We start from the raw sequence: 144,179 nt of genomic DNA, 5'->3' as shown, positions 1-144,179 counted from the left end.
GTGCTCTTTGTAGTAAATGGGAAAAGGCTAGTGGAAATAAGTGCTAAGAGATTCTAGCTGGGAAGGTGGCTCAGTGGTAGAGTGCTTGCCTTGCATGCCTGAAAACCTGGGTTCCATTCCTCAGCACCACATACACAGAAAAAGCCGGAAGTGGTGCTGTGGCTCAAGGGCTACAGTGCTAGCCTTGAGCGAAAAGAAACTCAGGGAACTCAGGCCCTGAGTTCAAACCCCAGGACTGGCAGAAAAGGAGGAAAAAGAAATTCTATAATATATAATAGAGGAGGATACACATAATACCTTGTACCCAATCACCATTCTTTCTAATCACTCCTTATCTAGTGTATGCATCTGGAACAAGTTAAATAGATACACCCCATGGGGACACAGACTAAATGATAACTCTGACTCAGTGCCGCTGTTCCACTAAAGAATATTTTCATCTGTGTTTGACATCAGGTCATGTGGACTTTTAAAAATATTTTGTTGGTTATAGGGCTTGAACTCAGGGCCTGGGCACTGTCCCTGAGTTTTTTGACCCAAGACTAGTGCTTACCATGTTGAGCCACATCTCCACTTCCAATTTTCTGGTAGTTAATTGGAGATGTGTCTCATGGACTTTCATGCCAGGATTGGCTTTGAACCCTAAGTAGCTAGGATAACAAGCGAGAGCCACCAGCACCCAGCATCCCCACGTACAAATGGATCCTAAATATTCTAGATTGATTTAAACTTTTTAATATTCTCAAGGAATACTATGATGGTCAATGAGTTGAATAGTACTAGGAAAGATTGTTATTTTAAGATTATGTCCTTGGGTTAGTTACTTAAATATTCTGGCCTTCTATTTCATTACCTAAAAAATTAGACTTATTTAAGAAAAACAAGCAAGCAAGGCATGGTGGCTGTGTATCTTCAATCCCAGCACTGAGAAAACTGAGGCAGGAAGAGTTCAAGTCCAGCCTAGGCTATATAGTGGGTTTGAGGTCAGGCTGGGCTAAATAACAAGACCTTGATTTGAAAAAGTAAAACAAACAAACAAAACATTATGTTGCAAGGTTGCAAAATAGCTTTCTACTTTGCCTCACAGTAGGTAAGTTGAGTTTTCTTACGTGCAACTGAATGCATTCCTAACGTATATACTCAATATATGCAAAAGCTCAGCATCTTCTATAATACTTCATTGCAATACTGATGAACTAAACTGGTAAAATATACTTGTCAAAAAAGAAATGTACTGTGAAGCTTTATCATTAATAGCTGACATCGTTGTCATTATTGTTTTAAGGTACTTCAACGCATTCTGATTAGACAGTTCATCCCTTTTTGCTTTGTAGACAGCTTCCAACATGACAAGGCTGTCAGTAGGATATCAAGAATCTGCATCCAGCCTTGCTTTCTTCTGGCTGCTAAACCTACATCACTGTTAAATTGCAGCCTTCTAGAATGGTCTGATGGAAAGGAGGAGAATGGGGATGACCTTTCTAAATATGAAGGGGAAATACAGAGGAATATATAAACATCTTACCTAAAACAATCCCCAGTCCAGGCAGAAATTTTCTTCTTCCTTTTTTCAGTGTCATCATCACACAAGCTTCCCTACACAGGCGTAGATGAAGCATTGGAAAAAAGAAAAACAGTTTCCTTCTACACATAAAAGCATTTGTGGGGTTTTCCCCCTTCTTTTTCTTCATTGCTGGCTGCAACACTTATAATTTGTTCTTGGCTACTTATTGTTCTAATTGTGTTGAGTTAATGAAAAAGTTAACCAGATTAAGAATCAATTAGACTAGTTAGTCATTAATTGTATTAGACATTAATCCGGATGGATTGACACATGGCCTGCCTGAAACTTATTGATAAATTGAGTGTTGATACTAAATTTCTCTTAATTTTATACGTGAGAAGTAATTGTAACTTCTCTCCCTTTATTGACCAAAGATTAATCCTAGTAATTTTGGGGGGAAGAGTATGAAAAGAAAGCAACCATAAAAATTATAAAAGGAAGGGTTTTTTTCCTGTTGTTAATACTTAGTGATTATTTTTGAATATGAGAAGGTTTAATGTGAATAGCATTTCTTAAGTCGTAGGTGTTGTTTAAATATTTTCATTCCTCATATACTTAAACCCCATCATTTGAGAATCAGCACTATATACTAAATAGGATTGATAATGTCCATCCAAATGTGAATGAGTTTCCATTGAGCCAAGGCCATGGCAAATGCACAGAAAGGCATCTAGTGCATCTTCAGTGCCTAGGAGCAGGCTAGCATGGGACCCCTTTATATATATATATATATCTTGGATCAATAAATTATCCTTACAATACTAGAAGTGGCACATAGTTTCCAAGCTTCTTTGGAGACTGAGGCTAGAAGATCCCTGAAGGGCAGAAGTTTGAGGCCAGCCTGGGTAGTAAAGTGAATCCTTTCTTGAAAAACAATACACTGTTCTGGTTCAAGAACAGTTAAGTCCTTTTGCAATGACCCTATCTTGTTTGAGAGAATTAGAGCAAAAGAAGCATTCAAAGTGGTATGTGAGAGAATCACCAATTCCAACTTTGAGGCAGCATTGTCCTTTCTTGGGCAGACAAAAACATGATCAAGCTTGGCACTGGTGGCTCACATATGGAATCCTATGTACTCAGGGGGCTGAGATCTGAGGATGGAGGTTTGAAGTTAACCTGGACAGAAAAATCTGTAAGATCTTTTGTTAAAAATCTCCAATCAACCATCAAAAAGCCAGAGGATGAGGAGCTGTGGCTCAGATAGTAGAACACCAGCTTTGAAAGAAAAAGCAAAGGGACAGCACTCAGGCCTTGAGTGCAAGCCTGAGTACTGGCCCCAAAACCAAAGTATAATTGCCTTAAAGACAGGTTCCATTTTTTACAGAAATAATTTTAATGTTCTCTTTCTGTGTTACACTTGGGCAGAAGATATAATAATAATCCATATGATTATATGCCATGAAGTTTGGATCAACCATTTAGATTCAATACCTTTTGTGTAGGAGAAATGTCCTATTTGTAGAACATATTAATTTATATAGAAAATAATGATTCTGCCTGACAGGTTTTTTTATTTTGTTTTATTGCTGTTGTTGTTTTTGCCAGTCCTGGGGCTTGAACTCAAGGCCTGGGCACTGTCCCTGAGCCTCTTTGTGCTCAAGGTTAGTGCTCTACCACTTGAACCACAGTGCCACTTCTGGCTTTTTTTTTAGTAGTTTGTTGGAGATAAGACTAACATATTTATAAGATGATTTCTTTGTTGCTTTGTATGTCTCTCCTCCACGGTATAACCCCTGTTTTCACTGCATTTGATGTTGGTATAATTTGTGGAGGGGAAGGGAAAAAACAGATTGTTTAAATAGGGATACAGGTGGATCCATTGCAACAATGAGATGTACAAGACGTTATGTCGAAAAACGAACTTTACAACTTTGGCGGGGGCGGGGGGGGGGGGGAGTCGGGGAGGGAGATGGGAAGGGATGGTAAGGAGAAACAAAGGAGGAGGCAACAATGCTTGATAAGAAATGTACTCATTACCTTGCTCATGTAATTGTAACCCCTCTGTATGGTATTTTCACAATAAAAAATAATAATTTTAAAAAAAAACAATCTCACAGACTTTCCTGCCTGGGCTGGCTTTGAACCATTATCCTCAGACTTCAGCCTCCTGAGTAGCTAGGATTATAGGTGTGAACCACCAGCATCCAACTGACAGTTGCTTTTAATATAAATATTTCCTATTAAAGCATTTACTTTAAAATGTTTTATTTAACTGATCATATTAAGAGTTTAAAAAGCTGAAAAGCCAAATAGAAATATTCTTGGTTGCTTAAATTTTAGTTTTGGCAGCCTGGCTAGTAGACCATTATCAAGGTGTTCATACTGGGCAGACATTCTCAACCAGAGCTGTGCTTCTTAGGGGACATTTGGCAATGTCTAAAGGCAGTTAGAGCTGTCACAACTTGGAGGAATCTGCTACTGCCATCCTAGCGAACAAAGGCTGGCATACGCTGCTAAATATCCCGCATATACATGAGCTACCCCATTCAATGATTTATTTAGCATCAAATTTTGATAGCACCCCAGTGTAGACATACTAGTAAACATAAACCCCACTTCTTATGTTAAAGGGAACATATATCTTATGATTTTTTTGTGTGTGTAATGTATTGGGGTCTTGAGCTTTGCTTAGCCTTTTTACTCAAGGCTGGCTCTCTACTACTTGAGCCATACTTCCACTTCTGGCTTTTTGCTAGTTAATTGGAAATGAGTCTCATGGACTTTGCATTACGATCATCATATTTCAGCCTTCTGAGTGGCTAGGATTATAGGCATGAGCCATGAGTGGCTGGCTAAAACACTTTGGAGAGTAAATGGAGATGCTAGGACAATTGGCAGAAACAGGAGACATCCTAAGCAAAGCTCCAGTCTCCTCACCTAAGGACTGTCTGAATCTTAGAAAATATCTTCATTCATGAATTAAAAGGATGATCAGTTTAGCTCCTAGGTCCTTTCATTCTCCGGAATTCAAGTTCCAAGGAACTAACTAAGCACCTAGTGATTTAGGCATATTTTCTTCTTTATGTGACATCTCTGTCAGTTCAGCTTTTCCAGAGTAGGTATGTGTCCTATTCTCTCTCTCTTTCTCTCTCTCTCTCTCTCTCTCTCTCGCTCACTCTCTCACTCTCGCTCTCTCATTGTGTGTATGTGTGTGTGTGTGTGTGTGTGTGTGTGTGTGTGTGTGTGTTTTACTCTCTCAGCATACACCTGGAAAAAACAATGTTTGTTGAACCAGATTTCGTTCAGTAGATTTACAACTTCCCATACCTACAAATGTTAACACGAAAGATTTTAATAACAAATATATTTTGGTCATAACTCTCCACAGGCAATGCAGGTAGTGCTTGGCTTGTCCCTTGACTTATTACTACTATGGCCATATAATTTATCTTCTAACCTAAGACACATTTAACATCAAGAGGGGATGCTATTAGACCAGGGTAATAGGCATGACCTGGGTGGTTTGAGCATCAGTATAATCCCAACTTTCCACTAAAGCCACATGTGTAGTTGGTAGACATTTTAAGCCCTCCCTTTTGGTATTGTGATCCCAGTTATATGGCTGCTTTGAAGACAAAGAAAATCATTGGACCGTATTTGAATCTTTCCAGTATTTTTGCAAAACTGAAAGCTCACTTTCCCCCATACTTATTCCATATTAAACTAGCTGACCTTTCAAACCAAATGGAAAAAGTCCAGGAGCCCAGTCTGCATTAATCTTACAGAGCTTTATCCCATTCCAACAGTTACATTTTTTGGAAACCAAATATATTCTTTAGGGACTTCAGGAGTCTTTTGTGAATCATTTGGGCAAGCGAGGCAAGAGAAGCTCTGTCTTCTCTCTCCTAATGAAAAAGATGAAGTATTTCTCCCGGGCTGAGGAGGTTGTAAGGTTAAAAACAAGCTCCTCTCACTTGTATGTATTTAGTTATTGATCTGTCTGTCCCTCTTCCAAAGTGTTCTGGGGAGAATTCTTTTCCTCTATATCTTAAGACCTTGAATAATGAGTGATATATATGTATGTATGTATGTATGTATGTATGTATGTATGTATACAAGGCAGGTGCAGGTGGCTCATGCTTTTAACCATAACTATTCAGGCGACTGAGATCTGAAGGTCCTTATTCAAAGCCAGCCTGAGAAGACAACTCCAAAAGACTCTTATTTCCAATTAACCAGCAAAAGCCTGATAGTAAAGGGCATAGCTCAATATATGTATATATATATATATATATATATATAATCAATAGATAAAAATAGATATAGATATGGATATATAGAATAGTTAGATGGATGCACCACAGGAGCCTTCCATTTGTTCCCAGAATTTTAGGACCCTTCTTGCAGTTTAAGAGACACAGTATCCAGTGGGAGCCAGTGACTTATGCCTGTAATCATAGCTAATCCTTAGGAAGCTGAGGATAATGGTTTGAAGCCAGACTGTGCTGGGCAGTCCAAGAGATTCTTATCTCCAATAAAGTAAAAAAAAGTCAGAAGTGGAGCTGTGGCTCAAGTGATAGAGCACTGGCCTTGAGTAAAAAAGCTCAGTGACAGCTCCCAGGCCCTGAGTTCAAGCCCTAGCACAGCACACACAAAAAAGAGAGAGATACAATATCCAAATATGATTTGGGGGAGCACAATATGCCATCGCTAGACTTGTTTTGTTGTTTGTTTGTTTGTTTGCCCATTAAAGATAAAGGAAAACAATTCTCCAAAACACTTTGGAAGAGGGAGATACAGATCAATAACTAAAGACATATAATCCAGAGGAGCTTGTTTTTTTTTTTAATTTTATTTGTGAACATACTGTACAGAGGGGTTACAATTACATGGGCAGGATAATGCATACATTTCTTACCAAGCATTGCAGCAGAGGAGCTTGTTTTTAACCTCAGCCTCCTACGTAGCTAGAATGGCAGGCATGAGCCACTGGTGCCTGGCTGAAAGTTCTCTTTTTGTAAAGGAAATTTATATCTATCTAAAATCAGTATTAGTAAAATATGTTCATCAATAAGTGGGCTGCTCCAGACAATTTTCATTACCTAAGAGACTTTATCTACATAATATACCAACCTTCATTCATCAAATGTTTCCCCCTTTATCCTTCCATAATGTATATACCTACCAATCCTACAAATTCCAAGCCCCCACTGTGTTGTGTAACTCAAGATGGTATATAATTATCAATCACCAGGCCCTTCAATCTCAAATTCTATGGTTTTCTCTTGTTTTCTGTCATGTATCAAGTTAATTCAGAATCCAAAAAAAACCTAGAAAGGTAGAAGGAAGTCAGTTTTCCTGCCCTTATAAACCCTTGCTGCATACATCCCATAATATACTCTGATCTAAGGAAAGAACCCACAATATCCAGGCTTGCAGTTAGAAGGGATGTCAAAGTTCATTTCAACTTAGTGGCCTCCAGTTTGATGTCAGAAAATTTCATACAAAAAGCTTAAGCGGATGATCACTAAATCATAGCTTGAACCTTGTGATAGGGAAGACACAAAGTTATAGTCTAGTCTATTTCATCTCAGCCATCACTGGCTGAATCATGCTGCTGGCTCATGTTGGGCTTGCAATGAGCTAATCTTGCCTCCACTTGCTTGGACTTTCGCAAACTCTTGTCCACCTCGGTGCCTCTATCCAGCTGTGCACCAGTTGTTCACCAGTTTTGCTAATATTTTCAATAACCATCACCACTACCTCTGGTGTCTTTAGAATTCCTGCTTCATATGCCATTCATGGTCCTCAGAGTTGTCATATAAGTCAATTATTATACACAACTTTAAGACATTGGGGATTGAAATTTCCCAGAATCCTTTGAAAGATTGGTTTCATTAACCTATTCTATGAATACATCAGGGAAAGATCTTGGTTGCCTAAAAAACTTGTGTAGGAAGCCTTCGAATTAGGCTGTCATACTTGATAAAAACCAAGGTTAGGAACACAGCTCACATTGTGACTGAAATTAATGTTTTTCCCCCATCTCTCAAGCAAAGTTACAATGTTAAGTTTAAGCAGTGGTCTCTTCTTTATACCTGGCTTTATGGTTCATGAAAAGTCAAACAACCTTACTGGGGTGGGAATGGGGAAGACATTGTTGTCTACAAAGAAAAAACTTACGAATACATTCTTGGGGGAAAATTCAATTTAATAAATTCTTTCCTTTAGAAATATGAGATGTTTAACTTTTCTGATTTTTATGGTTTATTTTCCTTCCAAAAATGATATGGCAATGACTTCATTGTGTAAACTCAAGTGAACACTGAAATCTCATTAATTTCTCACGATAGCCTCAAGTAGAGAAAGAGAAGAGACACATAGGGGAGTCACATACAGCAGGGGAAAGTTTGTCATGCTCACATGTGACTTGCCAAAACAATAAAAATAGCACCACATGGACTGAATGCTATAATTGCCAGTCACTGTGTCAAATACTTTAGAAGATTTAACTTGATAATTGAATAGAAGGATTTGACTTGAATATTTCCATTTGACAAGTGGAAAAAAATGAAGCTAAGGCAGAATACATAATTTGAATATATCTAGGAATTGGTAAAACTGAGATTTGAACTGGAGTTTACTTGGCAATCTGAAAGGTTTCACCACAGCATACACTGAGTCTAATCTCCAAGTCCCAACTGATTTCCAACATGACAGTGAGCACAAGTGGGTCTCCTAGAAGTTTGTGAAGAAAAACCCAAACCCACCTATCAGAGCTTTTAGAAAAAAACAAAGTAGTATCTTAAAGCAAGATTTTAGTCTTCACACATGTCTGTGGACACATGGAAAGCAAAGGAAAGACTCAAAAGGATTGCTGAAAATTACAAGTTTTACTGAAGGCAGAATAAAAGACCTATAATATTTCCCCCTCACCTTTTTTTCATGGGTTTCTGTTGGGTTACAAGAACTGTCAAATAGAGTATATCTTAAATTCAAAACTGACACCGAATTTAAAGTTAAATGAACTTGAATTAAGAAAAAAAAAACACTTATTTGGTGAATAACTCAGTTCAGCTCTTTGTTCTGCTTCATCTCATTGCTAATACATATTTTTTCTAATAATCACATTCACAGCACTCAGAATGGGGTACTGTCTGGATTCATTGTCTATCTTTAGCAACAAAGTATTCTGACTGTTCACCTCCAATTTCAATGCTCCAAATTTGCTAGAAAAGGAAGGAAACATTTAACAGTTTGATTTTTTTAAATCCTTTGTCAAACTCCTTAATATGTCTCCATAAGGATTCTGATTTTAACACTAGGGTTTATCAACGTATAATATTTTGAACTTTAAAAACATAACTCTAATACAAAGATAAGCATGTAGCATGTATCACAAGCCTATTTAAATTATTAATAAATGCCATGGCTTATATGAGTGTTCTTCAAAGACCTATGATATTTTTATTTTGGGTTTTGGGTGTGTGTGTGTGTGTGTGTGTGTGTGTGTGTGTGTGTGCACACGCGCGTGCATACGTGCTGTGGGGCTTGAACTCAGGGCCTGGGCACTGTCCCTGACCTTTTGTACTCAAGATTAGTGCTCTACTAATTGTGCCACAGCTTTTGGATGTTTAATTGGAGATAAGAGTCTCACGGGGGGGGGGGGGGGGGGGGGGGGGGAGGATTGGGACTGGGTGGGGGGAGGGGGGAGGCTGGGAAGGGATGTGAAGGGTAAACAAAGGAGGAGGCTGCAATGCTTGGTAAGAAATGTACGCATTATCCTGCCCATGTAATTGTAACCCCTCTGTACAGTATGTTCACAAATAAAAAAAAAAAAAAGAGTCTCACAGGAAAAAAACAAAGGAGGGGGTAACAATGCTTGATAAGAAATAGACTCATTACCTTGCTCATGTAACTGTAACCCCTCTGTAAAGTATCTTTTTTATATGTTTTTATTGTAAAAATACTATTATGCACAGTATATTTAGAATAAAAATATATATTTAAAATTAAAACAAAATAAAATGACAAAACAACAACAACAACAAAAGAGTCTCACAGATTTTCCTGCCTGGGCTGGCTTTGAACCACAATCCTCAGATGTCATTCTCTTGAGTAGCTAGGATTACAGGCATGAGCCACTGGCCCTGTTGTACAGGAACTCAGTCATGAGAATACAGAAAAGCCACATTTTTAGAGGTCAAATTAGGAGTCTTTATTGGAATGCCAGAGGCTGCAGCCCCTCAGATACACTGAACACTGTTAGAAAACTGAGCCATGACAGTAGTAAAGCAAAGAGAGAGCCAAAAAAACAGTGCCAACGAACCAGATCAACTCCAGTGGAGGAGCTGAAGACACAAGACAAGAAGCATGGTATAATGATGCCTGAGCTGGTCTGGGTCTAAATAGTGTCAGGGGCAAGGGGCAGGGCCACAGGAAACTCAAGAGTCTCATGAGTTCATGGCACAGGACTGACAGCTCCAGTAACTTATCAGCCAATTCCCCGCCCCTACCTCTAGGCATTCAGGCATGTCCATCACCTGGGGCACCATGAAGACAAAATAGCACCAGTTAAACCCAATTTCCTATCATCCATCACGTGGCCAAGATGGCACTGGTTAGACCCAGTATCCTTATTTCAGCACCTGGCTAAGACCCAGGTTTGATAAACTTGGTTTCTAGGCCAAGGGTAGTAGAACCTTTAGTAGATGGGAACTGGAGCATTTATTCACCTGGTACATGCCCTCTAGAAGAATTTTAGAACATTAACCACTCCACTTTCTCTCTTGACTTCCCAGCTGCCGTAACGTGAGCGCCTTCCTCTGCCACATGCTTACTTCACAATGTACCATCTCATCACAGGCCCCAGAGCAACAGGTGAGCCAAGCGGGAATGGAGGCCTCGGAGATTGTGGGTCAAAATAAACTTGTCTTCCTTACAAATTGAGTATCTCAGGTATTTTGCCACAGTAAAGGAAAAAAATAACACAAATGGCAGAGTAGTGATACAGATTTAAAGGAGAATTTGACAGACTGAATAGTACAGGAGTGAAAGAAAATGTTTACTAAATTGTATATAAAGTAGCTAATGTTTTACAAAGCAACAAAATTGTTGGGATTAAACAAACTCTGAGGTAGACTCTAGGTCCTCATTAATAGTAAATAAATAGTAAGTTAAATGAAGGTATGTGTGTCTCTAGGGAAAATAATCCTTACATGAGTCTGTTTGGCAAAGCATCTCTATGTCAGTGAAAGAACACACAGCTATCCTTTTGCTTTAATTCCCCAAAAGTTAGAGAATTTCTTCTAATAGAATTTTCAGCCTGAAAAGTATTCTATTAGCAGTGGCATGGACTTGGACCATTTCACAATCTTAAAAATTCTCACATGTAAATCCTTCTTTCTAGAATGAACTTTTATGACTCTAGGTTTTCAGCCTGACCTCCCAGCAGTTGTTTTATCCTAGATAGTGTCAAACAAATGCTCTTTAATCCAGTATTTCCATCACCAGATTTGGACTTACCAACCCAACTCCGGTCACGCTCCTCCCCCTATCTTCCCTTTCATTCCAAAGCCTGAAATACAAAACCGCTAGGTGTCTTCCTAGAAAGGATGTGTTCTATTTTTGAGTCACTTTGCCTTAATCTCATCTAGTTCTCACTGATACTTTTTCATCTGTTCTTTCTGGAAGGAGAGTAGACCTGAGGGTGCCCTCAAGAAGGTTGTATATACAGTTGCTGTGTAGACAGTATGTGCTCTGTTTCTCTTTGCCAGCAATCAAACTCATGAGTCTCAGAAATGCTTCATGCAGGATGCTGTACCTGACTTGGCCTTTGGAAGAGTGGAAGGAGAAGTTGAAGGTATTCAACACTAGAGAACAATAACACAGTGACTAGCTTGACTAGAACTCAGGTTTTAGGATAAGGGAAATAAGATGACTAGTAGGAGGTAAGATAAAGGTAACATTTCAGTATCTTTTATATGTTAGGCAATTTTTAAACCCATTTTGGCAATCTAGTTTCAAGTATTAGGCTAATATTATTCAATATCCAGATCTACATGTTGGAAGGTGAGATATTTCACAATTAAAATATAGAAGCAGATCAATTCCTTTCCTAAGAATATGTGCCTTCCACATCTCTGATCAATAAACTACTATCAAATATCAAATTTTTGTAAAAAAAACTGAACTGAGCGTGGCCTTAGGTTAAAAAAAAATTCTCTGATGCTTGGATCTCACATGACAAATCATGCCTAAGTTGACATAGCAATCCTAACAATCAAAATCCAAGCTGTTTACTGTGCAATTATTATGTGCCAGGCATCTTGTAATAACATTTCATGGGTTGATTTCTTTCATCTCCATGACAACCTTAAGACACAATAATTAATTTCTATTCTGCTGAGAAGGATTTTGTGAAAGAGGTTAATTAATAAGCACAAGGTCACAGAATGAGGACATAATGCCAACACAATTTGAATCTAGGCCTTTGCACACTCTATAATCTATGGGAGAAAATATGTTGCAATGTGTACAGTCAAGGAAACCCCTTTGTTCACAAATCTAGAGCAAAGTTACTTCAGTAATAGCAATTAGTACTTGTTGGGGAATGGTACAATCCATTGTGCTTTGCTTCTAGACAATAGTAGTGATGTGTATCATACTGTGTGTCTTTCAAATTCCATCACAGAGAACCTTTTGAATACATGAGTAATAAAAGGAGCCAAGTATCCCCTTAAGGTTACTCAGTGTTCTTAGTAGATGATCCACTCATTGTGCTAATCGAACATGGGCTGCCATATAAGATCATATTTCTTAAGAATAGGAATTATCTTCATCTGCATATCACTTCATCAAAACTTTGGTGGGATTCATAAAATCACAGAAATATATATATATATATAAAATTAAGTAATGTTAGAGACTTGCTAGGCATGGTGGCACAAACTTATAATCCCATTGCTTGGGAACCTAAGGCAAGAACTTCTTAAGTTTGACATCAACCTGGATTAGATAGTAAGACCTTGTCTCAAAAAGAAAAAGAAAGGGGGAAAGAAGGAAAGAAGGAAGGGAGGGAGGGAGGGAGGGAGGAAGGAAAGAAGGAAGGAAAGAAGGAAGGAAGGAAGGAAAGAAGGAAGGAAGGAGGGAAGGAAGGAAGGAAGGAAGGAAGGAAGGAAGGGAAGGAAAAAGAAAAGGAATGGATAGGGAGTAAAAGAAAAGAAAAGAAAAGAGAAAGGAAAAAAAACCACTAGCAGGCTGAGGTTTGTTATCTAGCCAGATTTTCTTTTTAGTTCTTCTCAATATTTCTTCCCTATAATCCAACTAAATTCTTTTCCTTCCCTTTCAGGGGTCCTGCTTCATAAACCTCACAGTAGCATCATTTTATTCAGGAAATTAGACTATCAAACATTATGATTTTCAAAGCTAGATGTTTATGTGAGTCCCTTAACTATATATTATAAAAGTGTTTTTCTTCAGGCACCCTGAGTAGTTGTTCTGTTGCTCTTGTCGTTATTTATCATTCATGCTTTACTTATTATATTTCTTCTACTGTCCGGAATTCCTTTCTTTCCAAGCCATTGGTAAAAGTCAACACTTCCACTTCAAGCAACAGAATAAGATTTGATAGGTCTAGCTGTTATAAACTATTTGGGAATGTAGACTGAGAGACTCCATTGGGACTCAGGAAACAATCAGTACCCTGTAGTAGAGTGCTTTGACATGCTAAACTAAAAAGAAGCCTCCCACTATTCAACTCTGACCCTTTCTCTTGGGCTTCTTTCTCTCAAGCAGCTGAAGGAGCTTTCCCTAAAGTTTTCACATCTACCTAAAGACCACACCCACCAAAGAAGTGGATCCATACACCTCTCTTCAGTCTTCTTACTAAGATTAATAAGGGAATCTTAAACTAAATAATTGATCACAGAGAAAAAGACTGAAGATCAACCATGATTTTGTCTGTCTCAGGGCATTGTTTATTCTTCTTGGCCCAACTATCAACCCTAGAACTTCCCTTACTGCTCTGCTCACCTATGAAGAGGCATTTAAATCTTAACCACTGTATCTTTCTTTGAGTTTTATATGTTGTGTAGCTCCTTTGTTTATGCACATTAATAAATGTGTGTGCTGTTTCTTGTATTAATGTATCATTAATCTACCTACTGTCAGTGTGTTTCAGCAAACTCAATTACCAAATCGTCACAGAAAGTTCAAACTTCCCTGCAAAACCAAATTAATTTTAGTTCTGTAAAGTTTTTCGAGATTTCAATTTGAACTTTAATTATTGTGCCAAAGCAACAAAATTTAATGTTGATAGAAATATGAACGATATTTTATCAAGTTCTTACTTTATCCTAAAACTCAGATTTCGCTGTTAAAAATGTTTTCGACATTATTCAATAAAATTGCAATATCTTAGGGACTAAACCTTCTTTGGATACCTTCATTATAAAATGTTCTATGAGCTGATCAATAAAAGCAGATGTATTTTTCAACCTGATAACCTACTAAAATGCTTCCTACCTCTTCACTAGGATCTGTCATTCCCAAGCTTGCTTTTCCTTTTCTCTTCATAGTTGGGTTATTGCTATGAAGACCTTCCCACTTGTCAGGGACCTTTGTTTCCTTTCAATATGTGTAAAACCCAAAGATCCTAACAAGAGACAATTCAACCTGAATATAAGAATTCCAAAAGAAAATTCTATATAATATCATGTTATTAGTGTTAATACCATGTGTTGCTGGTCTTTTGTGAAGGGATTACTGCATTGTATATTTTCCCGACATTACCTTACTTGATGTTGCTTTGTTGCTACCACCCTTATTATTTTGTCACAAAAATAATGAACTTGCAATGAAACTGAACTTACAATCAGAGTGTAGTTATTAAAAATTAACTAAGAATAGAAACTATTTGCAAATATTAAATAATATTCCAAATATCTGTGTAATGGGCAGGCATGATGAATCTCCCTTAGTATCTTGAAGTAATTGCATTTAGCCAGAAGTATGAAAGGCCAAAATTAAACAGTATCTTTTATCTTGACCCTATGCAAATTCCTTCCTTCTTTCTTTCTTTCCCTTCCTTCCTTCCTTCCTTCCTTCCTTCCTTCCTTCCTTCCTTCCTTCCTTCTTTCCTTCCTTCTTTCTATCTTCCTGTCTTTCTGTCTTTTTTTGTCTTTCTTTCTTGTTCTTAGGTATGAGACTGAACTCAAACTTGGTACCTGATGCTCATTGGCTAGTGCTCAAAAACTGAACCATGCCTCCAACCTCATTGTCAAACACCTTGAAGTGTACCCTGTAGACCTAAGGTATACATTGAAAAAGCTTACAGATTAAACAGACTTACCATAGCAACCCAGAGTATTCTGGAGAGAGAGAGAGGAGAGAGAGAGAGAGAGAGAGAGAGAGAATATATAAAACATGTGGTCCAAGAACCTGACTTCCACTGAATTTTTATTTTTGTAATAGTTTGTTGCACTAACTCTTAATTGGTATTTCTACCAACATGGCTATTTTCCAATCTTTTCTCATTGAATATTTTGTTGTACCAGAGAGGAAAAAAGAAAGCTTTTGCAAGATAAAAATACTCGCATTTTCAACCATCAAAAGGTGATGTCATTTTCATTATTGTTCTTAAAATGTATAAACATTTGTGTGTACCAGTGACCATCTAAAGCCAGAGTAAGATAATTACACAGCCAAGAGGTCCAAGCTAATCAGGGTTCATCACAGACTCATGAATAGCTACAGAAATGTGATTTCAGACTTCGCGTGTTGAAAAAGTAACTAAAAGACAATGTATAAAGTTTATAAAAAGACACACATTTTGCCCACCACTCCCACGTAGAAGTAGAATCTATTTCTCAACTCTTCAAGATCTGGGCAACAGAAAATACCAAAATGATGCTGTGCTGGGTGCCGGTGGCTTGTGCCTATAATCGATTCTACCTATTCAGGATGCTGAGATATGAGGATAACCATTCGAAGCCATCCAAGGCAGGAAAAAATAAATGAGACTCTTATTTCCAACAAACTACTCCAGAAATCTGGAAGTAGCACTGTGGCTCAAGTGGTAGAGCAAAAGGAGCTCAAGTCCAGAGCTCAGGCAAGAAGGAAGAGAGGAGGAGGAGGAGGAGGAGGAGGAGGAGGAGGAGGAGGAGGAGGAGGAGGAGGAGGAAGAGGAGGAGGAGGAGGAGAGATAAAAGAAAAGATGAAGAAGAGAGAAAAGATGCAGTATCTTTTCTAGACTTAAACTTTCAAGAGCTTTAGTGGCTTTTATTTCTCTCTTAGAAGCCACTTGTTATGTAAGAAGCATAACCACCCAGAACCCAACATGCTCTGATAATCCCTAGGCACAAGGAAAGGTTCCAAATAATAAGATACCATGTGGAGACAGAACGTAGCAAGTCCCTAGATACCACATGTATGAGTGAAGAAGTTATGTTGGCAGCAGACTCTATGCCTTCCAACTCCCATCTTCATGCCTTTTGTGTCTTAGCCAAGAATATATGTAACAGAAAGGAGGGGCCCAGCTAAGCCATTTCTAAATTCCTCAGCCATAAAATCACGATCAAAATAAAATGGTTGCTCTAAATCTCTCAGTTGTAGAGTAGTTTTCAGACACAAATGGATAAACCAGGAGATGACTCATTTTACATGATTGAAAGCCCAGATTTGAAATGACTTTTAAAGTGAAGGAAAATGAAACACAAATTGGATTCCCCCCTATAAACTAGTAAATGAAAACCAGGAATTATTGTATTGTTAGCTAAACTTGACTTTTCCTTACCTACTCTAATCTAGTAAATGAATACAGGCTTTCTGAGCCTCTAGCACAGAATATAGTGTTGATGCTCTTGGAAAAGGGCTGGATGGCAGCAGCACAAGAGAGAAAAACAATAATCCCAAGGTCCTTTATCAGGAGGATAAAAATTAAAAGTAATATAATATGTCATACCCTTGTGCACCTTTAATGATGATGGAGTTTCTGAAATATGTAACTTCATAGACTGCCTATGGCAGAAGGAAACTATTGAAGACTAAAATCTATAAAGCCATTGATATTAAAAAACACAATATTTAATGAGCATAGGTCTGTGACAGAAATCTGGGGACAGTCAAAATAAAATATTTATCCTTGCCTTTAAGGAGTTTATCTACAAGGCAAAAATATGGGCAGGGAAATAATTATATTATTATGTAGTAAATCCCAAAACCAAAGTGTAAGACCAGTGAACCAAGGCAAGGATATGAGCTCTGTGATCAGCTTCAAAATAAGACAGAAGATGGGGGAAGTTGGTAGGGGAAGATGAAAGAAGAGTCCTAATAAGTTGATAATTGATAAAGTCAAGGCAATGGATATAAGAAGCTTTACTACATAGTCTTCCTTCTTCAGTTAACATTTTATGTTAGTATAATAAACATGGAAACTAAAAGCTCATACAAAACAGAAAGGCATAAAAGGAAGAGAAAAAGAAAGGAAGGGGAAAAACAAAACCAAATAGAGAAATAAAGAAAGAAGGGAAAACATTTGCTGCTTTATGGATCAATTTTCTGTGTGAAGTAAGCTAGATATTCACAGGGGAGAAAAGAGACTAACTTCGTGATTATGTGAGGCTGATGATGTCAAGATGTATTGCAACAGGCAATCACCTGACCATTCAAAGATACAAAAGAGACCATTTAAATTTGTCTAAGACCAATATGACTAAGCAGTAACTGTCATAGTTTCATTATAATGACATATCCACAGCATTAGTCTTGCAGAATTGGGTGTTCCTATCCTACACTGAACTCCATAATATACCCCCGATTCCATATAAAGACAGAAAAGGGAAGTAAACCTTGGAAAATGGTTGGAAAAATCACAACCCAAATGCCACGTATTTCCCACTTGTTCCTCTTTTAAACTTTGCCTATAAGACAAGCTAGGAGGGGACCCATTTTTTACAGGGCGAAGTCCTTGTCAAGTGTATAATGTCATTGTTTCTTTTTCTACTAAAAGCTTTCTCTTTCTCTCACAATTCATTATTTTTTTCTCATCCCTGAAATCTGTCTCTGACAGTGACAAGACCCTGGAAAAACTGGGTGTAGGTCTCAATTTCTCCATCTCTGGGACCTCCCCAATCCCCTATCACTGGCAATATATTCATAAGCATGTTTTAATTACAAAGTACCCACAAACAAAAATCTATGTTCAGCTTGAATGCAAAAGTCTAACATAGGGACTAAGGAGGCAATCTGACCAGATCAGATTCCCACACTTAAGTTATGATACCATTTTCATAACAGCAATTAGCAAATGTTTTCTGAATGAGAGCGAAACATTTTAGGCTTGTCCACATGCTGGTGGCTCATGCCACCAGCTACTTAGCAGAGATATGAGGATCATGGTTCCATGCCAGCCCATGCAGGAAAGCCCATGAGACTTTTAGCTCCACTTAATCACCAAAATGCTGCAAGTGGAGCTGTGGTTCAAATGGTAGAGTGCTAGCCTTGAGCAAAAAGCTTCAGGACAGCACCCACGCCCTGAGTTCAAGCCCTATGAGTGGCACAAAATTGTTTTTAGGATTTGCAGGCAATGTAGTCTCCCTCACCGCTGCTCAATTCTGCTGTGTGAAAGCAGCCATAGACAATAATGACCAAATGAGCATGGCTGTGTTCTATTAAAACTTTATTTATAAAAACAGCTATATTTTGTCAGCCTCCATTCTATAGAATACAGAAATATTTAGGAAATCTTGGCTGTGCAATCAGCCATGTTCTTTTGGGGCCAACTTGTTTTTTCTATTTTATTCATCTCATCGCTATGAGAATCAACCTACATGAATACAAATCAATAGCAAAATAGGATAAAAATAAAGCTACTTGTGTCATTTCTAAACATTTCTATTGTTGTTCCCATTTAATTTTACTCTAGTCTTACCTCCTCCTGCTGAAGGTGGGTATTTGATACACTTTCATCTGTCTGAGAAGCCTGTTAAACATTCAGGAATCATTCTATCCAGTGCTGGTCTTTGTTCACTCTTGTAACTATAGGGACAAAGGGAATTCTACATCTCTCCCCAAAGGCTCAAGTCTGCTGAAATAAACTGACAATAGATTAACAGGAGAAAAGGGCATACACATTTATTTGTGCATGGAGAAATTACAATTTTAGAAAATACTAAAGCTTTTAAGTTTTCAGATGAATTTTATCCCATCATTTCTTTTAGAATTTCAAGTTTCTTTGTAATTCATGTCTGACTATTCCCAGTGTAATACTTTTTTTTTTCCAGAAAGAAAAGCCGATAAAAATGAGCTTTTTGAAAAAAAAAATCCTGAGTTAATGGAGGATCTTTCTGTGTCACAATTGGCCAATCATAAGGGTCATTTTGCTCTATTCAGATGGATATTGTGAATAGGCAAGAAACAGCTTCCTTAGTATTGGCAGTCTTGAGCTCTTGAGTGTCAGAGGCTCAAGAGCTGGGTTTGTAAACCCAGAGGCTTAGAGTTTAGGCCTTGAGAACCAGAAGCTAGTGGCACCAAACCTGTAGAGTCAGAGGCTTATAGTTTTAAGTGCTTAGGTCAAAGCAAACTCTGGGCTTTCAAAGCCAGAGGCTATGACTCTAGGACCTGAGAACTACAGGCTTATTGCTCTAAGCTTTCAGGACCAGAGACTTATAGCTATGGGCCCTCAAGTCAGAGGCTTACTGCTCCTGGTGTTAAATGCTAGTAGCCCAGCTCCTGGCAGCTGACATTAAGAGTTCCTGAGTTTCAAGCATCAGGACCCTCAGTTCCTAAGCCTTGGAAGCTCTCAGGAACTCTTCCACCAATATTTGCCGCTCCTGGCCACTTTCTGGAACTCTTGAGCTCTGTCTCCCTGCCATCTGAGCCCAGGGCTTGTAGCCCTGGGTATTCCAGAGACTTATATCCCCAGGAGTCACTTTTCAGAGCCTGCTAGCTGCCATTCCTGGGATAGGAGTCCATGACTTATAGCTCTGAATGTTACCACCTCGGTCCACTCCACGCATGATGAAGACCACAAATAGATAATAAAACACCAAAGAGTAGAAGCTTTTATTGGGTCCCAGTGTTGCAACAAAATAGAGAAGGAGAGGATACAGAAGGGAAGCTTCACAGATTGACTTGAAAATGAGTGAAAAACAGCCTACATAGGCAGCCAGGAGCACAGTATGTGGTGCACAGCCTCTATTTCCACCCAATCATAGGCTTCATGTAAGTAGCAATCACAAGTGTTTGGCGGGTGGTGGTTCTTCTCTGATTTGGGCTGGTCAAAGAAAGATGCCAGGCAGGGAAAGAATGGCAGTCATGTTTTATTTGTAGGTTTTCCTGTTCACAGACTCAGTAGCAGCAGCAGCAGCAGTGGCATTCAGTATAATAGCATTGTGTAGATCAGCCCATCACAATACAGACTCATGGACTCTGCACATTGTTAATAGGCTCACATTCTGTCCACCAGCAGCACCACCACACTGTTCAGCAGTGGTGCCTGGTCTATATTCAGGGAAGTGCTCCAATCTCCCCCAATGAGAGATAATAGTTGCAGGCTGGTCAGTCATCAAGAGTTCAGAGGCATGTTGAGATTGAAATGAAGTGTGCTTATCTGCCTTCCCCAAGCCCATGCAAGTTAGTTGGAGTAGTCACGACTGAGGCAAGTCCTCCTCAAGCAGAAGTTGGATGTTTCAGTAGCAGTCATGTCTACAGTGTTCCTTACAGCTGGAATAGTTTCCTAAGAGTGACTATGGCTTTTTTTGGTTTAGTTTAGTTGAGTTTTGTTTTAAGCACAGGCTGCCATTATGTCAATCCAGATAACTGTCAAAGAAGAGTGCTTGCTTGACAGCTCCCAAATGAAGTCAACTGAGCACAAGAAAAGTGTCTTTCAGCTTTTAATCAGGGACAAACTGGCCTGACTCCAATAACTACACTCATTTAAACCATCAAAGAGTGTGTTTACATAAAGACATACAATGAAGTTTATATTTCCAATAGTACTTAACAGTACATCATTCCTAATCAAATGTCCTTAGGAAGAATAAGGTCCCCTTGATCTGTTTTACTGATTGTCTGAAAAGTCAGTTGTCCATTATTATCTTCAGTTTATCATGAACATTGTATTGCTGTCAACATGTATCTTATGACTCTAAAAAATAAATTATATTTAAATAAAATTAATTCCTCTTAATGTTTATTATTTAGTTACAAGTTTTGAGAAATTCCTACTCCATGTCTGATATACCAGAATTCTTGATAATATAGCACATATTTTGTAGTCATACCAGATAATAAGCATTCTAGCTGGGTCTCAGTGACTCATGTCTGTAATCCTAGTTACTTAGAAGGCTGAGGATGAAAGGTTGCTATTTTGGATGTACATGCAAGGCACCCTTGTGCAATTATTAGCTTGGCACAGTGGTATGTTCCTGTCATCTTAACTATGTGTGAGGCTGAGATTGGGAGGATCTTGATTTAAGGCAAGCTCAGGCAGACAAACCAATGAGATCCCATCTCAAAAGAAGAAGCTGGGCATGATGGTATATTTCAGTTATCCTAGCTATGGTAGGAAGCAAAAAATAGGGGGATAATGGTCTAGGTACATGCCTGGGCTGGAAGTAAGAACTCTCTCAATAATCACCAGTGCAAAAAAAGTCTGCAGCTGTGGCTTAGTAGTAGAATGCCTACCCAGCAACTGCAACACCCTAAGTTCAAGTCTTAGTTCTCTAATAAAACAAATAAGCATTTTATTTCCATATGAAATTACATAAAACAAATGTTTACTTTTATCATTTGTATTCAAGGTAAGATACATAGGCTAATTTTGTTTTGTATCTGGCTCAAAATTAATTTTAAAGGAAAGGAGCTGTTCCACATGGGAAGAAAATATATTTCCTTTCACCTATATTAGGTTCATTGCCAGAGTCTAATAAAAGACATTAATAAGAAAAAGCATACCATTAAATGGCAAAAAAAACTCAATACATAACCTAAAAATGAAGAAAAGTGAGGGAAGGGATGGATTTGGAGGTGCAGGGGAGAAAGTTGAAAGGGAGACGTTGATCAAGAGGTATTGTATTCAAGAGGTACTGTATTCATAAACGCTTTTGCTGAATAATAACTCCTTTGTACAACTACTTAAAGATCATGAAAATATTTTAATAGCATACAAATGCATTTATGTATTTATTTGTTTACTTTTGGTGCTGGTGATTGAACCCTCATGCACACAAATTTATTTAATATACAATTGTGTGTGTGTGTGTGTGTGTGTGTGTGTGTGTGTGTGTGTGTGTGTGTGTGATTGCACACGTGTATGCCAGTACTGGGGCTCAAACTTGAGATCTTGTGTTTTCCCTCCGCTTTTCTTTCAAGGCTGGTGTTCTTGAGCTATGCCTCCATTTCCTATTTAATGTAAGTTTTCTGTGATATGAGAACATTAACCTTTATCTTAAAAATGAAGACTTGAAGAAACAAATCTGAGTGGATTTTAAAAGCAGAATTTTGCTATTTTTCCCAGGCTTGCTTAAAAGTCCCTATGTAGGAGGAGGTAACAATGCCCAATAGGAAATGTACTCATTACCTTACACATATAACTGTAAACCCCCTGTACAGTGTTTTTACAATAAAAATATATATGTAAAGGGAAAGAAGTCACTTGTAGCCCTGGCATAGATCTTGTGATCCTCCTTCCTCAGCTTTCCAGAATGCTGGGACTATAGGTAGGTACCACCACAGCTGGCAATTAGAAAAATTTGTATAGTAGATTTGATAAAGTATGCAAAGTTATACAGAAATATGATACATCAAAGAGGGAAGGAGCTGAATGTAATAAACTGGCAAGGTCTATTTGTAAGGATTCCTCTTGATTACATCTTCAGAGAGAAGGATATCACTTTACATTAAGGTAGAGGGAGGGAATCTCTCCTCTCTAGGTTTTGTGACCTGCTTCATGAGAAGGTTAGGAAGTCCCTCATAGTTTAATGATCTGTTTCTGGGGCAAAACATTTAGGAAGGTCGGGGACTTTCTCTACCAAATTCATTTGGTTTAAAATATTCAATATTCCAATATAGGGTAGCATGCCCTGCAACCTATCATTCATTTCTTTAAAAACATTTTCTTTGTGACAGACTGTGACTTGAACTCCGTATCTGTCACTTTTACTCATTGTCTGTTGCTCTATCACTTGAGTCACACCTCCAACTCCATTTAAAACATTTTAAAACCTGTTTTTAGTAAAGAACCTATATGAAGAAAACTTTAAAACACTTTAAAGTGTGCATGTGTGTGTACATGCATGCACATGTATACACACACACATACACACACATACACACATAACTTGGGGACTACTTAAAGCTATATCTGTTTTATTTATCCCAGTGAAAAAAGTCAATATCCTAAAAATACAGTCTCTTTACCCTCAGAACTTAAAACATTATAAAGTGACTGTAATGAAAACAGTTTAATTTTTGTACTTAATAGAAAGAGATCAATGCAACCAAATAGAACACAGAGACAGAGTCCAACGACTCAGGGACTTATTAAACCATAGGGAGAGCATTTTGTATCAGTGGAGCAAATATGGATTATTCAATAAATGATATTAGGGCAATAAACCACTTACCTTGGGAAGAATAAATTAATTTACTTCTCACTCCTTACAATAAAAAATATAGAGGATGTACTAAAGATTCAAATGTAGTGAAGAGGAAAGCAAATATATAGAAAAGCTGGGAGTTGCCTTTATAAAAAGTATGATTTCAAATAAGAATGGATTTTAGTTGAGACCCAAAAGCCCAATTCAGTAAAAACAGCTACTTTCCACCTGAGAATCCACTTGAGGAACTTGTGAAAAGTTTCTATCCTTGGACTCCACCATGGACCAGGATCAATGAGATCATATGAGAATGCAGCCTAGGTTTTTGGGTTTGAACTCGGGCCTTGGTGTTCTCTAGGTTTGAACGTTACTGCGGAGCCAGACCTCACCCTCGGTGTGGACTGGTTATTTTGGGGATAGAGTCCCACGTCCCACCTGCATATGCTTGAGCCATGATCCAATCATGTTAGGCTTCCTTCTGTTGCTGGGATTGCAGATGTGCACCTCTATGTACAGCTTCCCTTCCACTGAGATGGAGTCTTTATAGACATTTTTTTTTTTTGCCCTGGCAGCCTCCCTCCTGACTTGGGTCGAAACTCATAAACTCATGTACACTACACCCAGCTATGGATTGAGAAGGGATACAATGAGCTTTTCTGCCCAGGCTGGCCTTGAATTATACTCCTCCTTATTAGCCTTCCAAGTTGCTAGGATTACAAGTATGAGCTACGGGTGCTCAGATCCAGGTCTTTGTTTTTGTTTTGTTCATTCATTTGATTGATTTTTAAAATACTCTCTAGGTGCTTTGGATGCATGGTTAGGCTTGAGAATAATAAAATAAAACTCTCATATTATCTCCCATATTAGTCTGGAAACTGTCTCAGGTATTCTTTGCCAAGTATGGTCTGCCATTTTTACTTTGCAGCTGGCACACTACACCTTTCTCTCTTAGAGGCTTGCTGCATTCTTGGACTAAACCCAGAAACGAAAGGACAGATCCTCTCCACTCACAGAATATCAAAAATCTTTCAAGTAAGCATTCTGGCAAGAAACAGAAGACATGCTGAAACGGGATGATTTGACAAGAGCTAAATAAAGTGATTGCATACATAGGGAACCTTTGGTATCTTGTTTGTGCTGGTGGTTGCATGACTCTACACATAAAATAAAATTTTAGAGGACAATGTTTTGTTTTAAATGAGTGCATACAAAAACAAATGAACTTTGAATAAATCTGTAGTGTAGTCAATAGTATTATGCCAGTATCTATTTCCTTATTTTAATAACATACTCTTAGGTACAAAAGGTGATATCATCAATGAAAGCTGTACAAATAGAACAATAAATCTCCACTGTTTTATTTTCAACCTCTTCTAATGACATTACTATTTCAAAATAAAATGTTTTTTTTAAAAAAAGATAGAAAAAGTGTATATAAGAATATGAGTGGAGAAACAAATTACACAAACAACCCATGACAGCAATTTGTCTCAGCCTCCAATCCTATCGTGAAAGGAAGGAAAGAGGGAATAGATCTTAGAACTGGGGTAAAGATCAGGGAAAGAACACAAGTCATTTAGAAAGGGCCATCTTTAGCCAGGTGCTGGTGGCTCACACCTGTTATCCTAGCTATTCAGGAGGCTGAGATCTGAGGATCAAGGTTCAAAGCCAGCCCGGGCAGGAAACTCTGTAAGAGTCTTATCTCCAGTAAACCATTCAGAAAACCGAAGTGGCACTGTGGCTCAAGTGGTAGAGCACTTGCCTTGAGCTGCAGAGCTGAGGGACAGTGCCCAGGCCCAGAGTTCAAGCCCTGCGACCAACAAAAAAGAAACACAAAGAAAAGAAACGAAAAGAAATGAAACGAAACGAAATGAAAAGAAAAGAAAAGAAAAGAAAAGGACTATCTTCCAAGTGCTAGGACCTTCAGACAAGGGATGTCAAAGACTCAGGGTGGGCCAGGACACGAGCTTCACCGAAGTCAGGTTTTAATTCCTTATTTGAAATTGAACAAGACTAGTTTGAGAACCTGAAAGAAGTTGTAAAGCTTAGAAGAGAAACTGAAAGAGAATTTAGGAACAGGGAAATTGGTTCGTTTAATAATAGAAGTTGAGGGTGAATGAATGTAGAGGTGGTATTCAGTATAGACTGTTGTAAGGTAAATCAGATATAAATCCAGTGAGGAGAAGACAGAGAAGCCTCACTTTGAGAGGTCAAATTGAGAGTCTTTATTGGAGGCCAGCTACTGCATGGCAGACTCCTGTCTTAAAGACCAGCAGCCCTGAACAAAGCCTGCACCAAACTTTTAAAGACAAAAACCATATGCTTGGAGTGGGGGCACTCAAAGCTTTAACAAAAGCAGACCATATTTGGACATACTCAGCTACAAGCTCAGGCACCAGCAGAACTTTTCCTTCTAGGGAAGATAGGCCTCAACCTTCCATATAGAGGAAATCTTAGAGGCTACTCAGAAGCAGGTGACTCAAGCTATTTAGGGAGGTAATCAAGGCAGTCAAAGCATTCTATTTGCTAAGCTTTCCTAGGGCTATGACATCTGCATTTTTCTGAAGCAGTTATCCTGGCTCAACTTGAGCTAGGCATCTGCATTCAGGGAACGGCCTCCACCCAGCAAGAGGCAACAAGATGGCTGTAAGAAGTGACTTAGACTCAACCTCGTCCCTTCAATGCGATGTGGAAAATGAACTCTGCAACTTGTGGGCAGGGATGGGAGTGGGGAACTTGAGTGAAGTGAAAGAAGGGGGTGACATTGTCCAAGAATTGCACTCATTGACCTGACTGAATAATAACAATAAAATTATACCCATAAAAATTAAAAATAAGTAGAAATTGAGAAGTTCCAAGTTCTAAAGTTAGCAAGCTGGAGATCTAGGAGAGTCATGTGTAGCTCTAGCTTGAATCCAAAGGTCTGAAAAATCAGGAGAGTTAATGGCATTGTTCCAATTTAAATGCTGCCAGACTTGCGTCCCAAGAAGAGGTAAGGTTTCATTTGAGCTCAAAGTCTAGAATAGATTGAGGTCTCAGCTCAAAGCAGCAGGGGCCAAGAGTTTTTTCTTAAAGAACAAAAAATTAGCCTGTTTTCTTTTCTTATTCTGGCCTTCACCTTGTTTCTGACTTAATAAGGGCCTTTTTTAACCATAGAATAACTCAGGATAAATAGTTTAATGTCTCCTTATCTTGTCTCACTCATATCAAAATACTGTGAATAATAAAATTCTTCAGTACTGTCATTGGAAAAGTCAGATGATACTCAAGATAATTTTTTTCATTCACTCATGCTGGTCAGCTTTGCACAAGAGCTGAAAGTTAATTGACTTCAGATGTATTTTGCCTTGAGTGTTAACTTGGAAATGTGTTCACTGGCTTAAGCAGCTCATCTATGCTTTGAGTTGGCCCCAGTAGGACTGAAGTCATACGTGCACATAATGTTCTATCAACAATCAGCCTGATAGAAACCACATAGAGCTTTTAATCCAAGAAGTGGTGACTCAGAAAGGTAATATTCTGTGCACATGCTTTTGTAAACCAAATGTTACTTATTGTTGTTATTTTAAGAAGACTGGTAAGCTGACTTTGAGTTACATTGTATATGCCACAAAGTATATGTACATTAAGTTCTTGGTGCTACTATCATTTTTGCACTTAAGGTATTATTGGTTTCCTCCTGGATCTTCCATTGACAGGAAAAACAGACTGAGGCCATATTCGTAGGAAATTCTCTCTGGTATAACAAAGGGTAGGTTTTTACGGTATGCATGCATTGAATACATACCTCTCCGTGTATTTGTTCATTTAGTCACCTTACATTTATTGAATATCTACAATGTCTTTGGAACGATTGTGTGCTGATATCCAAAGCAGGAGTTCTTCAGGCAGTGGGAGCAGCAAGTAACCAGAAAGCCACATGATGTAGGACCCCAAACTAGCCCATGAGTGTCCAGTATGAGAAGAATAATCATATGTATTTGTCTTTTTATTTTTACAAAAATGTTCCTTAAAAACGAAAGAACAGTATAAGGTTATCTCTAAAGAAAATGGATATTTTAAACAAAATTTCAAAGAAATTGAAGAAACAGGAGATTTGAAGAAACTGTGATTGGTGCTAATCAGCTAAATATGGCAATAGACTGAGATGTCACTGTCACGACTTGTGAATATAAAATCCTTTATATCAGATTCCCTTATTTTCTGTACTAGCTCATCTCACCAGTCTGGTGAGAAACACTTTCCTGCTGGCCTTGAAAAAGTAAACAATAGTTCATGAACTGGCTGTGGAGAGGGTCATGGCAGGACTCTGGAAACTGAATAGCCTTGAGATGAAACCAGTAAGAAGCTGAGGACCTCTGTTCTACAAGAAAACATACCTAAATTTTGCCAATAGTACATGACCTTGGAATAGGTCCCTGCCACTCCAGCTTATACCTTGATTATAACCCAATGACAACCCTGAACAGAGGACCCAGCTGGTTAATATCTGGATTAAATGGGGGTTGTTTCAAGACATTGTGTTTGTGGTATTTTGTTGCACAGTGATCAAAAACTAAAATGCAATCTAACCTTGGTACTCTCCTTAAGCTTAAATAAAATCCTTTTATTATTTTTTTTTTCAATTTTCTTTGAGCCAGTTCTCTCTTAACATGTGTTCATAAGCTCAAAAATACTGACTGCTTTAGCTTCACAAAGTCCTTTGGCTTTTCATAACCCCTAGTTTCTTGGCAAGCATTTCTACCATGGAAATGTTTTCCTCAGGACACTGATGAAAAGAAGTGGAAGTTCCAGCATGCTTCTATTAGAGTGGAATGTTTTTCATTTCCTATTTTCATGCTCTCTGTTTTAATGGCTCTCTTGGGTTTCTTAGAGACAAAGCTGATGGTAGAGACTATGCTGATGCTCAGAAAACAGACCTGTGCTATTCATTGTCATCAAGGACTGGGAGTTCATTGAAGACTCCATAGTTTGTCACTGAAGGGAATACTCCTAATATGAAGCACAGAGTTTTCTAAGATGGAAAACACTGAGATAAATCCGGTGGCCTGTAAGTCATATGTTAAAGTGACAATCCAGTCAAAGGGAGGAATTATGGAGGATCAAAATTGTAATAATGAGATTGAATATGAGAGGATGTAGGAAACACTGTTGGAGCCCTTCACACCCCTCATGCAGCAGTTGCAAATCATTTCTCCAGTTGTCATTACTGTCAGTTGCTAGCAGGCCACAATCACTCTCTTCTACAATTAATTTGGTCCAAAGGGAGCTGGAGCTGACTTATCCAAGAGAGTTTGCATAACACACAGACACACCGACACACCGACACACACACACACACACACACACACACACACACACACACGGAAGCAGTAGCTCCTAGTCATTGCTTATCTGTTTAATATGTCATTTAAAAAAATTAAACCCTTCCCTCCATATGAGAGCATACCATATTGTGTTATTCATAGTCCACAGTCCTCCATTGGGTCAGGCAGAAGTTGGTCCTTGTTTGCAGCTGCTCTTATCTATTCTTTGCCTGCTTTTATCACCCTTTCCTAAGAGCACTCTTTCAGGAAATTATTGTACTTAATCTTACTTCAGAACATCTTGCTCTTCCCTTTAAGGTATCTGGTACTCAGCTGTTACTCCAGTGCCTTCACTAGTAACTGTTACTGTCCACTTTAAAAATTATATCCTTCCTGGCCAGGTGGCTCATATAAACCGGCAGCTCACACCTGTCATCCTAGCTATTCACTAGGCTGAGATCTGAGGACCATGGCTCAATGCCAGCCTGGACAGACAAACCTGAGGGATACTTATCTCCAATTATCAAGCAAAAAAACTAAAAGTGGAGTTGTGGCTCAAGCAATATAGCATCAGCCATGCGAAAAATAAAAGCTAAGCAAGGGCTGGGAAGGTGGCTCAGTGGTAGAGCGCTTGCCTTGCATGCTCGAGGCCCTGGGTTCGATTCCTCAGCACCACATAAGCAAAAAGAAAAAAGCCGGAAGTGGCGCTGTGGCTCAAGTGGTAGAGCGCTAGCCTTGAGCTGAAGAGCTGAGGGACAGCGCCCAGGCCCAGAGTTCAGGCCCCACGACCGGACCCAAAAAAAAAAGCTAAGCAAGAGAAGAGGTCTTGAATTCAAGCCTCAGTACTGGCACCTGTGTGTATACATGCACACGTATGCATGCACACACACACACACACACACACACACAAATATATATATATATATATACACATATGTATGCCATCCTAATAGAGTGAAGTGGTATTTCATTATAGTTGATTAAACTTCCCTAATGCCAAATGATGTTGAGCATCTTTGATGCATCTACTGGTCATTTGTGTATGTTCTTGGAGAAATGTTAATATCTTTGTTCATATCTAATTATGATTTTTCATTATTTACTAGTAATGATGTTTTATGTATTCTGTGTATAATTTCCTTAGATATGACTTGCAAATTTTTGCCATTCTATGGATTATCAGCTGTCTTAATGATATTGCTTATTCTTCTATTTCTTTACATAGATTAAGTTACATGAATGTCTTCACTTTGTAAAAATTTATAAAACTTTTGGGAGATGGGAAAGGATGGTAATGGGAAACAAAGGAGGAGGCAACAATGCTTGATAAGAAATGTACTCATTATCTTGCTCATGTAATTGTAACCCCTCTGTATGGTATTTTCACAATAAAAAAATGGAAAAAAAAAACCAAAACCTGTACTTTTCTGGACTGGTTATAATTGGATCATGACAGCACTTTTTACTGATAAGTGAAGTTATAAAGGGAAATAAAAATTGTATTATTTTTGTAAATTTATGATTATAATTCATTTCTACTGTAGGTCCTTTAACTCAGGTCAAAGAGATCAGGTAAAGATCATGGAGGATACTTCTAGAACAACTAATCCCTTGCATTCATTTTAAAAACAAGAAATAGTAGAGTAATTATTTTGTGGTTGTATTACTTTCACCATAGCCTACATTTCAGTCTTGTTTGAGTTATTCCAAATCATTCCAATTCCACCACCATTCTTCACAGTGAACATGCGTTAGTAAACAAATCTTATAAATCAGATGATTTGCAGTCGCTGTTTACAGAGCAAGAGACCACTTTCTCCCTTGCCTTTTATTACCCAGCCTTGTCTCTTCCCCTAATTCATTTGTGGGAAAGGTAGCTACTATCTGTGATGAGTACTATATAAAGCATAAGATGTTAAGTAGTAAGCAAAACAGATAAAACCCTTGTCTACATGAAAGTCCCAATGTAATGATATTAAGTAACAAATTGCACACTGAAAGTATTTCTTGACATAAGGGCTGGTAAGAAAATGTATTAGATGCTCTAAGACAGTAGATTTGGGAGTCATGTGCTTATTTCAGTTTCCTGCCTTAGGTCGGATCACTTAATAAGGACAATAGATTTCTTTAGTTCACAGATCTAGAGGTCCAAGGCATGGTAGCAATGTCAGCTTGACTCTAGTGAAGGCGTCATGGTGGTGAGAGCAGGTGAAGAGAGGCCAGAGAAGATGCAGGTTTCAAGCTCAAGTTCTGATTATAATTCTCCCTCATTAGAACGTGAGGATTCCATACAAATTGCCTTAATTGGCCCCAATGGCAATTCTCCAAGTGAGCTAAGAACTTCCCACTAAACTAAGACCACATCTTAATGTCCATACCATACTCCTAGCGACCAATTTAACACATGAACTCTTTGAGACAAATTGTTAGCCATGAAGCAAGGCAAACACCTTCAGGGGGAAACTCCTGTAACAGCACACATTCGAAGTATCCTTTTTTCTTTTTAGCTAAAAATTTTTTGGAGAAATATGATGACACAGAGAGGTATTCTTGTCTTCCATCATTATGGCACAAACTGAGCATGCTCCAAAATGCTCCTGTCCACTATTTTAACCTTCAGACCATGTGCTCTATGGCCTTGAACTAAGCTACCCAAAATTGCATCTGCCAGCTTTCCTTCTTGAACTATGACCTTTAACAGACTGCTTAGGAATGTGCCTCCCCCTAAAATGCTGTCCTCCATTAAAATGTATATGCTGCTCAAGTAAAATCCCCATGCATTCTTTGTTTAAGAAGAGCATTATGCCGGGCGCTCACGCCTGTAATCCTAACTACTCAGGAGGCTGAGATCTGAGTGTCACGGTTCAAAGCCAGCCTGGGCAGGAAAGTTGTGAAACTCTTATCTCCAATAAACCACCAGAAAACCAGAAGTGGCTTTGTGGCTCAGGTGGTAGGGCACTTTCCTTGAGCTGAAGAGCAGAAGGACAGAGCTCAGGCCCAGAGTTCAAGCCCCACGATTGACCAAAAAAAAAAAAGAGCATTACATTGGAAATTACTCCCTTGATCTTCCTGCCTTCAACAAGCAATAAACTTTCTCTACTAGTGTTTAGCCACACTGTTTCTTTACATCCCACTAACATGTGAACCCATTGTATTTGGTTACACAGTGTGAAGTGTATAGGATACACACACACACACACAGAAACAAACTTCACAAAAGGCAAACCAGATGGTTTTGTTATAATGGTGATCTGTGGCGAGCTATTTTTTATTTTTTTATTTATTTTATTTTTGGTCAGTCGTGGGGCTTGAACTCTGGGCTTGGGCACTGTCTCTGTACTCTTCAGCTCAAAGGCGAGCGCTCTACCACTTGAACCACAGCGCCACTTCCCTATTTTTTATTTTTAATAACATTTCCCTGAATATGTTTTAAAAGTCCAAAGGGCCTCAAAATTTCTTTTTTGAAAGATAAATTATCAAAGGACAATTTCAAAAATAAGGTGTAGAAAAGCACAAATATTTTCTGGAATATCAAGGAGAGAAAAAGTCTCTTTCCTTCTTTGTAGCTTCAGCATCATTAAAGATGGAAACTCAAAAGTTATTTCTAGGAACAACTGCTAAAGCCACAGGAGTCCCAGTTGGAAATTTCACAACTGCTTTCTCAAGCCATTGCACATAGAAATTATGAGTATAAAAGACAAATTTGCAAGTGATGTGTTCTGTGTGCTTCAGAATACTCATTAAAATCATTTCCTTCAATTACTGAAATTTGGATGAGAATTCTCCCTACAAAAATTCATATTACTTTCTACCAAAGATTTATTTTAAATTTCATTTTGAAATACTTTAAATTGACTTAGTGATTCTCCTGAGTGTCTTCATTTAGAACCCTATATATTACTTTCTTACTTGCTGAAACTCTAGCCAATGTTAAAGAATGTTTTCAATGTTTTGTCTAATGAGCAGTGTTTTTGAGGTGGGCATTATTCTGTTTATTTTAGTAAGTTATAGGAGAGAGCCATAATGGGTATTTGAAGATTTCTTTTTGTGCTTGTCCTGGGGCTTGAACTCAAAGCCTGGGAATGGTCCCTGAGTGTCTTTTGCTCAAGGCTGGCTCTCTACCACTTGAGCCACAGCACCACTTCTGGTTTTTTGGTGGTTAACTGGAGATAAAAGTCTCTTGGATTTTCCTGCCCAGGCTGGCTCTGAACCATCATCTTGAGATCTTAGCCTCCAGAGATGTAAGGGCCTGAGTCACTGGCACCCAGCCAAAAAATATCAAATTTTGAAAGTGAAAAAAATGATCTTTCTCACCAGTGAGAGAAGGGAACTTTTATACCTATCTCTTCCACATAGTTCTGTGGTTCTGTTTTGTTTACCTACGGGAAAAATTGAAAATCTAATTTAGAAATCAGGTAGAGAGTTGCTTCTTCAAGTTTCATACACAAAATTGTTTAAAAAACACCGATCAAAGACATGAGCATGGTTGGAGTGATAAAGGGTTTTCCTGACAAACATGAGATCCTGAGTTCAACTTCTAAGCACAGAGGAGGAAGGGAGGAAAGGGGAGGAGGAGAAGAAGGAGGCAGGGGGGAGAGAGAAACAAAAGACCATGGAAGCCCTGTACCCTTTATTTCCTAAACACAATGACGGGGTAATTTCATAAATCTCTGAGCATCTATATAGTAGTGACTAAAGAGACCAGGATGTTGATGTGGTTAGCCTTGTATATATTGAAGTTGTTTTTCTCAAGCGTATTTATGAATTCATATTGGGTATCAGCCAACGCAAAAAACCTAAAATTCAAAGCAAGCTATCAAAGATATTCATTAATACAGCTAAAAAATTTTTGGAATGATTCACAGAACTTATGAGATACAAAAGCCTACATCAAGTTGGTTCTTACAGCTAGGGCCATGTGAACTGTAATAATGAAAAATAATTTTCTTTCTACCTTTTGTAGTTCTCAGACAGGACTAACTATGTAACAAAAGACAGACTAACAAGAGAAAAACAGAATTTATTAACATGCATACCTCATGTTTAAACAGGAGCTATGAAATGAGTAACTCTAAGAAATAAATTCAGGTTGAAATAGCAACCTCCAAGAACATGGGAAAAGCTAGCTCTGAGGAGCTGATCTAGACAAGAATGCTACGTAAGAGCAAAAGCAAGATCTCTTGGGACATTTAAGCCAGTGCCTTATTCACTGATGAGAATCTCTAGTGATTACAAGTTGTCCTACTCTTCAAGATAAAGAGAGGGAAGTACTCTGATAAATGGCAAACTCCTTGGTCTCTTGTATAGTTGTAAATTCCCCTCACAAAAGAGTAACTTCTGCTGTTTGCAGAGTTTCTCATTTGCCTGCAGTTTCTCAAAAGATAATCCTTAGGCAAACAAAAGGGCATATATTGGGATGGCATACTCTGGCTTCCTATATTTTGAGATAGTGTATTTTTGGTCTTCTGTAAAACAAATGCTGGGAGTTATGCAGCCAAAGTACTCAGGATGATGGCACCATGAGAAACATATCCTAATAGGGAAATAAAAAGAATCTGGAAGCACCGAATCACGGGCCAGAACTGGAAACTCTGACTTTCCAGCTGCTTCCAAACTCTGTTTCTTGTGTATTGGCCTCATTGTCTCCTGCTAGAGATAATCTTGCTATACGTAGTACATTACATATTTTCCAATAGTTGCTGATATACATCCTAACAAAAAATCCAAGACAAAGGGTCATTTTCCATATATGTTGACTCTCAAAAATTCTATAGAAAACTAATTGGCCTCGCTTATGTCATAGGTCTTCCCCAGGAACCAATCACTGCCGGTGCTTTGTCAAATGGTTATTTCTGTGACAGGGGAAGATGGGATACTGAAATAGAGAATTCTACCAAAATATATTGAATGGTGAAGAAATTCCCACAAAGGAAAGAGAGGGTTGAACCAAAAGGAAGATAATAACTACTTGAGTTTTCAGTGCATCTTCCATCCTCCTTCTTATATTAAAAATGCATTATTCCTGAGAGTAAGCCACACTGAACTGTTATCAACAATGTATTGTACCATTTATCTGGTGATATCATTATTTACAAATCCAATCAGACTCTCTATTTTCTTTTTGTCAGTCATGGGGCCTGAACTCTGGGCCTGGGCGCTGTCCCTCAGCTCTTTAGCTCAAGGCGAGTGCTCTACCACTTGAGCCACAGCGCCACTTCCGGCTTTTTCTGCTTATGTGGTGCTCAGGAGCCGAACTCAGAGCCTCATGCATGTGAGGCAAGCACTCTACCACTGAGCCACCTTCCCAGCCCCTAGACTCTTTAATTTTTTAAGAGAAAAGCTTGAGGGTAATTATGCCAACATAATAAAGCTTAATGTCTTCACATAGTCAGCAGAACTACAGGGACAGTACAGAGATATAGAACTGCAAAGTTCAAAGGTGGTTGAGACTGCTTTTCTAAATCTTTATGTATAGAGGAATTCTGGGAAGTTCTGAGTTCAGACAATTCTCAAGGCTTACAAGAAAAAAGGATAAGACCAGCTCATAGGTCATCTGTCATTAAGTCTGAGAATCTTTCCAGTGGAGAGAAAAACAACTAAATACAAATTGCAAGACAGCTTTTCTAATTTTAAAATGGAGAACTACAGAATGTTACCTTTCTTTATGAAGAATATCTGCTTACCGACTGAAAATTTCATTTTCTTCACACTATAACTCCTTTATGGTGACACTAATTGCATATTCCTGCAAAGTTAAATACACTAGTAAATTTCATTTCAGTCATCAAAATATGCTGTATTAAAAATAAAGGAATGAAAAAATATTCCTGTTATAAGACTGCAAAAAATGTTGTTTTGAAAGAAGGGAGATTGCATGATAGAGGTTTACAGGATTTTAAATTAGTGTGAATTATAGATTTTGTTAAACAGTGCTTTATTTATATTTAAACTTTTTAATGACTTTTTTTTTTACAAAAGAAATACATAACAGACTTAATCCTAGGGCCAACTCTACACATTCAAAAAGGAAAGTCTAATAAAATATCACTTTTCTGTGACAAGGAAGAATTGATGAGAACAGAATATGAAAGGCAAAATATTTGTTTTCCTGAAAACATGAGTAAAGTTCACTTTAGGTCTCTTTCATTTAATGCAAGTTTTTAGATAAGGCTTTTCTGTTTTATGAAGAGACATTTTAATATTTCAAACAGCATTTCTGGCAGAGTGGAATTAGTTTGAAGTTCATAACGGTCCACTTCATACTCATGCCAATCACAAAGATCTTTTTTTTTTTAATTCGACAAATGTATATTTAAAACATCTCATCTGTATGTAAGGCTTTTCAAAGATAAAAAGATAAGATGCCCACTCATGCATCCAATCATTGTATATTAAACTTTCAGCTTGGTGTTGCGCATTGAGATAGGAACAAGGACGTAAAAAGTCTGTCTTCAAGGAAGTGACAGTCAAGTCCAAGGGATAGAACCAGTGAAATATACTTTAAAAAGCACAGGCTGTCGGCAAAGAGAGATCAAAATACTTTCTTTGTGTATTAAGGGAAGATTCCTAAGGTTTAAGACTCAAACTGAATGTTAAACAGGACTAACTTATTCAAATGTCATGATGCTCTGCTCTTCAGCATTTTCCTGTGCGAATGGACTCTGTGCAAGAACCTAGAATTTCAGTTTCAAGGCCTTCTCTATCCATAGAAATAAGGCTAGTCCTCACATTGGAACATTGGGGAATAGAGAGTAGTTTTAGCTGTGAGAAGTAAAGAGTTACACTTGGTGCTGGTGGCTTATGCCTCTAATTGTAACTGCTTTGGAGGAGGATCCTTGAGTGGAGGATTGCAGTTCAAGGCCAGATTGGGTAAAATTTTTGCAAGACTCCAACTGTACCTGGGGCTGAGTACGAGTACTGTGGCATTTAGCTATCATCTTTGCTAGTGGGAGGCTGAGATTAGGAGGATCACAGTTCTGGTCAGCCAAAGCAAAAAATAAACAAATAAATAAAATTCTGTCCTGTATTGTTTTCAGGGTGTCTGCCTTGACTCCCAGGTCTTTGATCCATTTGGAGTTGATTCTGGTGCAGGGTGATATAAAAGGATCTAGCTTTAGTTTTCTACAAGTAGTTAACCAATTTTGCCAGCACCATTTACTGAAGAGGCTGTCTTTTTTCCATTCTATTTTCTTAGCTCTGTTATCGAAGATTAGATGGCTATAGATCTGTGCGTTCATTTCTGGATTTTCAATTCTATTCCATTGGTCCTGAGGTCTGTTCTTGTGGCAGTACTAAGCTGTTTTGATTAGTATGGCTTTGTAGTAGAGTTTGAAATTTGGTATTGATATTCCTCCAGCACTGTTCTTTCTGTTAAGCATTGTTTTTGCTATTCAGGGTCTTTTATTGTTCCATATGAATTTTTGGATTGCCTCTTCTATTTCCTTGAAGAATGAGGTTGGAATATTGATAGGTATCGCATTGAATTTGTAGATAGCCTTGGGAAGTATTGCCATTTACATGATGTTGATCCTTCCAATCCAGGAGCATGGGAGGTTTTTCCACTTTCTAAGTTCTGTTTTGATTTCCTTTTTCAGGTTTTTAAGGTTTTCATCATAGAGGTCCTTCACTTCTCTGAGACAAGCAGAACGTTCAGATAAATTGATGTTAGGCAAAATGAACCCAAGATAAGGATTCAAATGTTTTTTTTTTTGTTGTTGTTGTTTGTTTGTTTGTCGGTCGTGGGGCTTGAACTCTGGGCTTGGGTGCTGTCCCTCAGCTCTTCAGCTCAAGGTGAGCGCTCTACCACTTGAGCTACAGCACCACTTCCTCAAATGTTTTTTCTTTCTTGCAATTGTTTCTAACGCATTTATAAGATTATTTGTTGCTTTGTATGTCCCTCCCCCATGATATAACCCCTGTTTTCACTGTATTTGATGTTGGTGTAATATGGGGAGTGGAAGGGAAAAAACAAATTGTTTAAATAGGGATACAGGTGGACCCATTGCAACAATGAGACGTACAAGTCATTATGTCGAAAACAAACTTTACAACTTTAGTGGGAGCGGGAGAGGGGAGGCGGGGCGGGGGTGGGGGGAGATGGGAAGGGATGGGAAGGAGAAACAAAGGAAGAGGCAACAATGCTTGATAAGAAATGTACTCATTACCTTGCCCATGTAATTGTAACCCTTCTGTACGCTATTTTCACAATAAAAAAATGAAAAAAAAAGTTCACAAGACTCCATATAAACAGCAAAAGGATCTTGATGGCCTTCTTGAGTGATGTTTCTTCCTTCTTGTGACACTTGTCACATGAGAGTTTGTGAGGGAAAGGAGAGGGAAGTGAGGGAGTTCACAGCTTGGCTCAGGGAAGAAGGACATGGAGAACATGAGAGTAACCTTCATGATTGTACTATTTGTTCCCCTTCAATTGCCATGTTTCCATATTTAAAGGTATCAAGTCCCCAACCTCATCAGTGACAGGAGGTTATTTCTCATATATCATCTGAAGGTGACGTTGAAGTCTCCAGTGTCAAGTGGACTTTATTGGCACCCAGATTGATTGCAATTGCACCACAAATTCATATTCTAGAAAGAATAGGCATTCAGTTTGGGCTTTGACAGAATTTTAAGACCTAACTCTTAGTGATTCATGACACACAACAATTATAAAGATGGTCTTATAAAATTGTCCATCCAACATTGTTTGTGGGAGGATTACATAAATGTAATGTCTGGTCTATTGCTACCAGTTGATTTTTATATTTGCTCTGGTTTTATTTTATTACTCAGAAAGCATTGTGTTTTCTGGTTTTCCCTGGTTGACTATTTTAGTTTCCTTAAGATTTTGAGAGTGCTAAGTTTGATATTATACAATGTTTAAAAGCCACTGATAAGATTAAAGTCAAGTTGGAAATTAAGGAATGTACATTCAAAGTCACGAATAAGTTCCTCTTGTCACACTAGTCTAATCTAATGATGAGTAGAACATAAGGTAAAGCCTTTTATATTGGAGAGCTCCTGTGAAGCCAATGACTATTTTCTATGCTCTATCCTGTGGATTAGGGCCTTTACATCTTTCCTTCCAAAAGCAATCTAGGGCTTCTTTGAAGTGAAGTACCAGCGAGAGAGGGTAAGTTTGTTTTGAGACAAACTGGATGAGACAAAGGAACTCTCATTAGAATAACCAGTTTCTTAGTAGGTTTTCCAAGAAGAGAGAATGCTACAGAACTGGCCATGTGAGAATGAAAATGAGGAATGCATTCACCTCTTTTCCTTTGCAGTATTCAGCACAACTATACTCTATGAAGTGATTACTTAATTTATTATTTGCTTAATTTCCATTGTGTCCCTCTAGACCAAAAGTTCTGTGATGGCAGGGTGATGTCTGCCTTGTCCATTGTATCCACAGCCCCTGGGATAGTGAAGTTATTCTAATATAAACATGAGAGAAATGATTAAACAGATCACCAAATGAAAGACAATGATGCTAAGAAGAGGTATAGAAATGTACAAATTACCTGGAGCTATTCAAAACTCAAATATCCAGAGCAAGATTCTTACAATTCCCCAAATGATATTTTCTCTATCTTTGCTGTCATTCTCTATTCATTTATGAGAATGTCTTTTGTTGTGCAGAGTAATTTGTCCTTTGAGTACCTAGAAGCTCTTCTTTGGAAGAAGGTCTGTTTCCTTCCATTTCAGAATGCCTGCTAGGGAATGAAAACTCACCAAAAGATTTTAAATAGGAGAATGGCCTAGTCAGATCTTAACTGTTCAGAGCATACTTACAATACACAAAATATGAGAAAGAAGTATAATTCTCACTCAACTTTTTAACCCTGTATTATCTCCCTACATATATTTTTTGCCTATTTCCTATGCCTATATTAGTTACCAATAGGTTTAGTTGCATGCAGTAATTTCCACGCTAAGAATTTCTTTCTTTCCTTCTTCCAAAGACTCAAAATAGGAGGTTCAGGGATGGTATGATATTTATTCCATAAGGGCACCCAACAAGCTCACTCCTTCCATTTATCTGTCTTGATAGTCTATATTGTACTTTTCTTCATGGTCTAAGGTACGTTGATGCCACAGTGATATTCCAGTCCATAAGATGGATGAAAATGGAGGAAGTGGATAAATAAGGGCACACTTCATTTGCATTTATGGATAGATGGTGTAAATTTTGGTATGTCTGGCCATTTCATTGTCCAGAAATTAATCATATGATCACATTAAAGGAGGCTGAGAGAAATGCAGTCTTCCTTTGGGAGGTTGTGTAACTGGCTAAAAAGCAAAGGTAGATTCTATTCATTTGAAAGGGGGAGATTGAACTTTAAGTAACAAGTAGCCAACTCTTCCATGCTACGTTCTTTTCTCTCCCAAGCTATCAAAATCCTTTCTGTTCTTCCAAGTCTCATCTAGCTCAAATTTTACATTCCCTACAAAGTCAAAAGAAGGGACAAAAGACAGCGAGTCATAAGCTGCTTTTACTGAAGCTGAGTTTCAGATCTTGGCCAGTATGATTCAGATATCTAAAATCAAGATTCTGAAGACAGTAAAATGAAAGTCAAATGATAAATTCCAGATTCCTTTAAATATGATGCTTAACTTATGTTTTTCTAGATGCCCCTTTCTACTTCTACTGACAGACAACATTACAAAGCGATGACTTTGTCTAACATATACTTTAAAAGCGCCCTTCAGCTCTCCAAATTCCATGAACTTTATCCATGAGCTGTATGAATAAAGTTCTTAAAGAACTTTGATCTAACACATATCAAATCATATTAGTCACGACAGTACATCAAGGGCCCAGGTATTAAACAAAGAAGGATGTATTTTTACAGAGAAACCCAACTATACCAACCCTAGATGATTCTTGTTCCAATGTACTGTGAGCATATGGTCTAGAGTTCAGAATAAATCATTCAACTGTCTCTCAATTGCATTTTTCCTTTGCTCCTAATATTAGAAACCAGCAATTACTTCCCCTCTGGCCTCTAGATTCCAATGTTTCCTTTATCAGTCTTCCAGAAATGATTTGAAAAAGCCAATAGTCTCTTGGCTATTCTAGACAGGTAAACAGACACACTTGATTTGTGATTCTCAGGTCCACTCTCTTAAGTATATTTATTTAGAACTGATTTGAGATGACATTAAAATATTCCGTAGTTAATCAATACCACAAGAAATTTGTATTAGTCATTAGGATAAAATAACACTCAGCAAATTCATTTAAAGAGGTTTTTTTTTTTTAAAGAAAAAAAAAACTGAAATGTATCTTCCAAATTAGACAGAAATTGATAATGCAACATTCTCATAAAATTCAGTCCATTGTGTGAGCTTCAGACAGATGGGCAATTGAGACCATGAGGGAAATAGCAGAGAGAAGGGACATTAAAAACATGCCAGTTTGCACACAAGCAATTAGAGGCAGATTTTAACAAAGATATAACCATAGTAAATTGCTTCCTTCAACCTATTCCCAAAGGTGGCTCAAATGTTAAACCTTTATTTTTATGGTAGTAGTCTTATCTATAGAGGCTATCAGACAGTCTTGCATAAGTAAGGGGTAATAGTATCAGAGACTTCATGGGATGTAAGTTGAGGAAAGGGACTATTCTGGTTGGGTGTGTAGGCCAAAGAATTCACAATTAAGACCAAAGAAAATGAATTAATTAAATTAGAGACAAGTGGAGCATAAATGGTTATGATATCTGTAGTTTGAAAAAAAATCCAATACAACGGCAGGCAGAGGCTTCTTATTTCTAAGTGAGTTTAAGATATATACTCGCTGAGCACATGAGTAATAAAAATAGTTGATTCATTTTTGGACAGTGACTACAGGTTAATTTATAAAAGAACACATCTAAGAAGAAAAGATGGTTAACCTGGTAGAGTTATCTTTCTCTTTTACGAATGAACATATATAACTTTTCTTATGTTGGTGGAGTTTCTGGAGATGATTGAGATGTTTATTAGAATGAGTAGTTTGGAATGTGATATGGGTAGCATATACTGCAAAGCCAAAGATCAAAAGAATAGAAATTAAGCTGGAAATAATGGCTCATGCCTGTAATCCTAGCTACTTGGGAGGTTGAGAGCAAGAGGATCATGTTTTGAGGCCAGCCTGGCCAGTGACATTCAGAAGACCCTTAGCTGGGAACAGTGGTATATGCCTACTATCCTAAGCTATGTAGGAAGCTAAGAAATGGAGGATTGTGGTTCCAGGCAAGCCAGGGTAGAAAAGTTCATGAGTCTCCATCTCAACAGAGGGATCATTGCTCAGGAGCACACTTGGGCAGAAAACAAGAAAATAAGCAGAGTACAACCAGGGCTAGAGGTATGGCTGAAAGAGTAGAACATTAACCTAGCAAGTACAAGACCCTGAGTTTCAACCATCATATCATCATTCTCCACCTAAATAAAGGATATCATTATCATACTCGCTTAACTTGAAAAATGTGTCTTATAAAAAAGGTAAATAACTGGAGTCTTTTCTAAGCCCTTCTGCCCTAGGGGATATCTCATTTCTTTGTCTTAGTGTTTCTGACCTTCTAGGTTCATGGGATTTATTCCCCCACTGTATGGGATTTATTTCCCCACTGTATAGGATTTATTCCCACTGTATGGGAATCTCCCACGTTCTTAGTTCCTATGATCAGTTCATTCCTACACTTTCCCATTTGTAAACTCTAGGTCCTGGTCAATGTACTGTGGTATGAAAATAAAAAGCACATTTCCATTTGCATTTTTAGAACCAAAGTTCATTCAGAAAATATATTATTTTGGTGTTGTGCAAAAGTAAGCATTAAGAGGTAGTGAACTACACGCTGCGGGTATAGCTCAGTGGTAGAGCATTTTCCTAGCATGCACAAGGCCCTGGGTTCAAGCCCCAGAACTACAAGAAAACCGAGAAATGAACTTCTTTTTGAAATTTTTTCATTCCAATAGCTCTCTCCACTAACTCCTCTTCATCTCAAAAAAAGAGAGAATTGAATGCTATATTTTAATTCCACGTATTGCACATTTATTAATTGAGTAGGGGAAAGTTTCACCCTAAAAACCACAATTAAAGAATTAAAAGACCTACGGCCTAGTTAAAGACAGGCCATTTAAGTTTTAGTGCCTTGTAACTCTCTTTTCGAAAAGGATAACCTGTGTGTCACAGAGATGAGATACATAGTTTCTTCAAATGCGGAGGAATCTCCAAGACTTTTCATATTAACCTTTGTCATTGTAGAACATATTACTTATGTGAACCACTAAGCTCTCATTCATGTTAGGAACCGCAGAGTTAGACTTTTATGGATATATTTACATTAAAAAATTATACAGAAGAGGTGATATACAGAGATGTTACAGTTACATAAATCAGGGAGTGAGGACAAGTTTTTCTGAACCATGCCTCCTCTTCCTTCTTGCTCTCCCAGATTTTCCCTCCCATCCCCACCCACAAGATGTACAGTTCCTTTTCCACATCGTGTCTAGTGAGTAGCACTGTTGTATTTGTTCACCCTTTGTCCCACCTTTTCTGTGCTCCCCCTTACTCTCCCAAAGACAAACTAACAGCCAAAAGGAAATGAAAACAAAAATAGCCACAACAGCACCTAAAAATATCTCTTTACTCATTGCCTTACTCACGACACTAACCCCTCTACACAGCATGTTTACAATAAAATCAAGTTTTAAAAATCTCTTGTCTCTTTTTCTTGGAGTTCATTTCATAAAATATTATTTTATATGATCATCTGCACATAGTTATTAAGCCTTTGTCAACCACTCCTATGCAAAAACACCTTTGGCCTCAGCGTATGAATGCCTAGAGGTGCTGTTCTGGGGCTTGAACTCAGGACCTGAGTTCTGTCCCTGAACTTTTTTGTTCAAGGCTAGCTCTCTACCACTTGAGCCACAGCTCCACTTGCAGCTTACTTTTTCTGGTGCTTAAGTGGAGATAAGAGTCTCATGTATTTTCCTGCCCACACTGGCATCAAACTGTGATCCTCAGATCTCAGTCTCCTGAGTATCTAGGATTACAGGAGTCAGCCATCAGTGGCCAGCAGAGGTAGACTTTCTTTTTTTTTGGGGGGGGGGGTCTGGTCATGGGGCCTGAAATCTGGGCCTGGGCGCTGTCCCTCAGCTCTTCAGCTCAAGGCTAGCGCTCCACCACTTGAGCCACAGTGCCACTTCCGGCTTTTTTCTTTTTGCTTAAGTGGTGCTGAGGAATCGAACCCAGGGCCTCAGGCATGCAAGGCAAGCGCTCTACCACTGAGCCACATTCCCAGCCCCAACTTTCTTAAAGGTTCAAAATGAATAAACTTTCCCTTATAGAATATAGTTTTATTAGAAAGTCATGCAAGGAAATATAGCATGAAAGGTTGTTTAGCATCATAAGTTGTGCTGAATGACGAGGAAGACATTTATTTAAGAGACTGCATCATTCTTCAGCAAAAAGAAAATCCTCAATTCCTTCTTTCTTTCTTCAGGGGAAGAAAAATCTAATCTATTCAAGTAGATTTTTGTCTCCTCTGTGCTCCATAAACTTAAGGCTAAATGTATTGTGGAGGAAAAGTTTATATGTGCAATTTAAAAGTAATTTGGTAGATTGTTTTCATGCAGGATAACTAAAAGTAGAAGGAGAATTGGAATTTAACAAAGGACTGATTAGAGTTTATGTATTTTTAGAGAAAGTGAAATTGAATTGTGGACATCTTAAAAGTATTCATGTATACACATTTGGGAACTTCTTTACTAACTTATTTTTGTGAGTTTACTTTTGTTTTTAATTTGTAATGTACTGATGATGACGACGACAATGATGATATAGTTATACAACTGGGTTATGATTTCATATGTCAGGTTATGAATACAATGTTTCTTGGTCAGTGTCTCCCCCTTACTTCATTCTCTCCCATTTCCCCTGTGCTGTCCCTACTCTTAACTTATGTAGTTCATTTTCATAGTGTGCATTGGCTATAATACATTTGCTCACCCTTCCTCTCTCCATTTCTATTCCTCCTTTTACCCGCCCTCCAAAATATGTGTCCACATCCTGGTATTCATTTTGATAAACGATGCATTCTTTTGCTATTTTAGCATATACTAGCTGTTATGTAGTGTCTGCCTCTGAGCCTCTCTTTGGGTGTCTATTCCTTCAACTATGATAGGGGAACAGGAATAACAAAATGCTGAAACAAGGACACCGGATGTCCCATTGCAACAATGATACTCACATGACACTAGGTTGGAAATGAACTTTACAACTTCGGGGCGGGGGGGGGGGGGGGTGTGGATGGAGTTGGGGAGGTGGAGCAGGGAAGGGATAGAGGGAGAAAAACAAAGGAGGAGGTAACAATGCTCAATAGGAAATGTACTCATTACCTTACTCATGTAACTGTAACCCCTCTGTACTGCGTGTTTACAATAAAATAAAATTTAAAAACAGCCTAAGTTCCAACTCTTTTAGACATTTCTATTGCATAAAACAAAGGCCAGATAGCTTGAGAAATTTTATTTTTATTGAAAAAGTTGCATAAAATATTTAAATTCTTTCATAATTTTCAATTAAGTCAGTTGTTTTAATGTGCATATGAGCATATGTGAGTATAAATAACCACTTCATATATACATTTATTCCGACAAAGTTTTTTTGGTGCCGGTACTTGGGCTTGAATTTCGGACCTGCGTATTATCCCATAGTTGTTTGTTGTTGTTGTTATTCTTGTTGTTTTTTTTCTGAAGGCTATTGCTCTACCACTTAAGGGATAGCTCCATTTCTGGCTTTTTTCCTGATGGTTAATTGGTGATAAGAGTCTTATGGACTTTCCTGTTCAGGGTGGCTTGGAATTGCGGTCATCAGATCTCAGCCTCCTGAGTAGACAGGACTATAGGCATGAGCCTCCTGTACCTGGCTCAGACCAAACTTCTGAATGCTTAGAGTTCATCATGTCTGGTCTCTCTCTTTTGTTTGTTTATTTTTAATCCCCACAATCAATTCTTTGGTGGGTCATGGAAGCTGTACCTTCAAAGCAAATCACACCATTAATTTCTTGCCCCCACTAAAATGCAAGTTCTTTGAGATTATGGACTTTGTTTTGTTCATCATCTTATTCCCAACACGTATAATAGTAATATTGAGCACAAAAAGAATGCTTATTAAGGGCTGGGAATATGGCTTAGTGGTAGAGTGTTTGCCTAGCATGCATGAAGCCCTGGGTTTGATTCTTCAGTACCACATAAACAGAAAAGCCAGAAGTGACACCTGTGACTCTAATGGTAGAGTATTAGCCTTGAGCAAAAGAAGCTCAGGGACAGTACCCAGGCCCTGAGTTCAAGCCCCAGGACTGGCAATAACAACAACAACAATAATAATAACTCATAGACATGCATACACTCACAAAAACATTAACATTGGGGCAGCTTTAAAAAAAAAACTTGTTCACTACCTCTGGCTATATCCATTTCCTCATTTTCCATAAAAATATTACAACTTCTTAGATTCACTTGATGTGAAAATTGCCTCTTCCCAAAGTCAGAAACTATTCAACACAATGCCAAGGCACCTGCTTGAAAAGTCTGCAGCAGGATCTAGGGGCATTCACAGCAGATGCAGAATTCAGATTGGTTGTATATGAAATGGCAAAGGATGTTCTGAGACCTTCTGAAGTGCATGTGAGTGAGACAGGTAGGGCAAAAGGGGAAGAAAATCCCAGTATCCTGAGAAAGAAAGCAAATAGAAAACAAGGTTGGCCAGCTGGCTGGTTATATCTCTTCCAAAATTGTAAGTATGTGATGAAAATCAAGTTTGAAGAGAAATATGAAGTATTCAATTTGGATCATTTTTCTACTTTTGTGTAATGCATAGTTCAACGGTGAGCTACAGCTCATGAGAATGAAACCTCCAAAGTATTTCTTAGCTCTTTAGGTGGTAGGCCCATGAGTCACACATCTTGTAATGTCTCTGGTGTGGCCCAGTGCCTTGGTATGTAAGATTTGTTTTGATTTCATTCATTGGATTATATTGAAGCCTTAATAAATACATTTTGCTAGTGATTTTTGTAAAGTTTTCATTGATTCCAAGTTGTCAGCAATACCACTTTTCTCTCCATCTCTTTAGGGGGTCTCTAATATCATTTCAAGTTCCTCACTTCTGCACACTCATACCTCCACATCAACAAGGCCCTTCTTTACACAGCATACAATGTAGATAAGTAGATGTTTTTAATAGGAATACTAAATCTCCTCTGATTGAAAAATGTGCTAAATACAGGGGCTGGGAAGGTGGCTCAGTGGTAGAGTGCTTGCCTTGCATGCATGAGGCCCTGGGTTTGATTCCTCAGCACCACATAAGCAGAAAAAGCCAGAAGTGGCCCTGTGGCTCAAGTGGTAGAGCACTAGTCTTAAACTAAAGGGTTCAGGGACAGCACCCAGGCTCAGAGTTCAGGCCCCACAACTGACAAAAAAATGTGCTAAATACAAAGACCTGACTCTAGAACAGGAACTTGTAAATATTTTTCTCTAAAGGGCTATGTGATCTCTGTCAAAAGTATTCAAAGGTGCTGAATGCCAGTGGATTATATCTATAATACTAACTACTTGAGATCTGAGAATCACAAGTTGAAGCCAGCCTAGGCAGAAAAGTCTTTGAGACACTTAATGCCAATTAATTAGCAAAAAGATAGAAGTGGAGCTATGGCTCAAGTGGTAGAGTGCTAGCTTTGAGTGGAAAAGCTAAGAGACAGTGGTCTAGGCTCTGAGTTTAACCCCACTACTGACACAAAATAAATAAATAAAAACTACTCAATTCTGTCATTAGAGCACAAAAGCAGTCATAGACAATGCGTAACCAAATGGACCTCACTATGTTCCAATAAAACTTTATTTAAAAATCAGGTGGAAGACTTTGTTTCACCCTCACACCATAATGTACCAACCTCCATGATGGAGTAATATATATACACACACATATAGTGCATGTATGTTTTTATATAATATATACACATTGTAAATTTATAAAACTGCTCTTCAGTAATTTTAAAGAAATAAAACCTGTAGATTAGATCCTTATAAGATTGAAAGTACTTTTCTAAACTATACTACATTGGTTTTCTCTTTTAACAGCATCAAATTCTAAGCACGCCCCGTGAGAAAAGATCAGAGGATCATTTCTGACCTTCCTCCCTGCCAACATTCTCTGATGTTATTGACAAGTGCTCTTTCAAAAGGCTGCAGCCCACATAATTACTTTCATCTTTATTTTCTGGGAGAAAGTTAATACCTAATTAAAATGGCAACTCAATTAAAGATAACAAAAATTTCAAGTCAGTATTGTACCATTGGAAAAAAATAGGGAAGTTCTTTAGATTGGAATGTTTTTTATTGCTTGCACAGAGACCAAAATCTAATATTTTTTTGTGAATCTGCCCACCAACAAGGGAGACAGGACTGAGTCACTCTGTGCTATAAAAAGGAGCTTAATGTTCTGGTCAGGAACTACTGAAACCTAGTATTGATTTTCCGTGCTCAATTTCTCTCCCAAGTCTTGGTCTTTCACTTGAAGATAATTTCATTACTAACAGGAATCTTGGGCTGCATGGAAAGAACAGCAGGAAACTAAGTTCTGTAAATGGATTCAACCTCTTATCTCCAGTCTCTTGACTGAGCCAGGCTACTTTCCTCGGTTAGCACCTGGTGCTTCTTCTTTCCTCCAGAGCAAGATCTTTTTGAATGGGGTGGTTGGAAGAATGTAAAATTATTTTTCATAGTGAAGCCATTAACTAAACATCCCTGGGTGAATTGATGACATTTTAGGCCTTACTTTCCGGTGTTCAAACATCCCTCTCTCTGTTGAATTATTTGATTTTTCTCATGTCTAAGGTTCATCCAGATTGTAGGCAGAAACTAATTGGCTCAATAACAATTCAGTTTTGTATTTTTTATATATGATAAGAACTCTTGAGCAAATATGCTCTTGATCACATCTCTTCTATATAAAGATTGGAAGTAGCTTGGAAGTTGGGGAGAAAGTTCCAGAGGAGAGTGGGTTTAGCAAAAGAAATAAATAAGAGAAGGAAACTATAGTTGCCCACTTCCTTGTGGATTTTCAATGTGACTTCATTTAAAAAATTTATAGACTTGGATGTGAATTCCTGGGTCATTAGACAGACTCATATTCAAATAAGAAAGGAAGACTGATGGAAATGATCATAATGAGTGATAAGTTATAGAGTCTGTCTGACTTTTTAAAAACACACAGTAAGGAGCCCATAGCTCACATCTGCTAGCCTACCTACTCAGGAAGCTGAGATCTGAGGATTGCAGCACAAAGCTATCCTGGGCAGGTAAGTCTTTGAGACTCTTCTCTCCAATAAACCAGCAAAAAGTAAGAAGTGGATGTGTTGTTCAAGTGGTAGAGTGCTAGACTTGATTGAAAAAGCCAAAGAACAATTCTCAGGCCCTGAGTTCAAGCCCTGGTACTGGCACACAAAAAAGCAAGGTCAGTGAATGCTTTCTAAGTGAATGCTAAGCAGAGAATTCACTCTCACACACTTTTGGGAGTGATATTTATATTTATATAACTTTCTGAAGGATATTTGAGCAATATCAATCAGTAGCCTTAAAATCATTCAGCTCTTTTGATCTAATTAATTTAAACCCACTCTAGGAATTTGTACTAAGCAAACTAATCAGAAATTTTAAAAAATGTTTATGCGTAAAGACAGTCTTTAAAGGGAAAAACTAAAGATAGCAAAATATATAACAGTAGGAAAGTTGTTAAATGACTATGGTAACCAGATATGGAATATTCATCCACTCCATATTCAACAAATATTTATCAAACGCTTGTCATGCACCATGGACTTTTCCAATGCTTGTGGGGAAAGTGAAAACTGAAGAAGACAAGCAAGGTACCCATTCATATAAAACTTACATATCGAAAGTAAAGAAAAATAACAAAAGCCAATTAAATAAGTGAATAAAAATAATTTCATAACATGGAAGTACTAAAAAGAAAAAAAATGGGACATACTGGAGGTAGAAGAAAGTAAAGAAGCATCTTCCATAGCATAGTTAGTGGTAAAAGTTAGAATGCAAAACAAGAAAATCCAAACTATATAAAAGTCACAGATTTTAAAAGTCCTTGAAGAAAGTTTTAAATTTGAACAGTGATAATTTCTGGGTTGTAGGAAAAGGATATCTCAGAAAAATAAAAAAGGTAAATCATGCTATGGTAACAATGCCTTTACTATTTCAGAAGCTTTAAATAGCAAAGGTTTGATGTTACAAGGCTGTAGCAGCAGGGGTTTACACAATCTGAGGCAGGAATAGAGATTCAGGCACTGCCCACAAGCAGGGGAATCTTTTTTAAAAAATTTATTGTAAAGATACTGTACATAGGGGTTATAGTTACAGGAGTAAGGTAATGAGTACATTTCCTATAGAGCATGGTTACTCCCTCCTTTGTTTTTCCCCTACCATCCCTTCTCTCCTCACCTCCCCAACTCCTCCCCCTGCAAGGTTGTAAAGTTCATTTTCAACATAGTGTCTTGTATGTCTCATTGTTACAATGGGTCAATCTGTATCCTTGTTTTAGCATTTTGTTATTTCCCTTCCCCTCCCCAAATTAGAAACATGTATATACAAGATGCAGGACACCAGAATCAAATACAGTGACAACAGGACTTATACCATGGGTTATACCATACAAAAGAAACAAAAAAAATCACATAGTACATTACAAACAACAGCAGCGGAATCTTGAGCCTTTGTGGCTACTTTCATCAAATCTTTGGAGGAGATGGGCATTAACTATGACCTTTTCTATTAGAGATTCCCTTTTTTAAAAAAATCTTGTCATTATTAAATATTGTGTGGTTTTAATGATGGGACTAGAAAAGATCACAACAGGATCACTAAATTTGGGCCCTGTCCATTGTGGGTCAGCATTTGTACGTCAGTCTTGCCTATACAATGAATCATTCTGGCAGAAGAGAGAAAGAAAAATATCTCTGGCCTATCGATAATCCATTCTAGATGAGGGGGAAGTGAGGCCAGAATCTCTTCTGAGCATGTAGGCACTTGCTCATGATCTAAAATAACTTTGCTTACACATTAGCTTTTTTTTTTTTGCCGGTTATGGGGCCTGAACTCTGGGCCTGGACACTGTCCCTCAGCTCTTCAGCTCAAGGCTAGCGCTCTACCACTTGAGCCACAGCACCACTTCTGGCTTTTTCTGCTTATGTGGTGCTGAAGAATCGAACCCAGGGCCTCATGCATGCAAGGCAGGCACTCTACCATTGAGCCACCTTCCCAGCCAAACATTAAGCATTTTTGGTATAAGTGCTTAATCCATTCTGGTTAAACTGAGTTAAGAAAAGCCAAACACCACAGGAAACATTGGAGGGGGCGGGGACCCTAAAGGTCTGTTGACTTATTTTAGATGAAAGGTTCTCAATTGGTTTTCTGTGCAGGGACATTTGACATTGACTTGGAAGTATGTTATTGGCATGCAATGGGTAGAGGGCGAAGATGCTGTTGAATATAGTGCAGTACAAAAGATTGTCATTCCCCCTAGTAAAAAATTCTGTAGCCTGAAAATCAGTATTGATGAGATTGTAAAAGCCTACTATGCCTGAAGTTTTCTTCCCATTTATCCATACAACCTACTGGGATTCTCTCTGGATTTCTACTAACTTTCTGGAATGCAGGAGGATGATTTGTTTTCCTCTCCTTCAGTGCTGTGGAGTCTACACACGGATGTCATAAAGTCCATCCATAAGAAAGCCTGGTGCTGACATACAGCATTAGTCATAGAACCTCACAGACAACAGTGCCTCCAGCCAAATGCCTTTGTTCTGATTTAAAAGGCAATCCAATGAGATGCTACAAAGTATGCCAAATGCAAATCCTTTCTGCTTTCTAGGCTATCACCTGAGGAAAAAAATCCTTCCTAAACCACTAAAGTCATTCAAGAAACATGCCAAGGTGACCACATTAAAGGAAGTGGAATCTTAATGAAAGTCTTGACACCCACGAAGTACTAATGAGAGGGCAGAGTTGGCTTCTTAGTCAAGAGTTTCAATCATACCCAGAATATTAATATTCTCAATCCTGAGGCAAATAGCTCTCTTGCAGTGACAGAGATGGTCCACTAATGCCTGATTCAGATTCTTTGTCACAGAATGAATCAGCAGGACCATTAATAAATACCACAGTAGGGTACTGCATGGACAGTACTGGTTTTCAGTGTCTTGTTTTTAGAGAGGGAGTTTTCTTCTAGCCCAGAAGTAGCTCTTATGTGGTGCATTGTAATGATGTTTTCTGTCTCTCAAAAACCAAATTCATTACCCTAGGTAGACAAGGAGCATCAGGGATTCAATAGAAGCCACAGATGAGGACAAGAGAAAGAATCTCAAACAGTGATCTCTCCCAATGCATTCCAACTAGCTCATCCTAAACATGACTGGTGATGAGGAGGACAATATTTTCATTTCTATATGCAAAACACATTACCATAGTATCTCAGAATAATATATTTATTACCTCATACTTTTTGTGATTCCTTCGCTGGGTCCTCTGAAATAGGAACAGTGGTTTCATTGAGTCTCGAAGACTTCTTCTAAATTCTTTTTCATGGTATTAGAAGAATTCAGTTACTTGAAGTGGGAAGAGGTTCCAACTAGAGAGCCTAGAAGCTCTCAGCTTAGAGGTCGCCCCTTCTGTTGGTTACAGTTTAGTTGTTTGATTCTTAAAGGCCATGGGGGAATGGGGCAGAAATATTCTACTTCAAATCCCTTCTTTCAGGAAAGATCTAGATCTTCTTTTAGAAATCTAACTCACCCCCCTCTTATGTCAGCCCCACCATAATAAGCTCTCTTTTCTTTTCTGTTTTCCTTGCCAGTCCTGGGACTTGAACTCAGGCGCTGGATGCTGTCTCTGAGCTTTTCTGTTCAAGGCTAATGCTCTACCACTGGACTCACAGCTCCATTTCTGTTTGGTTTTTTTTTTTTTTTGGTGGTTAATTGGCAAGAAGAATCTTATGGAATTTGCTTCCCAGGACAGCTTCAAACCGAGATTCTCAGACCTGTGCCTCCTGAGTAGCTAGGATTACAAAGCATGAGCCATCTGTGCCAAGCATAGACCCATGTCTTAAAGTTGTCATTGAGTTAAGCCTGTTGAAAAACTGAGTTTTCAACATAGGAGATCTATCTTAAAAGTAGTTCCTAGAAAAAGACTTGGGGTTTTAATTGTTTATAAGCATAGTAAGTCATATTTGTATAATGTGATTCCTTTAAATGCTCATAATAGCAATGTCTAGAATAGCAATAATTATTTAGTGTCCAGATCAAGATAAAATAAACAGTGGACTTGGTGCTGCATATGCCAGGCCACATCTGGAAAAATTGGGGGGTTTGGCATTTGAAAGTGAAACTTGTGTAGAAAAACCTTTGAGATCAAATTATATGAAAAAATGAGGGAGGGAGTGACACTGTTAAAAAGGAACTGTACTCATGGTCTGGCTTATGCAACTATAACCTCTCTTTACAATTTAAAAAAATGCTGAAAAATCATATGAAAAATGTTTGAAGGACCTGTAGCTGGTTAGCAAATAAACTGTGGAAGAAACAGGATTGCAACCTTATAAAAGTTGAGGAACAGCCGGGTGCCAGCCGCTCTTGTCTCTAATCTTAGCTACTCAAGAGGCTGAGATATGCAGGTTGCGGTTCAAAGCCAGCCTGGGCAGAAAAGTCCCCATGAGACTCTAATCTCCACTTAACCATTCAAAAACCAGAAGTGGAGCTGTGGCTCAAGTGGTAGAGCATTAGACTTGAGCACAAAGAGGTTCAGAGATAGCTCCCATGCCCTGAGTTCAAGCCCCACAACTGACAAAAATAAAAGGTGAGGAAATAGAAGTCAGATGAAATATGTGCATGAAATATAGTTGGAATATTTACAGGTTCCACAAAGAAAATAACCAAAGGGAAAAGGAATTTATTTTCAAAGCTAATCTCATCCAAGAAAGTTCTTGATTCCTTTCTCACCTCTGAGAATTGTTCCCTTTCTCATTCTTATCTTTATCCAACCTCATTTTCTCATAGGTAATAGGCAGGTTTCTTCTAGGACTTAATAAAATAAATAAATTACTAAAGTAACTCCTTAGCCTCCCATTTACCAAGCTACTGGGTGCTGTCCCTTAGCTTTTTCTCTCAAAGCTAGTGATCTTCTACTTGAGCCACACCTCTTTTTCTAGCCTTCTTCTGGTTATTTGGAGATAAGATTCATGGACTTTCCTGCCCAGACTGACTTGGAACCATGATCCTCAGGTCTCAGCCTCCTGAGTACTTAGGATTACAGTTGTGAGCTGTAAGCTCCCGGCTCTTTCTTCCATGTGTTAAAGACTACCTTTCTGAATGTAGTATACACTTGTGGTCTGTCCTCCACTAACCTTCATTCTCCTGTTGCTATGACCTATTATGTCCCATAATGACAGTCAAACTGATCTTGAGTAAATTGCTGTGGATAAGTCCGGGTGGTTGTCTTTGAAGTTTCTCTTGCATGACACTCTTGATCCTGGATTTTTGTTTGTTTGTTTGTTTTTTAGAATCATCCCTTTCCTTGATTTCCTTGATGTTATAGTCTTTTAACACCACTCTGACAGCTTTAGCTACTCTTCTAGGCCTCCTTTATGATTTTTGTTAGCCATAATGTACACTGATAGTCTACCAGATTCTCTCCTGACAATTACTTTGTCATTAATGCACTGTGATATCTTACTTCTGGTGTGGAATTTTTATATTCACATCCCTTTCTCCTAACACAAATTAGAGCAATTCATTAGAAAACTTCAGAGTAACCTTAAACTTAGTAAAGCCAAATTTGAGTTCATAATCCCCCCACATTGTCCCACCCCCAAATTTTCTTTCTTTAGGTTCCTCATGTCAGAGAATGGTTGGCAGGATGTTAATCATGTCCTCATCTTCATCCTTCCTTACTTCTTCCTACTCCATCAGTTTGCAAGTCCTGAAAACAGTTCCCCTAGGTCCATCTAATTTTCTTCATTCCTATTAATATTAACTTGATTTGAGTCACAACTTTTCCCTGGCTAAATTCAATAGATTTTCTTTTTTGCGGGGGAGGGTCAAGTCATGGGGCCTGAACTCTGGGCCTGGGCGCTGTCCCTCAGCTCTTCAGCTCAAAGCTAGTGCTCTACCACTTGAGCCACAATGCCACTTCCGGCTTTTTTCTTTTTGCTTATGTGGTGCTGAGGAATCGAGCCCAGGGCCTCATGCATGCAAAGCAAGTGCTCTACCACTGAGCCACCTTCCCAGACCCTCAATAGATTTTCTTTGAAGGTACTCTTATGTCTCTCGCCAGAATTCTCTCTATAATTTTTCTTTATAAAAGTTTGTCTTAAAACCAAATTGTGTCACAAAATTTCCTCAGGCAACCCAAATAAGAAATGATAATAAATTATGTTCCTTATAGTACTCTTGGTAATCAGGAAAGATTACTGGTTCCTTGTTTGAAAGGATTGTCAAAGAATTTTGAAATGAAAAGTTTTCCTGTATAAGACTTGCCTAACAAGACAAATGAATTAGAACAGTTGGTGGCTCAAAGATTGTACTTAACCAGTATTTTTAACAAGTCTAACTGCTGGTGACATTCATTAATATATAGCATCAATTTTGTTGCTTTTGTTTTTTAAAGATGAATATTGAAGGAGTTAAGGAAAATGTTGATTACATGACTACACATGTAAATGAACTGAATTTCAACTATGGGAGTAGCTTTTGTAAAATGTCTGCATTTTCTTGCCAGGCACTGGTGGCTTATGCCTGTAATCCTAGCCACTCAGTCAACCCAGGCAGGAAAGTCCATAAAACCCTTATCTCCAATTAACCACTAGAAAACTGGAAGTGGTGCTGTGGTTCAAAGTGGTAAAGCACTAGCCTTGAGTGAAAAAGCTCAAAGACAGCACCCTGGCCCTGAATTTAAGCCCCCCAAAAGCCTTCATTTTCCATATTTTTGTTAATGTAAACATACTACTTCTTAAATATAGAAAAAAACACAATGCTTAAATAGGGATACAGGTTGACCCTTTGTAACAATGAGATGTATAAGACAGTATGTTGAAAACAAACTTTACAACTTCGGCGTGGTGGGGGTAGTGGAAGCCGGAGGGAAGGGATGTTGGGGGAAAAACAAAGGAGGAGGCTACAATGCTCAATAGGAAATATACTCATTACCTTGTTCATGTAACTGTAACTCCTCTGTACAGTATTTTTACAATACAAAAATGTACAAAAAAAAAGAAAATGGGAGAAAAATAAAGGAAATAAGCAACCAACTTAAAAAAACAAATTTTGTTCCTACCCCATTCCTCTACCATATTTGCGATATGCCTATCCTTACTGAGTACAGAAGTTTACTGTCTTCAGTCTCTCACACTTAGAAATTCTTATAGGAGTCAGCCTACAGTACCAAGATAACTACATACTTCAAAACTAATAGGTGAATGAAACATAAACTTCTATAGTCTTTAAGCCATTCTACTTGAGGTCTCTTAAAACAGCTTAGCTTTACACTGAGTATGATCAGATTATGACTTATAAGAATATGCAAATGGAAGACTTCATGCTGGTATTATATGATCTTCCTAATATGGTTATACATTTTATAAAGTACCTTCATCTTTTCACATCCCTGGGTTTTGCTTCTTAGAGTCAACTAATCCCAGCTCAAAAACATTCAAAACTATTCAGGGAAAATACCTTTTTCCTGAATATGTACAGTTTTTCTTTGTCATTCCCTAAACAATTTAGTACAACAGCTATTTACATAGCAGTTACTATATATTAGGCATTATAAGTAATATACAGATAATTTAAAACACACAGGAGAATGTGCCTAAGCTACATGCAACCATGACTCAATTTTATGGGAGGGATTTGAGCATCTGTAAATTTTGGAGTCTGTAGGGGATACTGGAACCAATACCTCAAGGGTAGCAAGGGACAGCAGTACTATGCAACAGTATATTTTAGACTGCTATATGCATACTAAAATTCAAACACATTTAGAACAAATTAAGTGGTTAAAAAACAAGCAGACTATGGATAGTCAACCTGTGTAAACTACTGTTACCAATTATCAGTTATATATCCAATAAGGAATCTATATCTAGGTTACAGAAAGACTCATAATACATTTATAAAAAGATAAATAGCCCAACTAAAAGATCGGGGAAGTATTTAGATAGATGCTCTTCCAAAGGATATCTAAAAATGGCTGACAAGAACTTGAAAATAAGGTCAACATCATTAGCCATTAGAGGGAAATGAAAATCCAAATTATGATGAAATTCTGTTTTACACTTGCTAGGATAGTTATAATCTAGCAGACATGAAATACCAAGTGGAGGGATTAGAACCCTTGTACATTGATGGTGGAACTGAAAAAGGATACAGCTATTGTGGAGAAGAGTCTGGAAGTTCTTTTCTGTTCAATTCATTTGTTTATTCAAAATATTAAAGAAGCAGACCATAATTCTGAGTTATAACTTACTATGGCTTAATTAATTTTCTTGTGAATCCTATTGCCAATTTCTTTCTTTGGATATTTTTTGTGATCTTTAAGTAGCTGAACAAAGGAGTCACCATTCGCCAGAACAGTTTATGAATACAGTGCATCTTGTTCAATGTCACCTTTTCCAGCTTTCTCACTCATCCCTCCCAACACACTCCTTCCCTCACTTTTCTTAAATTTTAGGTTATGCATTAATTTTTTGCCATTGAACAAAGCAGTTTTCATGCAATGCATCTTGACCTGTGTCATCACTTCAACATCTTCACCCTACTTCAACCAACCCCTTGCCTTATATTTCTCAGTTTTGTGGTATATACAATGAATTCTTGCCTGCATTCTCCTCCCTTCCCCTTCATTCTTTCACTCCTGTCCTCTCGGCCCCACTTACCCCTCTTGCAAGTATTACTTCCTGGTACTTATTGGTACTTATTTGGGCTTTGACTTAGTCTTTTTAAAGAATCATACTATTTGAGCTCTCCACAGTATCAGTTAATTAAGTTGCAACTACTTGTTTTCTTGTATATTTATAGGCTCATTCTAGCCACTACAAATGAGGGAAACCATGCAATCTATGTTTCTCTGGTTCTAGCTTACTTTGCTTTATATAATTTTTTCCAAGTATTTCTATTTCCCTAAGAAAGATATAATATTATTCTTCCTGATGAAAGAGTAGAATTCCATTGTGTACATATACCACATTTTCTTGATCCATTCATCTATCGAAGGGTATCTGGACTGATTCTCTATCTTGGCTATGATAAATAATGATGTAATGAACATGGTTGTGATGGTAGCTTTACTGTGGCCTTATTTGTATTCTGTTGGATAAATGCCCAGGAGTGGAATTGCTGAGTCATTGGATAGTTCTATGTTTTTTGAGGACTCTTCCATACTGCTTTCCAGAGTGGTTGATAAGAGAGCAAAGGATATAAGCTGAAAGTAAAACAGTCTCTTTAACAAATGGTTCTAGCAAAATTGGTTATCCACATGCAGAAAACCGAAATTAGGTCTTTATATATCACTTTGCACCAGAATCAATTAAAAATGTTTAAAAGACCTCAATGTAAGACCAGAAACCATGACAATAATACAGGAAGGGGTAGGGGAAACACTAGGGCTTCTAGGCACAGGTCAAAAATTTCTAAGTAAAGATTCAGAGTCAAACAAATCAAAAGAAGACTGGATAAATGGGATTGCATCAAACTTAAAAGGTTTCTTCATGGCAAAGGATATAGCTACAAGCTAAATAGAAAGACCACAGACTTGGGCTTTATTTATTTTAGCAGCTATAGAGCAGACAAGAGCCTAATATCCAAAATATGCTTGGTGCTCAAAAAATTAAACCCTCACAAAAACCCTCAGAGTCTGGTAGTTCTTAAGTATGTTAATATATTGCAATACATATGCAAGATAAATAAAAATATATCCACAAACTATTCATAACAGCATTATTCATACTTGTTAAAAGTGGGAGCAATGCTAATACTTATTATATGATGAGCCAATAAACAGAATTTTATTGTACTGTTCATATGATACACTTTTTCTGAAACAAAAAGAAATGAGGTTCATGTTACAACTGAATGAGCCTTAAAAATGTTATACTAAATGAAAGAAGTCAGACACAAAGGATCACATTTTATATGATTCCATTTTATATGAAATGTCCAGAATAAGTAAATTTAGAGTTACAGGGCAGGGTTCAGATTGCTGGGGCATTGGACAGAAGGGAATAGGAAGTTACTGCTAACTCATTCAGGGTTTCTTTACTGAGCAATGAAAGTGTGTGAATTTGACTGTGGTAGTTGTAGTACTTATGGGAATTTATAAAAACTATTTGATTTAGATAAAGTATGTATGTGAATTATATCTCAATAAAACAATTAATTGGTATTTTAGTTTCTTGGAGCAATTCAGAAATAAATATGAGGGATCATTGACCTTAAACAGTTATAAATATATATATATATATATATATATACGTATATATAACATGTATTGCATACTATACACACACATATACACAGTATCTCCAAGTCTAAGCCATGCTCTATTGTTTTTCCAACTCCATCAATATTACAAAAAGTAAGGAATTAAAAGTGGAAGTAAAAAATAATATAAAGTGGGGGCAATTTAATCTGCAGAGTAATAGCTTAGTGAAAGGCTCTAGAAAAAGAAGAATTAGGACAGGTTGATGCAAGACAATATATATTTAATTTACTCCAACTTGGAACAGATCCTAAGCCCTCTTTTGTCTTTCATTGATACTTATTATTATTACTATTACTATTATTATCTTTAGTTGTACCAAAAGTTGCCATTTAACTAAGCAGTTATGAATTCAATATATCAATGTCATCCCTTCCAACATTCTCAGCTGTCCCTCCCCACCCCACCCCTTCCTTAATTCTTCTTAATTTTGTAGGATACTCATTGGATTCTTGTCTGCATTTCCCCCTTTTTTCTTCCTCATTTGTCAACCGCTTTCCATACAATCCCATCCCTTTTGAGTACCCATTTCTGGCTGCTTTATTTGTTGAACTCTGATTTTGGCTTTCTTCCTTTCCTTTCCTTCCCTCCCTGCCCCTGCCCCCTGCCAATCCTGGGGCTAAAATCAGGGCTTATGCACTATCCCTTTTTTGCTCAAGCTAGCACTCTACCACTTGAGCCACACTTCCATTTACAATTTTTTTAATTAATTGGAGATAAGAGTCTCATGACCTTTTCTGTACAGGCTGGCTTCAAACCTCTATCCTCCTATCTCAGCCTCCTGAGTAGCTAGGATTATAGGCATGAGCCACTGATGCCAGGCTTGATTTGGGCTTTTCAAGTAATTACACGATTTGACTTCGCCTTTGAGTCTACCATCGTTCGGTCAGTACATTGATGTACGCTTGCACATTGTCCAAGTATTTACTTATGTGTTTGTAAGCTAGGTCTAGCTTCCACATCTAAGGGAAAACATAGATCCTTTGTCACTATGGGCCTGACTTATTTCCCTTAACATATTTTTCCAAATCTTTCCATTTCTTCATAAATGGTACAGTATCATTCTTTCTAACAAATGAGTACTTCATTATTAAAATTCTAAAGCATACAGGTCACTTTATAGAAAGTGTCTTCAGATAAGTTTGTCTAATGTTTCTTCATAATTTGATTCAAGTAATATATATCGGGCTAGAATTCTATATAAATGATGCTGTATCTTTTTCAGGGTCTCATAGTCAAAAGGACATGATATTGCTGCTGGTAAGTTTGGTCATTTAGTTAGTCTGTTTCTTTCATTGCAAAATTTTTCCTTTGGTGACTCGTAAGTAATTAATAAAAAGGTTATTTTGAGATTGTGCAAATATCCTATTTCTCACAAAGCTCTCTTCCACTGTTTGGAAAAATACTTTTTAAAAAGGTTTTAAAAACATTTGGTACATAAAGAGGGTGCACTCATTTTGTGGGGAGCAATACTGGGAACTCAGAACCTTGTGCTTGCTCAACAGAAACTCTTACCACTGAGCCATACTACTAGCCCTGATTCTTGCTTATTATTTTTGAGGTATGGTCTTGATCATGTGTAAGTATGTAGGATACACCTATCGTAGGCTTGTTAGTAGCTGAGACAATAAGTGCATAGCATCTAATTTTTTGTTGAAAAAGAGTCTCATGAGTTCTTTTTCTGCCCAGGTTGGCCACATATTGTGATCCCAATAATTTCAGCCTCTCAAGTAGCTAGGATTACAGGTTCTAGTTCCCAGTACCTACAAGATTGTACATTCTTGATACATATTTGTGTCGAAGTTATCTAAAATTTTAGACCCAAATGTATTGAGTTTATCTATGAAAAATCTTATTTGGTACAGAATGCAGTCGTGATATGGGTTTATAATCATTGGGACAAATTCTCAGAAGGAGTAGTGACAAATAAGCTTAAATTGGATATTTCAAATTTGATACATCCATCCCATGGAATCTGTTCAATAGATTTTGTTATATTTTATTAATTTTATTTGATTGTAAAGATGCCATACAGAGGGGTTACAGTTACATGAGTAAGGTAATGAGTACATTTCTCGTTGAGCATTGTTACTCCCTCCTTTGTTGCTGTGCAATAGATTTTCAAATAGAAAGTTTCAGTGGGCACTGTTGGCTTATATCTATAATCCTAACTACTCAGGAAGCTGAGATCTGAGGATTATGTTTCAAAGCAAGCTCAGGTAGAAAAATCAGAAAGATTCTTATCTCCATGTAATCATCAAAAAGCCAGAAGTTAAGGTGTGGTTGAGGGGAAAAGCCATGAGAAGCTCACAAGGCCCAGTACTGACACCAGAAAAAAAAAGTTACATTCCAAATATGCTAAAATAGAAATATCTCCAAGAAACTTTTAAATTAAAAAAGCAGGGTATATTAAAATATGCACAGTATAATTCCATTTATGTTTTTAAAACTATATTTGTACTTTTACATATTAATGTATGTAAATTTATAGAAACTAGCCTGGAAGAATATACAGCAAAGTGTTAATGGCAATTACTTCTGTGGAAGCAATGGGAAATTGGGAAGAGAGTGATGTTTGGTATATGGGGAATAAAATGCTCACTTTTTAGTTTAGACATCTCCATTTTTAGAAAGAGAACATATTTATGTTTTACTAAAGTATACATATTTTAAAGACATTTATTTGCAGAAAACACATTATTTTCAACATTTCCTTTTTCACAGCCTGACTGCTATTTGTATGAATAAAATTCCTTACATATACATGAAGTCATCTTTGCCTCCATCTCATTCATCTATACACCATATGTTTACATTATATGTATCTTGTGATTATATATTTATGTATATCACGTTGATGAGTACTGTGCTACTTAAAAAATACTAAAAGCCAAAAGTGTTATTTCAACCATTCCCCAGCAATCATGACCTTCATAGTTGTTGGTGGTTGTGGTTTGGCTTTCATATTGAAGGCTTGGTTCTTAGCTAGTGGTGTTATTGGTAGTGATGGATGGGTTCATAATGAATAGGCTACTAGGAAATGAGACTAGATGGAAGAAAAGAAGTCATGGGGCTCTGGTTTTGAAGTCTGTCATGTTCCTTACCCCTTACTCTTTCTGTCTCCTACTTAGTCTACAAAGTGCTTTCTGCCATAATGTTCTGCCCCACCATGTATATATCTAGCCAAGTAAATCTGGATTGAAACTTCAGGGGAGGTGGGAGGGAAGGGATGGTAGGGGAAAAACAAAGGAAGGTGTAACAATGTTCGATCAGAAATGGACTCATTACCTTGCTCAGGTAATTGTAACCCCTCTGTACAGTATCTTTACAATTAAAAATATATGTTAAGAAAAAAATAAATCTTCCCATAAGTTGTTTTCTCAGCTTTTTCCTCATAGCACTGAAAAGTGACTAACATGTGTTTATCAAACCTCTAGTAATCTGAGTTAATAATATCAAACTTGTCAATATTCTACCATGCCAATAATATAATTAGTCTCCACGAGCATTTATTGACTAAATCCTGAACATTTGCTCAGTGAAGTAAAGAGATGAGAGAGTGAAGAGTTAACATCATTTCCTTGGGTCTTTTCTATTGTGATTTATATAGAAAAATGTCATAGTACTTTATTTATGGTAGCTGCTATATTTTATTTTTTTATTTATGGAAAATAGAAAGAATATACTCAAGTATGCTGTACCTCAAAATATCCATCACTCAGATCTAGTCATTACTCATTCACAGTTCTATATTTTTTCATTTATTTCCCCTCACACACCACCACCACTGTTGGGAGATAATTCTTCATAAGTCTCTTGAATTTTTACATGGCTTGTGAGCACAGGCACTGACTGTTTTTATTACAGACTGTGTTTTCAAGGATGTTTGTATAAGCAGTCTTATACAAGAAAGATAGTGTCTCTTTTCTAATAATGTCTCTAAGGCAAGGTGAGACAGGTTTCCTTCATGGCCAGTATAAAAGATTCAGGTTCTCTGACCTCAGCGATCTCAAGCTGTGATGTATATGCATTGCTTGCATGGCATCGATCTAGCCACATCACATTGCCCCCAAGGGACTTAGAAAACAACAAGGATCTGTGTGAACACAAAAGCCATGTTTCTTGCTAGTCCATTCATAATAAAGCCCCTTTCCTCTGACCCAAGAATCTTGTGTCTTTCATCAGTACCTTTCAAATCACTAGACTAACTTGTGAGCTCACAAGTAGGATAAATATTGAGACTCCTCAAAATTCTTAGCACTCACTTTTTCTACCTGAATTTTTCCCAAACTCTATATACTACATTACTTCATCCATATTTTTGTAGATATAAACTATTATGGATATTCTTTGAAACCCCAATACAGAATGGCAAGACTTAGTTCTATACAACTGTTTATATAAAATATCACCACATCAGGGATCAAGTTTGGTAATTCTTGGGGCTAAATATGTTTTAAAACCTGTATTTTTCAGATTTGTAGGAGAGTCTTAGAGAATACAGATTATATATAAATAAAATTTGCAATGGGGCCTGGGAGAGCATTTAGTAATGGAACACTAATATGTTTTTCCACTAAACATTCGTCCCAAGCAGGATAAAAGGAGACTATAAATGACTTCTCTTCAATTCAGCTTGAATTTTGTTACTGCATAAGTTACAAACAACTTTAGTTTGCCAGAGTTTGAAAATTTTCAAAATGACAGACAAAGGAGGGAAATATTAAGTTACCAAGAGGATCACAGGATGATGATGATGATGATGATGATAATGTGTGTGTGTATGTGTGTGTGTGTGTGTGTTGTACAGCATAATCAAACCCATCAAAAACTGAAGTGAGGGAAGAAAAGATAGGTCCATGGTAGAGGGCGTGAAGTTGTTCAAAGTACATTGTGGTCATGTATGGAAATAACACATTGAAGCCACCTTATACTACAAGTGTATGCTAACTCAAAAGAAAAAAAAAACATCTGCAGACAAGGAACTCTGAACCTTAATTCTTCAATCAAATTTAAGAGTTAGGCCCTCAAACACTGTGATAAGCAAAACCATTAGAAAAAAAAACTTCATAGACCTTTTATTAATGAGTTTGGCCTTTTAAAAATAGGCAAGACTAAAATGAATTCGTTAATGCATTGATAAGATTTCAAGTCACATGCACTAATTTGACTATATTAGGAACGACACGTCCTATTTTATCATGCTTCCATTTAGTAAGCATTAAACATTTTTGAGCTTCCTTGATCAAAGTGGAAAATGAGTAATAAAGTCATTTGATGAACTAAGATACAAAGAGAGAGAGAGAGAGATCACGTACAACAATTAGAGGGGAAAGATGTTTAACCAAGGATGAATAAAAAAGAAGCCTGAACCGGAACAAATTGTGTCTGGCATGTAGGGCTTATTTACAGCTCTGTTCCCCAGCAAGAGTAATAAGGCTTGTAGTCTGTACACAAATCACGTACATGTAAGACATCGAAAACAGGATGCTACAGGAAGCCTTTTCCATCTGTCCCTCAGCCAAGGACAGAGATGTATAGACAGGTAAACTTGAAGCTGATCCAAATGAATCTACAACAGAAGATGTAGTTCCAGAATGTCCATCTTCCTTAAATAATGTGTGCTTCTTTAGGCTTTCTGAGTTGCATCTCTGAGAAGGGCGGGAATACCATAATATTTATTAGTTCTTACTGTGTGTCTGACCATTTTCCAAGTATTTTTGTACTGTTCTTGTGATAAAATAAATAAATAAAGTAAAATTCAGGGTGATTGAATAACATAAGTAAATGATGAATAGACAGCTAACTTTAGATGGGCAAGTACATATTGGCAATTTATTAGGGGCTGGCACTGATATATGAATTTCAGTACGTGAATGATTGACCCATGACTTCAACCTTGAGGGAGTTCCCAATTTAGTGATATCTAAGCACATAATTATCATGCAAATTTATACATGTTGCTGTTATGGTTCAAAGTGTAAATACTACGTCACTTAAAAGACAGTTTTTTAATATATATTTTTATTGTAAAGATATTATACAGGGGGGTTACAGTTACATGAGTAAGGTAATGAGTACATTTCTGATTAAGTATTATTACTCCTCCTTTGTTTTCCCCTACCATCCCTTCCCTCCCCACCTCTCTAACTCCTCCCTCCTCCCCCCCCCCAAGTTGTAAAGTTGGTTGTGTCTTGTACATCTCATTGTTACAATGGGTTTTGCAGGGAAAAAAAAGAATGGAAATTTTTACCAGCCAGAGGCTGGGGGATAACTCACTGTAGTTCCAGAAAATGTTGAAATTGAAGACTATATTTTTTATTTAAATAAAACATGAGATGTCATATGAGAAGTGCCTGTGGTCAAGAGAGAAGAGGAACTTTATGGCCTTTGGATAGGTGAGGGGACTACAGATCTCCTGTCATAGGCAGAAAAATTCAAGAAGTGAGAGCATGCAGTCAAGCATTCATTTTACATTGTACAAAATTAAGAAAAATGAGGGAAGGGGTGGGTTGGAAGGGATGAGTGAGAATGTTGAAAGAGGTGACATTGACCAAGATGTCTTATATTCCTAAACTGCTTTGTTAAATGGCGACTTCTTTTACAACTACTTCAAGATAATAGAAAAGGAAGGAAAAAAAGAGAAAAATCCACAGAAGGAAGTACTGATACACACAATAAAAAGGAGTCATGAGCCATGATGGTGTTTTCTTGTTTTGTATTTTTTTCCATGAATGAATATATGAGAACACTACCATTCTTTTAAGACTTTAACTCTCTAATTCATGAGCATTGTCTTCTTATTTGGGGGCTCATTTTGCTCTCAGTAGACTTGAAACAGGAGCTGAACTAGTGTATGGGATCAGAAAAAAATATTATCTCCTGTAGGAGCTCCTCTAGCTCATCATATCTGTCTACTCTTTCCAAGGTTTGACAGCAATCTAATCAACCCATGATGTGAAGAATGCTTCTCTTTACTGGAAAAAGCCATTTACCCAAGCTTTTGCCACCTTGAAACTCTCCTGACATTGCAGATTTATCAATGATTCAAGACATTAATTTCATCTGCTGGCTCTTTTGTTTGGACTGGTACAAAGAATACAAGGCAGGATTTGGATTCAAATGGCAGGTCTATCACGAGCTATGAACTACAATTTTTCCCTAGCATCTAGAATATTTTTAATATAATCTATCTTTTAAAAAACAAGTGCTTAACTATGAAACAATTGCTTGAATAGAGATCTCATCAATCATTACATAATGACACTCTATAGTCATTATTTTGAAGAATGTGAACTTGAAGGATGCCAAAAACAATTAAAGTCACAAATAAGTATATGCTCTTGTCACAAAAACAGGAAGTATACTTAAAGTAATATAATTGAGATGACAGCAAAAGCAAAAATAAATAAGATAGTTAAAAGTAAAACAATGCAGTTATAATCCATGTAACTATGAATTATTTTAGCTGTTACCACAGACTCTGGCTTTCAAAGTCAGGTGGTGTAGGCATCAGCTTCTCTGCTAATCTGGAGGCTGACCCTGAGAACTTCAGGAGCTGCTGCTGAGAACATTGCCCTTTAGGGTTGGCATCATTGAGTTTCAGGCAGGCCCAAGCCACTAAGCACTGACCAAGTTTCTGGGATTAGATAAATACCACAGGGAGAAGAGAGGCTGTAACTGTACACTTAAGAACAAAATGTGTAAAATGTAAGGATTCTCATGGAATTCAGATAAATCCGCCTTACTCAGCTTATGTAAAGTCTAAGGAGATAAAGGTTTGTTTCTCAAGATTATCTTTACTTTGTCATCTCTACTCACAGTGGGAAATTAATTCCCTCTGCTTCTCTTTGGCATTGAGATCCAGTTGACAATAGTTCAAATGACTTCTTTTCTATCCACGCAATGATTTTTCTATATTCATGTGATCAACAACAGTCCTGATTCTATAATTCCCAAATAAGCAAAGATCCTCCTTTATATGGGCTCCTCTTTTCCCCATTCCTCTCTTGAGGGATTCTCTCTCATTGCTCACATTTCTCACAACATTAAACATTTTTTCTTTAATATCTTTAAGTAGTTGGACAAAGGGGTTTCAATTCAGTATATTTTTGAGTACAGTGCATCTTGACCAATGTCATCCCTTTTATCATTCTCTGCCTACCTGCACAACTTTCAGTAAATCAAAAGAAAATTTCCTGATATTCCACCACTCAGTACCCAAATACTATTAAAATACTTGCATTATGAAATTTTCCACACTGATATTTTCTTTCCTCCATATTAATTTCTTTCACTCAGGAGTAAAATTTTCTTTCTCTCTCAGGTACACTGAGCGTATCATGATGTTTGGCACCAAATAGATAGTTGTCAAATGTTTGTGGTTTAAAGAACAAAAACATTAAAGAATTTGGACTTCCACCCTCATTCTTCAAGGAAATAGAAGAGGCAATCCAAAAATTCATATGGAACAATAAAAGACCCCGAATAGCAAAAACGCTCCTCAACGGAAAGAATACTGCTGGAGGAATATCAATACCAAATTTCAAACTCTACTATAAAGCCATAGTAATCAAAACAGCTTGGTATTGGCATAAGAACAGACCTCAGGACCAATGGAATAGAATTGAAAACCCAGAAATGAACCTACAGACCTATAGCCATCTAATCTTCGATAAGGGAGCTAAAACAATAGAATGGAAGACAGACAGCCTCTTCAGTAAATGGTGCTGGCAAAACTGGTTAACTACATGTAGAAAACTAAAGCTAGATCCTTATATATCACCCTGCACCAGAATCAACTCCAAATGGATCAAAGACCTTGAACTCAAAGCAGACACTCTGAAAACATTACAGGATGGAATAGGAGAAACCCTGGGTCTCCTTGGCTCAGGCCGAAATTTTCTGAATAGAGACCCGGAAACACAACAAATCAAAGAAAGGCTGGACAAATGGGATTGTATAAGGTTGCAGAGCTTCTGCAGGGCAAATGACATAGCTAGCAAGATCAATAGAAAGCCCACGGACTGGGAGAAGATCTTTACTAGCCATACAACGGACAAGGGTCTCATATCTAAAATATACTTGGAACTCAAAAAATTAAACCACCCAACAACAAATCCTCAAAGAAACAACTGCCCAATAAGTAAGTGGGCGAAAGACTTAAAGAGAAGCTTCTCTGAAGAAGAAAGAAGGATGGCCAATAGACACATGAAGAAATGTTCAACATCCCTAGCCATAAAAGAAATGCAAATCAAAACAACATTGAGATATCACCTCACTCCAGTTAGAACAGCAAAAATCAAGAACTCTAACAACAACAGATGCTGGAGGGGATGTGGACAGAAAGGAACCTTACTTCATTGTTGGTGGGAATGTAAACTTGTTCAACCACTTTGGAAAGCAGTATGGAGGTTCCTCAAAAGACTCCACATAGAGCTCCCCAACGACCCAGCAATCCCACTTTTGGGCATTTACCCAAATGATCACAAACAAGGCCACACTAAAGCTACCAGCACAACTATGTTTATTGCAGCATTATTTATCATAGCTAAGACATGGAACCAACCCAGATGCCCCTCAGTAGATGAATGGATCAAGAAGATGTGGTATATATACACAATGGAATTCTATGCCTCCATCAGAAAGAATGACATTTCCCCATTTGTTAGGAAATGGAAAGGCTTGGAAAAAATTATATTAAGTGAAGTTTCCTATCTCTCTTATATATCCATTGTGTTTGCAATTCAATCACTAGAGTATGTTTTAGTCTCATAGCCCCAGGGATTATGTGAACCATTTTGCATTTTCCTTACATTCTTATTATTTGTTTTAGGCAGATTCTGACATGGTTTCCAATTATTTCTACCTCCTGGCTTTCACACTTCTGCATAATTTTTCCCCTTAAATGTAGGCTGGGTTTAGTAACCAAGAGAATATGGAGAAAGTAATGGGATGTTACCTTCAAGACTAGTAACAACTCAAAGTGACTTATGCCTTGATGATGCTTTCTCTTGTCCCTCACTTGCTTATTCTCATGAAGCTAAATGCTATATTTGGAGCTGCTCTATGTAGAAAGTCATATAAAAGCAAACCACAGAGGACTTCCAGTCAACAGTGGGGAGGGAAGCGATGGTAGGGGAAAAACAAAGGAGGGGGTAACAATACTCAATAGGAAATGTACTTATTATCTTACTTGTGTAACTGTAACTCCTCTGTACAGTATCTTTACAATAAAAATATATTCAAAAAAGATCTCAGGCATTGTTACAGATTTATTACACAAACATTTATTGAGTGCTTTAAATTTGGTATAATTTCTCCCTTTTGTTTATAATTTTCAGTATGGTATGTATACTTTTCACCAAAAAAGTTCCTATCCTCAGAAAGTTCATATCTAGAGAGAGAATTCTTCGCTTTCAGCTCAAATAATAGGAATCATAAAGGAATGCATGCGTGAAAGCAGCTAACCCAAGTTGAGCAGTGAAGATGCCTAAATATGATCTTCAAGAAACATGAAAAGCAGGGGCTGGGAAGGTGGCTCAGTGGTAGGGCACTTGCCTTGCATGCCAGAGGCCCTCGGTTTGATTCCTCAGCACCACATAAGCAAAAAGAAAAAAGCCAGAAGTGGCGCTGTGGCTCTAATGGTAGAAAGCTAGCCTTGAGCTGAAGAGCTGAGGGACAGCGCCCAGGCCCGGAGTTCAGGCCCCACAACCGGACCCCCCCCCCAAAAAAATATGAAAGGCAGAGAAATTAAAAGGATCAGAAAAGACATTTCAAGCCAGGAGAATAGGGTGAACCAAGGAAATTATTTAATAAAGTCCCCACAACAAAGTTTCTAGTCCAGTAGCACCCCTAGTAAACCAAGTAACATACAGAATAAGCAAAAGCAAATAGTTCCTATTCACACAACTGGATTTAGGAAACTAAAAACTGGGCATATGTCAAGCACTGGCGGTTCATGTGTGTAATCCTAGCTACCCAGGAGACTGAGATCTGGGAGATCACAGTTCAAAGCCAGCCCAGACAGGAAATTTCACTATAATCCAGCTCCAAAATAAAGCTGGAAACATAGTTGTAGAGGTAGAATACCAGCCTAGCAAGTGCTAGGCTCTGTGTCCAAATCCTAGTAACCATAAAAAAAAATAAATGAGCATAGGATAATTTCCTTAAGTTGTTGAAAATGCTTAATGATGACAATCGGATTTGCATTTCTTCTGACTCTGAAATACCATCATAAGAAACCTCACAGATCAGTAACATAATTTCATTTTCATACACTTACACCTTTACATCTTTCAATTACCTTAATAATTACCGTCTTACCAAATAGCCCAAAGAAAAGCATCCAGTGTACTTTCAAACTAGACAAAGGCCCACTGAAAGATGAGTAAATAAAACAAGCTTCTAGTGTTGAATATAGCACCTAATTTTCACATGGCCATTAGAGAGTTAATTCCGTGTAGCTAGAATATATTTAAACTCTAACCTCTCAAGATTCAATTCCTCTAGCAAAGTGCCACTTCTTACAGTTCTTGCAAAATGGCTTCCCCATCCACCAACTTTACACCAAGGGGTCTTTGTCTGATTCTCAATGTGTTTTGACTTCTACAGTAATTCTACTTTCTAGTTAATTAACAGGAAACAAGATTCCTCTGAGGTCTAAGTTGAGCTGAGTGCATAAGCTGAGCCTCTGAAGGATTTTTAGAGACAAAGAAAATGCTTAGGCTCATCTATGAGACATTCATTTATTACTAGACAATGTGGCAGTTAGTCTGTTTCCTCATAGAGGACATCAAGTAAAGGGGGGTCCCACAAAAAACTTCAGGATACAAAGAAGGTGGAGGTATAGAGGGACAGAACCCCGTGGATTTCTCTGTATTCTCTCCAGCCAGGAGTAAGGGGGGACCTCTGGATATGCTGGGAAATAGAAGACTGTTTATATACCCAAATACATGCACATACTCTGTTTCTCTCTCTCTCTCTCTCTCTCTCTCTCTCTCTCTCTCTCTCTCTCACACACACACACACACACACACACACACACACACACACACATCCCTCTACATACCTGACAGTCTCCAATCTTACAGATGTTGCCACATTGGAGTTTCACCATAGGGAGAAAAAATGTGTTTTGCTTAAAATTTGCTTACTTTAAATTCCAAAGTCCGCATCCCTCTGGATGGACATTTATCATGAAGCTACACTAATTTAATGTGTCTGCACCTTGAAATATTATCACTTAGGGCACCATTGCAAGGGTCTTCATCCACCATGTAAGAAGTTCGATTGCCCTATAGTTGCTAAGTTAAAGAGATCACACAGATAGAGATGTCCAGAGAGTTCCATCTACCCCACACTCTCTCAGCTTCAAATAACAAACAGAAGAGAGAAGGGGACTGTGCGCTAACCCCAGCCTCAGCCACTGCCTGACTAGAACCATCTGAGAAATCCTAAGACAAACTGCCTGCAAGATCCCTGTCAATCTCCATTTTAGTAAGGAAAATAAGTCATTGTGGGATAGCTTCACAACCAGCCATAGATAAGTACAGTAGTCTTTGAATAAGAAGACCGTCCAAGCACACCTTCTATCACCATGCTCCACTCTCAAAGATCTGGATTATACCCCAGTCACATCCCACTTTCCATTTTATGTTACTACTTCAGCTCTACAGCAAGCCTACCAAGAGAACCTTGGCAAAAGGAGGACAATTCTTCTCTGGTTGAAAAGAAATGTACTTGCATACAGCCAATTGAATACATAGCTATGTTCATGTATGGCATCACATGAGCAATTCAGCCTATCTTTCACCTTTTTTGGCTATTTATATTATCTTGAAGTAGTTGTATAAAGGAGTTGTCATTTGCCAAGGCAGTTTATGAAGACAGTGCTACTTGATCAATGTCACTACTTTCAACCTTCTCATCCACTCCTCCCAATCCTGGCCTTCTCTTACTTATCTTAATTTTAGGTTATGTGCTGAATTTTTTTTGCTATGTAACAAAGCAGTTTATGTGTGCAATGCATCTTGATCTGTGTCACCATTTCAACATCTTCACTCCCCTTCAACCCACTCCTCCCCTTATATTTCTCAATTCTGTGGTATTTACAATAAATTCTTGCCTGTATTCTCTTCATTCTGCCGCTGTGCAACCCTCCTAGCCTCATGTTGTGAGCAGCAACACAGGAACACATATTTCTAAGCTCTTTCATTTGATCATTACAGTTTACTTGAACTATTGCCAGATTTGGCAATGCAATTTGGAAACGAATTCTAAAACTATTACTTCAAACACACACACACATTCACACACATACAAATGTAGAATAGTTTATCTTAAAGAACATTCCAAAATAAAAATTAATCGGCTACCTCACAGAGGTCTATTTCTCAGAAAGTATTCATTTGTGCTCTGGGACTTTAATGTAATATTATACCCATGAAGAATTGCTTTTGCTTCAAAGAAGAATTTCTATTATGTACCAGGAGATTAAAGATACAAGCACATGCACACACACACACACACACACACACACACATACAAACAAGGATATAGTTGCAGACAAAAACCATACCTCCCCCCTAAAAAAAAGAAGAAAACTTGCTTTCTTATAAAGCAAACAGAAGCTGTGTCCAATTTCTTTCCACTAGTCTGCATCAATGAATAAGACACGCATTAACCAAATTGATAGATGGTGGTTATCAGTGAAGCAATCAACACTTGATCAGTAAATTTTCCCAGCAGGACCCATACAATGTGACACAGCAGGAATCTTGCAAGTGCAAGGGAGCATTGCAGAAGCATGAAGCTAACTGCTACAAATGGCAAGCTGTTTTCCTATGCAGGCCTCTATGAGGCAATGGAAGAGAGTGCCACGGAAAGAAGTACTGATGGTGTTTGCTTGTTTGTTCCAAGGCATTCTTTCCATAAATATTTCCCCCATTGGAATGCAACATCAGCTGGCTAATATCATGTGATATAATGGCAGTCTGACCTATGGGGAAGAGAAGGCTTTGAATCTGACGGGCCTGGTACAAATATCAGCTTCTGCTACCTACTAATAGTTGTGTGAGCCTGTGCAAATGACATAAGCCTTCTTACCTTGGTAACACGGAGATCATAATGGACATGATGATGGTAGAAGTTAAACCAGATAAGGTCATAAGTTGCCAATTCTGCACCTAGAACATTAAGTATTCAATTATTAATTATATATTATCTATTAACACAATTACAGATATTTCTCAAATTAAGATGGAGTTTTAGTCAGACAAACACATTCTAAGATCAAAAACTTGCAATTGTATCTGATTGAACCTACCAAACATGATAGTTCAGCAGCACAGCCCAACGCAGAGTACCAGATTTGAGAGATTCTGAAGACATTGGTTATGTAATTGATGAAGTTTAAACACTCCAGGATATAAGCCACAAGTGAGAACCAAACATAGGTAAGTTTTACCATTGGATTCATCACCTGTCGATTGCCAAAGAATGAAAGCCCTGTGATGCACACTAGAAATGGCCCTCAGGACACGACTTGCAGCTTGTTTTCTCACAAACCTGCCATCTTTGATCACTGAATGTCTCAGATTACAGAGCTTTGACATTGAAGAAACTTGCAGGAAATCAGTGTAGTCCTGAAAGCTGTGACAGCTGGTATTTGATAGCCTGGCCTCCTGTCTTGTACAGTGGCTCTAAATACTCATCCAAAGATTTAGATAAAAGATTTAGATAAAATCTTACTGATCTGTACCCCTAACAAAGTATCTGAGGTTCCAAACTGTCATCCTGAATCAGCATGGAAAAAAACATTTTTATTTTTTCTTCAATGTGTTATGTAAGGATAATATTTACACATTTTAGAAGTAGTTCTATCAAAAGTGATTTACAAGTGCAATCTTTAATACTTAGAAAATGTAACCATGTGAGACAATTATTCCTCAGAAATATAATATTGCTGAAGTTCTATACTTTAAGGTACACACATATAGAATGCATACCAAGTATTAGGCTTTGGGGGAATAAAGACTCATAAAACAATACAGCAGATGTTGTTGTTCTGCTTAGATTCCTTTATTTGGTCTCTACAGACACTCTCCAGATGCTGTGAGTGCTGGCTCTTACTCTCTCATAGTTGCCCCTTTCTCTGGAAAATTGTCATCGTTGGATTAGGATTTGTGCCACTAGAAATCATTTGCAATGTCATGACAAGTCTGCATAAAAGGTCTCCCATTCCCACCTTTGCGTAAAAGAAGAATGAGTTTTGTACTTCTAGAGCTCCCTCATAAGATCAGACGGCAGTGACCCTCAGCTGAAATCATCTTTCTTTAACTCACTTCCTAATTTGTTTTGCTTCCTTCAACCCTTTGTCTTGAGAACATTTTCTGAACTTGCAACAGAATCCACACCTTGGGGTATATTTCATTTTTCTTTTTTTCTTTTTAGGTCCAAGACAGGAACTCAAACTTGGTACCTGATGCTTTCACTCATTGGCTAGCCTTCTACCAACTGAGCCATACCTCCAACCCCTTGGAGTGTATTTCTAATGCACCCAGCTTAAGGTAGAGAAGATTCTCTCAATATATAGGCCATATATAAAAGTCAACTCAGCTATTAATTGAACACTGACTCCCTGTTAGAGAGTTTTAAGTGAAGACAGATTCAGATGTGTGGAAGATAAAATAATAGGCACCAGATTTGTCTGCTTTCTTGTAACTGATACCTAAAATAAACAAAATATATGATAAATGGTTTTCATGATTTTAGACATGATACAAGATAAAATAATGATCTCAGAGAAACAAAAATAAATGGCAGAAGTTCTATGAACCTCCTCATTTATTGCAAGGAGGCAGAATCCCAGGATTCCTGGTAGAGAGTCCTTAGTGGAAAACAGAGAGACGGAAGGCCAAGGAAACTAAAGTAACAAAAGTAGAACAAAGTGCCAAAGAGAAGACGGCTTCATAAAAAGAGAATTCTGGAGATTTACTGAAAGTTCCTTTGAGCTTCAACTGAGTATGGAATATCACATTCACATGAGAAAAGGAATATGAGAAAAGTTTAAAGGAACAATTCCTCCTAGAGATTACACAGGGACAAGAAGTGTGTTCATTCCTAGCAGGCTGAGTAGGAAATGTAATTCAGGGCATTAGGTAAAATACTTAAAAGATTATTGTCCCAGTAGAGGAGGAAAAGTAGCACTAAATTACACAATGTTCTGCTTCACCTAATGACACTTAAAATCAAGACTCAAAACCATCCAACTACTTAACTGCATCATAAAACAAAGCTTGAGAACATTTGTAGAATTTCAAAAAATATACAGTATCCTACAAGGCAAGAATCAAAATGTCATCATGTATGCAATACAAAAATTATTATGCATGCAAAAAAAGAAGGAACATTGACTCAAAATGAGAGAAAATAAAATGAACTAAACCTGCCCCAGAAATGACACAAGTACAACACATAACCACATTCCATGTTTAAAATATAGAGGAAAGATTAAACTTGCTAACTAGGAGAGTCTAAAAACTACCCAGTTTATTACAGATTAAAATTACCATGTCTGGGATGAAATATACATTCAATGAAATTAATGGCAGGTTGGATACTGAAAAAGAAAATACTGGTAAACATGGAGATTCAATAATAGGAACTCTGAAGTAAAACCGAAGAAGGGAGAAAACAGCATCAGTAATCTATGAAAAAACTTTAGATGACAAATACATATGTAATTCTCATCATCAAACATGAGGGTGGATGGGAAGAACAGAAAACACATTTGAAAAAATAAGAGGCAAACTATATCAATTTGGAAGTTTCAAAAATCAACAAAGTAGAAAAATATAAAGAAATTACAGTAACATATCATAATCACATTGTTTAAAAGCAATGACATCTGTAATGCTAGCTACTCAGAAGGCAAAGATCTTTGGATCATGGTGCGAGGCTAGCCCAGGCAGGAAAGTCCATGAGATTCTTATCCCTAATTAACCATCAAAAAGCCAGAAGTGGAGCTGTGGATCATGTAATAAAGCACTAGAATTGAGCAATACTGCTGAGGGGGAATGCCCAGGTCCTGAGTTCAGGAAATAATTTAAAGTGGCCAGAAAAAAAAAAACAGCCTAAATATAAGGATGGCAGCAGATTTCACTTTAGAAACAGCACAAATCAGTAGACAATGGCACAATATCTCTAACATACTCAAAGAAAATAAGCCAATCTAGAATTCTGTATAAACACAAACACACACCCACACACACCCACACACACACACACACACACACACACACAATCTTTAAAATGGAGGAAAAGATGAAAACAATCATTGCAAGCAGACCAATATATAAAAAATATCAAAGGAGAAAATTTATAGTGGAAGAAAATCTTAAACTATAAAAAATAACAGAAATGATAACTATATGGATAAACTTAAAGAATTTTTCTCATATATCTCTTTGAAAAATATGTAGCTGACAATGCAAAATAATACATTGTATTGTCAAATTGATAGTACATATGGAAGTAAAATGTGTGACAAATATAGTACAAGGGTCAGGAAAGCAAGAAATGATACTGTTGAAAGGCCCTTATACTATATATAAGGCAGACGGTAGTTATGTTAGAGATACACACTATAAACCATGAAGCCATTAAGCGAAGTAAGCCAGGCGCAAAGAAACATAGGTCCTATGGTTTTCCTTATTTGCAATTACTAGTATATGTCTGAGACAAGCAGAAATGGTCAGATAAGTTGATGTTAAGTGAAATGAACCCCAAGATAAGGACTCAAATGGCTTTTCTTTCTTGCGATTGTTTCTAACATAGTTATAAGATATTTCTTTGTTGCTTTTTATGTCCCTCCCCCACAGTATAACCCCTGTTTTCACTGTATTTGATGTTGGTATAATTTGTGGAGGGGAAGGGGAAAAAAAATTGTTTAAATAGGGATACAGGTTGGACCCATTGCAACAATGAGATGTACAAGATGTTATATCTTGTACATAACTTTACATATACGTTGTATATATAACTTTGTGTATACTTTGTACATATACTTTACAACTTTGGTGGGGGGAGGGGAGAAGGGGGGAGCGGCGCAGGGTATGGGGGGGGGGAGATGGGAAGGGATGGGAAGAGGAAACAAAGGAGGAGGCTACAATGCTTGATAAGAAATGTACTCATTACCTTGCCCATGTAATTGTAACCCCTCTGTATGGTGTTTTCAAAATAAAAAATAAACCATGAAGCCACAACAATAACATAATAAAATTCATAGATTAAAAAGCCACAAAGGAGGTTAAATGAAATCATCAAAATTATGCTGTGAATACAAACACTAAGGACAACAAACGAAAATGGGAGAAAATGACAGATGGGAAAATCGAACTTTTAATTTAAAAAATGTAACAATTGTTGTGAGATGTCACATCACAGTTTGTTATGTAAGATTATAGCTTCCATTCTGCAAGTAGATGTCTCTGTTGACCCTCTCCCTTGCTAGCTTTGATGAACTAAGTGGCCATACGAAGAAGTACATATGGCAAACAACTAAGAGCAGCCCTCATTCTCACCACATGCAAGAAATTGAATCCTGCCCATAAGCATATCCATTTGAAATCGACTCTTCATGAGCCTCTGATGAGATTCCCAGCTCTGCTTGACATTTTCATTAAAACCTTGTGAGATATTCTGAAACAAAGCAGTCAGCTAAACTTGCCTGAATTCCTCATCCATAGAAATAATGAGATAATAATTGTGCATTGTTCAAAATTTGTGTGTTAAGCTAGTGGTCAACAGGTTACTAGTAAAATTTTAAATGTAAATGAGTCAAACACACAATTCATGTGGAGACTGACAACGCTGGATAAACTAAAGAACAAGACCCATTTATATGCTATTTTTAAGAAACCTACTTCAGGGCTAGGATGTAGCTCAGTGGCAAAGTGCTTGCCTAGCAAGTGCAATCTTGGGTTTGATTCCCAGTACCAAAAAAGAAAAGACAAAAAAATACAGTTGAAAAAAAAAAAAAAAAGAAATCTGCCAGGCATCAGTGGCTTATGCCTGTAATACTAACTACTCAGGAGGCTGAGATCTGAGGATCACAGCTCAAAGCCAGCCTGGGCAAGAAAGTCTGTGAGACTCTTTTCTTCAATGAACCACCAGAAAAGTGGAAGTGGCACTGTGGCTCAAGTGGTAGAGTGCTCGCCTATTAGCTGAAGAGCTGAGTGACAGTATCCAGGCCCAGAGTTCAAGTATATAAGTAATGCCCCATACTACAAAAGCTGAAGATAAGGGATTTGCTATATTAATTCTAATCTTTAAAAAGTAGAATTTTTACATTTTCAGAGAAGATAAAATAAATTTCATTGTAAATAGATTTTAGAAATAAAATTAACAAGAAAAAAGAGAGTCATTTCACAAAGTTTAATTCATCAAGAAGATACAACAATCACAAGTTGAATGCATCTAATTGTATCATTAATTTAAAGCTAGTAGGAATATAAGAAGAGATAGATAAATCCCAACCTATACACAGATTTATCAGTCTTTTTTCAACAATTAAAACTAATAAGGATATAGGAAACTTGAACAAAACTATCAACCAAACTGACCTAATTAACATTCATATAGCACTTCAAAAAATTTGCAAAATTCACATTCTTTTCAAGTGCAAAGAGAATATTTATCAAACTGCAGCATATGCTATTGCATAAAACAAGTCTTTTGTCTCATTTCCCTATGATAGTCATGAAGATGATAAAAGTTCAATCTTTACCCTTAACCTGACTGAAGTTTTCAATAGGATTTCATAAGGATGATGTCTGATCAGAGAAAATTTCTAGTATAAAATGTACTAAATGTTTTCTCTGAGAAGGACGATTGTAAAGAAGCAGAATAGATGAGGGAGGGAAGATACTAATAGTTCATTTACTCCAGTGCTCCAAGAGTCAGCTGACATTAGAGGCTTTAACCATATTGTATTCTAAGTGCTATCCCATGGGCCTGGACTAATGGATGCTCAAAACTGATTGTGTTTTGCTGCCAAAATGGTCGAGTTCCAGCCACGACTGTTTCAAAGACATTACATATATTATTACAGTTTGTTATATAAAGTGATATTTAGATAATCAGTAATACTAAAGGGTAGATTTTTTAAGTCAAAAAATCCAATATTCCACATGGTACTATATTTTTATGACAACATTACTATGTCCGAGGGAGTGGGGGGGGGGGGGGGAGAAACAACTCAGCCTGCAAGAGAATTTAAGATGATGCTGTCTAACTTTCCTTAGTCACCCTGTGTGAAATCAATCAATAGTCCAATTCAACACAGTTGCAATGCTGAATCAATGATTAGCTATAAAACTAAACCTATTAATGGGAAGATAACTCCCACAGAGTTGTATTGACAGCAAGCAAACAAGAAACTCCATAAAAAGGGGAAAAACTGTTTTGCTGCTGGGTTGCCATAGAAAATCCTCAGGTATGTGCAGAGCGTAATTGTCTAAGTGACAGTTCCTGGAACAGGTTATGAAGATCCTAAAAAATGTTCAGGTTATTCAAATTCACTTTAGTGTCCATTCCTTGTGGGGAATTTTGTAAGGAAAATGAGAAAGATCTGGGTAACTATACCAAGAATTATTTTTAAAGACATAAATCTCTTTCAAACTGGTATAACCACTCAAGAGGAGGATAACTATCCAAATGTAAATTGTATAGACATTTCTCCCCAAGTCCTCATCATTCAGAAATGCTCACAAATGATATCTATCATTTAGGGTCCCTTTATTATTCTATCAAACAACAGACAATCAATACAATCTGGCTTTAAATAAAGGGGCTTTGTTAACCTATATACTTGGAACACTCAGGTGTAAAATGGTCTGTAATTTGGGCTGCTTAGTGGAGAGATAAACAAAACACTGATAAGAGTGGAAAAGTGAGGCCAGAAGGAAGGTAACCGATATATAGTGTGATTTTTCTCTATGCGTATCTGGAGTTTACCACCACTAGGCAAACCCTGAAAACCAATGTAAGCCATGCCTCAGAAGCAATCCTTCGGGGGGGGGGGGGGGCGCGGGGAGTAGGGTTGTGAGCCACCCTTGAGGAACATAAGTTCCATTTTTGCTGAGTGGGTGACAAAAAGGATTCTAGAAAGAAGAGAAACTGTTGAGGCAACAAATTCAGTACTGCCAAAAGTCAGGCCAGTGTGCACTGAATTTCATCTCAGATGAACTTCAGGGTTAGGAAATCCAGCAGCTCAACAATGCCATTCTCTCCTCTCCAGGGTTCATTTCATCCTAACAATTCTCCATAATGGTCATTAAATGAATATTAGCTTCAATTCTGGCTACATATACTGTAGTATAAGAAAGCAACTTAGTGTTAATGTTCCATGCAAAAATGCTTATATTCAGCCTCAGTAGACTAGATTGAAATATAGACATACCTCTCAAGTAATGACTTTACCTCATAGATTTTAATTAGTATCTGCCCCCCAGAGATAAGGATAGACTATCTCTCCCACAGACATATAGAATAGCTGGGTAGTGTTGAGAAGCGACAGCCTGAGTGGATCCTGATTGTTTATCCACATATGTAGAGGAATATAGGTATAAAGATTTTAATGACAACATTCTTCGCAATAGCAGAAATCTAGGGATAGCCAAACTATACATCAATAAGGGACTTATAGCTAAACAAATTATGGTGCATTCTTACTGCAAATATAAAACTGTCAAAGATTTTTATATTTGGATATAAGTGGGTCTCTGAAATATATAGATGTTTATTTGTTGATGCACTAAAGGAAACATGCATATACAAATCAGTGTGAAGAAAATCACCTTTGCAATTTTATGAATCAATCCCATCATATGTCTGTTTGTCCTAATTACTTGGGAGGCTGAGGCAGGAGGATCACTTGAGTCCAGGAGTTTGAAACCTACCTGAAAAACAGAAAGACTGTATCTTTAAAAAAAAAAAAAAATCTCATCTAACTAAGCCACTCCTGATTTCCCGTGCCCCAGAAAACTCTGAAATGATAAATGTTTGTTGTTTTAAGCCAAAATGCTTGGGGAAAATGTTCTGAAGAAATAGATAGCTAATTCAATGGCTTAACAGGAAAAGCAAAGCTACAGAGAACAGTACAATATGATATTACTTTTAAGTACACATGGAAAGTTTCCAAATAAATTTAGAAAGAAATGGGAGCTGCGATTTATAAGATTACAGTGAAATTCATTTAAGGCTTCCACACACTCTGGGTTACAGAGCACTTAGAGGAAGGTCCAAGTTTCTGTCCATCAGAATGAACATTTTGTATCTGAAAGTCAACCCTGGAAGGGAAGATAGAGCAACTGAGCAGGTAGATTCTGGTTGTACACGTGGGAACAGATCACAGGCCTCCCTAACCCTCAGGCTCCACTATCAATTCAGACTTAAACAGAACATCTTAAGCAAGCTTACAGTTATTTAAAGTCTATGATAAAGAGGCTTTCCCCTTCAACTAAATGCCTGTTACCAGATGATGAAGAGGACCACAGCTATTGCAGAATGGAGTTTAAATGATAGCAGCAATCTTCAAACGGAGGTGATATGTTCAAAGGCTTTCTAATGGGTATATAGTCATAAATAGTTTTTAGGAATCAATTTCAACTTGTTCAATCTTTTTCTAAAAGTGATCCACCTGAGATGTGCATGGCCTTAGGCCATTCATGCTGCAATCACCAAGTATCTCAGATGGGGAATTTATAAATAACAAAAATGTACTTTATTTCTGCCAGTCCTGGGGCATGAACTCAGGGCCTAGGTGTTATCTGTCAGCTTTCTTTGCTCAAGGCTAGTGCTCTACCACTTGAAGCACATCTCCACTTTCAGCTTTTTACTGGTTAATTGGAGATAAGAGTCTCATGAACTTTTCTGCTGGGGCTGTCTTTGAACTGCGATCCTTAGAACTCAGCCTCCTGAGTAGCGAGGATTACAGGTGTGATCACTGGTGCCTGGCTCAGAAAGGTATTTATTATTCTTCAGGAGATTCAGAAGCTAACATCAAGGTGCTTGCTCATGCAGTGTCTTCTGGGCGTCTGTTCCTTATGCCATGCCTTCTAACTGTGTCCTTACATGGCAGAGAGGGAAAAAGAAAAAAATGTGTTCCCTCATCGCAAGACAGGACGGAAGAAGCAAAGGCATTAGAGCACTCTCTTCAACTTCTTGTATAAGAGCACTAGTCACTTGCTGTAAATAATCACTAATGTGTTCTTTTAATATCATTACCTTGATAATATTAAATGTTTGATGTTTAAGTTTCCACGTTCAAATCACAATACGTGGCTTACCTGCTCTTCCTTCTTACCTTCGGCAAGGACCCCTTTCCTTGACTCAAAGGAAGACATATTTCCCTGGATTGCCAGATGTTCCTGTGCCTTGAGAAAACTTCAAGGGCACTCAATGAGGGAATGGCTTAATGTTTGTGTTTGTATGCATTTCATTTATGCAAATCCCTATAAATTCACAGAGCTTTGCTCTTTCTTATCTTACACATATTTTTAGTAAATGAGGATAGAACCCAGGTTGCAGGGCACTATATGGAAACATATTAGAGCACTGGGAGAGGACTTCTGGAATTTATACCAAATGATTTTCACTTAGCAGCCCTACCTGTCAGTTGTACCAACTGCTCTAAAATAACATACTGCTCCTGAGGGTTGGTCCCGTGGGACTCTTGAACAATGACATGAAATGACTGTCTTTTGGTGTTATTCATTTACCAAAAAAAAAAAAAAAAAATAGAGAAGGGAAAACCAAAACAAAACAACACCACAAAAAAAAGTCAGAGAGTTAGCCAAATGCCGCTGTCATTCGAGTCCAAGAAACCTTACACATATTTTAAGTTTTTCTCTTTTGAAAATAGCATCTGATTCTGGGCGCATAGTTCATTATTTTTCAAAAAATTGTTGAATAGTTTCTATTTATTAGGTACTGCTTAGATTCTCAGAGGCAATAGTGAGTAAAATGAACAAAAACATACACTATTATGTAACTTGTTGAGATGACAGACAAAATAAATGGCATATTATAAAATGGTACATTATAAAATCTTAAGTGCACAGAGAAAACAAGACAAAAATGAAAAAAATGGGCAGAGACACAAGCAAACACAAAATTTGAAACAAGATATTCAGACACAGTTTTACTTAGAAGATGATTCTTGTTTAAAACTTGGAGGAGATGATGCAGCAAAATATGCAGGTATTTAGAGGAACAGAAATGAAAACATGTATAAAAGTACTAGAGTGGAGTTTGGTTGACCTGATCAACAAACAAAAAGTAAATGTGAGGAAGAGTATGAAGGAAAGTAGAAATGTGAGAAGGGAGAAGATTGGAGCATTTCTAGACCGAAAAATATTTTGGGCTTCTGCAAATATTTTTCACTTTTATTCTTGGTAAGGGCCTTGTGCAGTGATGCAAAGTGACTTCCACTAAGAAGCATCTACGCAAAGCATTCAAATAATCTTTAAGGAGTAAGACCAGAAGAAAAGAAATGTCCAGCAAGATAATTACTGCAATAATCCCGAAAGGACTGTGGTGTTAGCTCCAAGATGGCAGCCAAAGAGGCCATAGAAGAGATAAGATTTTAGATAAATGTTGACAGTAAAGCTGAAAGGATTTGCTGATGGATTATATTTAGAAGGTGAGAGTAAATAACCATATATTATAAAGAAATCAAATTCATAGTTAAAAACTAGGATGACATGGTTATAGTATGTACAAAAGCTAGCAGAATCTACAAAACAAATGCTAGAAATGGCAAATGAATTCAGTAAGAAAAACTAAATAAAATTTAACTGTAGTTGGTAATATGCATGCTGAAGCATATGGACAGAAATATAGATGTCTTTGGTTTACTTTGAAATGAACAAAATATAAGATAGATTGAAACAGGTGATATACCAAGTATAGTAAAAATGCAAGTGTTAGAACCTAGGTGATGAATACAAATAGCCACCATAAACTACACTTGTTTGCTACATATTTAATTTTTTCATAATAAAGCAATTTTAATTCAAATTATACTGAGCAGCATTGATATCCTCTCAAGATAATTGAAAGAAGTTTTTATTCCTATAAGTATAAAATTTGTATATAGACCTAGAACTCCATATAAAATAAGTAAGCAAGTCCGATTCATCGGACATTTGTTAAGTGGTTCAAATACTTAATATTTATTTATTGAGCAGCCATTATTTACCATGAATTTAAAATAAGGGAAAATGCAGAATAATTCACTCAATAAATAATTGTTTACTTTCACCCACAACAACCTCATTGGAAAGACATGTGATGGGAAAGCCCCTAATTCTGCAAGCCTTTAATTCACAGCTATTTTTATGTTTTGTTTTGCCTATTAAAGAAGCTATTTTCGAGATGGAAAATTAATACTGTTAGCTCAGAAATAATTGCCCAAATTCTAGGGTCAGTTTTAAATTGTTCCTTGGACATGTTTTTCTGGCTGGAAAGCAGAATAAATCAGACTTAACAGAAAGCCAGGCCCTTACTAACATGTGATATATATGTATATATATATATATATATATATATTTTTATATATATATATATATAATGTTGGTGTTATGCTGACAGATCGAGAGAACTTTAAATGTCATTTCCTCACAAGAAGCTATTTTGCACAGTGCCTGAACAGGGCTGGAGGACCTAGCAACAGAAGAGAGAAAAAAAAGGTTTCCAAGGCAAAAGGGCTTTTTGTTTCAGAGCTAAACTTTAAATTAGCACGCCTCAAGGTCTTGACCAGGAAAATGAACAGCCTGCCAGTGTCTGAGCCTAATAACATGTCTCGCTTCCCTGAATGACACTGGATTGATTAGATACATATTTTTAAACAGGGGACTTTCCGGTGTAATTCAAACTGCATCTTGAGGTGGAGCATAAACACTGAATATTTTTGTATATAAATATATTCTGGCCTCTGCATCTATTGCTTCTCTCAGGCAAAAAAAGCAAGGTTTCAGAATGGGAATCAGAAATAATTCCAGTTATACACAGCTCTAATTTCCATGACACCACTGAAGGCACCTCTAAGTAAGTTAGGAAACATGGCTGAACAGTGTGTTGGAGGCTGAAAATTTTGCCAATGATAACATTAGAAGCGCAGCCTTGATGCCCCGGTCTCAAGCTTCACTGAATGCTTTGAAACATGGTGGGGCTTCAGGATTCAATTCTTCTGCTTTCCTGGGAGATTATCTTACTTTTTTTGTGCTCAAATTAATGATCAAAACTTCTATTATGTGGACGATTTGCTAAACCATCTCCTTTGCCTCCTAAGAGCCAGCAGGAGGACTCTCTTGAATTTTATTTTCATCTTTCGTCTCTTTTCTCTTCCTAAGTATAAGGGTAGTTCTTGAGGGGGAAAATGCCTAAAAATACTATTTTCTAGAGGGAAAAGGAACGAGGGAGAGATGGTTGCCAGTATTTTCTTTAGAGGTGCAGCAGGCACATGAGGATCAACATTGATGGATTCTCTAAATTTGAACTTGAAGTATTTGCATCTTATAGAGTGAAGCCACCTCTTTCTGGCTACTTCTGTGAAGCATGTGGCACAGAGACTAGCATACAGATGATCTCTCTGTGCAGTTCATCCATCAAAATGCCCACCAAGAGACAAAGGAGATTATAATGGAAGGGCAAAGGAAGAAGAAGGAAAAGAGTGACAAGAAAAAGTAATGGAGAGGGGGAAATATGATCAAGGAGCATTATTACTTGCATGTGTAGAAATGCACAATGTACTACATTCCAATAAATTAATTAATTTGTAAAAGAGTTCTTATGCCCTGACTACTCTCCAATACAACACACACACACACACACACACACACACACACACACACACACACACACACACACACACACATTCATGAATGCAGATGCTTTCCCTATGGTTTCCCCTAAGGACTTTCCCACATCACTGGCTCTAACATGTGAGTAGATTTCATGAGCTAAGAAATTGTTCTATGGTATAAAAAGCAAAAATCAGGCTCAATGCTTCAATTTTCAATTTATTTTTAAGTCATTCTTTAAATCCCTATCTGCTCTGGGAACCCAAAAAACCTTAAGGCTCTGTGTCTGAAGTCATACAGGACAAAAAGCATGGGACAAATGCTTTCATCCCTACCAATCTTCATGATGTAATGCCAATACCAACACTGCCATAGGCAATGAGTCCTTATTTTATCACTGCTTTTATATCTCCAGACAGCACTCTTGAGGTTCCCCTAACAAGGAAAAAGTGTTTCCCCTATTCAGTATTGCTGCAAAGCATTTACACACGAAATTCACTAGCTTCTTCTTCCATCTTAATTCAGCTAGGAAGCCAATCCAAATCTCTTTGTATTACAGCTAGTCCTTGTGTTGTTCCAATGCTTTGACTTGCCATCCATTCTTTAAAAGTGCCCTCCCAATTTGGGTGTTTAAGAACATACTTTTGAGAACTATGGGGACATTTCAGCCACTGACTAATGAAAAACAAATATCAAATTCTTCTTTCACTATCAGTTGAAAATCCAAAAGATAACATTTGGAGTTTTTTTAAGCAAATAATAATTTCATTTCATAATGCTTCTTTAATAATGATTCTTCTTTGTCTCAAGCGACCAAAGAGAGGAGTCTACTTTTTATTTTTAGTTATTTCATTGACTGATCCAAAAGTCACCTGGAAGTCAGGCAGTAGGCCAGAAATGAGTCCCTGAATTTCCTAGCTCTTTCTTTCTTTCCTTCTTTCCTCCCACCCTCCCTCCCTCCCTCCCTCCTTCCTTCCTTCCTTCCTTCCTTCCCTCCCTCCCTCCCTCCCTACCTCCTTCCCTCCTTCCTTCCTTCCTTTCTTCCTTTTTGGCATTTCAATACTGGAGTTTGAACCCAGGGCCCTGCATATGCTAGGCAATTGTTATACCATTAAACTACATCCCTTGTCTTTTTATGTTAACTTTGTTCACTCTTAGTTCCCTCCAAGGGGTGACAAAGATGACTGCCAACCAGCTCTGGGGTCAAGTCCTACTGCCTTAGGATAAGAAGTCCTACCATGTAAAAGAAGGTTTGTTTCCAACAGTCTAGCAAAAGATTCAAGGAAGGCATTGGAGATGAGCCAACAAGGTTAATCCTCATGGACATTAGCCTAACCCTCTGGATATCAATAGGCCTCAACCAGGCCTTGGGTCAGGCTGGGGAGAATGCTGTAGCTAGAAGGATTAAAATTCAAAGACAACTTCTCTGATTTCCTCTGGGCTTCCTTTGATCCTACCAGCCTGTTGGAGGAAAGTATAAGAAGATTCCCACTGCCCCAGCATTTAGTAGGTTCCAATCCAGGAGTCTAGGGATGAACTCTTACACTGATGAGATCTAAGGAATACTTGCTATAAAAATTGGTTCCAGGCTGAGCACTGGTGGCTCATGCCTGTAATCCTAGCTACTCAAGAGGTTGAGATCTGGGGATCATGGTTCAAAGCCAGTCTGGGCAGGAAAGTCCATGACATTCATCTATAATTAATCGCCAGAAAACTGGAAGTGACACTGTGGCTCAAGTGGTAGAGCACTTGCCTTGAGCTGAAGAGCTGAGTGACAGCACCCACGCCCAATGTTCAAGCCCCACAACCGACCAAAAAAAAAAGGTTCCAACTTTCTGTCACAACTGTGACCTAAAAATGGTGCCCTTTACTTTTCTGGACACTTATGAAGACTTCAACATAAAAATGGTCCATAGCCCAGTGTTAAGAAGCTCAAGCCTGAAACCTTACCTACTCAGAAGGCTGAGATCTGAGGAATGAAGTTCACAGCCAGCCTGGACAAAGAAAGTCCACGAGCCTCTTATCTCTAATTGATCAGCAAAAAACCCAAGAATGGAGGTATGGCTCAAGTAGTAAAGCACCAGCCTTAAGCAAAAAACCCATGTGACAGCTCAAATCTTTTACCTGAATTCAATCCCAAGTACTGGCACCAAAAAAGGCCTATTCAGACCCCGGGGGACTTGAAGTTCTCCCAGGCTATACCAAACATACAAATGATCTGTAGTGAACTTGAGTGATGGTGGTGACAGCCATTTATATCAGTCAAATTCCTTTTAAATATATTTAAAAGACTTTGGAAATGTTTATATTTTAATTCTTATAATCAAATTTTTGTGGTTTCATTTAGACAGAGGATAATGGTTTTAAAATAATTTTCTTGAAGTTTTATTAAAACAATACAACTATATGAATTAACTGAAGTAGAATAGACTGTATGGAGAGTGCAAATAGTGTAATTCTTTAAAACAAAAACACAAAACAAAGTCAAAGCCCAATAAAATAAGTACCAGGAAATGGGTACTCACAAGAGAGTAGGGTGGAGCTGAGGAGAAGGATAGAAGAATGAAGCAGGGAAGGAGGGAGAATGCAGGCAAGAATTCAGTGTATATATCATAGAATTGCAAAATATTAAGGAAGGGGTGGGTCAAAGGGGGGTGCCGATTTTGAAGTGATGACATCAGATCAAGATGCATCGTACCCATAAACTTGCCTGTTGTCACTGTATTTGATTGCGGTACCCTATTGTATACATGTTTATCTGAATTGGGGAAGGGAAGGGGAACAACAAAATAATGAGACAAAGGACAAAGAGAGAACCAGTGCAACAGTGATACTCATAAGACAATATGTTGGATATGATCTTAGGGAGCAAGGGGGAGGGAAAATGGAAGAAAAATGAGGGAGTGGGCAACAATGTTCCACAAGAAATGTACTCACTACCTGATGCATGTAACTGTAACCCCTCTATACATCACCTTGACAATAAAGTTAAATTTAAAAAATTCAATACATTAACCTAAAATTAAGATAAGTAAGGGAAGGGGTGGTTGGGAGGGATGGGTGAGAATGTTGAAAGGGGTGACATGGATCAAGATGCACTGTATTCATAAACTGCTTGGTGAATGGCAACTATTTTGTACAACTACTTAAAGATAATAAAAATATTCAAACAAATCAATACAAGTAGAAATAAGGAGTATTAACTTTTAAGACCTTAGTTCAAAATTGAATGTACTTTCTGGATCATAGTGTATCCTAAGCTACCAATTCCAGAAAATTATATGCACTTTTCAATGTATGTATTCCCCCATGAAAGCAAGCTTTTAAAAGGGAAGAGGTATTTGATTCTCTAATGTCTCCATTTAGCCTATTATAGGTAAGCTTTCATACAACATCCCCTTTAAATGTTATGAAACTACTTCTTACTAGGGCTCTAGTATGAATCAGTAATGTTAATAACATTAATTTCATTGAACTATTGGAAAATTTTGGACTGGAAAATAACAAGAAGTTAAGACAAACAAAACACTTTGTTCATGCTCGCAGCAGACTCAATCATATTGAAACAGCTAACATTTTGACAAAAGAGATAAGCTCTGTATTTAGGAATATCTACATACGAAGTGAAGAAAATTATTGTAGGGCTAGAAGATAGGTTTCATTTCAAATGAAACATACATACTTATCAATTTATACATATACTGAATTATTCATACCAGAATGATCATTAAAAACTCTAAATCTCATCCAGTTTCCTAAGTTTGAACAGCTACAGAATTGTTAAACAAAAGGCAGAAATTGAAGAAAAATCAAAATATGTCAATTAAAACTGAAATTGTCATTAAAATAAAATAAATATAGGAATAGGACTGGGAATGTGGCTTAGTGGTAGAGTGCTTGTCTAGCTTGCATGAAGGCCTGGGTTCGATTCCTCAGTACCACATACACAGAAAAAGTCAGAAATGGTGCTGTGGCTCAAGAGAGAGAGTGCTAGCCTTTAGCAAAAGAAGCTCAGAGACAGTGCCCAGGCCCTGAGTTCAAGCCCCAGGATTGGCCAAAAGAAAAAAAAGAAGAAATAGGAATAGATTCTAAATTATTCTATTTCATAAAAAGACTTCCTCTACCATTTCTAAACACTAGATTGATGTCCATATTTCAGAAGGTGACAGCCAGTTTCCAAGATGATCCTCTAGTGACCCTTGTCCCCTAGTTCACATCCTTATATTGAAGTAAGGTGGCTGATCCTAAATAATTTCTTGCAGACATCCTAGTGCCTAGGCAGGAGATGGGAGGCTGTATACCAGCTACAAGACCTGGAGATGAGACAAGCCATCCTTTGTAATGCAGCTGCCTGGCTCAATGTGGGGAGTTCGGAGGCTCTGCTTAAGAGAAATGCAGGTGTCATAGCCTTAGGAAAGCTTTGCATACAGAGAATGCTCTGATTCTGCATTGATTCTCTCCCTAAATGGCTTGAATAACCAGCCTCTGAGTAGCCTCTATGCATACCCTATATGGAAGGTTAAGGCCTATCTTCCCTAGATGGAAACGTTCTGCTGGTACCTGAGTATGTCCATTTAAGGTCTGGCATCTTGTCTTCTGGTGGGAGAACGTGATGCCCTCCTCCTCAGGTGATAAGCCTGGATCCTGTGAGACATTTGGCTGATAGGGTGCTGAAGCTGTGAGTCCAGTGCCTGGGACTGGGAGTGTCCTGTGACCCTGACCCCTGCCCAGACCCTATTTAGGCATAGAACAGCATAGACTCCAGGACGCCATGCCACATGTGTCTCCGTGACCATGTCCTGTGTCCTGTGTCTTGTCTCGTCTCCATTCATCATGGCATCTAATTCAGCTCTCCATTGGTGCTAAAATGGTTTGTTGGCATTGCTTTTGTTCTTTCTTTCCTCTCTGGCCGGTTTCCTAGCTGTGTTATGAGTATTTGGGGTCTGCAGGCCTTTGTAACAATGGGCTGCTTGCAGACTGCTGTGTAATAAAGACTCCAATAGTCCATCTATCAAAATGTGGCTTCTTGGATAATTTACCTTACAACAATATAGTCCTCTCCCATACTGAACAGGATTGACCTATATTACTAATAAGATCATGCAGAAACGATGAGATGATGGAATGTGACATTGAAAGGCTAGTCATTTGAGGCTTCCTACTTGCTCTTACTTGGATCATTCACTCTAGAAAAAAGCAAGATGTCACGTCATCATGACACTCAAGGAGCAACTGGCCCATATTGCAAGGAACTGGGATCTCCTACCAATGGGCATGTGAGTGCGCCAGCTTACAAGTGAATCTTCTAACCGCAAGCCATCAGATGGGCTCTTCTTTTTTATCTATGTAGGCTAAATTTGGGGTAAATTTTTAAACCTATATTCTAATTCCCCAATTATTTCTTTTTTTTTTTTTTGCTAGTCCTGGGGCTTGAACTCAGGGCCTGAGTACTGTCCCTGAGGTTTTTGTGCTCAAGGCTAGCCTTCTACCACTTGAGCCACAGCATTATTTCCGGCTTTTTCTGCTTCTGTGATACTGAGGAATCAAACCCAGGGCTTCATGCAAGCTAGACAAGCACTCTACCACTAAGCCACATTTCTACCCCCTCCCCAATTATTCTTTTAGGCATATCTTTTCAGTGGCTCATCTTGGCTCTAGTATGAATAAAATTTATAACAGATGTATAGGAAATATACCTATGTGTGATGAGAGTGAGAAGATTTTCAAAGAGGCAAATTCTGATATATAAAAGAAAATTATTAGATAAGGTAGACTACTTTAAAAAAATTAAAAGTGGTAGACTGCTTGCCTTGCATGCCTGAGGCCCTGGGTTCAATTCCTCAGCAACACATAAGCAAAAAGAAAAAAGCCGGAAGTGGCGCTGTGGCTCAAGTGGTAGAGCGCTAGCCTTGAGCTGAAGAGCTGAGGGACAGTGCCCAGGCCCAGAGTTCAGGCCCCATGACCGGACCCCCCCCCAAAAAAAATTAAAACAAGTAATATAAGCATGTGGTTCCAAGTAACAGAGATAAATACCAAAGAAAAAATAAAATTATAAATTTGAAAATATTGTCTCTAAAGAAAGAAGTTGACATGGGCATGGAGGAGGAGGACTAGGAACCAATGAGTCTTAGAAAGATTTGACTTTACATTATGTAGAAGGTACATTGAGTTTAAAAAGGAAAAGCTAAATTAGAAAAAATATGGTTAAATGGGAATGAAACTCTTCAGAAGAATTGTACAGATTTAAAAATCAAATAAGAATTACTAATGATTTTACACTGAAGCAGTAAATAATTAATTTTCGTGGTAACTTGACAAATTTAGAAAGACATATCCACCATTAACATCTAGACTACCTGCATGACTAAGTGGCCAAATTTCTACCAGTTCTGAGAGGAATGGTTCCTGGGGAAGATGAAAGTTGTGAAGAGTGATAAAGTGCAGTTTTTCTAGCAACTGTTTACATATTTACAAATAAAAAACTGGTTAAGAAGTAAAAGAGTTCAGCCAGGCACCAGTGGCTCATGCCTGTAAGCCTAGCTACTTAGGAGGCTGAGATCTGAGGAGATCATGGCTGAGATCATGGTTCAAAGCCAGCCTGGGCAGGAAGGTCCATGAGACTCTTATCTCCAATTAACTACCAGAAAACTGGATATGGTGCTGTGGCTCATGTGGTAGAGCACTAGCCTTGAGATGAAGAGCTGAGAGACAGCGCCCAGAACCAGAGTTCAAGGCCCACAACTGACCAAAAAAAAAAGTGAAAGGGTTCAAATCAGCACTGTACAGAAGAAACATAATGAGATCCAGATGTGGAATTTTAATTTTGCCAGTAGCCATATTTAAAAAGGAACAAGAAAAGAGGTAGAATTAGTTTTAAATAATATATTTGATTTAATCCCATAAATTCCAAATATTATTATTTTGACTTATAAACAATACAAATGAATGAAGGATTTTTGTTGTCTTTTTAAATGAATTCTTCCAACTGGTGTATATTTTACATTTAGAGTACATGTCAATTTACACTAGCCCTGTTTCAAGTGCTCAACAAACACAGGGGCCTGGTATCTGCCATACTGGACAAACTATCACCTCTTACATCCAAACAAGGCTCAAAACTGCTCAAATGAAATTGATTACCAAAAAATGTAAAAACAGAAATGCCTGGTTAGGCATGCCTAAGTGAGCATTGCAGACAGGAGGTCTCCCCTTGACCTCTGTCCAAAAGTTCCACTAATTAAAATCTGGACAAGTCAGCAATTTCCACAAAGGGCCAAATAGTAAATATTTTAGACATGGCAGATGATCCAGTCTCTGTGACAACTACCCAATTCTATTTTAGGATGAAAGCAACCATAGCTAATACATTTTTTAAATGCACATGGTTATATCCCAATAAACTTTAGCTATGGAAACAAATTCACACTTCAAATATTCTTCCCATTATGAAAAAGTTTAAAAATTACAAAATAAAAAGCCACTTTTAGAAGGCAATGGGACAGACTTGTCCCATTCGTTATTATTTGCCTAGAGGACCCAGAGGACCAGGGACTTTTAAAAGAAGTGCTAAGAGGTTCTGTTTTAATGATAGGATGTGGAAGACCAAAATGTTACCCAAAAGGAATGAAGGATTGTTGAGCTGCAGGAAATCAAGATGCAGGTACAGGGTTGATCCTTGTCCTTTCTCTTTCTGACAAAAAGGAAGGCACGGATTTACAGACAAAAGTTATGATGCTTCTTCCCCTGCAGGGAAAATGGAAGTGAACACTTAATACTATTCTGGACACTTATTGGCCTGGAAGTTGTACCTGGAACCATTCTGCATGAAAAGCTTCATCCTATTAGCCGCTGCCTGCTAGTTATTTGCCTTTCCCCAAGATGCTGACCCTTGACTCAGCGTCTTCTTCATTTATCTTGTCATTTCTCCAAAAATTCACTTTTCTTTGCTTAAGAGGCTATGTTGGAATTCCACATAACCTCTTTGGGAATCATTCATTCCCCATGTCCCAAGTACATATGACATACACATGGCAATGAGCTTCTGTTTTTCTCTTGTTAAGATGTCTTTTTGTGTAGGAATCTGTTCAAACTAAGAGCCTATGAGGGTTGAGGAAAAAATTATTTTTCTTCTCCCACAAGGACATTTGTTGAATATTAAAAAGTAGAGAGCTTAGGAATCTAAAGAAAGACAAGGTGAAAAGAACACTGATGTCATGTCCAGCCTTCTCTATTCTGACCTTTGTTCTGATATGGATACATTCTGGCACCTCAGTCATATCATTGATCTTCTATGGTCCTCAGCTTTTCCAGCCAGCTAGATGATTACCATGGCAACCTCAATGCGTCCAACAATAGCTCACAAACTTGTACTGCATTAAATCAAAATTAGTAATATTTTGGGCAGAGGCTAGGCAAATTTGCCATTCAAAATACAAAGGAATGGCTCCTTTGTTGATAAAGATGATTGCAGAGACTTATAAATAGCTTTAACATTTCTGGGCTAATTTGGAGACAATTCTCACTATAAATAAGTCAATTGCCATTATTATCTATACATTCTAACAGAAAGAAATTGTATGTGATAGCCTTGGAGCTTAATTCTAATTATTATTTATATTTTAAAGAATAATAAATGCACGTCAGAAAATACTCAAATTTTCTGAGTCTCCACCATAATTAGCCCAAATGCAGTATTTCACATTATTTCTTCATTACCTTTGTTTCACATCATTTCCCTAATCTTCTACTAAATTTTAAGAGGGCAAATTCAGCCACACACTTAGCCTAATATATGCTAACTCTTTGGACATAAAACCCAAGTTTTCTATGGTGAGTTAGATTTTAGAATTAAAGTATAGATTGAAAGACAATTTATCGCTCCTTTCCTTATTAAACATTGAGGTGAAAGTTTATTTCATAATGCTCTACTACAAGATTCTCAATGCAAAACAAGAAAGCGTCTGAATTAAGGTAAAAATTACAAGCTGGATGTGATAATATGGATTGACCTTCTCTAAACTATTCTTATCTCCATCTCTTCTTGCTTCCCTTTCTCTATCATAAAGATTGTAAAGCTAAAGTTGACTCAATTCCCAGTATCATTAGTTAGCCATGTGACATGTTTTTGACCTGGAGGTAAAGGGAAAAATCTCTGAGTACTTACTTTAACCTGGCTAAAAAATGGAACATACCCTTCGAACTTTCTTCTTTGTCTGGAACATAGAAGTAACATCTGGAGTATAACAGCCGTGTTTTAACTTTAATAATAAAAGGCAATTCCTAAGAAGAGTAGAATAAGACAAGAAAAAGACTCAGGATTCCTAGATGTGACCTTTGATCACTAGAGAACAGCCTGGATTGCCTTGCTTGTTTGTGAGCATGTGTGTGTGTATGCCCACGCGCGCGTGTGCGCGCGTGGGCACACACACACACACACACACACACACACACACACATGAGCTGTCCCTGGGATTTGAATTCCAGGCCTGGGCGCTCTCCCTGAGCTTTTTGCTCAACGCTACCACTCTACCACTTGAGCCATAGCTCTACTTCCATCTTTTTTGGTGGTTAGTTGGAGATAAGAGTCTCACAGACTTTAAAACACAAGCTTGCTTCAAACCAAGATCCTCAAATCTCAGCCTCCTGAGTAGCTAGGATTCCAGGCGTGAGCCACAGCACCAAGCTTCCTTGATTGCTTTTTTTATATATTGTCAATATAATAAAATTCACACTTACTTACACAATCATTGTTTATTGAATTTTTTGAGGTTTTGTAGGTATTTTGGTAATAGAGAAGCAAAACAAGACACTATTTACTTGTGATCCATTACACACCAGTGGTTCTCAAATCAAAGAATAGATCAGAACTACTTAGAAAAACTTACCACATGGTTGGGCAACAGTCTCAAATTTTGGGTTCAGTAGGTCTTGGATGGCTTCATTTATAGATAGACAGACAGATAATAAGAGAAAGAAAAAGAGGGGGAGGGAGAGAAGGAGGAAACTCTGGTTCTTGTACATATAGCTAAATGTTCTAACCACTGTGCTGCACCCCTACACCCACATTTTCCTTCTGACAGGTGTCAAAGTGATAGAGCTGCTACTATCTCAGGAGCCTCACTTAAATAACCACTAAATTACATAATGATAAATTTCTATTCTAGTTCTAATTTCCAGACCAAATATTCCTCAGCAGTCTGCACTTCAAGTGTAAAATAAGTTGCAAAAAGATCAGCAGATCTTATAGTTCTGCTCCTGCTGTAAGCTCAAAGATAGGGAAGAAGCCGTCTAGCACTTGCCAGGCTAGACTATTTGCCATGTCATTTCCTGGCACATAATTATGCTGCTTGCTGACAACTATTCTACTTTCTGTCCTTCTGTAAATTGTAAATGACAGTTTGGAAGCTGTTGGCTTAAGATTCTGAAAAAGAAACCTTTACAAAGAGAGGCAAGGATAAAAATCACGGTCAATTTAAAGTGGTTGCTGATAAGCTGGCCCTGAGTAGCATCCCTCAGTTAGCATGCTGTGACACAAATGGAATTTCCTGTCTCATTCTCTTCCTCACCTCCACTCCTACCACTTAGAGTCTTAAAGACCCAAAACCCAAATTTTCCTGCAATGAGTTGGAAAATATAGTGCCTTGGAAACATTTCTCTGTGCTAGAAAAGTACACAGTTGAAGTTTACACTTAAGGTAGAAAGCAAAGTTTCTACCATTGCCACACATTACCCTATATCCACAGCTTACTCCATCTCTTACCACTAAAAACAGGCCTCAACAGCCCATCCAAGAAAAAAAAGCCAACCTTGTCAAATTGGGTGGCACATGCCTGTGTGTAATTCCAGCATTTAGGAGGCTGAGGCACGAGATTCATACATTAAAGGCCAGTCTATGGCAAAATTGGTTAAATACCTGTAGAAAACTAAACCTAGATCTTTATATATCACCCTGCACCAGAACCAACTCCAAATGGATCAAAGACCTCGGAGTCAAAGCAGACACCCTGAAAACATTACAGGATGGAATAAGAGAAACCCTAGGTCTCCTTGGCACAGGCCAAAATTTTCTTAATAGAGACCCACAAACACAACAAATCAAAGAAAGGTTGGACAAATGGGATTGCATGAAGTTGCAGAGCTTCTGCATGGCAAAGGACGTAGCTAGCAAGATCAATAGAAAGCCCACGGATTGGGGGAAGATCTTCACTAGCCAACAACGGACAAGGGTCTCATATCTATAATATACCTGGAACTCAAAAAATTAAATCACCCAACAACAAATCCTCAAAGAAACAACTGCCTAATAAATAAGTGGGCTAAGGACTTAAAGAGAAACTTCACTGAAGAGGAAATAAGAATGGCCAATAGACACATGAAGAAATGCTCAACTTCTCTAGCTATAAAAGAAATGCAAATCAAAACAACATTGAGATTCCACCTCATCCCAGTTAGAATGGCTATAATCAAGAAATCTAATAACAGCAGATGCTGGAGGGGATGTGGCCAAAAGGGAACCCTACTGCATTGTTGGTGGGAGTGTAAATTTGTTCAACCACTTTGGAAAGTAGTATGGAGGTTCCTCAAAAGACTCTACCTAGAGCTCCCTATGACCCAGCAATCCCACTTTTGGGCATTTACCCCAAGGATCACAAACAAGACCATACTAAGGCTACCAGCACAACTATGTTTATCGCAGCATTATTTACCATAGCTAAGATATGGAACCAACCCAGATGCCCCTCAGTAGATGAAGGGATTAAGAAAATGTGGTATATGTATGTAAATATATATACAGACATATATATATATACACAGAGAATGAAATTCTATGCGTCCATCAGAAAGAATGACATTGCCTTATTTGTTAGGAAATAGAAAGACTTGCAAAAAAAAATTATATTAAGTGAAGTAAGCCAGGCTCAAACACACATAGGCCCCTGATTTCCCTTATTTGCAATAACTAGTATGAGTTTAGGACAAGCAGAAAAGGTCAAAAGCTATGTACATATGACCAGATAAGATGATGTAAAGTGAAATGAACCCCAAGATAGTGACACAAATGATTTTATCTTTCTTGCTGTTGTTTTTAATGTTCTTATAATATACTATGTGATTTTTTTTTAATGTTCTTCCCCCATGGTATAACACCTGTTTTCACTGTATTTGATTCTGGTGCCCTGTATCTTCTTCATCATTTTTTTGAGGGGGGGGTCTGGTCATGGGGCTTGAACTCTGGGCCTGGGCGCTGTCCCTCAGCTCTTCAGCTCAAGGCTAGTGCTCTACCACTTGAGCCACAGCACCACTTCCGGCTTTTTTCTTTTTGCTTCTGTGGTGCTGAGGAATCGAACCCAGGGCCTCATGCATACAAGGCAAGCACTCTACCACTGAGCCACCTTCCCAGCCCTGGTGCCCTGTATCTTGTACATACATTTTTCTAATTTGGGGAGGGTAAGGGAAAAGACAAAATGCTTAAATAGGATACAGGTTGAGCCATTGTAACAATGAGATGTACAAGGCACTATGTTGAAAATGAACTTTACAACTTCAGTGGGGGGGGGAGGGGTAGTAGTTGGGGAGGTAGGGAAATAGGAGAAAAACAAAGGAGGCAACAATGCTTGATAGGAAATGTACTCATTACTTTACTCATGTAACTGTAACCCCTCTGTACAGTATTTTTACAATAAAAATGAATTAAAAAAATAAAGGCCAGCTTAAATTGCATAGTAAGTTCCAATCTAAGCAAGACTACATAATGAGACCTCATCTCAAAAAAATTTTTCCAGGCACTGGTGACTCACTCTTGTAATCCTACCTATTCAGAAGACTGAGATCTGAGGGTTGCAGCTCAAAGACAGTCTTGGGAAGAAAGTCCATGAGACTCTTATCTCCAATTAACCACCAAAAAGCTGGACATGGAACTGTGGCTTAAGTTGTAGAGCACTAGCCTTGGGCACAAAAAAAAGGGGAGAGCACTCAAACTCTGAGTTCAAGCCCAGGATGAGCACTCCCTCCAAAACAAGCACTCTCAGAAAAAGTGAATTTGCTGTTTTCCAAATCTGATATTTAGTTCCTCCCACAAAGTAGTCAAAACTCATTCTGAGTAGTTTGGACTACTCAGGGCTGACCTCAGACAACAATTCTCCAACTTGCTGCTTCCTACATAGCTGAGATTATAGAAGCATATCACTCTGCCCAGCCCACAGATCTCACTAACTTTTTTCCTCAGGTTGACCTCAAACTGCTGTCCTCCTCACGTTTGCTTCCCAATGGCTGAGATTACAAGCACAAGCACTAAATCCTCTTTAAGGAAGTAAATTTAGCTCCATTTTACACAGAGGCTCAAAGATAACAGACACATTCTTTATCCCTTGAGGGTACAAAACAGTGAGAACTTCTGTTTCTGCAGACTAAGCCATACAACGTCTGTGTTCTCTTGGATTAGATGTGTGCTTTTCAATTTAAAATATAACTTTTTTAATGGAAGTACCTACTTTTCTTGATTGTTCACTTAAGACTGGGCTTACCTTGATTCCTCCAACATAATAAATTGGCCTTATAAAGTGCCAAACATAAACACTTTTTGCTTTGCAGACCACATAGCTGTAACTTTTCAACTCTACTGTTTTTAGGCCCAAAGAAGTCATAGACTATACATAAATAAATGGCCATGACTGTATTCCAATAAAACTTTATTTACAAAATAGAACCCTATTTGACATTCTGACCAAAGTTTGCCAACCCCTAGGCTCTCAGATACTAGGTATTATTCAGTGATTGAATAGATAGATTTTCATGGGCTTGAATTTAAAGTGAAAATAAATACTTGTGTGAACGTTCCCTCAGATGTTCGTCTGTTCCCTTTCACATCAGGTTTGAGAAGCCTGAACTGATTTTTACATCAACTCCACAGGACCTTCTGGTCATCATGTGTCTATGCACAAAGGGATCAGGCCAGGTGACAGGTAGTCTCAGAGAATCAGCCCAGATTAAGCAAAGCAGCAAAAATTTTCCTAGTGGAAACATCATAATTTTGTTTGAACTCAGTAACAAAGGTACAGTGTGATCATTTCAGCAATAGAATTGATGAAGCAACTCTAAGATGCCACTTAAGGGAAAAAATGCTGCCAATTAAAAATGAAGCTTCATTGGGCCTGGCTTATTTCACTTAATATAGTTTTTTCCATATTTTCAATAACTAGTATATGTCTGAGACAAGCAGAAAAAGCCAGATAAGTTGATGTTAGGCAAAATGAACCCCAAGATAAGGACTCAAGTGGTTTTTCTTTCTTGCTATTGTTTCTAACATATTTATAAGGTAATTGTTTGTTGCTTTGTATGTCCCTCCCCAACAGTATAACCCCTGTTTTCACTGTATTTGATGTTGGTATAATTTGGGGAGGGGAAGGGAAAAAACAAGCTGTTTAAGTTGGGATACAGGTGGACCCATTGCAACAATGAATTGTACAAGATGCTATGTTGAAAACCCAACTTACAACTTTGGGGGGAGCAGTCTAGTCGTGGAGATGGGAGGGTAGGGATGGTTAGGGAAAAACAAAGTAGGAGGCAACAATGTTTGATAAGAAATGTACACATTACCTTGCTCATGTAACTGTAACCCCTCTGTATCGTATTTTCACAATAAAAAACTTATTAATTAAAAAAATGAAGCTTCAGGGCCGGTAAGATGTGTTCTGATTTCAAAGGTATTAAAATGGGGGTTGGGTTAAGGCAGGTGCCAGTAGCTCAAGTCTGTAATCCTAGTTACTCAGGAGGTAGAGTTCTGAGGATCATGGTTCAAAGCCAGCCTGGGTATGATAGTCGATGAGACTCTTATCTCCAATTAACCACTAAGAGCTAGAAGTGGAACTGTGGGTTAAGTGGTAAAGCATCAACCTTGAGCAAAAACCATGAGACAGCACCTAGGCCCTGAGTTCAAGAGAGAGAGAGAGAGAGAGAGAGAGAGAGAGAGAGAGAAAGAGAGAGAGAGAGAGAAAGGAGATAGAAAGAAAGAAAGGAGGGAGGGAGGGAAGGAAGGAAGGAGGAAATGTGGGAAGGAAGCAAAGAAAAGAAAATATGAAGGGAAGTAGATACTAGAGAACTGATGGAATATCACAATATGCTCATTTGTCCAGAAAACAAACCAAAGCAAAGTACAATGTATGCACTGACTTAAGTCAAGCCCAAGCACTTGCATATTGGTGTGTAATATAAATACTTAAATAAGTGCAATCCACACATCCATTTAAAACAGCTCCTTGCCCTGCTCTCCTGCACCTCTGAACCAGTTTTAGTTTTATAGGCCATTCTCTTCCCACATCAATTGCCTACTGCTCTGAGAGACTGCTATGGTTGAGACCATCAGTTGCACAGCTTGAACTGAGACAGGGCCCTTTCTACTGTATTCTCATTTCTAGTCTGGATTTGCACCAGATCCTCTCTATCTTCATTGTTAAATTCACGCTAGCCATCTTGATTCTTTCCTGAGCTTGCCAGAATTCAATGCTCTTCTAGCACTAAATATAAAATAAAATAAAATAAATGAATAATTCTCCAAGCAGGCTAGTTGTGTCTTGGGGAATTAATACAACTTTTGGGCCCTCACAGAGAAGAGCTTTCTTTTTTTTTTAAATTTTGTTTGTGAACATACTGTACAGAGGGGTTACAATTACATGGGCAGGATAATGCGTACATTTCTTATCAAGCATTGCAGCCTCCTCCTTTGTTTACCCTTCACATCCCTTCCCAGCCTCCCCGGTCCCCCCCACCCAATCCTCCCCCCCCCACCCCCCGCCCCGCACTGACGTTGTAAAGCTCGTTTTTGACATGACAACTTGTACTTCAGAGAAGAGCTTTCTACTGTCTCCTGTATGCTATCCTCGATCTCTCTCTCTCTCTGTCTCTCTCTGTCTCTCTGTCTCTCTCTGTCTCTCTCTGTCTGTCTCTCTGTCTCTCTGTCTCTCTCTGTCTGTCTCTCTGTCTCTCTCTGTCTCTCTCTGTCTCTCTCTGTCTCTCTCTGTCTCTCTCTCTGTCTCTCTCTGTCTCTGTCTCTGTCTGTCTGTCTCTGTCTGTCTCTCTGTCTGTCTCTGTCTCTCTGTCTCTCTGTCTCTCTCTGTCTCTGTCTCTGTCTCTGTCTCTGTCTCTCTCTCTCTCTCTCTCTCTCTCTCTCTCTCTGTCTCCTCCACTCAGGTCTTGGCACGCTCTATATTCTGTTACAAGGAGTTGGCTTTTGGGATCTCCCTACTACTTACAGCTTCCAGCTGCAATTCTTGTGAGTAAGAACCTTTTTCCATCTTATACTGTCGACTGAAATACAAACCTCCTAAGAGGAGGCCACATCTTTCAGCTCAGGTATCAAGTCCCTCTGAAAATCATCGGCGTGTACCAATCTACACACTTCATAAGTTGAAAACCATCGGCGTGTACCAATCTACACACTTCATAAGTTCCAAAGTACACATCACCTCCTCTCCATGTTTGACATTTACAAAACTGCGATGTATACTACGATTGATAAAGGATCAGGGTTTAATTACCATCATGCTTTTCTTTCTTAGTGATTTGTGAAATGACGATGTGTCTTATAGCTAATGACAGATTTTCTGAACTGTAATGAAACAAGCAAGTTGCTTATTTTGAGACAGAACAAAAGGATCGATGCCTGAAAACCATGTGAGCATGAAATCTGGGGAGAGGCTGGTGGTCCAAGAGGGGACAATAGTGCACAGAAGGCATGTGGTGTGGAAAGAGAGTGGCCGCAGAAACTAAAATGGTTCAGCGGGGCAGGAAAACCAGGCAAGGAGGGTAATGAGCCACTTTAAATGGATTTGTGGATTGCGCTGATTTATCCATTAGGTTTCCCATATGCCACCTCCAAGAAAGGCCTGCAGGGAGGTCTAGCCTTTGGTTTCATCCTCTTCTCTGCACAGGGATCTGCTATAATTGCTGCAGGAGCTATGCTAGATGATAGCTCAGAAGAGAGCTAACTTGCTGACTTCATGGCATGATTGAGGCAGGGAGGGAGGAGCCAGTAGAGTTTTTCTAGAGAGCTGGTCATCACTAAGAGGTAAGCATAGCTAAGAGCTCCATCCCAGGCTTGTTTGGGTACACACTGTAAGATTCTGAAGCACATGGTTCAGGCAGAAAAGAGTTTGTTGGGGGGGGGGGCGGTGAGAACAAACTGCCAGCTTGCACAAGATGGAAGCATGCAAAGAGAAGAGAAGGAACTTATGATTGAAAGAGATTATATAGGGAAAGGTGGGGAGGAGGTGTGACCAAAGCAGATGCAGAAGTAACCTCAGAGTCTGGGGTCCTTTGCTGACTCACAGGTGACTGACAGTCAGGTGATTTCTGGTAAGGCCACAGGAAGGGGACTGTTCTCCCAGGCAGTCCTAATTCACACCATACCAGCCAAGTGTAAGGCAAGTCAGAAAGGGACAGGAGGGAAAAGTTATCGAGGAAGAGCTGGGCTGCCACTGGCCAGAGAAGCCTGAGGAGAGTACCTGTGTGGCTGGGCCAGGGAAAGGAGAAGGAAGAGTAGTGAGAGAAGAGGCAAGAACTGTGAGCTAAAGCCAGAGAAGAGTTGGGGAGCATGGCATGCTAGGAGTTTGGGCTTTATTCAACAGCTGTGGAGAACTACTACATGGAGGTAAATAGTAGAATGGCCGGACTTGACTTGTGTTTCAAAAACATGCCTATAGTGTAGGGTTTCTCAACAGGAGCAGTATTGATAGGTGGGACCAGCTCATTCTTTGTTACGGATGGTCCTATGTATTACAAGATGGTTTACAGCACTCCTAGCCTCCATCCACTATATGTAGTAGTATATCTCTCCCTAATTATAACTAGCAAAAAAACATCTCCATATTGGAGGGAACCCAATTTCCTTTGTCATAGGAACTGTGCTTTGTTGGAATTTAAAGGCACTTGTCCAAGAACCACTCATTCTAAGGGGAGCCTCCACGTACATGTGAATTGTCCATGCTAATTAGAACCTGTGAAGATTATACTTTTCCATTATCCATTTGCATGTAAGACAGTCAAGTAGTCAGATCAAGTAAACAGTAGGAAAAACTCAGAAGAAGCATTCTGGATGAAAACTCTAGAGATCTTCCCCTTTAGAGGGTGTAGTTCTAGAGGATAAATTCCTCTACCTACAGTGGAAAATGGAAGGTTATGTGACTTCCTAATTGCATCTTCTGCTCTCTTTTGCCTTTTCTACTTCTCAAAAATCACCAGGCTAAATGGCAACACTTTGAGTAGATAAGAAGGCTAGATTTGACTCACCAGCCAACTATTCTTTATTTTTCAAGTCAGCAGACATTGGGCATTTCCTTTTCCAGGAGCTTGATGACTCAGAAAGGTCTACTGTCTATCTCATACACCAGCTATACATCTCCCCGCACCTCAAGTGGGTGGCATTATTAGTAATTAAGAGTTCCATCTCTGTAGTCTGACTACAAGGCTTTCGATCTCAGTTCCATGACATGTACAAGAATAGCAATCTCATTTGCAGTACCACAAGAATGGGATGCAAACTAAATGTCTATATGTAGCAGAAGGTACTCAATCCATGGCACAGAGAAGTACACAGCAATAGAAAAGAGTAAATCTCTGATTCATGCAACTGTACAGATAAATCACACAAAGTTGAAAGAAAAAGCAAAATGAGATATAAGAATAGCTAATATGTATATATATATATGCTTATATGAAATTGAAAAACAAACAGCATTCTCCTAAAGGTGACAGATTTAAGAACAGTAGACACCTTCAGAGAGAGAATTAAATGGGGGGGGGGGGGTGTTCTTCTGAGAGGCTGAGAACAACTGGCATGCTGACCTGGGTCACATAACAGAGGTGGATGCATATGCACAAATTCATGATGCTGTACACTCGAGGTCTTGCTCTATATGTATTCATTTGATTTTACATACATTTCCATTACAAATCAAGTTTAAAAGTCTCCCCACCCCCAAGTGATTTTTCTATGTGGTCAGAATTGAGTTAGCAGTTCCCATTAGTAACTGGAGAGTACAGAAAAGCTGAATTAATGAAGATAATAGCCTTGCTTGGAATTTTAAAGGATATGTTTAGTGCTTTCTCTAGTTGGCCTCTCCGCAGTGGCCTGGATGGTTTTAGAAACATCAGGAATGACACAGCAAAATCTGCAAATGAAGGACAACATTGGGAGAGCAGTATGCAATATGCAACAGACAATGGTGGCCTGAAAATAGCTTTAAACTCTACAGGTGAGACTCATGACTCCAGGGAAAAAATCAGGCTATGACATAAGCAGCTGACCTCTTAATTATCTCCTGGTTTAAAGTCATTCTCATCTACAGGAAATTAGGAAATACTAGAACGAACTACCTATGAGCCTGAGAAATAACCCACTCCAAGGTCCAGAAGGCAAAGTGATTTATCCTGTGTCATCCATTGTATCAGGAATCTGATGTTCTCACAGCATTGACCCTTAGACACTTTACCATCAGTGTGCCTTTCTAAATAAAAACACTGTCCCTAAATCTCCTCAAGAAACAATGGTAGTGATAGAGAGGCTTTGGAAGATTTGATTTTTATTCACTTAAAAATTGTTCTACCCAAGCCTGGAGGTTGCTTGTCCAGTAAGCAAGAGGCCCTGAGTTCAAACCTTAGTACCATTAAAAAAAAATCTCACCCAGATATTAGGTGGAAATGCATCTTTTACCTTTAGCATTATACTCTATTTGGACATGACACAAACCACCTTAGAACCCTTATGGATTCTGGACCATGTAACAGTGCTGAATCTAAAAGAAGAGGATGACAGAAAGGTGGCAGGTAGTGTTACAGAGTACAAATGACACTAAATATCCTAGAGCCCTAGTCCTAGTTCCCCCCCTCCTTACTTTGTGTAAATCACTGGAACTCCAGAAGCCTTCATTTGTTCATCTATAAAATGAGACTAAGAAACATAGTTCAAAGCAAATATTTAATAAGGCAACATTTATGACTGTTTCATAGGCCTCTGGCCCACTAATGAGTGTACCTGTGAAGTCGAAGGAAGATAACAAAGCTGGAAATGCGCTGATGGATGATTTCTCTGCTAAAGTATTTTCTAGTAAAAGATGTTCTGTTAACAAGCTACTCTCTATACTATAGCATATATTTCACAATTTATCCACTTCCTGCAGAATGTTAAAATAATTGGCCTATAATATTTCTAAAATATAGTCAGCCACTTCTGGATTTATTACATGCATATTCATTTAGGTAATGATGACTGAATTTATATGCCATGCATTTATCCAGACATCAGGCTTCCATTACTCTTTCTTTTAAAATCACAAGCCTTCTTAGAAAAGAGAAAGTCTCTAAATGTAGTTACCATTTTCTTCAGAATAAAAATAAGTAATGGGAGAAACATTCCACTGTTAGCCTGGTGATGACAGCTTAATAACCATCGATAATAAACTTGGAATTTCTCCTCCACTGGTAATAGAGAAAGAAGATGGCTTCAGATTTGCTGCACAACTTTGTCATGACAGCTATCCCAAGCCTAATAAGGTGACAGAATACTTGATGCTGAAACATTGCTACCATCAGTATTTTATCTGAAATGGGAAAGGCTTTACCTACTACATACAATCAGAGGTGAGTAGAAACTCATTTCCGGTCTCATTCCCACCCCAACCCCCATTACTGGATCCACTACAGAGTGGAAAATTAAGATTTTTTCCCTACTCCCTTGAAGCTAAATGTTGTCATGTGACCCAGCTCTGACCAATGAGATAAAACTGAGTTTTTTTTAGGGATTTTCCTTTGACTATACAGTATAGCTCACTAGGGATATATAGCTAAACTTAAGATTAAATGAAGCATTTCTTCTCTCCACAATTGTCACTAATTTTCAATATATTTAATTATGCTAATTTGGGTTTTCATTCTTTCAGAAAATACTTCCTAAATTTAAATTTGTTTAGAGGTTTGTGAAATGTTTATATAATTTACAAAGTCAAAATTAATACATTAATGTTGGTAGAATACTGTTAACTAAGTTACAAACTTTATTCACATTTCCTTATTATGTTATTGTCCCACTAATATACTTTCTCTTGGCCAAGATCTTATCTAGGATGCCACATAATGTTTAGTTGTGGGTCCTTCATCTCCATCCATTTGACATAACTTGTCCATTTTTCTTTATCTTCAATGAATTTAGTGCCTTTGAAAAGCATGGATCAGTTATATAATATTCTTTAATTTGAATTCAAATCATGATTTCTCATGGTCAAATTCAGGTTATGCAAATTCAACTAGAAAAAACACAGAAATGTGATGTTGTCCTACTCAGTAGCTACTATATATATATATATATATATATATATATATATATATATATATATATATATATATATATGTGTGTGTGTGTGTGTGTGTGTGTGTGTGTGTGTGTGTGTGTATGTATGTATATCTTGAGAGGGATATACTTAAGCTACATGGATATCTTATTTTTGCTTAAACTTTTTTTTTGTCTCAGCAAGGGAAAATTTACTTCTGCAGAATGGTGCACCAACAGCCAAAATCTGACAAGCAAGCTCACAGAGCATGCAGGATTTCCCCCTATTTATCCCTGACATAGCAGGCCCTGCCCCTTTGCTCAGATTGGCTGAGATGAGATTCACAATCTGCTCCCATGATTGGCTAGTTTGAATATGGTAAAATGTATTTACATAAAGTGACTTTGAAATAGGATTTAACAGGACACAATCTCACAATATACTGGCACCCTCTGCTCTTTCTTGACCAATCTGAGATATGTCTTCATTCCATCTTGTAAAGAAACCAGTTTGTGACAAAGCTTTACTTTTCAACAACCCTTTACATTCACAAATCCTTATCCCCAAAGAGGTCCTCTTCTCCTTAACAAGAGCCTAGCCATCAGGCCAAAGCAAGAATTTTAAGCAACACACTTTGGTAGAAAAGACAGTTTTTCTCACAATCCACTCATCTTTTTATTTTCTATTCTTTTCTTCGGACTCTTTTAACACTGGTATCCATAGGAATTAATCTCACAGCACTGAATTAAAGCCATTATCCCAATCACAACATTAGAATTGAAGTCAACACTCTTTGGCATAGCAAGGAATTTTTAGCTGTTGATGCCATCCTGGCTTTGTTGTTGTTCTTGTTTTTGTCAGTAGTGGGGGCCTGAACTCTGGGCCTGGGCACTGTCCCTCAGCTCTTCAGCTCAAGGCTAGCACTCTACCACTTCAGCCACAGTCCCACTCCCAGCTTTTTCTGCTTATGTGGTACTGAGGAATTGAACCCAGGGCCTCATGCATGCAAGGCAAGCACTCTACCATTGAGCCACCTTCCTAGCCCCCCTCCCCCCGTCCTGGGGCTGTACTTTTTGAGGCTAAAGGTACAAAGTTTGATGACCCCACCTCCTAAATAGGACACATACCCCCATTTTTCTAGCTAGAATATTAAGAGCAATAGTGCTAGAGGGACTTAATTGTTCCTCACCTTATGTTCATCAGGAAATCCTTGTTGGACTCTGATGGCATCTATGTAAACCTGGAGGTCAAATGACTCACCAGTTTTGAAATCCTGTTTTGTTTACTGTGGAAGAGGGTTTCCATTGTTGCAATTCCAGGGTGAAAGGGATAGCTAATTGAACCAAACTACAGGTTCTTTTCCCTTTGACCAGAAAAACCTCAAGCCTAAGTCCCCCTCAATAGCCCTCACATTAGCTCTAAGAAGGGTCAGAGCAGATGCATTCCCATCTTCTCTATTTGCTTGAACTTTTGCCCACTCTTTTTAATATTTGTTAATAAATCTTGCCTGAAATAAGTATTATGGTAGTTGTTTCCCAAATAATGATTATTTGCTATATCCATAATTTCTTCTATATTTATTACTGTTAATTTCATCAAAAAGCAATTTTCCTTCTCCCACATTTGTATCAATACAGACTCATGGATATTTATCTTAGTCTATTCATCTTATTTCACAACTATGATGATTAGTTTAAAAAACCTGGCTCACAGAGTCCCAACAGATTAAGCTTGGCCGTGGCTTCTAATAAGCTAATCAAAGAGAGGAGCAGTGATGAAGGTCAGAGAAAGGAGTTTTAGTCAATGTGGCTGCACTGGGAAGAACAGAATAAGGAGCTCAATGACTCTAAAACTAGTTACAAGGGATTGACAAGAATTGTGAAATTTTATAGTACAGAGAACAAAGGTAATAGTTGGCAGAAAAGCTGACAGGGCAGGTAATCTCCTTTAGGCCTATGGTTTGCCTGATCATTGTCTCAATTCTGGTCCAGTGAAAAGTTCTGGAGAAGTCATATCACTGTGACCATTTGAGGGGAGAAATCTAGTTCCTATGAGATAATTACTCCTGCCCTGGGGTGTAACCTCTATTCCTCTCATGTGCAACTGCCTCCATTTAAGGGCTTAATATTAAAGGAACATTTGTCCTTTGATGGTCACTGTTGCTTGGGGATAATTTGGCTCCCTTGTCACAAAGATGTTACTACAATAATCCTTTCATTCTTGGAATCCAAGATAGCTACAGGAAAAGGTGACTTGGGAGAAAGCAAAGGTTAAATAGGAAACAGGGAGGGACAAAATGGAGTCAGCCAATGACTGGTGCCTTTCTTCATGTGCTACTTCATTTTGGCTCCCACGTCCTTTCAATGTCCCTATAATTTCCTAACACTTTCGCTTTCTGACACCATATTTCAGGCTTGTCTTGCATTTTCTCTGACCCAGTTCTGAAAAGAGACATTCCTCCAAGGAGTCCTGGTTCTTTTTATAGGAGAATTGTAATTTGAAACCAAGATTTGGGCACTATATGTACTCCTTGCTTTTAATAGAGGGCCATTAAAGTTCACCAAATTAAATGTTTTTGCTCTTCAAAAGATACTGTTAATAAAAAAAAAAAGATAAGCCACATCCTGGAAGAAAATGTTTATAAGTAACATTTCTGAGAACAGACATTTATGGAGATGGTGTGTGTGTGTGTGTGTGTGTGTGTGTGTGTGTGTGTGTGTAAAAACTCAAGAAGTAACAAAACCACTCAATAAATTAATTTGAAAGGCAAAGAATTTGAAAGGACATTTCTTCAAAGACATAAGTGGTGACAAATAAGTATATAAAATGATAATCAACAATGCTATTTCTTTGAATATGTAAATTAAACCCACAACAAGCTACTACTATGCACTCATGGAATAGTTTAAATTTAAAAGACAAAAACATAATCTGGGTCTGGGAATGTGGCTTACTGGTAGAGTGCTCATCTAGTATGCATGATGCCCTGGGTTCAATTCCTCAGTACAACATACACAGAAAAAGCCAGAAGTGGCACTGTGGCTCAAGTGATAGAGTGTTAGCCTTGAGCAAAAGAAGCTCTGGGACAGTGCCCAGGCCCTGAGTTCAAGCCTCCCCCCCCAAAAAAGACCCATAATCTGACACTACCAAGCACTGCAGCTGCAGCAAGGGAACAGAAATCCAATTCTCATACTTTCGGGTCACAAAATGCCATGGTAAATTGTTAAAGTTAAACACTCAATAATCTCACCTCTAGGAATTTATCTGAACCTATATAAACTTACATAACATAGAAACCTGTCATTGATGTTCATATTGAACTTATTCATAATCAACTAAAGCTGGAAACAAGGAAAGTACCCTCCATTGAAGAATTTATAAACTGTGGTCTACTCATTCAATGAAATGTTACATGGCAATAATACACAACAAACTATTGATAAATGCAACAATGGGGATAACTCTTAAATATATAATACTGGGAAAGAAAAATAGACTAAAAAGGCTTCATCCTGGCCGATGTTCTTTATGAGACATTCTGGAGAAAGGTAAAACTATAAAAATAGAAACTAGATGGTTGTTTCTGAAGAGCTACAGTTAGGACAAAGGATAATTAGAAACCAGGAAATTTTAGGGTATTAAAAATATTCTATATTTTGTTTGCCATGGTGGTTACATAACTGTGAGACGCAATGTATTATTATGGTTCATTTACATTTGTCAGATTTCATAGGCCAATATACCAAAAAGAATGAATATCCCTATATATAAATAATTCTTCAGGAATAAGGAAGGGTGGAGAGAAAAGCAGAGAACAATTTCAAATCACACATCTAAAACTGCAATCCAGACTATATCTGGTTCAGTGCTGCTCCCAACAATAAAAAAGATGCCATTTAAATTTTCTATAACTATCAAACTTCTTGATCTATCAAAACAATTATTCTTTGTGTGTCATGGTGATAATCGTAGATCCTAAAGTAACTGTGAAACAGCATGTGAATAAAGTACCTTGTATGTTAGGAATAGGGTTTTACAAGAAAAGGTAAGGAAAGCAGCTAGTCTTTTCTGTTGATAAAAGATGTAAGAAGTAAACCATGTTAAGGAGCTTAAGGCCTGAGCTCTAGAAATCTTAATTTAAGAGACCCAGGTGGGCCAATTACTCCTTTTGAATACAAGGCAGGAAATCTTCCCTAGCTTTGCTCAAGACGGTGAATCATTTGAGTGAATTGGTTCAGAACAACAGTTCCTGGGGACAGCACACATCACTCATTACCATAGCTGGGAAGAGACACCAACTCACTGGGAAGAACAGCTTTCTTCTTCTATCCCCTTCTAAACATGAAACTGGGTACATTCTTATCTTCATACCCTTCTCCGCAACCGCAATCAAGCCAATATCTCTTTCCAACATACTGTAATAACCAGGCTAGGGGTCTGCAGACCAATCATGGCCCAAGGCTCCATTGTGCCCGCTGTGTATGTTCGTGTGACTTCTTCAATGAAGAATGGTTTGTGGGTGGGTTTTTTTTGTTTTGTTTTCATTTGTATATTTTTAAATGGTTATATTTATCTGGTCATATGCAGAAAAAAGTTTTTCAACCCTTGATGTAGTCATTTTTCTTCTGCTATCTCTATGTTGACATCCACATTATAAAGTTATATATATATTTTTAAAGAGGAAAGACCCGGCAATATCCTCTCTACACTAGATCACACTGCTGTGACATCATAACATCTTGTGCTCTTGCACAATATATTTTGCTGCTGTTGCTAAGCAGAATAAACAGAAGTAGCACTGCAGCAAGAATATAAATCATTTTAGGAAAATTATAGATTCCTTGTTTCTGAAACTATGCACTGAAATAGAGTTGGCCTTTTGTATCTATGGAGAAGTGTACCCCCAGATGCAAACTGATCAAAAATATTTGAAAAAAAATGCCATGTGCCAACAGGTGCTGGTGGCTCATGCCTGTAATCCCAGCATTCTGAGTAGAATGCCAAGATCTGAGGATCATGGTTTGAATTTTTCAGGTGGGCAAACCCATGAAACTCTTATCTCCAATTAAACACAAGAACGCCAGAAGTGAAGCTATGGCTTAAAGTGATAGAGTGCTAGCCTTGAGTAGAGAAGCTCAGGGACAACACCCAGGACCTGAGTTCAACCAACCAACCAAGAAATTATCAGGTGTTGGTGGCTTAAACATCTGTAATCATACCTACTCAGGAGACTGAGTTCAAAGCCAGCTCAAGCATAAAAGCCAATAAGATTCCATCTCCAATTAACCAGCAATAAAGGCAGGCTAGGGGCATGTGTCAAGTGGGAAAGTGCCAACTGTGAACAAGAAAGCTGAGTGAGAGCATGAGGCCCTGAGTTCAAATCCTGGTAGTGACACACACATTATATATAGATAGATCATAGATAGACAGTTGAGAAAAATTTTATCTGTACTGAACATGTACTGGCTTTTTCCTTGCCATTATTCATTATAAAACTATTTACTTTGCATTTACATTGTAGTCGCAATTATAAGTCATCTGGAGAGGACAGATGGGAAAATATGTGTTTGTTATCTATATACAAACACTATATAGGACCTGAGCATCTATAGATTTTGGCATCCACAAGAATCCTAAAGCCATTTTTCTAAAGCTTCCAAGGTATGACTATGTCCCATAGTAGCACATGCACTTATAAGAAACTTGGAGAGTCCAAAACAATAAGTATTCATTGAAAAGTGTTTCATAATAGTCACTCAACTGAGACCATTTTTATAAATCCATCAACTCTAAAGGTTACATTGTATTTTCAAAACTGTGATGCCAAGTTTTCTCTGCTCCCTTATTTATATCACAGCATTCATTATATTTTATTTTGATATTAATCAGATGAGGCCAGATGATGCAGAAAAGAGTGTTAGTGCTAGAATAGAATAGAGAATCTAAACATTTGTATTTAAAGCTTGGTTCTACCATTCATATTATGATGAATTTTCTAACATATTATAGCTCTGATGTCCTTGTCTATTAAATGGGAATGAACATTACATCATGTGGGACTTCTGTGAAGTAATAATAATTATATGAAAACATCATTCTTATGTTATGATGATGATGATTTGGTTTCTCTGCCATAAGAGGAAATAACAGGAAAGGAAGAAAGAAATACAGTAGAATTTTGAGATTGAGAAGACATTTTGAATTTGACAGAAGGGAAAAAATGGCAGACCTTAAACTGAATAGCTTATCTTATCAAGGAAGGAAGAGGTAAGAAAATCAACCTGAAATTAAGATGAAATGTTTTTACGTCCCTAAAGAATAGAAATTAACTATGCAAAAAACTGAGTAGGAAGTATACAGAATATGACCCAAATATTTTTTAAATTTTTGAAAGCAGTTAAAGATTGGCATACAGAATATGACCCAAACATTTTTTTAAATTTTTGAAAGCAGTTAAAGATTGGCAAATTATTAGTATTGATGCTGTTCACAGATATATGAAAACATATTATAGATCTTCATTAATTTTGTACATATTTTAAACCTTCATAAATCAACAGTTTAATTTTAACTATTGGGTACTATGCTTATCTCTGTTTTTTAATTTTTGTTAGCATATATTAATTGCAGGAAGAGGTTTCATTGTGATATTTCCATGTATGCATATAATGTACTTTGACTGGACACCTCTGGATTAAAAAAGCTAATATCTTTGGATTTTTATTTGTGAGGTGTCAGTGAAAATGTTTCTCTTAGCTCTATGGCTGACAATAAAGAAAACATTTCTATTTTCCTTACATGTATTACTATCCTAAACCAAAATAAGGTCAACTCAATTGCACCTGCAGAAAACCTTTGTTTAATGCTGTTTTAAATTGCCTATCACGAAGTTTAGTCAAGTTCTGAAATAATTTCTCTTATTTGTTCTAATAGCACATTATTGTTTCTTGTTGAAACAAAGTGTCCTTTTGCTTCCTTTAAAAATTATTATTACTGAAGACACATTGTAGATTGAATTTGTATTGTATTCAGTTCTCTTCAAAGAAATGCCCTAGTGAAGAATATCAGACAGTTTCCAATCTTGCAAAATTTCTACCTGGCATTGGGAAAACATTGAGCTGGCAAAATAAATAACTCAAATCTCAGAAAGCTATTAGAGTGATATGGAGTCATGTATGCTCCATAGCCCTAATCATCCACTCATTTATATTCTTGGGGATTGAAGGAAACATATTAAGAAAGGATATTCTTTCCCTGTACAAAATTGTTACAGTCAGCTAGCAAGAAATATTGAAGACTGAAGAAATATCTCTGAAGCAGCCATTTGGTTTCCTGAAGCATGTCAGTGATACCCAGAATTTATCAAGACCATGGTTCTATATATTGGACTGTGAAAAGCCACTGTGAAATGTGCATGTTTTTGACCTTTAATCAACATATTTTTCTGCATTACATTAAGAATAATGAGTTGTCTTTTTGGGGGGGAGGGGAGGAGTCCGGTTGTGGGGCCTGAACTCTGGGTCTGGGTGCTGTCCCTCAGCTCTTCAGCTCAAGGCTAGTGCTCTACCACTTGAGCCACAGCGCCACTTCCAGCTTTTTTCTTTTTGCTTATGTGGTGCTGAGGAATCAAACCCAGGGCCTCATGCATGCAAGGCAAGCGCTCTACCACTGAGCCACCTTCCCAGCCCCTAATGAGTTGTCTTATACGCTAGTGTGTTTTAGAAATTAGATAGCAAGCAACTCAAAACCTTCACATGATTTTTTGATACTATATGTATCTGAAAAATGAAACAGTCTACCTTTCCAGATTTAGCTTTCCCAGACTATCTGTATAATGATTAGCCTCCAGTTCAGTAAAATGGAGAATATGCAAGTAATATAATAAAAAATATATCTGAGCTGGAGTGAAAGACTAGGGAGAAAGAGGACCCAAAAGTATGAACTCAAGGTATGAGAGGCAGAAGACACCATACAGCCCATGCAGTAAAGCCAAATTAATTCTTTCATATCAGAATAGAAACACACAGACAAATATGCACAGGTTTCAGCCAAACAAGCATTACTGAACAAAAATAATGCCTTGCTAAAATCTCTCTCAATGACCTTTGATAGTAATTTGAGGAATTCAAAGGAAAAATTACCATTATCAAATGACAACACTTTTTTTTAAATTTAATTTTATTTGTGAACATACTGTACAGAGGAGTTACAGTTACATGGGCAGGATAATGCGTACATTTCTTACCAAGCATTGCAGCCTCCTCCTTTCAAATGACAACACTTTTTGACATCAATTTTTCCCTTGGCTGATATTAATCATGAATCGCTGTCCATAAAGGAATTTTTATTTAATAGAGAAAGATAGCATATACCACCTTATCTCAACTTCTGACTGAACAGTACATTCATGAGCCATTTGCGCAGACCACAGACTATGTCTGGTATCTTGAACTTGATGTAGATGTTGAAATGATTGTAAGAGAGCAACAAATCAGAGAGAAGAGAGACGTTGAGAATGAAGTTGAAGTGTGGTTGATGACTTTTCCCAACTTCCCTTGCTTCATCAGTGGCTGTAAATGATCGACACAATGTACATAATCACTCAACTACCAGAGAAAAGTCATTTCACTCTATTCTTTGGATGAATTCCAAAAGGTCTGGCTAAAGAGTCTGTTTTGGATAAATCAAGTGGAGATGGTACTCATGGTTCTGCCCATGTGACATCATCCCTAATATGTGGATGAGCACTGTCATGTCACACAGATTCTGTAGTCTCTGGGCCTTTGTGACAGGCCTATGGCCTCAGTAATAGAACCAAAGGTCTACCTTGCTCCAGCTCCAATTGTTGAAAAAAGATAATTCATGTTAAAAGAGTTCAGAGTAGATGTAGACAGCATTGCAAGGCAAATTGGATACTGAGTCATTATTAACTCAACCAAATTCATTCTAGGACATGATTGTATTGAAGTTAAAGGGTAAATACAACTTTTGTGTCTAGGCTTCCTCAATTCCGGTAGGCTAAGTAATCCCCAAGGATCCTACTTGCAGAAAGATAGGGCCGGAATGTTACCAGGAACCTCTGAATGTGTAAACTTTCACGGCAAAAGGAGTCTTGTATATGTTGCTAAGAGTATTACAGGAAAGGGTGAACAAATGCAGTAGTCATACTCACTAGACACTATGTGGAAAATGAACTATCTAATGCATGGGTAGGGACAGGAAGGAAAAACTGGGAGAGAGGGAGGGGAGGGGGTGACATAGTCCAAAAGGAAATATACTCTTTATCTGACTTATATAACTGCAATCCTTCTGTACATCACCTTTACAATAGCAATAAATAATTTTTACAAAGAATATTTGTTAGGTTTTTAGAAAGAAGTAGCCGAGTAAGAACAGCAGCACGCATGTGGTATTCAGGTAAGGGGTAGGTTTATTCATCGTTCCGGCTGGCACCAGGCCATCTTGGTCCTCCACGCGGTGGGGAAAGGCCTGGGAAAGAGAGCTGGGAGAGCTGGGAAAGAGAGAGAGCTGGGAAAAAGAGAGAAAAGAGCTAGAAAAGAGAGCCTCTGGGAAAGGTGGGAAAGAGAGAGCTAGGAAAGAGAAGGGAGCTGGGAAAGAGAGAGAAGAAAAGAGCTGAGAAAGAGCTAGAAAAGAGCAGAGAGAGCGCGTCTTTGTCTGGGCTAGGCCTTATCTAGGGTATGGGCAGAGAAAGGTATGGCCACATCAAATTCAGATGTGACCTCAGCGGATGCAGATGTGACCTCTTCCAGGTAACACAGGTACTGGCTGGAGACTTTGCTGCAAGGAGGGTAGAGTCTGCTCGCCATTCAGAAGCAGACCTTACAATATTAAGATAAGTAGATTATCCCATATTGTCTATATGTGCCCAATGTATTCACAAAGATCCCCTGAGCCTCATGCCTATAATCCTCGCTACTCAAGAGGCTGAGATTTGAAGATCATAAAGCCAGTTCAGATAGAAAAGTTTTACAGACTACATCTCCAATTAACAAGTAAAATTGACAGACTATAGGTGTAACTCAAGTAGTACGAGTGCTAACAGTATTTGAAAAGAATCATGAAAGAGCACAAGGCCCTAAGTTCAAAACCAGCAAAAAAAAAAAAAAAAAAAGATGTGGGCGGAAGAACAAAGAGGGAGGAGCCAGAGTCAAAGAGAAGGAGATAGGATAACAGAAGTAGAGGAACATAGATAGAGCATGCATCGGGAAGCTGCCACACTGCTGGTTTTGAAGATCCTAAAAGGAATCATGAGCCAAGGACTGGCTCCCTTTAAGAGTTAAAAAAAAAAAAAAAAGGTGAGAAAATGGATCCTCCCTGAGAGCATCCAGGAAGAATTTGTATTGCTTTTAACCACTAAGTTTGTAGTAATTTGTTTGAAGCTACTGGAAACTGAATATACAAATAGCTTGAACAGACAAAATCAATTACTCCTGTTCCGTAAAATACTCATCAGTAAAAGTCTAGGCTTTGTTCTGAATTCTCTTCACGAATAAAGAGTTACCCTTCATCCAGACTTGCCTCCTTTCAGGCTAGTTCAGTCCCCTTCTGGTTCCAGACTCCTCTTTCTCACATACAGGGTTACACCTACTCCTCACATCCAATTTGCTTGCATTCCTTTGTATTGATTTGCCCAACATATGGTCCTGATGACTTTCCTTCATTTTCAAAGTGAAATGTAGGGCTTCAGCCTGTACTAATAAAAAGATACTAATGAAATTATAGCATTTTAAAGAGAAAATAATACAACTAAATAACCATAAAACTACACAGTGAAGAAGATACAACTATCTGAGGTTCAGCTTAAAAATTCTTGCTCATTGGGGCTGGGAAGGTGGCTCAGTGGTAGAGCGCTTGCCTTGCATGCATGAGGCCCTGGGTTCGATTCCTCAGCACCACATAAGCAAAAAGAAAAAAGCCAGAAGTGGCGCTGTGACTCAAGTGGTAGAGTGCTATCCTTGAGCTGAAGAGCTGAGGGACAGCACCCAGACCCAGAGTTCAGGCCCCACGACCGGACCCCCCCAAAAAAGAATTCTTGCTCTTGATGTACAAGTCATTATATCGAAAAATGAACTTTACAACTATGAGGGGGAGGGCAATATGGGGAGGGGTGGAGATGGGAAGAGATAGGAAGGGGAAACAAAGGAGGAGGCAACAATGCTTGATAAGAAATGTACTCATTATCTTGCCCATGTAATTGTAACTTCTTTGTATGGTATTTTCATAATAATAAAAAAAAGAATTCTTGCTCATGGCTGGCACTCTTAACAATTGAGCCACATTGCCATTCCAAGCTTGAGAATCCTTGACATGGGATTTATTGGAGGAGAGCTCTCAGAACAGAGGAGTGATCGAAACAAAGTTAAACTAAGGCAGGAACTAGGGCTAAGGGTCTTGGGTTCTCATTGAGAGCTCAGCTTCAACCTGATACCTTGGGGAAATCTGAAGTACAAATTGCACCTTGTTGAAAGTGAAGGGAACAGCCTTTCATACCACTGCATTGGTCATTCACTGTCCTGGGTCATCTAGGGTACAGGGTAAAATAGTTACTCTTTGGAGAGCATGTCTTCTTCCCATCTCCATGTCCTCACCACTGTTGGAAAGAGGTAACCTCATTCTTTTTTGTTTTGAGTGTGTGTGTGTGTGTGTGTGTGTGTCTGTCTGTCTGTCTGTGTGTCTGTGTGTCTGTGTGTCTGTGTCTGTGTCTCTGTGTGTGTGCTGATGCTAGGACTAGAACTCAGAGCCTTATGCTCTCTCTTGGCTTTTTTTACTCCAGACTGGCACTCTACCACTTGAGCCACTCCTCTATTCCCAACTTTTTGTTGGTCAAGTGGAGCTAAGAGTCTTATGATGTTTTTTGCCTGGGTTGGCTTTTGAACCATGATCTTTAGATCTCCTGAGTAGCTAGTATTACAGGCATGAGCCACCAGGACCAGTCTTAACCTTATTCTTCATTTCCCCCTGTCCATTCTACTATGCAAAAAATTTTAAACGTCCTCGAAGTGTCTCTTTTTCATGAAATCAGAAGTCCCAGAGACATTGCTTTCTTCATTGAAGACATCTCAACCTTTTTCCAGTTCCAGGGTTTTCCAAAATGATCAAAAGCCCCCATTTCCCTATTACTCTTTGGCACACAGCAAATCAACACTAGTGTATTTTTCTAAGTTGACTTATATCGAATTAGGTAACACGCATGTGCAGCACCAACAGTTCAAATCATATTGAACCAAGTTGATGAGCTGAGTTCAATTCCTTTTCACATTCCTTCCCTTCTAGAATCTAGCAAGTGTCAGAGACATATTTTCTTCCTTAGAGACTTCAGAGAGAACATGACTCTGTGGATACCTTGATTTGGGTCTTCTAGTATCCAGAACTGGGAGGGAATAAATTTCTGTCATTTAAAACAAGTTTCTGGAAATTGATTACAAAAGCCCCGGGGAAGCAATACATAGGGTTTTTCCCCTCCTGCTTACTCTCTCACCACTGAATTTTCAAAGATCTTAGAAAATATTTATATGTATCTACTTGAATATTCATAAAACATCTCTGAAAAGATAATCAAGAAACTGACAACACTAGATGACTTTGAGAAAATGAACTTCGTACCTGCAGAATAAAGGAAGAAGACTTTTTGCTAAATATAATACTCTTGAATTCTGAGCCATATAATACGTTAACTGTTTTTTCAAATGAAATTTTGAAAACCTTAGGCTTGGACTTGACCTAGCTGGCCATCTTCCCCTTCTCTCTAGAAATCACTGCTGATGGATGTCTGCATTAGTCCGTATGCTGTTGTGTAATGAGTTACAGTTCTGATTGGGGGGTCATGAAGCTATGATGATGATGACCTTTCTAATGGTAGAGTCCTAAGATGATTCAGAGTGTTGCAGGCAAGAGACAGGGACACAGGGTTTGTCGGTGAACTCTTCCTTTTCTTTTAAAGCCTCCAGGTTACAATCATGTGGGCTCTACCCTAATAAACCCATCTAATCTTAATCACTCCCCAAAGACTCCACTTCTAAATACCATAGTCAGATTAAGTCCCATTCTCTTAATACCTCTCAATGGGAATTGAGTTTCAATTCATAAAGCCCTGGGGACACTTAGTCATATCCAAAACATAACAATGCCCATTCTTTTTTTTTTTTTTGTCTGTAGTGAGGCCTGAACTCTGGGCCTGGGCGCTGTCCCTCAGCTCTTCAGCTCAAGGCTATTGCTCTACCACTTGAGCCACAGCGCCACTTCCAGCTTTTTCTGTTTATGTGGTACTGAGGAATCAAACCCAGGGCCTCATGCATACAAGGCAAGCACTCTGCCACTGAGCCACCTTCCCAGCCCCCCCTCCAATTCTATTTTTAAAAGAAAAATGTAAAGTCCTCAGATGGATGTCCATCTTTCATGGAGAACAATGTACACTAATATTTACAGCCATTTCCCTTTTTGACCCAAAACCTGGGAAGACTAATTGTCCACTTATATCCCAAAATGTCTTTACTTATCTTCTTTGAAGTTATTACTTAAGGATAAAAATGTTCATGAGGGAAAAATGTTGCAAGCTGAGATAATGTGCCCATCCACAATCCTCCTTAATTACTGACTTAAATGAAGATCCATTGTCACATTTACTTATTAAAAGATATGTTTTATGAGCATAAAATTCACAAAGATGATTTAAGAGAACAAACTCTTCAAACAGTTTGAAACTGAATCCAAAAAAGGATACATAGCTAATTATATAATTAGAAGTGTTGGACAAAATGGGCCCAAGGGTCTTTCAACATTAAAACGCTTCTCTTGGAGAGGACGTTTCCATTGGGCCTTTCACTGAAACAGTCCAATAAGGCAACTATGTATACTATCACAGATCAATACGTACTTTATGAACTGAATTAGATTAAAGAAAATAAAAATAGAAGAGACCAGAATTATCAGACATGCTTTCCCTGACATATTCTAAATGGGACCTTCCTGTCTGGATTGGAATATTGACTTCACATTAGCTACATTTTTTTTCTGTCTTGGTTTCTTCATCTGAAAAATAGAGATAATGAAAACACCTACTATTTAGGCTGGCTGAAATGATTAAATGGGGTTACATGTACGTAGCAGATGCAATTTGTGTCTTACGCAGAGAACATTTGCCAGGCCAGGGTACTACCCCCCGCCCCCACCTTTCCTCCTTCTATGCAGAATTATCCTAGGCTGATGGTAGTTATCTCACTCAATTTCCCACAGCCATCGACTGACCAGTCAAGGATTATAAAAGACACTTCTTCTTCAAGGGACAATTCAAAAGTATAATTTGTATTCCAAATCCATTCTCAAAAGAAGTGAAATCACTTCCTTGCTTAGTTTCCCCCCCCTTCCCTATCTTAAGTCTGACATTCCTAAACAGTATGCCTGTAATATTTTCTATAACCAACTTTCCGCCTCAGGCTGTGGGACTAAGGAAACCAATCTAAAAGAATGGATTAGAAAAGTATCCAAATTAAATATATAAACAGTCAAACCATTCTAATGTTTAACTCTTAATCACTTGAAATTATGGCAAGTACAAAACCAAAGACCTTTAATATACTTTAATCCAACTTGGAAGGCTTACAGGGGTAAAACAGAGATATATAATTTGGAAAGAAAGAAAATTACTTAGGTGAGTCATATTCCCAAAGCAACACTGAAGAGAGGAGCCGGAAGCCAGAAGGAGCTAAACTAACCTCACTTAGCTTATTTTAAAAACACAGAAAGCCTGAGGGGTAGGCCTAAAATTAGTTTTGTGTGGTCCTTTAACCTCTGGTTAAATTGGCAAGATCTCAAATAGCCTAACAGCAAGTCACCCTCCCAACTGTGATACTGCAGATAAAGTTTTCTACTCAAACAACCTTCAATAGCAACCACACATAGTTCCTATATATCCATGAGGAGAGGGTCTCAAGTCCCCATCAGCCTGCAGAACTATTCAAAGGAATCGATTGTATTCTTGTCAGGAATCAGGGGCCACAAAACCCTCTTAATACTACAAAGCCTGTCTCCAACAGATCCTAATTGTTCACAAGGTTTCGGAATATAGCCCTCATGTAGGTGTACATAGCATGAGGGACCATCTTCCTTTAGTCTATGAGTATATGTAATGAACAAACTATTGTCCATTTCACCTATCTAGTATCTGCTGTTAGAGTCCAGCCATCTCCATAAACCTAGGACAGTAATCTAATCATCAAGGCAAAGAAGGGAAAATTAAAACCAACCAATATTGCAAAAACTTATAAATTCTCTAACATAACTTTCTTGGCACACTCACCATTTCCCTTTACTGTTTAAACTGATATAAATGGAGCATTTCTTTTAATTATCTGATGACATTGATTGTACAAATTAAAGGGTTTCGCAGAAGTATATTCATGCATGCGTCTATGTTGCTTCAATCTTCCCTACCATCTTCCCTCCCCCTCCCATCCCTCCCTCTTTCCTCTAGTCCCCTTCTGCTTCCTTAATAATCAAGCTTCTATTTTCAAGTCAACTTCTTTATTTAGTTACCACACATGAGAGGAAACATGCAATGAGTTTACTTTCTTTTTTTTATTGTGAAAATACTTTATTGGGCAGTTGTTTCTTTGAAGATTTGTTGTTGGGGGATTTAATTTTCTGAGTTCCAGGTATATTTTAGATATGAGACCCTTGTCCGTTGTATGGCTAGTGAAGATCTTCTCCCAATCCGTGGGCTTTCTATTGATCTTGCTAGCTATGGAGTTTACTTTCTTTTTATGTATAATTTCTATAATTTTGGCAATTTAACTATAATATACTATGTAGAGGTACTTTTATGGTCATGTGTATTTGAGGTTCCATGTGCCTTTTGTGCCTGAATGCCCATATCTTTCCCAATACTTTGGATTTTTTTAATTTTGATGAATAGGCTTATGGTGCCTTTAGCTTGTACCTCGGCTCCCTCAGCTATGCCTGCTGTTGATAGTTTTTATCTTTGAATGGTGTCTCACACATAGATCTTGAACGTTCTGGTCATTCTTACTAGTTTTTCCCTGTTACTGTCTGGATGCCACAATTCATCAACTTTGTTTTAAAGCCTTGATATTCTCTCTTATGTTTGATAAAAAGCTTTAGACTAAAGGTTTTTCATATGATTTCTTGAGTTTTTCATTTCCAAAATTTCTGTTGATTCCTTGTCAGATACCTATCTTTCAATTGAATTGCTCTTCATATATTCTATTATCTTTCCTAATTCTTTCGGTTGTTTATATCTTCTTTGAATCTATTGATCTTTAGCATCATTCCTTTGAATTCATCCAACATATCATCCATAATTTTTGTCAGTCTTTGAAGTCAGTTACTAAAGGATTATGAACTTTTGAAGGAGTCATATTTCCTTGTTTTGTTCATGTATCTTGTATATCTGTGCTCCTTATGTTTCTGTTAGGGCTAGTGTTTATATGAGGGCTAGTTAGGGAACAGCTTTATCTCGATGTTGGTTTGTTAAGTGGCATTGAGTTGAATTCCAACTGGACTTTATGGTACAGTCTCCTTGTTTTTGTTTCTGGCTAGAATTATGTTTGACATGGTACATATTATGCTAGCTACTTAGGGTTCTGTGTTCTCTGTAGTTCTCACAAGAATGTGAGAACTCACATTTAAAAGATTATTTCTTTGTTGCTTTGTATGTCCCTCCTCCGTGGTATAACCCCTGTTTTCACTGTATTTGATGTTGTTATAACTTGTGGAGGGGAAGGGAAAAAACAAATCGTTTAAATAGGGATACAGGTGGATCCATTGCAACAATGAGATGTACAAGTTGTTATGTGGAAAAACGAACTTTACAACTTTGGTGGGGGAGAGGAGGATTGGGGGGAGGCAGGGGGGGGAGGATGGGAAGGAATGGGAAGGGGAAACAAAGGAAGAGGCTACAATGCTTGATAAGAAATGTACTCATTATCTTGCCCATGTAATTGTAACCCCTCTGTACAGTATGTTCACAATAAAAAAAAGAATGTGGTTCTTTCGGTAGTTCAGTTAGATGTCATGTACACAGGAAAGGATCTAAGCCATCTCCTTTGTGGCCTTCCCAGCAATATGCAGTCTTAAAGTGTATGAGAGTAATCTGTGGTAAAGTCCTTCATTTTTGTGTCTGGTTTTTGTGCTGTTTCTCTTGACTCTTGATATGGAGATGAATGCCCAGAAGCAGGACCCAGGTCCCATTAGCCTTGCCTATTTGAGGTCAGGTCATCAGCTTGGCTTTTATATACCTTGTTCTTTTTTATTCCCCTGAGACAAGGTTTTACTATGTAGCTCCGGCTAATCTTGAACTCATTAATGTAACCCATGACGGCTTCAAACTTGTAAACTTTCTGACTTAGCTTCCAAATTCTGCTAGGATTATAGGCATATGCCACCATGCTCGGAAATCTTCCCCATTCTTAGGTTGATGTATTTGCCAAAGTTCAACTAGAACTGAATCATGGGCATATGATTTCTTTTATGTAGGTTAGGAGGGAATCTTAGTGGCAGTGTATCTGCCCTAATTGCTCAAAATGTCAGCTCAATCACCAGTATGGCATAAAAAGTAGTAAACAAAAGCAAGAGCCATAATATATAAAAGCAAAAAAAATAGAAAATGAATTAAAGTCTAAAGCCACCAGCACACCAACAACAATAGGAATGGTGGGGGAAAAGTGTTTTTGTATATATGTATGTAATATAGAGAATAAAAATATAAATATAATAAATATATAAATATATAAATAAAATATATAGCATAAGCTAAAAGCTTTAAAATGATAAGAATTAAGATTAAGAGATGTAAAGGTAAGAGGATTGAAAGTTTGAAGCCAGTTTGAGCTATACAGCAAGACTTTGTCTCAAAAAAATGAATACATGTAAATAAAAAGTAAAAAGAAAAAAGGAAAATTTTGGAAATTTTAAATCACATATTTAAAAGAAAGTGAAGAAAATGTGGTATGTATGGGGCGGAAGAGAGAGGGGGGCGGGAGGGAGAGAGAAAGAGGGAGGGAGGGAGGAAAGAAGGGAGGGAGGAAGGAGAGAGCACACAAATACCCAAAAAAGTCTTCGGAAAGAAAGGAAATATCATGCTGTCATAATATTCAGTGTATATCCTATGAAACTAGGAAAATTATGGGGATGGGGATTGATTGGAGTTGGGAGGGATGAAGTATATAATGAAAGGAGTAATATTGATCAAGATGAATTCCATGCGTAAACTGACATGTTGAATGATAATCCCCTTTGTACAACTACTTAAAGATAATAAAAACTAAAACATAATTTAAAAACAAAACAAAGGAAAAGCTAAGCAAGAGTTCAAGGCCCTGAGTTCAAACTCCAGTGCTAGCACACAATAAATAAGCAAACACAAATAAATGGTTTGTAAAGGACAAAAATAAAAAGAAGAAAATATCCAGACTTAGTGGTATATGCCTGTAATACCAGCATTCGAGAGGTATAAGCAGATGGATCTCAAGTTTAAGACCAGCCTAGGTTACATAACAAGATCTGTCTCTAAAGCAATGAAAGAAAGTATCATCTCCACTGAGATCATGGACTGCACGTCACATAGTACCTATGCTAATCAGCCCTTCTTTCTGTGTATTCTTAGTCTATGTACTCTTTGGGAAGAGCAAAGGCTGGGGGTTATACATTCCTTCCTTCTTACCACTGTACTATAACCAGTGGGAGTGGTTTAGGACCAGAGCTGGTTAGAATAGCTCTCAGCTGCCTTGCTCATCAGTACAAGCTAGCTTGGAATACCAAGTTCCCATGGCAGAAATTTACTCTGAAAAGATTTGCTCAAGTGCACACCCAGACACTGGAAAATATAATATGTTTGAATCTCTGGATCTCTATGACAACCCAAGAAGCCTTGCAGGACAACTATTTCTATAGAGATGTGTGTGGCAGGCCCTTGTATAATCTACAACCCATAACTGTTGTCACTATTTCTGCCCCCTACTGGGTGCCATACACTAAACGCTTGGCCATTCTTTCTTACTCTTATTCCTACTTCCAAGAGTCAGTGGATGTCTCCAACTTTCTGTCTATCCAATATTGAACATCAGTTTTTCTCCACAATCATCCACCTCCATGAATAACTGCCCTCTACTTGTTGATTCCATTTGTATAGAGAGGCATGCAGTCTAATTGCTTCAAACCTGCCAACTTTTATTTGAGACAAGGTCTTGCAACTAGTCTAGATTGACCTCAAACTTGTGATCCTCCTGCCTCAGTCTTCTAAATGCTAGTATTATATGTAAGCCACTAGACCAAGCCAAATCTGCCATCTTGAATCTTCCAAACTACACTTTCATATATGAAATTGAGGTAAGCTTTGTGTGTGTGTTTCTGAGAGAGGGGGGGAGGGAGGGAGGGAAGGAGAGAAAGAGAGAAGCAAGAAGCAAGATTGGGGACTTGGGGTACAGCTCAGCCTTATCACCCTCCTCATCAGCAAAAGGCCCTGGGTTCAATGAAGAGGAAGAAGTGAAAGGGAGAAGAAAAATTAAGAAACAAAGTTAGAAGACTGAAGACTGTTTTCTCTGTAGCAGCTGTGAAAGAAGGGCTCTGTATGTGCACAGGGTGTTGGAATGGATCAGACAGGTTTCAACTTGGGCTCGAGGGAGAAAGAAATGAACACCTTGTTGCTGAGATGAAGTTGTGTCACAGGTGGAAGCATTACTGCTTACCTATAGGCTGGATGCTACCCACTGGAACAAACCTGAAGATTAGTGGAAGCCAACCAAAACTCAAAGGGGAAGAAAAAGACACTTGAGCAGAAATTAAAAATAAATAAGGCACAGTATACATTATTTGTCAAGAAACCCATTCCAACACTGTGATTGTTATTTGTGCAGAATTTAAGGAATAAGATTTGGCTTTTCTCACCAGTTTTAACAAGTGGCATCAAAAATAATGGCTGTCATGTAAATACACAGTATCTCAGCCATAGATACTTAGCAAAAGTTATATCACTAGGGACAAGTTGAATAAGATGCCCATTTTGAGAACCATTCTGATAATCTCCAAATCCCTTGTGGGCTTCTCTTTCAACTCATGAAATACATACTGTGCATATATTCTATGGAATATATCTATGTAGTGTTTCTCTATATGTTTACCTTTAATATCTGAGATAATATGCCCTTGAACTAGTTAATGTTGATTAAAACAACAAGCCCAAGTTGATTTGAGAAGCAATACATGAAAAGACACAAAGGAGAAAACAGTACAGTTGAAGTACATACATTAAGAAACAAGATCAAATACATTTTATATTATCAGTAGACCAACAGGAAAAACAGAAGCAGCTTTAAAAAGATGATACTCCTAAGACTTGAAGAAGTTAACCTAGGCTTAGAGAATGAGAAAGATTAAAATACATATACAAAACACTGACTATATCCAGTGATAGAAATGAGTATTTGATTTAACAAATATTCATTAATTACTAATCAAGTAACGAACATGACATTTAAGAACATACTCATTACCATTTGAAGTTATGCACGACAAGAAAATCCAATTTAAATTCACTTAAATCATAAAACCCACAAGTAAGTAGCCCTACATGAGCTGTTCAGCTAAGACTTCGCAGCTCAGGTTTCTTACTGTTTCTTTTACGTGGTGTGTATGTGTTAAATAACATTAGTTGGTTTTTCAGTTACTTTTTTTCTATTAACATACATTAGTTGTACAAGGGAAGTTTCATGATGACACTTCCACATATATTAAGACTTTTATTAGCATATGTTAGTCATACAAAGAAGGTTCATTACAAATTTCCATATATGCATATGATGTACTCTGATCAAACTCACTCTCTCTACAGCTCTCCTTCCCCTTTTTCTTACTAATTTCTTTTTTAGCCTTCTATGATACTGGCACCATTCTTGGATTTTCACACTGATCCCTTGGCTGCCTCTTCATTGTCAAAAAACTTTGTCACTGGTCCCAACCTCACAGCCTTACATCAAGTGACTAGGATGAGAAATGCCCTTTTTCTGCAGCTCCTGTCTCTTTCAAACCCATAATGAATTGTGTCCCCATTTGCTCTCTGCACTCCAGCAACATCGGTCCATTTCAAACGCATCCATGTGTTAGTCTTACCTGTCTCATAGCACATTGCTTTCCATAATATATTCTTCTTCCTTTTTGCCTCAGACTTTGCCTTTGAGCATATACTTTGTAGCCTAAAACAAGCTTTCCTTAACATCCTCATATACCAAATACAGTCAGTCTCTGCTATCTGCTGTCAAAACATTGTAGTGCTCTTTCATGGCTATATATTAACATTCAGTTAATGTTTCTCTTTCCAGTAGACCAGAAACCATATTTCATTTTGTTCATGATTGCATCAACATCGAGCAAGTAACTGGAAGGTGGGCACTCAAATATTTGTTGGAGGGATGGATGCAGGGGTGGATAAATGAATGGATGGATGGATGGACAGAAGGATAGATGAATAAACTTACTTTCTAAACCTGCATGTGTACCTAATTAGCTCTGTACCAATCAGCTTTTTTGAGATTCAGTTTTCTCAACTGTGAAATGAAAAGGTTGGACCAACTGACCTTTAAGATATTTTCTGAATTTAAAGGGCTGAATTCATAAAGTGTTACTGGCAAGTGAATTTCTTTAACTGGAAGTAGTATGGAATTAAACGAAAAATGATGTTTTTTGTTACTCTGATATCCCTTTGCAAATGTCATGTTTAATCAAATTCTGACTTTGTGTGGTTTCATGCAGTAGTTAGCAATCCAGACAAACTGGGCTGCCAAAATTGGTATCAAGTAACTGGAATTGCCAAATAGCTAATATATGCTAGAAAAATATATGCTGACAGTCTAGGAATACAGTAAGTGAAATGTTGAGAACTTTTATACATGTTCCTATCTCTCTTCTCCTAAAATAACAATGCTCAAATTAAAATGATTTAATGTACTGCTAAGGCAATATTTATGCCATTTTTAATGTCTAATACAGATAACTAGATTGAAATATTTTATTTTGAATTCACAAAATATCCTTATTTTATTCTAGGTGATGGAAATTGGACTATATGTGTGTGTGCATGAACATATGCACACACACACACACACACACACACACACACACACATGAATCCTGGGACTTGAACTCAGGGCTTGTACACTCTCCTTGAGCTTCTTTTTTTTTTTTTTTTTGTCGGTCGTGGGGCTTGAACTCTGGGCCTGGGCGCTGTCCCTGCACTCTTCAGCCCAAGGCAAGTGCTCTACCGCTTGAGTCACAGCACTACTTCTGTTTTTTTCTAGTGGTTTATTGGAGATAAGAGTCTCACGGACATTCCTGCCCAGGCTGGCTTTGAACCATGATCCTCAGATCTCAGCCTCCTGAGTAGCTAGGATTACAGGCGTGAGCCATCTGTGCCTGGCTCTCCCTAAGCTTCTTTTGCTCAAGGCTAATACTTTACTACTTGAACCACAGCTCTACTTCCTTTTTATTTTTTATTTTTGGTAATTAGAGATAAGAATCTCACAGACTTTCCTGCCCAAGCTGGCTTTGAATTAAAATCCTCAGATCTCAGCTTCCTGTGTAGTTAAGATTACAGTCATGAGTCACCAGTGCCTGGTTCCTAAATATGTTTTTATGCAGGGTTCAATCTATAGTCAAGACTTGTCATCTATTTGTGTATTTAGAAAAAAATAGAATTCATCTTGTCACTAGACATGCCTCTGAAATACAAGATAAAATTCACTACCTGCCCCCCCTTCAACATCTGGATTGGAAATATAATCTGCCTATAAATAAGAAATTAAAATTTTGTTCAGGCAGCTTTGCAATCTGTTCAAAATAGTCTGGGAATACTTGATGGTGCAACAAATCTCCAAGTAAATTAACTGGTGTTAGGACATTTTGGCTATCATAAAATATTTTATATCCCATATCTCCTTTAAATTGAAACTTTTTAATAAGGTGATAGAGACAAAGTATTAAAAAGGAAAAAGCAATATATGGAATTCTTCTGAAAAGAATCTATCCTCATCAAGGAAACCAGAGTCCATTTGCTTCTTACAGAGGGGTTACAGTTACATAAGTCAGGTAATGAATATATTTCTTTTTGAATAGTGTCAACCTCTCCCTCATTTTCTCCCACGTTTTCCTCTCCTGATCTTCCTTTCCACCAAGTTGTATAGTTCATTTCCTACATGGTGTCTAGTGAGTATCACTGCTCAATTGGTTCACCCCTAGCCTCACCATGCCTATGCTTCCCCTGCACTTCCCCAAATCAGATAAACTCATACATAAGGCAAAGGGCATCAAAATCAAAAATAGTGACAAAAGGAAATAAACCAAATTAAAAAAGAACCACAAACAGTACAATTTAAAAACCCTCTTGTTTCCATTTCTTGGAGTTTATTTCAATAAGCATCATTTTATATGATCATATGCACATAGCTAATGAGCCCTTGTGATCCTCTCTTAGCTTGTTCAACCACTCTGGAAAGCAGTGTGGAGACTTCGCAAAAGGCTAAACATAGAGCTTCCCTATGGGCTGGCAATCCCACTCCTGAGCATTTACTCAAATCACCACAAACCAGGCCACACTAAAGCCACCAACACAACCATGTTGACTGCAGTATTGTTTACTATAGCTAAGATATGGAATCAACCCAGATGCCCACATTAGATTAATGGATCAAGAAAATGTGATATATACACAATGGAATTATATGGTTCCATCAGAAAGGATGACATTGCCCCATTCATAAGGAAATATAAAGACTTGGAAAAAATTTTATTAAGTGAAGTAAGCAAGACCCAAAGAAACATAGGCTGTGTGGTTTCCCTCATTTGTAATAATCAGAATGTGCCTATGAATCTACCCCACGGATATTAAAAAACAAATAATTACACTTGGACATGATTAATTAAACAGCACTCTAAACAGACAGTGAGAATATTTCCTCTTTTAAGTGGATGTTTCTCATGTGACAAATTCCTGAGCAATAGAATTTGTAGGCAAAGTCATGCACCCTACTTTGAGACCTGGAATAAAAAAATTCATGTAAACCTTGACCTTCTTTCCTCTCACATAGGAAAGATGCTGAAGTTTGGTCTTCCTGAGATCCTCTCCACTTACTCATATTATTAACCATATTGTGACTTAGCATAAATAAGATAGATTGCATTATCTCATTCCTCATCCTTCTTAATATCTCAGTATTGGGGATAAAGCACAGTAAGTGCCAAGTACCTTCATGAAAAATTTGCAATAAGTGGTTATTTCCATTTTCCAAGTTTTCTTCATTTTAAAGAGAGATGAGAAAAGGAGAGGCAAGAGCCTAACATTCCATGTCTTTTTACCCAAGAATCATCTTGCATAAATTGAACACAGATATTAGTATAGCCACTGGAATGAAGAAAATATTTAGATGCAATAGTCTTTTACTTGCAGTTATTTTCTAACTATCAACAAACCCTCTTTTCAATAAGTGGTAGTTCAGATTCTCATAGAAGTAGTTAACAAGATGGAATAAGATATGTAAGGATTTTGCTAAGAGAAACATCCCATGAGAGAAAATGGAGAATGAGCCAGATAGGATAAAGGGTCATCAGATCACAATATACATCTGACTCTGAATGAGAGAGAGAGAGGGGTATAAAAGGTTGGGTAAAAGTATCCTAGGATACCAGGAAGACTTGGCAAGACCCATGGAGTCCCCTAGCTAAAGGTGACATCAGAGGTACCCTACATTCCTCTGAACAAATCTGCCTTATTATACCTGCCACATTCTTCTGCCATTAGATGGACGTAGCCCTTAGGGATAAGGTCTCAGCTCAAACATGGAGGAGATAAATCGGAGAACATAGCATCTGAGGCAAGCAGCATTTTCATTTTCTATAGTTCTTTAAGATAGATTTTTCGTAAGCTCCATGGAGGATTTTTTTAAGGACACATTTGTTCTCCATCTTTTCTGTGTATCAGTTTGTCTTGACTTTAGCACTATTGGAACAATCAGGAGTAGAAAAAAAAACAACTTGTCTGAGTGATGATTCTGCCTTAGGTGAGCTGAGCACAGGCTGTAACGCTAAACTATGCCTTTAACCCCTGAATTTTGTTTTTCTCCATTACTATCAGTCAATCATGCCATTATCCCCATTAAACAGACTCCTTAAGGAGTTAGGATTTACATTCAGTTACTAGTTATACAGGCTGGAGATAAAAACAATTTAACCAAGGCACACGATTATTGTCCTCTCATATAAGTCTGTAATTAAAGTAGTACAATGACAATGTGATAGCTTTGTGGTGTCATCCTGGACCCAGGTACCTCCCCCTATTTATATTCATTCATTATCACAGTATGTCATTCTCAAGGTCACCTTGTACTCCACAGCTGGGGATCTATTCATCATGTTTGTGCTCTAGTCAGGATGAAGGGTAAAGAATAGAAAGCAGATAAAAGACATTTTCTACCTGTGTGTCCCTCTTTTTATTGTGGGGGGGGGGCCTGGGGGAACGGTTCCTGCGAAGTCCCACTATTCACAGATAGTTGCAGCATACAGCTCATTTGGTAACATCTTGCTACACAGGTGTCTAAGAGATGTATTCATCTAGCTGTGCATAAAACTGCCTCAACTGTTTTCATAGGAAGAGAATAAATGCTGGCCAAGTATTCTGGTCACACCCATTTCCCAGCCTTGGATCTGAAAAGAAGGTTTTAATTTAAAAAGACAGATGACTTTTTTCTGCTGTGCTACAAGATGAATGAATATTTATGAGAGTCATTGATCCACTTCAATTGTTGTCCATAAATTTGCAAGTATTGTTTATTGGTTGCCTTGTGCTTATACCTATTCATTTTGTACTTTCCTTCTGGGCAAATTTTCCTTGTTTTTGGTTTTTGTTTTTGTTTTTTACAATTGTATTAGAGGCCTTCTGCCCAGTCTATGAATTTGTTCCCTTCTCTCCAGCCAAGAGTAGCTAAGTCTTCAATTGTAATATTTATAGCTACCTAACCCAATCCCAGGCCTTCAAATATTGTCTTATGGAGAGAATACAATTCAAGTTGAGAAAAATCATTTTTCTTCTAAGAATTTGGGGCTGGTATCAAAACAATTAATCATCTATCTCCACTGGTCATTTAACCAAAGGTATACATTCAGAAATGATGAGGAAAACCATTTTTTGCATGAGTATGAGGCACATGTGTTTCGGGATAAATGGAGGGAAATCAGACGCAATACTACATCTCTTAGTTTTATTGTAACTATGTAGATCACTGCTTCCCATAGATATTTTCCCAAATATAACATGCAAATTTAGTGAACTAGAAGGACCATAAATTGCTCAAGTATATAGTGTCAACTACCTTCCAAACCACTAATATTATTATACCTTAATTCAGTCCCAAACTTGCCTATCTGTGGTCCTTTCATTAGTACACTGGAAACAACCTGAAATTTGATAGTAGTGTGTTCTCCAAGCTTACTCAATGCATATTTCTTTCAGTGGAGGTCTGCTATTTCCTGCCAGTAGAGCCATTCTGCCATATGTTTACAAAGATATTAAAGGACAAAGGTAATTAATTGCTTTGGTTTATTGGATTCAATTTGAGAAATTGAATTAAATTGGAATTTTACACAGTGCTAGGTCTGAAGACTACACAGATGAGTAAGTCATGGATCCTGCCCAGGAACTTACAATTTGGTATAATTAGTGACTCTCGAACTTTGGTAGTATATATGCACAATAAACCATACCTAGCAAAAAAAAAGGAATTACGATTTCTCAGTTGGAATATGACTAGCCTAGAGTCAGAAGAAGTGTGCCACCAATTTCTTAAAAGAAATTTAAAAGTTTTTTTTTGTTTCTGACCTAGTTTTTACCTACTCCCCTGTGTTTAAAGACAGTGTTTAAAGACAGTTTCACTGAGGAAGGGATAAAACAGATGCCACAGCAAAGGAAACAAAAGTAAAACATCTACCTATAACTACATTTAGATAGCTTTTCCAATGCAAAGCTCAGAATTCTGTCAGGTTATAAAAGTCTATAAAAATATTCATGCAGACATAAGGAAAGAACACTTTTCCTTAGTCTGTTCGCTTTGGTACACCTCAGCATTAAAACAAAGACCAAAACATACAACAAGTGGGCCACTGGTACCCACACCTCTAATCCTAGCTACTTAGGAGGCTGAGATCTGAGGATTGTGGTAGGGAGCCAGCCTAGGCAGGAAAATCCATGAAACTCTTCAATTAACCACTAAAAAGCCAGACGTGGAGCTGTGGGTCAACTGGTAAATCACTAACTAGCCTTGAGTAAAAAAAAAAAGCTCAGGTAGAGTGCCCAGGTCCTGAATTCAAGCCCTAGGACTGGCACAATTTTTTTAATTGAGTTCTTTGTCTTCTGGAATGTTTACCATCAGGAGGTGAGAAAACACATAAATTTCTGGAAATAGTCTGTCTAATAAAGTTGGAATGTAGGCTTTTGGGCATTACGTTACTACATATTTCTTCAGAGTGAAAAAAGAAAATCTATGTATACCTATTGCCCCGAGAGTACTAGTGAGAATAAAGAAGCTATTATAAATACTTTTGTCCAATCTTCTTCTTATAATAACATTCTTAAGATTTTCACATTTGCCAGTGATTTGAAGTCAGACACTTTCTGGAGTAAAATTTCTTTTCTTAAAATGTAATTCAGTAACCCCTCTGTACAGTATTTTCATAATAAAAAATATAATTCATAGGATAAGTGAGATAAGGAGAATTATCTTTTATTTTTGATAGAAAAGGCAAATTATTTTGGGGGTGAAATTCTCAATGAAAGTTCTACAAGGCATTGTTTGGAGCATTCACCTAAGTGATGAGAACAGGAACCAGACACAAACTCCTGAGTAGGACAAAACAAAGGGCTCACCCTCCTTTAGAGATGCACACGCGTCCATCACAACCTTAAGATCGGTTTTCCAGAGGGTCACTGGTGTGATATTTAATGTCCATACTTCTTTTTCTCACTAGTACTTTGAACTAGTGGTGCAAAGCTCCCTCTCACTAATAGAAGTTATCCCCAGTGAATAATGCTTCCTTCGATTCCTTGAAATAACCTCACTCATCACTCCTTTCATTGTTATCACTTGCTTTAGGGAAAATATAAACCACATGAGAAAAAAAACAAATTCAATGTAATTCCCTATCAAAAAGAATCAGAAAATAACCACCAATGCTATAGGTTCATGTTAATTTTTTAACTGAACCTAAGAGTCTTGGAGTCTTCACTTTTTATTATAAAATAACTTAATATAGTAAATATTGTCTCATACATTATATAGAAAAATGAGAATAGTAAAAAAAAAGAAGAGCTGTAAAAAAGAGAGGCTTTCACATGTATTCTGAGAAAATGAATAATTCAAATCTGTCTCCTGGCACCAAAAAAATTCTAGAATATTTTTTAGTGATGCATTTTGTTTATTTGAGATTTAATGATATGTTGGATTTTAGCTATATTCAAATGGATCATTATAAATGGAGTCTGGCTAACTTGGGGGAATACCAGAACCCTTGAAAGAAATTATTAAAGAAAACTATATGGTTTACTATAAATGCATATGTTTGAGGTTTTGTTTTTTTTTTCAAATTGATATGCCTATGGTGTACTATATTACAAATGAGGAAATGGAGTGTGAAATTAAGTGAATTGATGAGTGGTCAATCAGTTTAATTATGCCAAATGGAATATTCACTAAACTGGTAATCCAGTGTTAATTACTCTGGAGAAAGCTATCATGAAATTCATAAACTTTGAAAATGATCCTAAAGCATGTAAATCTATGTGGAACAATGTTTTCTGTAGGTATTATCCCAAATATTATATTGAAGTGAATGAAATAGGACTATGTATGATAGATCTAGTATTAGATGCTCTACAAATTGTCCTGTTGGGATATAACATTGCCATCATCATTCCCATTCTTATTATCATCATGAATTTTCAAGAAGAGTGATTGATTCAGTCCTCTCATGTGCATATGGCTGAATTTGAAGTTGAAAGATAGAGCCTGACTTGTGAAGAGAGAATAATAATTGGAATTGTGTTTTCATTGGAAAATCTGAGTTAACATCAAGAGTTCTGTTCATTTAATTTCAGGTGGAAATAACCAATGAGTATGATTTAGTAAGAATTGCAGGATATCCATGGTTACAGAAAGTCTTGTCATCACCCATTGTTCTATTTATACCTTGGGAGACATGTCACTGCATTTCTATAAAGAGGAGAAATCTATTCATTGCAACCCTCATCTAGCAAATGTCCAATCTTCTCAATAATAAAGGAACTGGACTGTAGAGTGTAATGAGGGAATATGTAATATAATGGATATAATGGGCCATATGTCTTGAGGACAGTCAATATAGCTAAGAAGAATGTAAGTTTTAATGATGAAATGGGGCTTCCGAAGATCTCCAGAAGGTGAGAGCTTAGGAAAAAGTGACCCTGAGAAGCTGAACAACCTTGTTCTACTTATAGTTTCTCCTGAGTACCCATTCATTTTTATATACAAAATAAAAGGCAATATGGAAGTTTCTGGTTTAAAAATGGCAGGAAAAAAAACTTGTTTAGAAAGGCCATATGGTCAAAAAGAATAAGATAACAAATGATGGCAAATAAAAGATAAAATTTTGACACCTAGAGAAGCAAATGGCTTAGGAGAACTGATTTAGCATAAACCTAAAACTTAAGATTCCACATGAATTCAGGGCTTGGTAAAAGTGGCAAGAAAATGTCAGTTCAATGACAAAAGGGGTGATATCAATCAAGATACATTGCACTTATAAACCGATTTGCCAAATGGTGACTTTGATTCCTTTGTACAACTACTTAAAGATAATTTTATATATGTATGTATATATACATATATATATGTATATATATAGTTTTAAAAGTCAATTCAAGCTCCCAATTTTCATGGAGGCCCAGAAAAATGGGAGATATCAAGGACCTCTGAAAAGTGTGTCAGAAGAGCCCTGCTTGTTTAGTTTTAGAGAGGTAAACAGTGACGATTTAAGAATAATTACACGATGTCCATGGTTATAGGAAGCCACAGTTGAGGATAAAATTGCTACAGTAAAAACAAGAGAATTCATTCAAGTTATTACGTCAGAAATAGTGATACTCTACAATCTATTCTCCACCTTGGCTCTGAGAACACCAGCAGTTACTCACTTACTTTTCAGGTAAGTGAATAGCCTCTGCTGAAACACCTACACAAACATGAGGATCCTCAGTAAAACATCCAGGCTCCCCTCTTCATCCTTATAATGAGGCCCACTAGTTGACAAACTTCGCCCACACACACTACAGTACAACTAAACCAACCTCTCATTTAGCTCTTGCTAATAAATAAATTTATTTACTAAATCCTTGCTAAGCCTCAGGTATGTATACTAAGTATATATGCTAAGCAATTTTATGTAATAGATATATATATAGATGATATCACTTAATCTTCAAAAAGAGGTCCATCAGATTTCTACTGTTATCTCTAGTAACAGATAAAGAAACAAAGAATCAAATTATTTTTCCAAAGAGACCTGATCTGTAACAGCAGATGAAGAACTTGGGCTTTCTACTTATACCTCATGGTTTCCCTCTGGCGTAATAGTGAGCCTCTGTAAACTTTATTCCTACTTACATAAGGAAAAAATATTTAATGTTACCTCTGAATGCAATAAATGATAAATAAAATGTAGTGATTAAGGCATGCCAGTTGCTTGTAGCTCACAACTGCAATCCTAGCTACTCAGGAGGCTGAGATATGAGGATTGAGGTTTGAAGTCAGCCCCAAGCAGCAAAGTCTGTGAGACTACTATCTCTAGCTAATCAGCACAGAAACTATAAGTAGAAAAAGAGGAGGAGGAGGAGGAGGAAGAGGAGGAAGAGGAGGAGGAGGAGGAGGAGGAGGAGGAGGAGGAGGAGGAGGAGGAGGAGGAGGAGGAGGAGGAGGAGGAGGAGGAGGAGGAGGAGGAGGAGGAGGAGGAACAGGAGGAGGAGGAGGAGGAGGAGGAGGAGGAGGAGGAGGAGAAGGAAAGAAACAAAGAATGAATGAAAGAAGAGAAGGGGAAGAAGAGAATGAGAACAAGACAAGAAGAGGAGGGAGAAGGATAGTTCTTCATCTTCCATTTCCCACTCAGATCCACTGTTAGCCACTCATCTCTGTTCAGTGTTCTAGGATGGTGAATATATAGAACCAAATAAACCGTCTTGATTGAATTACCAAACAGTAGATATTGAAGTGACAGATTTAGAACAGAATTCAATGTCCTATCTCTATCCATGTGTTGGCAGCAAACAGGGAGGCTTCTCCCATTCCTTTAGTGATGGTCTCAAATCCTATTGGGTGGTCCACAAATCTCTCTTCTCTTGTCCTCCAGGGTTCATGATAGTAACCTTTCTACTCATCTATCCTTGGCTACTGCATTCTGCATTCTTCCTTCTGGTTTACCTATAATCTTCTTACATCATTGAAAATAGTCCTTTTGTGAAAAATTCTTGTCAAACTACCTAATTTAAATGGTTCATATACTTTTTCCCAGCCCTTTTGGTTGATCCAGAAATTCAATTACATTTGAATCTAGATTGACTAGTAAACATAAAATTATAATATGTGTTAGTCACCGTCAACAAATACCTGAATAAATAACTTAAGGGAAAAAGATTTTAGTTTGATTCATGGTTTCATACATTTTGGTCCATGGTTGGTTGTCTCCTTTTGCTCTTGGCCAGTGATGAGGCAGAGCAACATGGTGGAGAAGGCATAGTGAAAAGTAAAATGAAGAACTTTTCATCTCATGACAGCCAGGAAGCAGACCAAGCCAGACAGAGGATGGGTCTAGGGACAAGACCAACCCTTTTAGAGCATGCCCTCAATGCCCTACTTCAACTAGACCCTACTTCTGAAGAGCCCATTCAGCTATCAGTTCATCAAAGGACTCATCCATTAATGGAGTTACAGCCCTCGTGATCTAATTAACACCCAATTGTACCACCAGTTAGGGACCAAGTCTTTCATGGGGACATTTCATATATACACCATGACAAATACCTCCTTAACTAATAACACATGCATATTTCTCTTCCCTATAAATTTTTGGAAGCATATTGTTTTGAGGTCTTTCCCCCCATTTAGACAATCATTATAGGAAGATTGGAAAGTAAATAAATGAATCACTAAGTGATTCCATCAGCCTGAGTCAACTAATATTAATATTTTGGTGTGAAATCTCTAGCAGAATAATAATCTGGCACTCCCACAAGTAGACATTTAGGAGTTTATACAGAGGAGAGGTAGTATAGTGGCATGGCACAGCACCAGATGCTTGGTACTTATAACTACTAAGCAACACAGCTCCACTCCCAAAATCTGACAGTTCACTTGGCTGTATCTTGTGTTGCCCACCCAACAACTATGGTAACTATTCCTTCTGATCACATGTTGTACTGTGTGTGAAATAAATTCATTAAATACAACTTCCTTCACCTTGGTTACATTTCCACTGATATTTCATTGTTTCAATACTTTTTTTTACTCTACCTCTTCGCACTAAGCTAATGTCCACATCTTTTTTCTTCTACTTTGGCACCAAACTAAGCATGGTAACAAGAGATCACTGCAATACTGTAGCAATGGTAGAGTGAAAACTAAAACATGAAATGTAATTTTCTAGTTATCCTATAAAAATGTCAGCTTGTCTTATTTTACAGTTGCCTCTGCCAAAGTTTCTTTATGAAGTGTTCACAAAAAGACATTAATTTTGATCCATAGCTGGTATGAGGGAAAAAATTAAGTAAGTGTTTATACAATAAATACTTTGACTTGAATGGATGAATGGACCATAGAGTAATAAACCTCATTGACAGAATGCACTTACTCTTCTCCTTGAGATAAGGGGTAACTTGTATGATCAAGGAGTCAAACTTTCATTGCTGTTTAACTTCATATGTTATTGCTAAAAGCACAGGAGCAATGGTGACATCTTGTGTCAGGTTAAAAAGTAACAGGAACTTAATTCCTTATAGGCCAACTGGGAGCACCTCAGATGAGCTCTGACTGGAGTTCTTCTTTATATGTTCCTTTTAGCTGCAAATCAAACAATAAAATAGGATTTCTCAGATGCAGAAATTGATCCTTGCAGGAATTATAGGGACAACTTCACTTGGCATTTGACTCATTCAATGGCCACCTCAATGACAGGTCCAGTAGAAATCTCAATTTAGTTCTTAAACTCATCTTTTCCACCATGCCAGGACATCCATTCTCAGCAACTCTGTGTCCATCTACTAACAATCTGAAGCAGCCAGAAGAGAGCTGTAGAGCTCTGTAGCAATTCCATTATTTATTCAATGACTTTGGGCATTTTCCTGATCTTATTTCTTTGGCAGGCCTTTAGATCTCGTATAATATAACTGGAATTTCTGGAACCCAAAAAATGCTAAATGAAACTTACTGCTGTAGCAGTCAGCTAGAAAATCAACTCTCTTGTTTTACGTGCTCTCCATGAGATTGATGTTTCTTAACATTGACCACACAAAATGACCTGGATCTCTTATAAAATAACCAATACTGCAACTAGATTGATCTCAGACCAATAAAGTCACAAAATCTGGCTCTCTTCTTCTGTTTCTCCCTTAAAGATTTTATCCTGTCTTGAGACTTTAAATTACACAAACATGACTTTAACTCGCCTCAATTATATCCCCAGTCCAGACGTCTCTAAACCCCAGGCTCCTAGATCCAATTATATACAAATATATATGATGGAGGATGAAGCCAGACTTTTTTTAATTCCCAAAATAATGTCTTTCCTTACCTTGAAAACACAGCCACCATGCTGTGAGGAAGCCCAAGACACATGGAGAAGCCATGATTAGGCGTTACAGATACTATCTCAGCTGAGGTCTCAGCTAACAGCCAGTATCAACCACCAGAGTGAAAGAGCCTCTGGATAATTCAAGCATCCAGCCATCCAGCCACCCTAGCTAATGCCAATGACCCTTGCCCAGTCTGCAGATCTCTGTCCTCCCAAGTAGATATGATTAGCAAGTTTTAAGATTTTTTTTTCTTAAAATATAATTTAAGAGATGGGAATGTTGCTTAGTGGTAGAGTGCTTGCCTATTATGCATGAAGCCCTGGGTTCGATTCCTTAGTACCACATAAATAGAAAAGGCCAGAAGTGGCTCTGTGGCTCAAGTGGTAGAGTGGTAGCCTTGAGGAAAAGGTCAGAGACAGTGCTCAGGCCCTGAGTTCATGCCCCTGGACTGATATATATATATATATATATATATATATATATATAAAAAATTTAAAACCTTTTTAGAATTATTGAATCAGGAAAATCCCTGTTTAAAATATAGATTAAAACATTTAATTTGTAAATATTCATGTTTAATTTCTTTCTTTAGTTTAAATGTATTGCCAAACAAATTTCCAAGAAGATAGGCATTTCCTCAAAATAGTTACCAGCTTCTGCCATCTTTACTTCATCTTCTTTTCTCCCTCCTACCCACTCTAGTTATGCCTTTACCCCCACCACTCCACTGAACTTGCTGCTATGATTCAAAAGTATCCTCTAAAGGTTACTATGTTGAAGGCTTGGCTACAAGCCTGTGATGCTATTGAAAGATTGTAGAATCTGTAAAAATGAAAGGAAGTGATGTCATCGAGGGGTATGCCCCTGAAAGGGATATTGGAACCTGGGCCCTATCCTATTTCACTCTTTTGCTTCTTAGCCACGATGAAGTGAGACTCTGCTCCACCAAGTACATCCCTGCCATGATGTTCTTTCTGCCTCGCACCAGGGTCAAAAGCAATAGAGCTAAGTAACCCTTTCCTCCTTTCAGTTGATTTATCTCAGGTATTTTGTCATAGTGACAGAAAGCTGTCTGCTATGCCTGTTCTCCACAGTTCACTCATTATTGATCTTTGCATGGCTGAATCCACAGCTTATTGTGACCTAGCAGCTGCATTTCCACAATCTCCAATCTGCTGTCTTTGATGTGTTTTGTCAGCTGGTGTCCAGGTCCCTACCCTGGTCTTGGTTTTCTCATCTCTCTGGTTCCCCTTCTCAGTCTCCTTTGTTGGGTTTCTCTTCTTTTTTTCCTGGAATTTTCCAGGACACAATCTGGCTCTCTTCTTCTGTTTCTCCCTTAAAGATTTTATCCTGTCTTGAGACTTTAAATTACACAAACATGACTTTAACTCGCCTCAATTATATCCCCAGTCCAGACGTCTCTAAACCCCAGGCTCCTAGATCCAATTATATACTCAGCAATCTGTGTGTCAGAGACCATTTTCATGTCTTTTCCCCAAAAAACCTTCCATACCAGCATCTGTCTTTAACTCAAGAAATGGCAATACTTGCCTTCTAGCATTCAGGCAAAATAATGACATTTTCTCAAATTGTCTACTTTTCATTTTCAGTTTTTTTCTTTTCTTTTTTTTTTGTGATAGTGCTTACGTTTTTACTCATGGTTTTGTATCATGTGAATTCTGGCTCCAGGTTGTATTTAAAATTTTTAGCTGTTTTTCAGCTATGGTCTTATGTTTTTGCCTGGTCTAGCAAAAAACCAGCTTACTACATAGCTTGGATTACTAGTATGCACCACCATGCCCAGCCATGTCCTCTCATTTTCTTTTTTCTTTTTTTTTTCTTTCTTTCTTTCTTTTTTTTTGTCGGTCGTGGGGCTTGAACTCTGGGCCTGGGCGCTGTCCCTCAGCTCTTCAGCTCAAGGCTAGCGCTCTACCACTTGAGCCACAGCGCCACTTCCTGTCCTCTCATTTTCTATCACCTCATACTCTAGCACAGACCCATCTATAACAAGAGGCTACAGGAGTGCTTCATAGGTGTGGAATGAATGAATAATGAAATGCTCTTCCTCTTCAACTTGAAATCTCTGGAAAGATACAGTTACTTGATTTAGTCCCCTAAGATAAAAGGGGCACATCCAGTAGGTTTTGTTTTTCCTTCTGGACGCTCTACTTCTTTGTATAAGGCCTTATCTAGCTTCCCTTCAGGTTGGTTGGCGAACCTCCACTCATATTTCCTTTCTCTTGTGGTGGCTTGGACTCCACAATTAGGCCTTTCTTTTCTCCTGCACAATTATGTCAGTATCTTTCCTTCTGCTTATAACTATCAGCAAGCCGTCAGCAGGAAAGTATCAGGTCAAACTAATTCTACTTATAGATGTTTGTGATGTCCTATTCCTTCTGAGCCTCCAGGCTGAGAGATAAACCAAAGGGTTAGATAGATTCACCTTCTCCATTAGCTCATTAACATCACCCTATCATTCCTTCGAGACTTCATCACCTCACTTTTCACATTAGATAGATCATCCAGACAGAAAATCAATAGAAAAGCAGCAGCACTTGAACAACACTATAGACCAAATGAACCAACCAGACATGTACAGAACATTCTATCCAGCAGCAGCAGAATAGAAATGTTCTTGAACTTTAAGAGGGTTATGGTCTGATAAATTCATCACAAATGGAAAATATTGCATAAGTCAAAACTTCATTTAATACTCTTAACTTTCCAAACATGATAGTTTAGCCTAACCAAGCTTAAGTGTGTTCAGAAGTCTTACATTAGCCTACTATCACACAAGGCCCATTTTAGAATCAAGGGTTGAATATCATATGTGATGTGTTGAATCCTATATTGAGAGTAAAAAACAGAATAGTTGTGTAGGTATACTTCATGGGCATGTTCAAGTCAAACAAATAGAGCCATTGGTATACATTTTTCTAAGGTGCAAATAAACCATAAGTTAGGCTATAAAACAAGTCTCAGTAGATTTACAAAGATAAAAATCTTATTAAATGTCTTTTTTTGGTCAGTCATGGGGCTTGAACTCAGGGCCTGGGGGCTGTTCCTGACCTCTTTCACTCAAGGCTAGTGCTCTAACACTTTGTGCCACATTGCTACTTCTCATTTT

Source organism: Dipodomys spectabilis, unplaced genomic scaffold (genome assembly GCF_019054845.1).
Source record: "Dipodomys spectabilis isolate Male_0828 unplaced genomic scaffold, ASM1905484v1 ptg000061l, whole genome shotgun sequence".
NCBI classification, from domain to species: Eukaryota; Metazoa; Chordata; class Mammalia; order Rodentia; family Heteromyidae; genus Dipodomys; species Dipodomys spectabilis.
Note: the sequence above shows the minus strand (reverse complement) of the source record.